Here is a 144,179-nt window from a genome sequence, read left to right on the forward strand (position 1 = left end):
TTGGTCTGATTTTATTTTGTTTTGTTTGATTTTATTATGTGAGATGGTATGAATGCTATTTTTTTTTTATTTATTTAAGAGGAAAAAGAGAAAAACACAAAACAAACCAAAGCGGCGTAAGGGTACATGCAATACAGAACTACAAAACAAAACAAAACAAAACAACACAAAACAAAAAACCATAACAGTAAGAAATTACCTGCTAGTAGATTACACACTATTTTCTTGAAAATAGTTCCTCAAATCACAGTATCAAAGAACACAAGGTGGACATTCAAACAGGGAAACTGCAAACAGCTGTGTTCAATGTTCCAAAAACATTGATAAAGTCAGCTATTTAACACCCCCAAACACACTTGCTGTTATATCCGTTAGAACTCTTTTTCTTTTTTTTTTTCCCTCTCTTTTTTACAACAAAATTTACACATCTTGGATTTTATTACTCCTTAGTGCTTATTACTTTCTTTGGGGGGGGGGAAGAATACAGTCAAATATGGCAAAACAAAGCTGTCAGTCAATACCAAGGATAGACATAGCACATGGTGTAGAACAGAGTACAAGTTTATCAACAATGGTTATCAACGTTGTCCCTTGTTTCCTTAAAAAGAATTGTCTATCTTGTTAGATATTATAAAGTTGGACAAAACAGTAGAGAACAAGACCAATAAAACTTAGGCATTGTAAACATTACAGGACTTCCAAAGAAGACAATAGTCAAACCAGAATGGGTATCTTAGTGAATCTTATTGTCTTCAAAGTAGTTGCCTATGTCTTCAAACTTGATACTATCATATAGAATGGAACAGAGTCTAATCAGTCAAAACAAGATCGTGGGAGTACTACAGGACTTCAAAACAAGTTAATAGGAAATGGAAAAGAGTTACTATTTATATATCCTAATTTTTTTGAATTTTTTCTTTAATTAAGACAAACATAAGAAATGACTAAATAATTTTTTTTGAAACAATAAGGGGGAGATTGAGATAAAACAGGACATAACAATATAACAATAGAGGTCACAGCATGACTGTTTCAACAACCTAGTACTTCACCACCTTATAACCTGACTTAATAGTAGTTACCATAGTGTCTTTTTCCTTGAAATATTTGGATAAAACTTCATATACTCTAGCTTCAAATATTTTCATATCAAGAAGCCCAGAATAAAGCCTTTCTAATTAATGAGTGAAAACTTTATAAGGCTTCAAGGCCACCTAATGGGGAATCATGATTACCACATATTTTTATATATTTGAATCATTATTTACATTAGGGAAACTATTCGGTATTCACACATGCGAGATTGATTTATTTCACTAATGAGTATGGTCTCAAGCTGCGCCCATTTATTGATAAATATCTCAATGTGATCCTTCTTTATAGCTGAATAATACTCCATTGTATAGAAATACCACAACTTTTTTATCCATTCCTCAGTTGATGGGCACTTGGGTTGTTTCCAAGATCTGGCGATTACAAATTGTGCTGCTATAAACATAGGTGCACATATATCACTGTGGTATGATGCTTTCAGTTCTTCTGGGAATATGCCTAGAAGTGGAATAGCTGGAATAAATGGCATTTCCAGTCCCAACTTTTTGAGAAATCTCCAGACAGATCTCCACAAAGGCTGTACCAGTCTACACTCCCACCAGCAGTGCAGGAGAGTTCCTTTTTCCCCACAGCCTCTCCAGCATTTGTTGTCGTTTTTCTTGATCATGGCCATTCTTTCAGGAGTGAGATGGTATCTCAGTGTGGTTTTAATTTGCATTTCTCTAATGACCAATGATGATGAGCATTTTTTCATGTATTTATTTGCCATTTGCATTTCTTCATCTGAGAATTGCATATTCATCTCAGATGCCCATTTTTGGATTGGATCTTTGAATTTCGGAGGTCTGAGTTTCTTTAATTCTTTATATGTTTTAGACAAGAGGCCCTTGTCTGAGAGAGAGTTCACTAAAATCTTTTCCCAGTTTGTGGGTTTTCTTTTCACTATGCTGGAGATTTCTTTTGACATGCAGAAACTTTTTAATAAGAAGTGGTCCCAGTTATTGATTCTGGGAAGTATTTCCCGTGCGGTTTGAGTCCTGTTCATGAATTCTTTACCTACTCCTATGTCTCCAAGGTTTCTACCTATTTTGTCTTCCAATAGATTTAGTGTTTCTGTTTTAATATTCAGATCTTTGACCCATTTAGATTTTAATTTAGTACACGGTGATGGACATGGGTCTAGCTTTAGTTTTCGGCAAATGGAGAGCCAGTTTTTCCAGCACCATTTATTAAAGAGACTGTCGTTCTTCCAGTGAACCTGCTTGGCTCCTTTATCAAAGATAAGGTGGTTGAGTGTGTTCGTAGTTGTGGTTGTATCTTCTAATCTATTCCACTGATCTTCAGCTCTGTTTTGATTCCAATACCATGTTGATTTTACTACTGTTGCTTTGTAGTATAACTTCAAGTCAGGGATTGTGATGCCTCCTGCTTTGTCTTTGCTGCTTAGAATTGCCTTTGCGATTCTAGGTCTCTTCTGGTTCCAGATGAAATTTAGGAGTGATTTCTCTAGATCTATAAGGTATGTTGATGGTATTTCTATTGGGATTGCATTGAATCTGTATAACAGTTTTGGGAGAATGGCCATTTTCACAATGTTTGTTCTTCCTATCCATGAGCAAGGGATGTCTTTCCATTTTCTGAGATCATCTTCAATTTCCTTTTTCAGTGTATTATAATTTTCACTGTATAAGTCTTTCACTTCTTTCGTAAGAGTAATTCCTAAATATTTCATTTTTTTGCTTGCTAATGTGAATAGTCCAGTTTCTCTTATTTCCCTCTCTGTAATTTTGTTGTTCGTGTATAGGAATGCTATTGATTTCTGAGTATTGATTTTGTATCCAGCCACATTACTGAATTTATTTATTGTATCTAAGAGTATTTCAATGGAGTTTAGGGGGTCTTCTATGTAGAGTATCATGTCATCTGCAAACAATGATAATTTAACTTCTTCTTTTCCTATCTTTACTCCTTTTATTTCTCTTTCTTGCCTAATTGCTCTGGCTAGTACTTCCAGTACTATATTAAATAGGAGTGGTGATAAAGGACATCCTTGTCTTGTGCCCGATTTTAAAGTAAAGGCTTTCAATTTTTGGCCATTTAGTATGATGCTGGCTGTTGGTTTGTCATAAATGGCCTTTATTATATTGAGGTAAAGACCATTTATTCCAATTTTCTGTAAAGTTCTTATCATGAATAAGTGTTGGACCTTATCGAAGGCTTTTTCTGCATCTATAGAGATGATCATGTGATTCTTATTTTTGGCTTTATTGATATGGTGGATTACATTTATTGATTTGCGTATGTTGAACCATCCTTGCATTCCTGGGATGAATCCCACTTGGTCATGGTGTATAATCTTCTTGATGATTTGCTGGATCCTATTTGCCAATATTTTATTGAGGATTTTTGCATCTGTGTTCATTAGGGAGATCGGTCTATAGTTCTCTTTTATAGTTGGGTCTTTCTCAGGTTTTGGTACTAGAGTAATATTTGCTTCCAGGAATGACTTAGGAAGGATTGCTTCCCTTTCAATTTCATTGAATAGTTTGAGGAGTGTCGGCATTAGGTCTTCTTTATATTTCTTGTAGAATTCTGCAGTGAATCCATCTGGGCCTGGGCTCTTCTTGGTGGGCAAGGACCCAATTACATTCTCAATTTCATTAGCAGAGATTGGGTTATTCAACAGTTTTATAACCTCTTGATCTAGCTTTGGTACTTCATATGCTTCTAAGAATCTGTCTATTTCTTCTGTGTTATCAAACTTTTGAGAGTAGAGGTTTTCGAAATAGGTGTTGATGATCCTCTGTATTTCTATTGGGTCTGTAGTGATATCTCCTTTTTCATTTCTTATTGCATGAATTTGAGCTTTTTCTTCCCTTTTTTTAATAAGGTTGGCTAGGGGCTTATCGATTTTATTTATTCTTTCAAAGAACCAACTCTTTGATTCGTTGATTCTTTGGATTGTTTTCTTAGTCTCTATTGCATTGATTTCTGCTCTGATTTTTATAATTTCCTCTCTTCTTTTGGCTTTGGGCTTGACTTGCTCTTCTTTTTCTAGCTGTTTGAGGTGTAGCATCAAGTTATTTATTTGTATTCGTTCTGTTTTCCTGATGTGGGAACTCAGTGCAATAAATTTTCCTCTCAGAACGGCTTTCATTGCATCCCACAGATTCCGGTAAGTTGTATCTGCATTTTCATTTTCTTTTAGGTATTGTTTAATTTCTTCTTTAATTTCTTCTGTGACCCACTGATTACTCAAGAGTGTGTTATTTAGTTTCCATGTGTTTGCGGAATTTTTGCAGTATCCTTTGTCATTAATTTCTAATTTCAGAGCACTATTGGGCCTACAGAACCAGTGGCCCTCCTCTGCCTGCTCAGAACTCCGCAGTTCCAGACAAGCTGGGCCTCAGATACACTGTGCGCCCACCTCCCCCTTGGAAGATCCACAGCTCTTCAATCGCAGCCAGGTTAGGGTGCTCACCACAGGCTGCAGTGCCTCAGGAGCCTGTGATCCCTCCCTGCTTGCAGAGATATGCACAGTCCTCTAGGCAAAGGAAGGGACTTCTGCAGGCACTCCAGATCTGCCCAGCTCCTCCTCTGCAGGCAGATGGCTAGGCGCGGCTGGGCTCAGGGGTTAGTGTAGGCCCGCCCATCCGTCAGGAGCTCAGCAGACTTCCAAGTGTAGCCGGGAGGGATGGGGAGGCGGCTGTAGTGGCCTCTAACCCACTGCTCCACTTCACTGCACCCAGAAGCCTGGGGGGTCTGGAACAGTCTGAGATTTGGGCAGACTGTGCTGAGCACTCACCACAGGCTGAGGTGCCTCAGGAACCTGCGATCCCTCCCTGCTTGCAGAAGTATTCAGTCCTTCAGACAAAGGAACGGGCTTCTGCAGGCACTCCGGATCCGCCCCGCTCCTCTCCTCTGTGTTTTTCACTCTATGTGAGTAGAGATTCTAAGTAGGTATTCTGATCTTTTCAATTTCCATGGGATTTGTAGTAATTGCTTTCTTTTCAGTCCTTATTGCCTGAATTTGGGTTTTTTCTTTCTTTTTCTTGATAAGGTTAGTTAGAGGTTTGTCAATTTTGTTTATTCTCTCAAAAAACCAACTTTTTGATTCATTAATTCTTAGTATTGTTTTTTTAGTTTCAATTGCATTGATTTCTGCTCTAATCTTTTCAATTTCCTCTCTTCTATGAGCTTTGGGTTTAACTTGCTCTTCTTTTTCTAGCAGCTTGAGATGAACCATTAGGTTGTTTATTTGTGCTTGTTCTGTTTTTTTGATATGCAATTTTTTGCTGTATATTTCCCTCTTAAGACTACTTTCATTGCATCCCACAAAATACAGTATGTTGTTCCCACAGTTTCATTGAATTGTAGGTATGGCTTTATTTCTTCTTTAATTTCATATGTAGCTCACTGGTTGTTCAGGAGGTTGTTATTTAAGTTCCATAGATTTATGAAGGTTTTGCAATTTCTTTTGCCATTAATTTCCAGTTTCAGTGTGCTATGGTCAGATATTATGCATGAAATAATTTCTTTTTTGTTTTTTAATACTGGGGATTGAACTCATGACCTCATGCTTGCCAGGCAGGCACTTATGCCACTGAGCTAAATCCTCAGCCCACATGAAATAGTTTCAATACCTTTGCATTTACTTAAGAATGTTTTATGGGACAATATATGGTCCATTTTGGAGAATGTCTCATGTGCAGCTAAGAAAAATGTATTCTGATGTGGTTGGTTGGTACACTCTGTAAACATCTACTAAGTCCAATTGCTCACAGGTATAATTCAGTTCTATTATTTCTTTGCTGACTTTTTGTCTAGTTGATCTATGTCTTTGTGACAATGGGGTATTAAAGTCCCCTGTTATAATTGTGCTCTTGTGTATTTGGTTTTTCATGTCCATTAGTATTTGTCTTATATAGTTGGGTGCTCCTGTATTTGGTGCATATATATTTATAACTTTTAGTTCTTCCTTTTGAGTTTTTCCACTAACAAGTATGTAATGACCTTCTTTATCTCTTTTAATCATTTTAAGTTTGAAGTTCACATTTTCTACAAATAGAACAGTTACCCCTGATTTTTTCTGGGTTCCTGTTGCATGGAATATTATTTTCCATCCTTTAACTTTTAATTTATAAGTTTCCTTTTGGGTCAAATGTGTTTCTTGTATACAGCATATTGTGGGATCATGTTTCTTGATCCATTCTGTCAACCTATTTCTTTTGATAGGTGAATTGAGGCCATTTACATTTAGGGATATAACTGATACATACTGGCTCGATTTTGCCATGTTATGTTCCAGTTGTTTGTTTTCTGCTTTCCCCCCATGTTTAATTGCTTGTCCTATCTGGTGGTTTCTTTCTGTTGTTATTCTGGGGATTGTAGTCATTTTTATCTCTAGCTAGTATGTCTTTCAATACTCTCTAGGGTTGGTTTGGTGGACATGAATTTCTTCATTTGTTCTTTGTCATGGAAGTATCTTGTTTCTCCATTAAATCTGAATGAAAGTTTTTTCTGGGTACATCAGTCTGGGTTGAAAGTTGTTTTCTTTCAGGGCTTGAAATGTCTCACTCCAAGCTCATCTTGACGTGAGAGTTTGTGCTGAAAAGTCTGCTGTGATTCTAATGGGCTTTCCTTGATAGGTGATTTGTGTCTTTTCTCTAACAGCTTTTAGTATTTTGTTTATGCAGCATGTCTGGGACTTTAATTATTATATGTCTAGGTGTAGATTTTTTTGGTTGTGATTGTTTGGTGTTCTATATGCTTTATTTATCTGCATTTCAGATTTTTCCCCCATGTTTGGGAAATTTTCTGTTATTACTTCTGTGAATATTTTAGTTATGTCATTTGCATTGACTCCTGCATCTTCACTGATGCCTGTTAGTCTTATATTGTTTCTCTTGGCATCATCTTGAAGCTGCTGGATTGTCATTTCATGATGCTTTGTTATTTTTAAAATTTCTATCCTTTCATGATTGCTAATTGTGATCCTGCCCTCAAGGTCCAAATTCTATCCTTAGCTTCATTCAAGCAGTTTTGCCAGCTTTCAATATAATTCTTTGTTTCTTGGGTGTCTCTTTGAGTTTATTGCATGAGTTCTGCTTGTTTTCTATATTGTTCATTCAAGGTTTCAAATGCTCCTGCCCTTTTGTATCTATTTCTTCTCTAGCTGCACTGAGCAACTCCTTTACTAAGGTTGTTATTTCTGTTTTTACATGAAAGATTACTTCTAATTTGATTTCCTCTATAGCCTCATAGAGTTTTTTTAAATTTCACTTGCTATCTTTTCAGAGATTTCTGCTGTGTTACTTTTGAAGTCCTCTATTTCTTTTTTTTTTTTTTTTTTTTTTTTTTTTTTTTTTTGGTCTTTTTCATTTTTATCGGTACCAGGGATCGAACTCACGACCACCTGCTTGCAAGGCAGGTGCTTATGCCACTGAGCTAAACCTCCAGCCCCTTGAAGTCCTCTATTTCAATGTCTCTTGTACTTGCTCCTGGTGGACTAGATGTTTGAGATTGCATTTTACTTTTTTTTTTTTTTTTTTGGCCATTTCCCCCTTTTGTTAATATTTGGTCCTTCAATCCCACTAGTGTCAACTGTTGTGTGTATCTTAGGGTCCAACTGTAAGGTTGATGTTTGTTCAGTTACTGGGTCCCACAATGAAGAGGTGGGCCAGTGACCTGAATTTCCTCTGTAGGGCCTGTTGGGTGAGTCCTATGTTCTTCCTAGGCTGACAAGCCTAGGAATACTTATGGAAATCAACCCCTAGTTCCTGCTATTATTATGTCTTCAGGTTGTTCAGAGTCACCAGATCTTCCTGTTTATAGTGTTTGTCTTGGCTGGGACCCTGCTGTGTCTCTGGGTGTCTCACAGGCTCCCCTTAATTTTCTCCTGGTTGGGGAGGCCTTTTTGGCACCCTCCTAAACCAACTTGATATTCTGTGTGGAGGAAGGACTCACCCCTCCACTTGCCAAGCTTGCCTATGGCCTACTTCTAGAGGGGGCTTCACTAATGCTCCTGTTTACCCACTGAAAGTGGCAAACTCTATTCCCATTTTAGTGGCAAACTCACCTCACAGATGGAAGCCTGCTGAGTTCTTTTTGTGCAATCCAAGGTTCTAGGGGGAGATGTGGGAGCCAAAGATCAACAGCAATAATAGGTCCAGGAGGTGGTGGGGGGGTCCCCCACTGGCAGTGGTGGGACTGCAGGGGTGTGCATGATGGGCTGGAGTTCCTAGGCCCTGAGGTGGGTGGCTAGAACTGTAGGGACAAGGGATGGCCTTGCCCACTAGCCCCACTGCTGGAGTTTCTGGGAGGGACTCGGATCTAGCCTGGCCCCATGCATGCTGCTGGCTGGAGTTCTTGGATCCTGAGAGGTGATCTGCTGGGATGACAGAGGTTGTGGAAGGGTCCTGGGTTTAGCCCAGCCACATGTGCACCACTGGCTGGAGTTCCTAGGTCCTGCCAGATGATCTGCTGGGACTGCCCTCTGGAATTTTTAAAAGGTTTGACAGCACATTTAGAAAATAGTGCCTCTTATCCTTGTAGGTATTCAGGTAAATATACTTTTCTGTGAGATATTAACTAGTTTGAGTTGTTAAAACTGTCATGTTCTCCACGGCTAGATAATAAAGCTTTTCCTAGGGTAAAATTGGGACTATCTGAGATAGAATTAAATGGAATATTGTTAATGGAATTGTGTTGTTAAATGGATTTTTTTTTTGTTTTTAAATATTGCTGTATTTAGGGGCAAGGATATTCTCTTACTTAACCATAGAACCATCCCTGAAACAACAAAACTTACATTAATGCTATCTAATTTATAGATCTTAATCACATTCTGTTAATTGTCATAATAATAACCTTTATAGAAAATAATAATTTTAAACACGGATTTATTCGCGGACTAAATGAGCTAGATTATCTTATTTGGTCTTTAGAAACCAGTCCATTTTTGTTTTTTATGACATTTACATTCTCAACAGTGTAGGCCAGGAAATTTGTATAATAACCTTCACTTTGTGTAAATAGTACAGTTAGAAACAAAGGTGCTGAGTGGGTCACCCCCTTCTCTCCATTTAACTTTAAACAGCACCCAATGGTTATGGTGATGTTGTGATTATTCCTGCTTCCATTATCTTAAGAGAGGTAAAAAATAGAAGAACAAAAGCCTAAGAGATCTGATGTGACTGTATTCAGAACACCTCGTTTGGCTGAATGGCACCATACTGAGTCTCTGACCATGGAGTGTTCCAGTGTGTGGTCTCCAGATTGCTGGTGTTCTCTTGGCACATTGGCTGGGTAGAAGAAAGATCCTGCACCATCGGCACAAGCTCCAGTTTCAGCTTATACTGAGGATGAGCTCCCCTTGGTCTTGCTGTGAATAAGGTAAATGCTCAATAAGCCATTGCATAAGAGAGATTGATTCACTCTTGGAATCTCGGAATCTTTGTTTGGCAGGTGCACCAGTTCCCTTTTGGCTTAACTTTGTCAGAGATGACCAACTCGGGAAACTAACACAGAAGAAAGGCCCCAGGCTGGCTTAACTCAAAGGTCTTTTGGTCTTGAGAGTAGCCTCCATGTTTGCTTGTGGTGGAGATAACTGATACTCTAGTTGAGAACACATGTACCAAAGTACTGGCACTACTGGGAAATTCAGTTGGAGCCTTCTAAAGCTGAAGTGTCTGGCCTTTAAAATTTGAAAATATGAATTAACAGATTCTCTTTTTCCCATTGCTAGTGTTCCATTTAAATGGTGTGCAGTGATTTTCTGTTACCATGGCACCTTTATTGATCTGTGTTATAAGTTTGTTGACATGGACTGGCCTTGAGCACAACTTCCTGATATTTTTAATAAATGTGGCTGTGTACTACGTACTACTGGGGAAGTGAGTGACAATTTTTTTTCTTCATCATTCATAAGAACCTGGACTATTATAGTATAGGCCAGGTTCTTCAGTGTTGCATCTACAGAGAAAATGAAAGATTTCTACTAGAAAGCAGATTTGACTGTTGTATGATATTAACAATGTGACGGCCTGGGGCCCAGGACAGATCAGCCACACCTTCCAAAACCATCTCTCAGGACCTGGTTGTTGTGACCCCAGCTGCTGAGGTCCATCTCCAATAGCAGGAGAGGTAGGTGCACTGTTCTACCTGGGCAGCTCTGTAGGGCATCCTAAGAAGGTGTTTGCAGGAGAGGGAGGCTGTGCAGTCCTCTGTGCAGCACAATACAACTTCCCTTGGTACTTGTTATGGTTGACACATTTGTGTCAACTTGAGAAGTTTAGAAGTTTAACTGAGAGACTCAGCAGGGAACCAGCATCCTTACTTAATAAATATCCTCATCCTGTATAAGAGGAGGGAAAACAGACTTGTGGTACACTCAACCTGCAGGGAGGGTTGGCCTCTGTACAATATAAGGGAGGAAAAGAGGCAGGCTCTTTCTCCCTTTTTCTCTGGCTGATTTTGCTAGCTGCTGCCTTGAATTGTTGCCCTGGTGCCACGCCATTCTGTTTTAGAGCTAGCTGATTATGGATTGAAATTTCCACAAACAGTGAGCTAAATAAACCATTGCTTCCTTCATTTTGGGTGTTGGATATTTTGTCCTAGCAATGAGAAAAAAGTAACCAAGACAATCCTACCTTTTGCCTTTCTGCATGATAAATCTCCTTCATGTTTATCTGAGTGTGTGGAGGCCTTTATCCTAGGAAAACTGACCTAGGACTGGATCACTTCACATATATAGTAGGTCTTTTAATAAGCATTTTGAACATTAAAACTTATCTATTTGTAAGCATTTTAGAATCATTAAGGTGGTAAACATATAAATCCTGTGTGTTGATTTTTTTCTCCTTACTAGGACAAAATACCCAACACCCAAAGGGAATGAAGGAAAGGTTTATTTAGCTCGCTGTGGAGGTTTCAGTAATCAGTTGGCTCCAAGGCAGGGTGGTGTGGCATCTGGGCAGCACTTCAAGGCAGCAGCAAGCAAAAACAGCCAGAGCAAAAGAAAGAAAACAAGCCTCTTCTCCTGGCTTATATTGTACACAGACCACCCCACCCCTCCATGGTGGGTGTAGTGCTCACAAAATCTCTTTGCCTTTCTTTTCATAGGATGAGGATGTTTACAAAGTAAGAACCCTGGCTCCCCGGTTGAGCCTCTCAGTTAAACTTCTAAACTTCTCAAGTTAACACAATGTATCAATCTAACAATACACCCCTTGTCAACTTGACAACCAGACATATTTCTTTTAATCAGCCTCAGATACAAAGGCATGCTTATTCTTAACATTTTGGAATTTAACAATCCTTAAACATTAAGTCAACATTATGTTACATTAGAAACTACCATTTTGTCCTTGGACTCTCAAAGACTCAACACATCCCTTTCTGCAGTTAGCATTTAGCCCATCTGCAAGAGTTACCAAAATTCTAAGGGCTTTCAGCCTTGCTGAAAAATTCAAGTTCCAAGTCTCCTCCAAAATGGAAGACAAATCCTTAGTTGCATACTCTTGTGTAAGTGAAAACAAAGTTACACACTTCCAACATGCAAAGGCACAGGATAAACACTCCCATTCCAAAGGTTACAAACCGGAGGGTACAAAGAATTGGGACAAAAGCAAATTCAAAATCCAGCAGGGCAAACATTAAGTCCTGTAGTTCCATGTACACTGTTTGAGGTAATATATGGCAAATTGTGAGTGCCAAAGGGCTGGTATGATGCCACTGCCAGGCACTTCTAGTGTTACCAGTCCCATGGCTTCTCTCTTAGGGCTGGCTTTGTTCTATCATTGCAGATTTCCTTGTATGATTCATGTTCCTGGCTTTTCCAAACTTCTGGGTCTCCACTGCACCTTTGGCTTCACCTTCACAGCTTCACACACTGCCCTCTCAGGGGTGCACTGCCTGGCCTCCCAGGCCTTTCTGAAATCAGTGTGAAGGCCTTTCTAACCTCAGAACCCTTACGTTCTTCATGCACCTAAAACCAGCACCACGTGGATGATGACGAGGTCTGCTGCTAGCTGAAGCAGTAGCCAGACTTTCCTCTCTCTTGGCTGTAGGGGTTCAGTGCCTGGATTGCTGAGCTCTCTCAACCTGATTGTGTGAAACAGCTTCTCTATGCCATTAACATTCTGGAATCTGATGTAGATGCTTCCATTTTGGAACCTCCTGTGGCTTCTGTCACCACTCTGGAATGTGATGCTTTGTGTGCAGTTTTGTCCTCTGAGCAAAGTCTTTCACTTTTGCAATTTTGAGGCTGCAAAAGGTGGAGGACACTGCTTCCCAGGATGTCTTCAGGCCATCTTTTTTATTTTTCTATTCCTTCTTAGCAACCAAGCTCTCAGCTCTATTTTTGCAGTCCACAGCTTTCTGGCCAAAATCACAATATTTGGAATCAACCTCCTGGACTATTTGCTCTTGATTTGCAACATAAATCTGGCTAAAAGCCCCCAACAATAGTCATGTCCTGGCCTCAACATTAGACTGCATTGAAATTTCTTTTGCCATATTAATTAGTCCATCACCCTTAATCTCAGTCTCGGGCAAAGTCTCTGGGCAAGAGCAAATGCACACATACTTTCTGCCAAGCCATAACACATCATGTGGAGTCCAACAACCAATGAAGTCCTTCCCAGTAGAAACCTCTCAAGCCTGGTCTTTACTGGCAGGTTTTCAATCAGCCTTCTGCTCTCCTGAGCTTTAACCAGAATCTCCTCTACAGAACAGCCTAAGCTGTTCCAGCACCACTCTTTCAGATGACATCTCCAAACCTTCCCAAAATCTTCCCACAAGCCATTTCCAAAGGCTCTTGAACCACACGGCCAGGAATAATCATAGCAATGACCTCACTCTCCTGGTATTAAATTCTGTCTTGGTTATTTTTTGTCATTGCTGGGACAAAATACCTGGCACCTAAAATGCAGGAGGGAAAGGTTTTTTACCTCACTGTGCGGTTTCAGTCCCTAATCAGCTGGTTCCAAGGCAGGGTGGTGTGACACTGGAGCAGTAATTGAAGGCAGCAGCAAGCAAAAACAGTCAGAGCAAAAGAAAGGAAGCCTCTTCTCCTGGTTTATATTATATATAGGCTCCTTTGCCCTCCAGAGCAGGTGTAGCACTCATAAAATCTCCTTGCCCTCCTTTGCATGGGATGAGTATATTTACAGTGTAGGAACCCTGGCTCCCTGCTGAATTTCTCAGTTAAACTTCTAAACTTCTCAAGTTGACACAATATATCAACCATAACATCTTGTTATAAGAATTTTGTTACATCATGATTCTACATCAGAGACTTGTATTTAGAGACCAACAATAATAGATGTCAACCAGAGAGAGCCTGGACTAGTTAGGGTGAGTAGCACTACACATGCAGCTTTTGCAACCAGAAGCTTAACTCTGTCAGAGATTACCAAATTCAGGGAACCAACACAGAGCAAAGGTAATCTAGCTGAGGGATAAACATGTGACATGTATATTGAGTGGTAACAGAATGAGAAATAGAATTGTCAAAAACCCCAAAATTTCTGTGGGCCAATTGGTAAACTCCTGCTCCATTAGGAATTCTATATGGAAAGTGAAACCAGAAATTCACTTGATAAGTGAAAGGATTTATCTCATCTTAATTCATCTAATTGCTCATGATCTAATAAACTTTGCCCCACTCAGCCTTGATGAAATATACCTACACATAGACCAGGTACTCGTTCCTGCTTTCCAATGCATTCTTCTTCTAGAGCTGTTGTAATATACAATTTAATACTTTCAAATACAAAGTCAGCCTCTTAACAGTCCATTAACATCCATTATGACTCTACTTAGAGGAGTTTCCCAAACTAGGGGTAGAGTACTACTTTTAAGCAAAAAGTTGACTATTATCAGTTCTTTCACTAAAACTTTGCAATATCTGCCTACTGGTTATTATCTGAAGATAAATCTTAACCTTATCCATAAAGGTCTAATTGGAGTAGTATAAGTCTTTGAAGGTCAAATTTGGGTTGCTTCCTCCAGGAGACCAAATCAGCATAAAAGTACAGGACAACCTCTGGGAATGACAAGACATTGGCAGAATAAGAGGCAGGCCCACGGATTTCTTTTGCACCATCCCGGCTCGTTTTATAAAGCGATTCAGCAAGAAGAAAATTATCAGCACAGCAACAGACTACCCTAGGATACCCCAGACCCTTCTAGAATTCTTTATATTTACACAAGCCACTTAGTTCCCTTCATAACTTGTCCTCAACCTTAGCCCCAAAGCTGAAAAGAAATAGGAATTTAGGTTTTGTGCCTATGAGGTGGCTGTCATTTAACACACCTTATCCCATTATTCAAGGATGGAGATCAGATGGAAAGAGGTGGGGGAAGTGTAAGAGACCACCAGGTTTGTGTGAAGGCAACATAGTATGAAATTTATTGGGCCTAGGTATAGGCAGATAGAGGGTGGAAGTCCTAGTATAGGGAACAAGGAAAAACAATGCATTTTATAAGACTTTGGACAAGAAGGGTAAAGGAGAAGATTAGGCAAGGGACCTCAGGTAAGGAGGTCTGAGCAAAAATCAGTGGTCATAGCTCTGAGAGTGTCCAGTAGGAACTGATGGCCCGGAGCTGAGAATATTCTATGTTCTGTCTTGTCTCTTTATGACACCGTATCTTAGGTTTGTTGAGGGCAGCACTCATGCTGAGGTTGTAGTTTTTCTGTGAATAGTTGTGGCTGCTGAGGAACAGATTTGGTGTTGGGAAAGTCATGTCCAAGTTGAGTCTGACAGGGGCTTCTTATTTACTATTGCGTCCCAGTTGTTCTAAGATTGTAGAAGGAAGTAAAAGTCATCAAAATATGAAAATAATCACTAAACAATTAACCTATAGATGGGTCTCCACATCAGCTTCCTGTTGCTTGACACTAAGGTCCATTACTAACTAATGCCAAAAATTAGTCTCTCTGTCTTTCCAGTACTGGGGATTGAACTCAGGATCTTCACAATGAGCTACAGTCTCCATCTCTATTTTTTTTATTTTGAGAAGGATTTCATTAAATTGCTGAATTGCCTAGGTCATGCTTGAGGTGTGATCTTCCTGCCTCAGGCTCCCAGAGTGCTGGAATTATAGCTCAGGTGACTGCTTTAGTCTCTTCTTTGGCAACATTAAAAATATGGACCAAACCTACTGTAAGCAAGCACATGGGCAGATGAGAGTTTTCTTGCATCATTTTGCTGGGAACATGGACATGTGAGTTCAAGGTGTAAGCATTACAATAACTTTGAAAGCATATGATGCACATTGCCTTGCCATAGACTTATGGAACTCACCCTGAATGTCTCATTTTCTGGTGGGAATGGGGAACAAGGGAGAAGGAAGTTCAATGGTTTTGGCTGTTGCAAGTAGTAGTTTAGAATAGAATAATGTGATTATTGGAAGATCTCAGAGAATCAGGTCTCTCTCCTCACATAATTGGGATGTCACATCAAATGTGACCTTAGGGCCATCAGTCCACATCATATGCTATGTCAGCCTACTACGCTTTAGGATATCTTTAATGTAATTCAGCCTTTTCTCTTTCAGTTGAAAAAACTATGGTTTATGTGGCTATAAAACTAAAACTATAACCTATGTGATCATAATTATATGTTTTAAACATTCATAATTTTGGCTTATTTTTTAAGCTGAACTCTCCCCTAAGCCATAATTCTTTCCATATTTACCATAAAACATGGGCATTTTCAATATTTTAAATTGTTTTCTTTTTCCTAGTAACACTATCCTCTGGAAACAAGGATTTCCTGATGTATTCCCATTATAGATGAGCTAATTGAGGAATAAAGTTAACTAGTCCAGATGTGAATGCTAGATGTGTTGCTTCTCCCATTGTATAATGTGACTTATTAGGGATCCCCTGCTCTGTTTGTCCTGAGTCTGCCCTGTTTTTAGTAGAGGCCACAGAAAACAGATATGCTGGCTGATCTGCCTTTTCCTGCAGATTCAGACCCTGGTGGGAACTATTACTACTACGATTACTACTATTAGTGTTTTTTCTTCTTCCTCTTCCTTTTCTTCTCCTTTTTTTTCACTCCTGGGTATAAGTTACAGGTATTGTCTTTCTGGCCCACTTTTTCAGCCCCAAGAGTTTCAACATCTAAAAAATAAAAACAGGTAAAGCAGACTGCTGAAAGAATAGGGCTTATGCTTGGGTCACTGAATGGTGTAGCTATTTGAAAAGGAAGACACTCACTATCCTAAAAGATGGTAGATGTAAAAAGGAAACTGTCTTCTAAACTCTCTTAGTATATAGATTTTTATCAACCTCATACCATCTCTAAAGAGCTAATTTTTTTCTTTTTTCCCTTTTTTTGTGTTACTGGGAATTGACCTCAGAGTGTGGTAACCCAAATCCCTAGCCATATATTGTGTTAGTTTTTCCCATATACAATGTGTGGTGGTCATCTGTACATTATCAAATACTTCTAGCTTTCTTCTTTACTGGCACATCAGAATGTTGTACCACTTGGTCCTCTTGTTTAAGTACTAGACTGTCTTCAAGCATGCTCTTATGGGGTTCTATGACCAATTTTGGCCAATGGTTGTGAGTGCAGTGTTAACTTGAGATCCCCCCTCCCCCAACCTTGTTTTATTTTGGCATAGAGATTGGAACATCCATAGTGAGGGCCACTCTCTGTGCCTGGATCCCTGAGGGGCCAAAGCAGAACATTATAGCTGGCCTGTGAAGAACATAGAACACAAGCAAGGGAGAAATCCTCATAAGCTTTTGCCACAAGTTTTCTGCTTGTCTGTCACTGGAGTATATCTTAACCTCACCTCCTTATGTATTATATTCCTATTATATAGATGAAGAATCAGTTGTGTCTGAGTCTCTGTTAGTATCAGGAATTTGTAAAATTAACAGATAGCAGATAAGAGTCAAAGTAAGAAAGGTCCTGAAAGGGAGCTTTTTCATAGATTTACATTTACTTAAAAATTTTACTAAATATAAAGGGTCAATTTAATTAAGAAAAATGGGTTCCATTCTGACATGCATCTTTGTTATATCACTAATTATTAATGGTAAGAAAAACAGCTACCTTGAATTGAATGTGAACATGTGCTGGGTCCTTCACTAGATGTTTAACTTATATTACCTTATTTAATTTCACTTACCATTGTAAGTGAAAGATAGTGAAAGATAGCTCTTCTTCAAAGGGAAGTCTGTACCTTCTAATCAATGTTCTTTTCATTAGGGCAATAGTGTTTTATGGTTAGCCCAGCACTTTCAGCCTACAAAACCATATTCCCCCTTCCTAATTTACACTGTTCATGTCTTCCAAATTTACATGTTGGGGTCTAGTGTACAAGGCTGGAGTCAGATGTCAGTGAGCTGCAGCCACCTGAAGCTCCCTCAGGGGAACCTGCTTCCATATTCACAGACATGGAACTTCTAGAAAGATGAAAGAGTGGCAAACAGTTGAGAAAGAACCTCCCTGAGATTTGGTGTCCAGATGCTGGAATAAAGCAATGTGAGGAAGAAAAGGAGGGAAGTGGATCTCTGGGATCTAGGAAGGATCTGACACAATAATTAAACCCAGTATGACACCAAAGGGAGACTTCACCAAAAGAAGTGGCAGGCAGCACTTTCTCCCTGAGCCCTAATTCGCTGTGTGGGAGAGGAGGCTCAAAACTGTAGATACATAGTGACTGCTGGTGCCTTCATAGAGAGATGTACCAGTGAAATGGAGCAGTGGATTCAGTGGACTGTAGTGGCTGGTGAGTTATTTGGGTTCTGACATATCCCATGAGAGGGCAACTGGCCAGTAGCCATCTTTAAGAAAGGCCAGCTGAGCTCAGAACTCAGAGCGGCTGTGGGTCGGCTTTATCTAGCGGCTCCTAGTGTCAGGGTGAGGCTGTGGAGTCCAAGAGAACAGGAAGTCAGAGACCTGAGTTCAAGAGGATAGGAAGCACATGTTACAGGTTGAACAAATCAGATTCTAGCCTTACAGCCAAAAACCAGCCTGAACCTCAGTGGAACTAAGGGTGCAGGCTTGCTGGGATTACCCACTACCCCACTGTAAAGCTATAGCTGGATTGCTGGGATTAATCAACTTGGATGTGGACTCTGTCTGTTCATATTATCTATCAGTGACAGTAGAGATGTGACTTGTAGTGGACTTTTTTTCTTGTTTTTATAGGAATGTGAACATAGTTTCTAGTTATCGGTGCTGATGTTTTTATTTCTTCCTCTTTTCTTCCTGTCTTCTACATGTTTCCCAAAGTTTCTGTGATCTGTCTTTGTCCTTTAGCCTTGCTTCTTATTTCTTTCTTTTCTTATATTTCTCTATTCCTCCCTTCACTTCTTTTAAATCTTCTTCCTTGAGGGTAAAATCATCATACTGAGGGTTTAACTTACTATATACAATTTTCTGGATTGTTTTAGATTGTGTTATAAACCTCAAATATAATTCACATGGTTAAAGATGGCAAATTAAGTTACCTCAATTTATCATTTTCTAGGCTGTTTGATGCTATTGTTATAGCCATGGTGACATAATTGTTTTAATCAATTGTTCTTCCTAGTATACAAAGACTAATATTACCTAAAGGGCATAAACAATATTAGAGGTCAGTACCAAGGAATCATGGGCTGGGTCAAGTAAGAAGCAACTTCTTATTCTCAAGTAGAAGAGGTAGGATCATACCATACATGTGGCTGTCAGCAAGATCCAGTCCCTCATGAATTTCTGGACTGAGGGCTTCAATTCCTTGGTGGCTCTTGATTAGAGGGTTATTTTGGGTCTGTGCACAACATAGCAGATAGTTTCTATGCCAGTGAGCCAAAGAATAAATGAGATGAAGGCAAAGCCTTTGTAATCTAACCATAGAGATGCCATCTCATCATTTTTGCTGTGTTCTCTTTTCTATAACCAAGTTCCTAGGTCCAGCTCACAAAGGAATGAAATTATACAAAGGAGTATCAGAAGGTAAAGATAATTGGGTGCCATCTTAAGAGTGACCATCAAATTAACTACCACAAATTCACATTTTGTATGGTGTTATTATTATTATTATTATTATTGAGACAAGATGTTGCTATGTAGCTCAGGCTGGTCTTGAATTCACTATGTAATCCATGTTGACTCCAAATTTATGGTAATCCTCCTTCCATGGGAAGTCCAAGTGCTGGAGTTATAGGTGTGTATCACCATGCTTGGCTTGTTTTGATAACTGCATATTTAATTTTCATTGTAACCTTAGTTTATATTATGAATTTAAAAACATTATTTTGAAAAGACTTCAGCAAACTTCCAAAAGGGTACATTGTAGGGAGCGGTTTTGAATAGCTGCTGCTGCCCTGCCCCTCCTGCCTGAGGGTATTTTGTGTGTCAGCCTATATTTTCCATGATCTTTATGTCTGTCTACATTATTTATAATCCTCTCCTGTTTACGTCATATATCTGGATATGATGATGACCTATCAGATAACACTCTGCGCCCTCTTTCTGCCCTTGGCCCGTCCCCCACCCTATATAAGTTGTAGCCATTTTGAAAATAAATGAGACTTGATTGGAATCGCATCCTGTCTCCATCTCTCTTTTCTCTTGCCCTGCCCCCATCCCCTGTCCCCTCTCCAGGTGAGACCCACGGATTGGTCCGCAGGCTGGATCAAGTGGCAACCACGAAGGGACCTCACCTGGCACGAGGGATAACGATGCGGGACCGTTCACAGGAGTAAAGCGCTGGCCAGCGTGACTGATTCAAGGACATTGTTCCTGTGATCTGTGCAGACGGCCACCTTACATCTCGCCTGAATCACGGTAGGTGAACGGCATTAACATGGGACAAGCACTCAGTGAGCACGAATTGTTTGTGACTGGCCTCAGGGAGGCTCTCAAGATTAGAGGGATTAAGGTTAAGACAAAGAAACTAATAAAGTACTTTCAGTTTATACATTCAGTGTGCCCATGGTTCCCCCTAGAGGGTACCATTAATTTAAACAGGTGGAATGGAGTAGGAGATGCTCTTAAGGACTATTATAAAGTTTTTGGTCCAAAAAAGGTTCCTATAACTGCTTTTTCATATTGGACTTTAATCTCTGAGCTGCTGGCACAACGTCATGCAGATCCCCAGCTCACAGAGACGCTTGCCCAGGGTGAGGCTGCGTTAGCTGCCTCCCACAATTGTACTCCGCCACCATCGGTCTTATCTAAGGCACCCAGCCCTCCCAGCTCTGTTGTCCTTGAGATCCCGGAGCCTGTTCAAGATGGCGATGTGCCGACACTCCCTTTGTCTGGAGACCACGAGGGTCCTCAAAATGGCGCCGCCATGGTCCCTCCTCCATACCGCCCTATTTACCCTGACCTTTCCAGTGGCCAGGAAGTTGATTGGTCACAATTAGCAGAAGAGGCTGCCCAATACCATCCCCCCCGGGTTATGGCTCCTGCTGCTGCAGAACTACCCACCAGTTTTCAGCGACCACCCGGTCTGTCTTCTGCCCTTCTCTCATTAGAGGAACAATTTCATGATTTACAACAGCAGATTCAGCTGACTAAGGATATACAAAGGCTTTCCTTAGAGCTCCAAACATTACATACAAACCCCCCTAGAATGACGGCCGTCACGGGCCTGCCACTCCCTAAGATAGCGCCTATCTCAGGGTCGCCAGGTGGTCTGCCCACAATGATGTTCCCGGTTACAGAGACTGCCTGCCCTCCCAAAACAGAGGCCTTGAGAGTAACACATCCCTTATTGTTTCCTATAACAGAAGTTGCCCAAGCTGGCGCGAGTGGCGATAACTTACACAATGGTGGGGAGACAACTCGACCCACCCAAGGTAGTGCCAGTCCACAAGAGGGCGACATTAAATCAATTAGGGAAAGGGGGAGACAAAGGAGGCGAACTAGACGCGGGACTCAATCCCCAAGTCAGGAACATGAAAGAGATAAAATACAAGCCACTACCACAACTAGGGGAAATAAAAAAAGACAGCCACCACATCTACAAAGACGAGATATAGAAACTGATAATAGTGAGGAAGAAAATGACTCTGACTCGCATAACAGTGATACAGACACAGACTAATCGGCCCTAGCACTGAGAGCCAATAGGGCCCATGCACCATTCCCAGTATCTGCCCTAAAAGAATTTAAAAAAGCAGTATCTCAATATGGTCCCATGGCGGCCTTCACCCTTGCGGTCTTAGATTCCTTAACCCAAGGCTGGATTACGCCTAATGATTGGAGAGATTTAGCCAGAGCTACACTTTCAGAGGGCAACTATCTGCTCTGGAAGGTAGAATTCCAAGACCAATGTGAACTTTTAGCTAAAGACAATACTAACAGGAAAAATCATTTCTGTTAGGTCTGAGAGAAGGGGGAGGAGGAGAGAGGTAGAAGTCCGTGGGAGGTATGGAGCAGACGGCCATGAAAGTAGTGGTCAGCGGTGGCTTTATTCCGGGAATGCGGGGAGGGGGCCCCCCCGCCGCCGACCCCGGGGCACAGCATCTCTGCACCCGGGGCCGGTGGTCTCTCCGGGAACACGGGGAGTGGAGACTGGCGCGCTGGCCGCTGGAATCTGGAGGTCTCTCTCGGACACGTGGCGTGGGGGAATCTAAATAGCCTAAGCTTAGGGCAGTGCCCCAAGGCCATTAGAGATGCACAGGTATCTCATTGGCGCACAGGTCCTTAAGGATGGGGATATAGGATTACAATCAAGTCCATAGGGGGCAGGGGGGAGGAGTTTAGCTGCAGCCTTTTCTGGTTACAGTGTTCAGTTTGAGCCAGCAACTCTTTCATATCCCGTCTTATGGTTATTAGGAAAAGGGGCGAAGATCTCTCTCTATAACTACTTCCTGCTGGCTGAGGGCGTTGTATTGGGGGCCTAGGGGAGTTTGATGGGATGAAGGTTGATGCCCAGGTAGACACTGATGCCAGGTGTTTTAGCCAGGACAACTTTACTGGTGAATGTACGTATCCCCTCCCCGCATTCCCGGAATAAAGCCACTGCTGACCACTACTTTCACGGCCGTCTGCTCCATACCTCCCACGGACTTCTACCTCTCTCCCTCTCTCTCCTCCTCCCCCTTCTCTCAGACCTAACAGATGGTGCCCTGTGACTCAGCGGCAGGTGAGAGGCTATTTTTTTTTCCTTTTTTTCTTACAGTTTTTCTACCATTTGTTCACTATTGCTGGCCACCTGATAATTTTACCAACCTGCCTGCCTTATAATCTTAAATGCTGATATTAAATTCCTACATACTTACTTAATTCTACTATAGTCCAAATCCCAAACAAAAAGGCAAAACTTGACCTTCAAACCTTATAGAGATCTTAATATGGTTTTTCATATTTTTAACACTTGTGACACTTGGAGTTCTGAGACAGGTAAACTTACACAAGGTGGAGCTGCCTGCCCCCTCCATGGACCACGCTCAAATGCAGCAGAAGACACCCCATCCTGGCATTCTTTGAGACCTTACTCCAGGGCTACTGGATTGTCCTAGCCACCAGAGAGTGGGTAAGTCATCCTAAGTAATAGCCCTTACAAAAAATGTTGACATTGCCAGATTCGTCACCAACAAAAAATCAAATACCATCTCAAAACCAAAGTCACCTTCCTATCTACCTCACCTGGGTCCTTAAATATAATAGTGCCATGTCTCCTAATAACATTATGTCTCTTTGTTTTTCCAGTCTGACACACATACATTCACCAGTGAAGTTGTCCTAGCTAAAACACCTGGCATCAGTGTCTACCTGGGCATCAACCTTCATCCCGTCAAACTCCCCTAAACCCCCAATACAGTGCCCTCAGCCAGCAGGAAATAGTTACAGAGAGAGATCTTCGCCCCTTTTCCTAGTAACCATAAGACGGGATATGAAAGAGTTGCTGGCCCAGATGGAACACTGTAACCAGAAAAGGCTGCAGCTAAACTCCTCCCCCCCCTGCCCCCTATGGACTTGATTGTAACCCTATATCCCCATCCTTAAGAATCTGTGCGCCAATGAGATACCTGTGCATCTCTAATGGCCTTAGGGTGCTGCCCTAAGCTTAGGCTATTTTAGATTCCCCCACGCCACGTGTCCGAGAGAGTTTGCCAGAGAGAGAGTTCGCCAGAGACAGAGTTCGCCAGAGAGAGAGAGAGCTCGCCAGATTCCAGCGGCCAGCGCCGGCCAGCGTGCCAGTCTCCACTCCCCGTGTTCCCGGAGAGACCACCGGCCCCGGGTGCAGAGATGCTGCGCCCCGGGGTCGGCGGCGGGGGGGCCCCCTCCCCGCATTCCCGGAATAAAGCCACTGCTGACCACTACTTTCACGGCCGTCTGCTCCATACCTCCCACGGACTTCTACCTCTCTCCCTCTCTCTCCTCCTCCCCCTTCTCTCAGACCTAACAATTACACCCTTCCCATGTTGATGGGAACAGGCCGATATGCCACACAACAAGCCCAAATGCGATATGAGGCAGGTCTTTTTGCTCAGATCACCCTGGCAGCAAGCAGAGCATGACAAAGGCTCCCCTCTGATGGAGCTGCTTCTTCCCTGATAAAAATAAAACAAAAACCTGAGGAACACTTCTCTGATTTTGTTGATCGCCTCTTACAGGCAACTGAGTGTCTCTTCGGCACCACTGAAGATAACACTGGCCTTGTTAGGCAACTGGCTTATGAAAATGCTCTTCCTGCCTGCCAGGCTGCTATCAAACCCTATAGAAAAAAAGAAGACCTTTTGGGTTATATTCGCTTGTGTGCTGACATAGGCCCCGCCTATCATCAAGGTTTAGCTATGGCTGCAGCTGTAAAAGAAATCTTCCTCACACACAAGCAAGGAGGGAAAACAAATAATGGCAAATGCTTTAAATGTGATCAGAAAGGCCATTTTGTCAGGGACTGCCCTGTGGCCCAAAGGTCTCAGTACAATACTGCAAGGCCAAAACCCACAAGTCTATGCCCAAAATGCAGAAGGGGATATCAGTGGGCTAATGAATGCAGGTCAAAGACAGATGCAGATGGCAATCCCCTCCCCCAGCAGGGAAACGGGATTCGGGGTCAGCCCCAGACCCCCACCCTCAGACAGACCTCCGGGGCTATAAGGTTTGTCCCACAACAAAACAACCAGACACAACAAGACCAGGCACAAAACAATCCATTTCAAACCTCCTCCGCGCCACACCAGGAAGTGCAGGACTGGACCTCTGTTCCGCCTCCAATGCAGTATTAGCTCCCGACATGGGAGTACAAGCCATCCCCACCGGGATTTATGGCCCTCTTCCCAAGGGCACTTGTGGGTTAGTTCTTGGACGTGGCAGCGCAATATTAAAAGGGTTACAAGTTGTTCCAGGAGTCATAGATAACGACTATACTGGCGAAATTGTTGTCATGGTATCCTCTATCTCTGGCCTAGTTTCCATTAGCCAAGGACAACGTATTGCTCAGTTGGTGCTGCTGCCTTTAGTTCAAACTTCTAATGCAGCTGTGGCTTCCTACAGGGGAAATTCTTCCCTTGGATCCTCAGATATATACTGGGCTCAATTCATTTCCAAAGATAAACCCCTTATGGCTTTATTGCTTAATGGGAAAAGTTTCTCAGGGCTCATAGATACAGGTACTGATGTAACAGTCATTAGAAAGGAGGACTGGCCTCCCACATGGCCCTTAGAAACCACTATGACGCATTTACAAGGGATTGGACAATCTAAAAATCCACAACATAGTGCCAGTCTACTTACCTGGAAAGATAGTGAGAACAATCAGGGGCACATACAGCCCTATATTGTAGAAGGGCTGCCCCTTAACTTGTGGGGCAGAGATTTGCTAACTCAAATGGGAATGATGATGGGCAGTCCCAATGCTGTAGTCACCAAACAAATGCTCACTCAGGGCTTCCTTCCTAATCAAGGTTTAGGCAAACGAGGCTCAGGCATTAAAGTGCCTATTTCCCCAACTCCAAACCCCTCTAAAGCACACCTAGGCCATTTTCAATAGGGGTCATTGACCTTCCTGCAGCCCATGCAAAAGAGATTACTTGGTTATCAGACAAACCTGTTTGGGTCGATCAGTGGCCCCTTACCTCTGAAAAGCTCGCAGCCGCACAGCAGCTGGTGCAAAACCAGTTAGATGCGGGCCACTTTGTCCCCAGTGATTCCCCTTAAAACACACCCATCTTTGTTAATCGAAAAAAGTCAGGGAAATGGAGGCTGCTACAAGACCTTAGGGCAATAAATAAGACCATAGTCTTAATGAGACATCTGCAGCCAGGACTCCCTTCACCCAGTGCCATTCCTCTGGGATTTTTAAAAATTGTCATTGGTCTTAAAGATTGCTTTTTTTCTATTCTTTTACATCCAAATGACCAAAAGTGTTTTGCCTTCAGTCTTCCATCAATTAATTTTAGAGCCCCTATGCAGAGATTTCAATGGCGAGTCTTACCACAAGGTATGGCTAACTCTCCAACGCTATGTCAGTCTTTTGTCGCTGCTGCAATACAGCCAGTTAGAGATCATTGGCCAGATATATATATCTCCCATTATATGGACGATATCCTCTTGGCGGGAGAGAGTCAGAACCAAACTTTACAGTGTTATCAGGCATTACAAGCTGCCTTACAAAAGGCTGGGCTTCAAATAGCCCCTGACAAGGTCCAGCTTACTGACCCATATACATATTTGGGTTTTCAGTTACAAGGCACTCAGGTGTTTTCTCCAAAGCCTCAGCTAAGGCTTGATGGCCTTAAGACACTTCATGATTTTCAAAAGCTTCTGGGTGATATTAATTGGCTTTTGCCCTATTTAAAATTGACCAAACATGACCTGCAACCCCTTTATGAGATCCTCCGAGGAGACATTGACCCAACTTCCCCTCGAGAGCTTACACCTAATGCTAAAAAAACACTCCATGCAGTAGAAGAGGCTATTGCTCAACAAACTGTCTCATTCATAGATTATAATAGGCCACTGCATTATCTCATTTTTAATACAAAACTTTCTCCCACGGCAGTATTTTGGCAACAGGCTCCTCTTATGTGGCTTCATCTGCCAGTTTCCCCAAAGAGAATATTATTGCCTTACTACCAAGCAGTCTCTGACCTGATAATTCAAGGCAGAAGGCTAGGAAAATGTTATTATGGAAAGGAACCAGATATTATCATTCAACCCTTCACCAAAGATCAAGTGGACTGGTTACTTCAGACCACTGAGGCATGGCCTATTGCTATAGCCTCCTTCTCAGGAACCATTGATAACCATTACCCTCCAGATAAGTTAGTTGATTTTGCTAACCATCATCCATTTGTATTCCCCCAAATCACAGCTTCACAGCCCCTTTCTGGTGCCCTAGTGTTTTTTACTGATGGCTCCTCCTCTGGCAAGGCTGCTTATGTAGGCCAAGACAATGTTTTTACCCTTCAGACAAACACCTCTTCCGCACAGCTAGCTGAATTACAGGCCATTCTTGCAGTTTTCACTGCTTATCCTAACCAACCCTTCAATTTGTACACCGATAGTGCCTACCTTGCTCAGTCTGTTCCATTACTAAAAACTGTTGCAACCATAAGCCATGCCTCCCCAGCTGCAGACCTATTCAAACAATTGCAGGACATGATTCGGCTTCGCAGTCATAAGTTTTTCATTGGCCACTTACGAGCTCACTCTAGCCTCCCAGGTCCCCTTGCACAGGGAAATCACTTGGCTGATATCGCCACACGGGCACAGGTATTCATGGCCCACTCTGGGCCTATAGATGACTCCAAGATATCTGAGGCCCAACATGCTCATCAGCTACACCATCTCAATGCCCAGACCCTCCGCCTCCTCCACAAAATTACTCGGGAACAAGCCAGACAAATTGTAAAAAACTGCCCCTCTTGTGCTGTTCACTTGCCTGTTCAGCATCTGGGAGTCAACCCGAGAGGTTTGATCCCCAATGCCTTGTGGCAGATGGATGTCACTCACTTTAATAAATTTGGCAACCTAAAATATATACATGTAAGTGTTTTGTTTCAGGTACCTTCAACAACTTCCTGAGGATATTTGTTTAGGATGATCTCAGTTTAGAAAGCAGAAGTCAAACTGGAAATTATATCTAGTAACCTAGTCTGACACTCTAGTATATAGTGTCTGAAAAAAGCATGGTATATTTGAGCATATAGTTTACTATAAACAAACCTAAACTGAATTGGCAGGTGTTTCTGCACAGTACAGAGAGGAGTGTGTTGGCCTCCATGGAGATGGATCAGTTAAACTTCCTATGCTTGTACATGAGAATTATCATTTGAACTTCAAAATGATCACAAAAGGGTTTGACTGCTTGATGAATATGCTAAAAGTACCAGACAGTGTTTTCCCCAAACTATATGAAAAAGTGCAGTGTAAGAAAAAAAGAGGTGATACCAGGAATCTTTCCCAAGTCTTCTGCACACATAACCAGATTTCTGCAAACCTAAAGATAATGGTTTGTATTTCATTTTCCATAAGCACTGTACCAGCTCTGTATACTGTCTTAGTAATCTAAGAGTTAAAGATAGTTTATAAAACCTTTGATATTCGAACGAGATATATTTATCTATAACAATTGGGAGTGATCTTCTTCTTCAGCTAGCTTTTGCCCCCCATCATAAACTGCACCATGTTGCCAAAGCCACCCGAGTCATCCTACAGGAAGGCAATTTTCCAAATGCAGTAGTTCCCTCCCCCTTCATCTTGTTTCACTCTTTCATGGTTTTAGTTACACAGTCAAGGTAGTCCAAAAATGTTAAATGGAAAATTTTAGAAATAAGTAATTCATACCTTTTAGATTTGTAAATTTTAAATTATAACACATTCTTGAGTAGCCTAATGAAATCTTGTGTTCAAGTAACCCCTACTTTACTTAATAGTCCCAAAATGCTAGAGTAGGGACCCTGGTAATTTGTATATGCCACACAGAAGTTGTAAATGCTTCTTTTTAAGTAAAAAGGTCAAAGTTCTTATTAAGGAAAGAAAAAAACCCACAGGTTGCTAAGATCAATGGTGAGTTGCTAGTCTATTACTGTGCCGAAATTATGTTAAAATTTGTCATAGGTACGTGTGTACAACATAGGGACAACTGCATATGAACTGTTTGGACTGTCCTGTTTCAAGCACATGTGGGAGGACCTGAACCGTGGCCCCGATGTGACGGGGATACTATAATTTTCCGGTTCCGAAAGACACCGCCCAAGGGTCAGAACTTCAGAATTTCCAAAACGACTCAAGTAAGTTATTTGTTTTGGCTGCCAAGTCTTTTGCAGCCAATCTTGCAGAGGAATCTTAATTCCTCTCAAGACCCCAGAATCTCTCTGGTCGTGGAGTCAGAGACACAGAGGGTTCCGTTTCTCCGCGCCACCACTGAGTGCCACCCATCTCCGCGTTAAGTGTCTTTGCCCCTTCCAGCACCAATACGCTCTGCACTGCAGGACTGAGAAGCTGAGAAACACTCTGATGCACCTGTGACCCGTGAGTAACGCTCATTTTCTCTCGAGAGCAGTCTGGACTGTCGTGAGCCAAGAGGACCTGGCGACACACAGGGACATCAGACACCTACGACTCCACTTCTGGACTAATTCTACGTCACTGCGAAGGTGGGTGGGGCAGAGATTGACGGCAGAAGGTCACTTCCGGTTACGGTGCGTGTGACGTTAAGCCTCTTGAGACAGCCTCGTCGCCCCGGAAGCCAAGGAGGGGAGGGCTCGCGAGAGTTCAGGGCGGGCCGAGACTCCGGCCCGGCGCGGCGCGGCGCGGACCCCGCCTCCTAGGGGCGGGGCGAGGAAAGCAGGCTGGCGGCGGGAGTGGACGGTACCGGCGGCCGCGGAGCGAACTAGGCTGAGCCGCCGGGCGCCGCGGATAGGTGAGTGCGGCATCGCCATAGGGCTGCCCGAGACACGCGGGAGCGTCCGCGCTGCGGACGTCAGCGGCGGCTGTGGAGCTGGCCTCAGCCCCCGGGCCCCGGACAAGGCCAGCGGGCAACCTGGAACCGGGTCTGTGTCCCCCGCCGCTTCCTAGGGTCCCCCGTCGGCCCCGTCCCGTCCCAGCGAGGTCGGGCCTGCGTGCGGTGTCTGGGTGGGGAGTGGGGGCGGCGCGTCTCTGAAAAGTTGCCAGGCTGACAGCAGAGACCAAACTTCATTCCCAACACTGGCAGCCCCTGCCCGAGCCCCGATGCGGCTCCGCTTCCCGGGGCTGCCTGCGATCCTGAGCTGGAGAAGTGATACAGAAGGACGGGCGAGGATGCTGATGGCCGCGGAGCTGTGGGGAGTGGACCGAAGCCTCTCCCTCGGGGTGGCCTGGGCGTTAGCTTTAAGGCTGCAGAAATCTGAGGACACCTCTTCAGTGGATTTTAAGTTACCCTTCTTGGTTCTTAGGAGGGGGTTGAGTGAGACCTGTTTCTTTGTCGTGGGGCTTAAAGTTGTTATCTTACTGCTTTAAGTCAGAATCTGTTGTTCATAGCCTCAGTTTGTTTACCTGGTACAAATTTTTGAAAGTTCTTTGTTTCAGTCTTATCTGTATAAGATACTGGAAGTCTCTTCAAATTTTTCTGGCATTCTCATTATGCCTTGGGATATGTAAAACAATTAACTTTATTACCCTCTTTCCCCGTAACTGAGTTATTGTCTGTGAACTAGACACTCTTGTGACTGAGAAGAGATAAAGTAGTCCAAAAAATGAAATGAGATTGGATCTGTTCTTGTATATGTTCATCAAAACACTTTTAACTGAAAAATCCCGATCTCAAAAGAGGTATGTTGGCTAAAAATTTTATTTGGTTTGACTTCATTTAGCTTGTTAAGATGATTGATAATATTTCCCATTTGGTTGGGATATATGTAGAATGAGAAAGTTGAGTGTAGGTTTTGTTCTCTCTTGAAAGGGCTTGCTATTTGGAAATGGCTGGAAAAAAGCCACATAAAATGAGTTCTCTAGCCTTTTGTTTTTGAGTTTTAAGTCAATAGAGAGATTATTTGTGCAGATAAATAGGTGTTCTCAGCAGTTTTTGTGCTGAAAATTTAATTTTGAAGGGTAGAACTCTAGAAACAAAGAAAAAATTATGCTACCTAGAAAATAACATTAGACTCAGTTCAGCGATTTGTTTTCAGAAAAGTTTTGTTCCCTCAAGGGAACCATCATTCTGATTGTGAAGTTGAATGAAATGCCTTAGTGCTTTCCCTGTGACCTGAAAGAAAACTTTTGGGGGGCACTTTTTAAAAAAAGGGGGTAAAAGAGATGAAAAAGCCAGAAGGATTTGCATCTCAATGTGACTTTAAAATGGTTTTATTTTACATCAGTAAGTATAGGGTTAGCCAGGCATGGTAGCATGTGCCTGTAATCCTAGCACGCACACTCCTGTAATCGCAGTACTCTGGAGGCTGAGGCAGGAGGCTCTTAGCAAATTCAAAACCTGCCTGGGCTACAAAGTGAGCTCAAGACCAGCCTGAACTACATAATGAGATGCTGTCGTAAAAAGACCAAAAAAAAAAAAAAAAAAAAAAAAAAAGTAAAGTGAATTATCAAACATATTGTCATTTAGCATCCCAAGGAGTACATTAAAATCAGCAGATGGGCAAGTTATGATTATTTTAGACTCAACATATATATAGTATATATATATAGTACTGTACCTTTATGTTAAAAGCACCATGAATGTTTTGAATGAGATAATAAAAGCAAGTTTTTTTAATTACAAAAAGCTTTGGTCAGTAGTTAAAAGAATATTAAGTGAATTCTCCTTTCTTCCTCCCTTTACCTCATAAACATTTTAATTCGCTTTTTTTGAGACAGTGTTTTATTATGTAACCTAGACTGGTTTTAAACTCATGGTGATCCTCCTGTCTCAGCCTCCTGAGTGCCAAATTTACAGGCATGCACCACCACGCCCAGCTTTAATTCACATTTTAAGGGAATATTTACCAAAGGCTACCCAGTACATGGTGTTCTGGTTACATCATCCTTTTCCAGGTGAAGTTTTACTGATTGGCAGAGTATGATGGTCTGGGATCTTGGAGGGAAGTACATGGCAAAAATGGGCAGTATTTGCTGTCCTGTACTCTGAGGAAGTGTGGGCTGTGTTTTTAAAGAGATGCAACCTAATGGGAAGCAATTGTGCCCATCCAAGTAACTTAATTACAAAATATGCCTTGTGAGGAAGCCAAGGAGGGAGGGATTGAATCCTACTAGACCAATTAAGGGGGATGTAGAATAGGAAAAGACATTTGTGAAGATGATTTGGGGAATCTAGTCATATGATAATGATGGTGAGGGAACACTTTATAATGCTGTGTGCTGCATGAATCTTTCCTTCTACTACTTAGTATCTTAATCCTCACAACTGTATGCATTTGGTGTTGTTGCTGATGGGGTGACTGGGATACTGAGGTCTGATAGCTAGCAAGTGGTCGAATCAGATTCCAGTTCAGCCAGTAATTCTGGCGTATATCTGGGCTCACTGTCCTTATTTTCTCTCCCATTCATGATGATCTTCCTCAGGTCTGTAGATGAAAGAATTGATTTGAGAAAATGCATTCTTTTGGTGTCTACATTGTGGGATTAGATTTCTAGAAAGACCTCTAAAATAATGAAAGTTTAGGTAAATGAATCTTTTGTGTTATGGTCAATATTTTAATCCATTTATGATATTTTTTGATGACAAATGTAGCTATTGTGTGGAACTGATAATTTTCACTTTTTGCTACTCATAAGGAATCTGGAATGAGAAATTATAACTGTATTAACTCTTCCATTTAATGGAATATTTAAATCATTGTGTATTTAGTTTTACAGCTTTAAAAAACCACTTGGCACTGGTACTCTTTGGATTGAATTATGAAGTTGAAATTTAGCTAATGATTGAATGTTAGTCCAAACTCAGTTTTTATTCTACAATAGCTGTGCTTATCATGTGCTTATAATATTGGAAACAGGGTTTTGAATAGTGTTTACATGTATAAAATAAGAGTTGAATCATTAATACTTTATGTGGGACAACTTTGAAAGTTCTTTGGGATTGTGAAGTAAAAGGTACTGTAGAAATGCACTGTGCCTTCTGTGGAACCACTCAATAAATGGTTGTTGAAAAGATGAGCCCACTGATTTTATTTATGAAGTTTCAGGAATAGACCATACTTGTTTTATTGGTTATCTAAAAACTGAAATCACAGTCAGTTCATATGGAATCATGGAGTGAACTGTGGTAGGTTCATTACTGACCTTTCCTGTCTAATGAGATCCAAACTCTACAGCTACTTTGCTATTGCCCTGGTTGGCCATACTTTAGGAGAGCTCTGTCCAGAAGCCAGGCTCTCTCAATGGATTGAGTGTTCCTTCAGCCCGAATGGAATAGGTTCTTGAAAATGTGTACTAGGGGTAAAGTAGCAGAACTAAAGACAAAATTTAAGTCTTCTATCTTCAATAGTATTATGCAAGACAAAGATGGAAAGCCAAATACAAAACAAAAATATTATTTAACATACCTTAAATTAGTAGTGATGGTACATTGTTTCCACTGATCATCCTCTGATTGACAATTCCCAGATTTCCCATCTCCCATATTTTCATGGAGATGCTTATAAGTCCACTTTACTTTGTTATAAAACTGTTACAGATTTAAAGTATTGGTTTGGGTTTGAAAGATCTGTACTTAGTAAAAAGGACCATGAGTTGGTCCATCACAGGGAAATCAGACATATTTACTTTTTTGTGAATAGAAATCTTGGGCCAGGGATTTAGTTCAGTGGCAGAGTGCCTGCCTGGCAGATGCGAGGTCCTGAGTTCAATTCCTAAAACAAAACAACCCAGAAATCTTGGAGGTATATTTCCTCCGCAGTAGAATAGTTCTGTCTACATTGAAAATCCACTGAGACAAGGTGTCCTAGAGGATCTCTGTACAAATCACAGGGAAGACACTAGTAATTACAGGTCATATGGTGTCCTGACCATTCACACTAAAGCCTTGTCAACTGTCTGTGGTTTGTGATAATAGCAGGTGTACGATTGTTGGGACCACAAATTTATAGTGGCTGGTTTTACATATTTCCTTATGGGATAAAAGGAAGAATTTGGATTATTGGTACCACCCATCTGAGATTTTTCCATTGTTTCTTCTTAGCATAACATCTTCTATGCCTTGTGAGTCATCTCAGGATTATACTCAAAATTAAGATACTTCTCCTAAATTAACATACTCTGCTACTTGGAAGAGTGTTTGAACCACTCCCAAGATCCTGCTGAGTTTCCTGCATTTTTTCACTGTCATATCTTTCTTAATTGAAAAAATAAATATGGGCTGCCCAGAGACTTTTCTTGTCTTAGCCCACAAAGTCTTGAACTTTGCAGAGGGTTTTGATCCTCCTGGAGCCCTAAAAATCATACCACTTGTCTCATTTATTTTAAGCCTTCACCATACACTTGTTTGGGAGATTGGGGATCTAGGCCAGGTCCCTGATAACTGGCACCTGATTGAAACAGTATATAGGATATACATCTTTTATATGTACTTTTTACTATACTTAAGTTTTAAATTCTTGAACAAACTCTTTGCCTACGATTTAACATTAGACCTTTGGCCACCCAAATTCATGTTAATCTTCTGGGCTACATGTACAGGATGATGGTGTCCTTTTTCCTTCCCTTTCTTCCTTCTTGAGTTTTACTGATTACACAGGTATACAGTTTTCATATATTAAAATATAATTCTGTGATCCCATATGCACAGGCAGTATTCATTGTAAGAAATTAAAATTATTTGCTGTCTTTACATCTGATTGAATAGGAAAATTTGTTCTCCTTTTTCTAATTTTTGGGATACTTTTACTACTTTTGCATTTCCTTAAGTAGGATGGAGTTGATTTTTAATACCTCAGATCAGCCATAGGTGACAAATGCTTCCAATAAAGAACAAGATGGCAGCAGCTGAAATGACTGTGCATGATTACTGGTACCATCTATTTTTAGCTTGTAGAATTGTTGTGCTTCTGCAGTAGAGCCTAGATTTTAATCTATCTAAAAGTTTAGAAGATGGAAAATTTGGGACAGAGAAGCTTCTACACACATAGGCACTTTGTTTTGTGGTCCATTTCTCCCATTGCTATTTTGCTGTTATGAACGCAGTCATTGCTGTTGTTTTATAACTTTGAGATTTTGATTATGGTTCTGTGGATTCCTCAGCAGTTCTAGAGACATATAATTTTTATACTGTAAATGAAAAATGCTTTCTGTAATCTGTTTCTCCAACCTCCTCCTAGTATTAGTATATAAATTTGGCTCTTATCTTACTTGCTTACACATTCCTGGCTCCTTTTTCTTCCTGAATATCACCACCAGGATACAAGTCTAATGATTTTTATCAACAGCGATAACTGTTACTTACAATGTACCAGACATAATGCCAAGTACATCTATGTGTATGTACACATATCAATTTAAATGTTTGTATATTGAATATACATATGTGGAATCTAATTGAATGTCCATAAGAAGCCTTTTGAATAATTATTTCTATTCACACATAGTGAAACTGGAACTTAGAGAAGTGAAGTAACTTGGCTAGGGTCACAAAGTTGGATGTTAAGAGGTGGAGTTAGAAATTGATCTCTAAGGATCAAGTTTCTTCTTTCTTATGTTGCTTTATTTTATTGTAAAAATTTGCCTCTCCCTTCTAGTTTCACTTGTCTCATTTCTTCTCTCCCTTTTTAAAAAAATTTTTTTATTTTCCATTTTGCAGTTACTTACAGTTTTGCATGTAAAACATTTTTTTTTCCTTTGGGAAAAGTATACAGAAGTAATTAAACTATATTCAGATTTCCCATAAAGGATTCATTCTTAGAGCTTATTTTAAGAATAATACTAGCACCATATTATATTTTTTATATTGTTTTAAAGTTTTATGAATCACTTTTATACATTTTCTTAATTCCTATAACAGTCATGTAGTATTAAAAGTGTTATAGCCATTTACAAGTAAAGAGAAGAGTAACTCACAGTGACTTGTCTGAAATCTCAAAATAAGAGATTGAATTTAAACTTGGATATTTTGACTAATATACTATGACTCACTAGTTTTCCTATTAGACTAAGCCACTAGAGGCACAAAATATAATAAAGATGCTACAAAATGAGTCCATGAGACATGGGTCTTGTCATCAATTTGCATGCTAAAGTAAATAACATAATCAAGCGTTTGACTTCATTTAAACAGTTAGGAATGTCTGTCATTATAGCATAACATTTTTATAAAGGCATTATAGTTTTGAGTGTTAATTTTTTTTTTTTTTTGGTACTGGGGATCGAACTCATAACCTTGTGCTTGCCAGGCAGGTGCTTATGCCACTGAGCTAATTGCCTGGCCCCTTGAGCGTTAATTTTTTGTTTTTCTTTTGTCAGATTGTGAAGCTGGAAGATTTAGTTGTACATTTTAAATTGTGAGATACAGAGTTCTCAATTAAGTTGCTGTGTACTTCATTTTATACTCATTTACTTGCTTCTTGACTGAAACAGTTACAGTGAAGGAATTGGATGGAAGAAGTGTGGGCATAAAAATGGAATTTAAGAATTGATAATCTCTATAAGGGATTGATGAGGTAGCTGATAGTGACCAGAGTATAGATAGGCTGCTCATATTCACTCTGGAAATTTCTATTATTGAGTAATCAGAGTTTAATGGTGTACGTGTGTGTGTGTGTGTGTGTGCGTGTGTGTGTGTGTGTGTGTGTATTGAACCCAGGGAGCACTGAGATACATACACATCCCAATTTACGCTAATCTTCTGCCTGGCAGGTCCTTTACTTTTTTTAGGTGGTCAATTCATTTTTAGTATATGTGCTGCTGAAGTGAGCACTAAGTGGTCAGTTCATGTAGGAAGCTTTTCTCTGTTTTTATTTGAGCCAGTGGCCCACTAAATTCTCCAGGCTAGCCTCAGACTTTGTAATTCTCTTGCCTCAGCCTGCTGAGTAGCTGGGATTACAACTATGTGCTGTCATGTCTGGTCTTAATGATCCATCTTTAAAATTATCTTGTACCTGTACCTTGTTTTATTAAATTTAATTTTGATCAACAGTAGATGTTTTATTTAGTTAAGTGTTTATGTATTGGCTGGCACCCATTATGGAAATACCACCCAGTGTTTACCCTTGATGATTTATAGCACAAGGGAGTTGCCTTTTGTTGTATTTTTACAGTGGAGATCCATTTCAACATGGATGCATCTTCAAATCTGGTTGAGTATATTCTCCATTTACTAATTGTTATCCTGCCAAATAGATTTTTTTTCTGTTTTTGTGACTAATGGAAAAATCTTATTGCTGAATTACATGTATTTACCCCTTGATGTTCTTAGTAATGGCAAGTCCTAGAGGAATCACATACTCATAATGTTTTACTGAGGCTAATTATCATAATTCTACATTTATCACCTATTTATAGGTACTATTTGCTGGGTACTATTTGTTGGGTATTTGTTTAGCAAAACATCTTGCCTTTCTATTTAGAAAGTTTAATCCTGCAAGAGGTGTAATATGTAGTTACAAATAGCTAATTCAAACAAAAAGTGGTACAGGAGTGTAAGGCACACTGTGGGAGCAGAGGAAGAAGAGATTGCTCCTAGCTGGGAAGGTTGGGAAAACTTCCTGTATGAATTGACCTGGTAAGAATGAAGGGCACTTTGTTAATTATTTACTTCTCTCTGTCTCATGAGATTTGAACCCATTGAGTTAGAGAATAGATGTTTTTAGCATTTCATTCTCTGCATCATTAGTTGCTGAATCTGGTAGTTTTAGACTTGTACTTTAGTGGGATTACAGAGGTGGTAGTGTAAATAGAATGGATTCAGAGGAAGAAAGATCAGGAGTGGAAAGACTAATGGAAGGACTCCTTAAAATAACCTAGGAGGTATAGTAAGTTCTCAATTAGATGAGGTTGGAGAGGAGCAACTGGAAATGGGTGAATGCTCTCCATCTGTTGAGACCTGGCCGGCCTTCGTGCGTTGGGAGTCACCTATGAGCATGCCAGGTAGTGTGAGGCTGGAAAGACATGGTACTGCCTCAGAAATCGGGTGACTGTAGAACTCCACTCGTCATGGGCAAATAATTAAGCAGGGTCCAGAGTAGGAGTATCAGAGAGGAGCTGCTAAGGAAGAAGAGAAGCGCCTGTTTGGTAGGGTAAGAGCAGCTTTCTCTTGTGGTGGTAGTGTTTGATCTTAGGCTGGGAGGGTGAGTGAGAGTTTTCCAGACCAATAAGCTGCAGGAAGACATTATCACATGATGACCGAAGACACAGAGACAGATGTAGGGAGCCACAAGAACCTGGACTGGTTCAGTTTGGGACCTGAGGCTGGTTAGGATGCTGGTTAGGATAGATGAACCTTTTATTTGCTGTGCTTTTTGATGTTTCCTTTTATCTAGCTTGAGCACACTGGCCTTGTGAAAGGAAAGGTTCTGTTGCTTCTTAGACTAGTGGAAGCCTCTCTGCTGCTTTTCCTGCCCCCAGCCCGCAGGTGGAATGGCAGCAAGAAATTGTCTTGCTTTCATTTTGTGAAAGTAGAAATGTGTGGAGTGGCATCTTCCCTTAGTGAAGGCCTAGAGCCCCTAGGCTTGTTGTATAAAAAGAATGCTGCAGTTTCAAGAGCACCAGACTTGAGGGAGGGAATTGTGGTAGGGGCATAATTACTTGCCTTTTCCTCGGCTTCCCAGGACTATAAAACTAACACAGTACCTAGAGTCCTTTCATTCTGTTCCGCATCACTCATAAGGAGGATCACTACGAGTTTGAGGCCAGCCAGGGCTACATAGTGAGATCTGTCTTAAAAAAAAAAAAACAAAAAAACAAAAAAACCCCACAACTTTTCTACTCTAACCCTTGTTACATTTTTAAAGAATACAACTTAATAACTTTATATGACTTAAACTTCAGTGTCAATGTCAAACATTGTGTCTAGCCCATCCTCTGCCCCCTTTTTTGTGCAGAGACCTGCCTCTGCAAAATGTGAACTTTTCACTTCTGGAGCTAAAGAGCACTGGGTGGTTCTTTTCACTTAAGTTGACTTTCTAGAGTGATTACCTTTTCTGTCCTTACGGTTGGGTCACTGAAACAGGATATAACTAAGTTGTTTCCTACAGAGAACCAGTTAATGGTCTACTCCAATTTGAATTATATCTATTATATTTTTGGCCATAGGTTGGCAGCTGTGTTAGCTTTAGTGCCATTACTGATAAAGGTAAAAGTTTATGGGTTTGGGCACAGCTTTCATTGGAAAGTGAAAGACAAGAGCAGAAGAAGCAGGCCTCTTGTGAAGTGCTGGGAGAGACTTAAGGGGGGAGCACAGAAGAAAGTGCATACAGTAAAAAGAAGTTAAGTACCTTGAGATCTGTTCCAGGTGCACTTTGGTGGGACTGTAGCCAGGTTTTAGGATTAAACTGAACTGCCAGCACTTCTGTCACAGAGGACATTGATGTGTTGTCATTGCAAAAGTGATAGGTTTTTTTTTTTTTTTTTTTTTTTTGTGGGGGATAGTTTGTTTTAATCGAACCTTCATAGATTTAATAAAAGATTGGTGTATACTGGAGTCTATTTTTAGAAGTGAGCAGAAAGGGAAACAAACCAATATAACTTAAATATTAGTAAAAATTATAGTCATTTTTGAATTATAGTAAATGAATTTTAGTAGATATAGTAAAAGATATAAAAGTTATGTATATCCCAGACATGCAAGTGGCAAAAAGTGAAGGGAAAAATAAATAAGAACATGTTTTTGAGTTTTTGCAAGTGATAAAACTGTATTTTCAAGTTGACTGAGAATATAAGTAGACCCACAGAAGGAAAAATAGGTTAAGAGTTTAAATCTGGAGTTTGCATACTCCTGTGTGAATAAACCACTTATTCTTTTCCTTTCAGAAAAAAAAAAAATTACCAAGCAGCAAAACAATTTTTCTTCAGAGTGTTTTTTCATCATTAGACCAACAAAGCCAAAGAATTAAAATACCTATTTTGTTTTTCTGTGGTGATGATATGTAGGGGGTTCAACCTGTGAACTCGTACCTGACCAAGGGGAGATGAAGGTGAGACACAGAACAGATAAACTGTGGAAGGCCAGGGGGCTCTTGTCTCCCTTTGACAGACACCCCTGAATGACTGGCGCACCTGAGTTCTCTTCATTCCGACACAGACATAAGCAGTTGTTAAGACATGTTCATCTGTCTCCCAGTATCCATGGTACTCTAAACTGTTTCTTGCTTCTCTTGCAGCATGTCAGCATGCACTCATGCTGCCTTTCACAGAGCCTTTAATCTTCCAATCTGATCTCCTGTAGTGGTAAGAAGTTACTTTTCAAAAGTATTATATTGAAGGTTTTGAGTGATTTTCAGAATTGAAAGGTCTTGTAGATGACCTCCTAGAATAGCTAGTTTTCATTCCCTTAGTGGTTGACATTTCCCAGCCTTCTGCCCCCAGGCCTCTTCTTAAGCCTTAGCCTTTGAGGTGTGTGTGATCTCATATACTCTGATACCTTTAATAGCCATTCTGTGATGATGTCCAGACTTGCATGTCTTCCTCAAACCTCTCTTGAATTTGAGACTCCATTGTCTGTCTCCTGGATGCCACCACTTTGGTGTGTTTCACAGATAACTTGGCTTCAACTTTTCCAGAACTTTCTCTTCTTTTCTCTTCCTATAGCCCTTCCCATGTTCCTTACCATGTGATTTTATCCTCTACTAAATCATAACCCTGGAAATGGTCCTTGAGTCTTCCTTCTTATCATCACACCCAGTCATTCAGTAAGTCCTCCTTATTACTTCTTGAACCCTTGCTTTGCTTCCAGGCCTAGTATCTTCATTCAGGCACCAAGTTACAGTAACAGTGGTTTCTCCCTGCTACCAGTTTTGCCTTGTGTCAATCTACTGTTGGCTGCTACAGGGTTCTACTGTGGCAGCCAAAGATAAATCTGAGTAGATAACTCTTGCACTTGAATTTCCAGTGAGCCCCAGCTGCCTGCAGAATCCCTCTCATGACATCTGAGTTCCTTTATGATATGAGGTCTTTTAATTTTCTTTCCTTATCTCTCATCACTCTTATTTCCCTCTCCAACCGCACTGAACCACTGTTCTTTTCTTACCTTGGGTCACACACACTACTTTCTGGGTAATTCCTGTGTTTTCTAAAGACTCTGTTTAGGCATCCCCTCTTTAATGGGGGCCTTTCTGACTCTCCTTCTGGTCACTTAGGTACTTCTGTTTGATTTTCCTACAGTGTCGTGTATATGTCCCACTTACCTCCTAAAATACAATATCAGATAGCATGTTAAACACTTGTTATGGACTAACCCTAACCCACGTATGGTTCATAACAATGGGAAGTTCTTTATGTAACTTAGTGATTTTGAAGATGGCTATTTTATTTCCTCTCTGTTTCAGGTTAAACATCTTCATTGAATTTGTTCAGATATTTGAAATTCCAGTGTTTCCACTTTATGGCCACACCCCAGTGCATACATTTTTATTTCGTTAACAAATGTGTGCTTCAGTTTTAGACAAGATACAATTGTCATAAAAGGCAGGGCTTCTCAGATATTTAATGGGTTGTTGTATTTAAGGTATAAACCTCAGTTTTCCAGGTCTATGCCTGTGAATTTTTTTCTTTGAGTCCAGAAGTCATCATTATTAGGGAATTCATTTATATTTAATGAGTGATCAAAAGACAAGAGTACTAATTAGCGAGCTCATTTATGTCCCTGTGAGTAGAATGAATGGAAGCTTGCATTATTTGGTTAACAAACACTCTCTTGCAGGCATTCTGGTCACAAGGTCAGCTTAACAGAAAATGTCACTAAGCTAGGCTAACTGAATGGAACCGCTTCCAGTGGACTTAACCTGCTCAGCACTGCTCGCCATGATCAGAATGACTTGACTTCAGTGTTGTGGGCATACTGGTCATGTGTTGCTTGGTTAGACTCTTGCTCCCTGACTCTGGACTAATGGTCTTTTTCTGTTAGTTAACACAGTCTTTATCCAAAGGAAAACACAATTGAGAACTATACCCTTTTTACTTTTCATCAGATCTCAGCCATCCATTTTCTTGGAATCACTTACGTTGATAGCTAATTTCTAATACTCTATTGATTCATGCTGGCATTACTACCAAAGACTGACTTAAATTTTAAGTTCTGAGGGTACTTATTTTACACCTTGATATGGCTGTAGGACCTTGCTAAGTATTTAACACTTCCCCAGATCTAAGCTAACTGGTACAGCATAGAATTTGGGCTCATTATCCTTGTTCCTGACCTCAAGGACCTATGAACTCAGCCTAAAATTAGTGCATAAATTTGAGGGGTAACCATTTCACTTTCTTAACTTTTAGTCAAAAATTTTTGCTTTTTTACATTAGTTTATCACTTAATATTTGATTTTTTTAACTCAAGTATTTGTCATATTTTCTGTATTAAATTTTATTTGTTGAAGCTGATAACCTGTTAAAATAATTTTAATTCTAATTGTGCTGTCCCATTTCTTGATGGTTCTGTCCAGGTTCTACTCATCCCTACACTTTGATATGGGTGTTGTCAGAAGCTTTTTTCTTGATCATTGGTAACAATAGGGTAAGCCTTGTGAGTCTTGCAGAACTTATTTATGAGCGAACTGAGTTTTTTTTAAATCTCTTATAAATGTATTTGTCACTCAACTAAGAACTGTTGCGTAAACCCTGTGGAATACTTTTCAGGTAGTCACATAGATTTGTCCTGTAGGGTTGCTGACAGAAAAGTTACCTGGCAGGACTTGTCCTCTCCAAGCTTAGTGATCACCTATCTTTGTCTATTCAAAAACAAATGTAACTCTATTCTAGAATTTTCCGCAAGCTAGATGATAAACAGTTTTTTGTGATGTCTATGTTTTTTCTCATTCTGAAAAATAAACAGTTTGTCTCCTGTGTTTATCCAGCAAAACTCTCTTGTCTTACAATTTGTCAGTGTACTTACAACATAGCAAAATTACATGCAGGCTCATGATACTTACTTGTTCACAATACTCACTCAACTGGCCAGATCAGAATGTTCACAGTGAGCAGCACTGTTACGGCCTTCTCACTGTTTTGGGCTTCAGGTTGTACCATCCCAACACTCCAGTTCTGATGAGGCTAGGAAGAGAAGGAAAGGCAGAGGTAGGGGGATGCACATGAACTGGGAATTCTTTCTTTCTTCCTTTTTTTTTTTAATCGGTACCAGGGATCGAACTCACAATTGCCTGCTTGCAAGATAGGTGGTTATGCTGCTGAGCTAAATCCCCAGCCCCGAGAATTCTTTCTAAAGAAGGACTGAGATGAACTCTCGAGGGCATTGGAAAATAGCAGTTTGTAAAAGGTCATTGTGAATTGTAATGTGGTATTCAAGCATAAAGTTTTTAAAAAGCAAAACAGAAGTGAAGGTTTTTTTTTTTTTCTTTCTAATATGTTAACTGTACCACATATTTTAACCTGTGTGCTTTGGGTTTTGTATTTTCCTCTCCAGACATAAATTCAGAAGCCTCTTGCAGACCTTGATGGATTTAAGTTCAGCTCATGGTGAGCATTTTACTTCCTGATGTCATCTGGTGTTTCCTTCGTAGCCATAGCCACTGTGTTACGTGTCTATTCTGCATTTTTTCTGTATCTTTAAAAATCTAAGTTCATTGAAGAGCCCTGTGTGTTACCAGTTTTTTCAAAAAGTCTTCTCTTTTTCTGTCATAAATATCTTTTTGTCATAAATATCTTTAGCCAGAATTTCATTTCATAGAAATCAAACCATTTTAAGTTTTTATGTGACTGAAATGAGTAGGGAACAATATCGTTCAGCTATGTTTTTTTCTGACTCAATTTCTTTAATTCTTCATCTTTTCCTGTCTCTGTCTCTGTCTCTGTCTCTGTCTCTTTCTCTCCAATCTTTTCCTACATTCTTGTGGTGATGTAATTTTAGGAATTTCTCTAAAACCTAGAGTTTAAATATGGTATTTTTTAAAGCTGTGTATGGATACAGAACGTTTTCCTTGTTTTTTTTTTTTGGACCGGGGATCAAACTCATGCCCTCGTGCTTGCCATTTTTCCTTGTTATTATTTTAAATTCATTTGATTTAGAATTTACTTTTAGAAGAATTTAAAATCTTCACTGTCTTCAGGGGAGTAATCATATTTTCTGCTCCTCTGTATTTTCTCCATAACACCTAATAAAATGTAGAAATTTTACTTGCGCATTTTAGTGTAAAAGAGCCAAATAAGTGTGAGTTCTTAGGGATGTCTAAAACTCAGATTAATCTGAGTCTTCCTGTTTTCTACAAGGCCTTAAGCTTTCTGGCCCCTGTTGTATTCTGGTTACTTATTTTGTCCTTATGTTAAACTCTTGTCGTTTTCTCACAGGCCTAGTCATGCTTGAGGACCTTTGCAGTTACCTTATATGTATGTACCCAGTCCCCCAGGTTTCTAGGTCACTGTCTTTTTGTTTTTTTTTAAAATCTTGCATTGCTCCGGATCAAACTTCAGGCGTCTTCCACTGAGCTGTTCTCATATTTTTCTTAAGTCACTTTTTTTCACCTTATTCACACTATTTCTTTGGGCCTGGGTATATTGCTCAGTGATAGAGCATGTACCTTGCTCCAGTGAGACTGGGTTAGACCCTTGGCACTGCAAAACAAACAGAAAGCACCAGACTTTCTTTTTGATATTGTCCTCATGACCTTCCTTAAAATATTAATGCCTCTCCCAGCCTTTATACTTTCTACCCATCCACCTCCCTCATTCATTAGAATTTAAGCTTCATAAGAGGCAAGGTATTTTGTATCCCCTGGCCAAAAGCAGTATGAGCATGTAGTCATGATCAGTAACTATTTGCTGAATCAGTCAGCTAATTTAGATGGAATTCTGTTCTTAAGCGCTTCCTAAAACATAGGACTTACTTTTTCTTTGAGTTTCAGGCAGATTTACTTTTCTTACTTCTAAGTGTTTTGTCCTTTGTATTCCCTGATGCCCTGCATTCCCATTCCCACCTATCCTATCCTATCCTATCCTATCCTATCCTATCCTATCCTATCCTATCCTATCCTATCCTAATTCTATGGTTAATTGTGTTCAGGTTTTCCACTGCTTTTATTTAATTGGCTAATTTCCTCCCAGTGGTCACATTCATGTCAAGAATATTTTTCTTATTTGAAACATGATAGAAGGATTAGTAAGCTATGTGTTAAAGGTATTGATTTTAGCTGTGAGAGAGTTCTAGCAACTACTCCAACGGTTGAAGTCTTTGTTACTATTTAGCTCTTTTCCATCTCTAGAATATCAACAGTGGTTACGCATCTGTTTCCTGATTTTGCACCATTTCAATTCAGAGGCATCCCATTAGATCTTGATGATGCTTCACAGTATCATGCTAACTTATTTGTACTCTTGAAGTATCCATTCCTTTCTTTGTTTAATATCCATATTCTAGATACTAGTATCCATATTCTGTAGGTTTTCAAGGACCTAAGACTTATTGACAGCATTCAACCATTCTCCACCATTTTCCATATTGTCATTTTCTTTGCAGAGCATGCCCAGCTTCTTTTGTACATACTGAAATACCTGAACTTTTTCTTCCTTCTATTTTGCAGTTTAAAGTTCACTTGATCAGTGAACCCAAATTACAATGCTTAGAAAAAAAATAGGATCCACAATTTTAATTGTGTGAAGTAGAACAAATTAAATTACTTTAAGTTTCAAAACTTGTTTTTGTATTGGTAAAATATGTTATTGCTTTACTCTTCTGGGTATAGATTTGAAGAACCTAAGACCACATTTTTGCTAACACCTATTTTATGTAGCAAATACTTTTCAAAGTAATTAAAGTAGTGCTTTGTGTACTATTAGTCCTCTTTTCAATATTAAGTGATAGGAAGATAATGGAGATAGACTTTTACACGGGGTTTACTGTTTGCCAGACATTACCAGACATTGTTTTAAAAGCCTTACATAGACTTCCGGGAGAACATGGCGGACAGATAGCAGCAGCTACTCAGGCTCTCTGCGAGACCCAGCTTAGAATCCAGGAATGATGCGGAGTGAGGAATCTTAAGCAAGAGGAGATACACTCTGCTGACCCAAGAACGAACTGGGCTGAGAGCAACCAACTGGGAATGTAATCCTGGTTCTATAACAGATAAAGCCTCAGCATGGAAGCTGGAGCCCACGCCATTGAAAGCCGCGATTTGGGTTTCCTGCTGCCGCTGCTGCGTCTCAATCGGCTCGGCAGGGAGAGAGCCGTGTGAAAGCTCTGAGAACGGGAATTGGTGAACTGAGTTGAGAGTTGGATGGGCGGGGAGCTGTGCATCAACCTGCGGTGAGTGAGGGAAATGGACTCTTTCACAGTCTAGGAGGCTCCAACAGAGGGCAGGGCAGACTTTCCGGAACAGGGCGCTGTACTGACTTCAGTCACATATCCCTCTCTCAAGCAGGATTGGTGAGCAGTGCCTAGCCTATGTGATGCTGCTGGCTGAGACCCAGTAGGCTAGCACAACCCAGGTCCCAGTGCCTGGAGGTGCACCCTAGCAGTGAAGCTGTCGGTAGGTTGACCTGGAGGGGCGGGCCCCGCATAGGCTGCCTGGTCCGTAACTCCCTGGTGCACTGTGGTGGGTGGGAACACCTAGTCGGCGCAATTGAATCAGACTGTGGCCAACAGGGAAGGAAGCTGGGCTTCCTATATACATTTGCATATATAAGGAACAAAGAATATGGGAAGAGAGAGCAACAAGAAAGGGCCCTCGGCCCCCAATCCTGAGAAACAGGCAATAGCAGACACGGCACCAACAGACATAAAGCGCTATCTCCAGAGCATCATAGACGAGTTCAGGGATGAAGTTATTAATAACCTGAAGCAAGACATAAGCAGAATAGTTAGAGAAATGCTAAGCACCACCCAAGAAAAAGCAGATGGTGGAATGGAAAAACAGAAAAAGAAGGGAGAATTGTTTGATGGATAAAATAGAGACAACATAGAATATGTGAAGCAGGTTCAAAGAGATTACCAGGAAACTAAAATCTCTATCAAAACTGGCATAACAGCTTGAAAGAAACTAAGGATAGATTATCTGAACTGGAGGCCAGATGTGTAATATGGGAGCGTGAAATGAAAAACTTCTTAAAAATAACAAAGAAACAAACAGCAATAATACAAAGACTAGAAGATGATAAGAGGATCTATAACTTAAGAATTAACATAAAAGAAGAAGTAGGGACACAAACAAATGAACTACAAAAGCTACTCTCAGAAATAATCCAGGAGAATTTTCCTAATTTAGCAAAAGGTAAAAATAATCATATGTATGAAGCATACAGGACCCCAGCCACCTACAACCCAAACAGAGCTACACCCAGGCATATAATAATCAAACTTCCAGAAATCCAATAGAAGAACAGAATATTAAAAGCCATCAGAGACAAGAAACAGATCACTTACAAGGGAACACCCATCAGAATTACAGCAGACTTCTCGGCACAAACCATCAAATCACAAAGAGCGTGGGGGGACATAATTCAAGCTTTGAAAGATAATAATCTCCAGCCAAGATTGATATATCCTGCACAACTATCCCTGGAAATTGATGGAAAAACAAGGTGCTTCCAGGATAAAGAGGAACTAGGGGAATATGCAACCACCAATTCATCTCTACAGAGAATACTGCAGGATATTCTAAAAAAGAAAAATACGAAGAATCCAGAAATAGTAGCAGAGGGGCCACAATGAATGGAGCAGAAAACAAAATGAGGAAGACAAGCTGACAACTAATGACAGAGAAAGAGCTCAACAGAAATGAGGCAGAGAAGATTGGATGATAGGAACAGCTATTTTGGAGAAAACGACATCATAATAGGTAGTGCTGATTTAGTATCATCTTGTTTTGAAGTCTCATTAAGCTTTTGTTCTTCTGTCTCCATAGGTCTTAACATATTGTATCCTATTGGATTTTATTATATGTGATAGTATAAACAAAACCTTTTATAGACAAGGAGATTATACAGAAACCATTGTTCATTTTCTGTTAGTTGATTCTAAATACCCTGTAATACTGTCATTCTCTTGAATGGTTTTACATTGTTTTGATATATTTGATGCTACAGTTTACGAAGTTATACTCAAAGATTTCAAGGAAAGAGACAATATGGTAACTACTTTTATGTCGGGATTATCTTGTGGTGAAACACTATTTTGTTTAAATGGTTATTTTTTTTTTTTTGTCTTTTTCCTTTTTATTGGTACCGGGGATGGAGCTCATGACTGCCTGCTTGCAAAGCAGGCGCTTGTGCCACTGAACTAAATCCCCAGCCCCCTAAATGGTTATGTTTTGATCTGCACTGTTTTGTTGTTATGCCCTCTTGTATCTCAATCTCCATTTTATTATTTACTTCTTTATTTTTATCCTTTTAATTAAGGGAAAAATAAATAAAAAAATAGCAGGATATATTATAGTAACCCACCTTGGTTTTCTATTAACTTGATTTGAAGCCCTGTATTGCTCTCACCATTTTGTTTTGACTGGTGTTCCTCTATTCTATTTTGCTTGATAGTACCAGGTTTGAAAGTTTAGGCAACAGCTGTGAAGATAGTGGCATTCATTGTGCTGCCCATTCTGGTTGACTATTATCTACTTTTGAAGACCTGTAATGTCTCCAATGTTTTGGTTTTGTTGGTTTCGTTCTTTACTGTTTTATTCAATTAAATTATAACTGATAATATAGGCAATTCTGTTTGAGATAGCGGGAGGCATTATGGTAACCATTGTTGGTCACTTTGTATTATGTTTTTACATTATCTTACATTACATTATTTTACATATGTCCACCCTTTGGATTTAATGGACTCTGTTCTGTTATGTCACATTTGGTTTTTCTTTCTTCCAAAAAAAGTAATAAGAACTGTGGGAGCAATAAAACCCAAAATGTGTAATAGTCATTGTACAAAAGAGAGGAAAAGAAAGTGCTCTAAACGATATAACTGCATGTATATTTAAGTGTATAAGATAGACAATGATATTATTGAGTTTTGTTGGATCACTGAACAGAACTTTTTGCAGTCTCACTGTTCGAATGTCCACTTTATATGCTTTAATTTTGTAACTTGAATAAGTATTTCTAACATGACAGTATGTAATCTATTAATTAGTGATTTCTTACTGTTTATTTTTTTTTCTGAAATTCTGTGTAACTTGTACCCTTTTTCTGCTTTTTTCTTTTTTACCTTAAATAAAATTAAAAAAGCCTTACATATAACTATATATTAAATTATACACATTATGTATAGTAAGTAGACTGTGTGCTTACTAGCATGTGTTTGCCACTTAGAAGCGGTAATAAACGTTAGATTCTGTTGTTATCAGCAGCAGAAGCAAATCTCAGGGTAAACACTCCTTTCTTGGTTTTTGCAAGATGTATTTCCTTACCAGGAAAGAGATTATTATAGATATCTGCATGTTATGAACTAGACATTTATACAACTTTTACACCATTCTTTAATGCTATTAACTTCATGGAAGAAGCCTTACAGTAATCCCATCTCTCAAAAAACGTTAGGATTGAGGTCTAGGCAGCAACATTGCCTTGAAAAGTTGGCCATTATACATTGAAATTAAATTTATGTCTTTAAAGTAAATGTTAACTTTTAAAAACAAATGTTGAAAATTAGTTATTTAATTTTGTAAATTCCACACATTTTAATCGATTCAGTACAAAATAGATTGAAATACCTTTTTAGAAAGTGAAAGCACTGTAGAAATTTTGGTACGTAGTTAAACATTTTCAGACATTGTGTTTTCCATGGAAGAAAACTCATTAAGACCGTCACATAACCCAGTTTTCAAGGGGTCCCCAGTTTGTATATTAAAGTATATTTGGAATACAACAAAATACGTATTATGTCTGTGTGTTGTTTTATTAGAACATTTTGTGTCTACTTCATCCTATGTTTCCATAATTTCAGATAACAAAACAGTGCATGTAAAATGCCTTTTGAAGTCTAAATAACTTCATAAATTTAGGTTACTACTGCCACTATTATGAAAATACTTGTTAGTAGACTGTTACCATTTCTTACCTAATAGCAGCATGATGCTTTTTGAGCTCTGTTGAGGCTCAAGTGAGATTTGGTGATTTATATACTATTATCTTACGAATAATAAGCAAAACTGTAGGCAGGTCTTCTGTTTTATTATGTGGCTGTCTTTCATATTCACCCCAGTGAAAACACTTTTGACAAAGGACCAAGTACTTGTTCCCAGAGAGATGGACAGGTATTTCATTACTGTCTCCTTGGCCCCAACTGTCATGGCTAAGCACTCAGTCTTTATTATTCCTGGTATAGGGCTTAGAACCACCTCCCTCCCAGTGCCCATCCTTTAGTATACTTCCAAGGCCTCCATCATCAGGTGCGTATCTCTTAGGATAGTCCATATTGTTATGTGCTTTTTAAAGAGAGGCTAGGATTGGGGTTGGTAATCTTGCTGAATTCATCTTAACAAAATTGAGCACTTTGTGTGTGTTCTGAATCATCTTACACATTGTGGGAGATAGATTCCTGCCCTCAACTAGTCTGGAATTTAATAGATTACAGCCTACGGGACTAAATCCACCTACATGGGAGTTCTGAAAAGTGAAACATAAATGAAATTGGAGAAATCCTGAAAAACTCTGCAGAGGAAAAAAGTAGTTTCTTTAAATACAAGTAGAAGGAAAAGGAAGGACCATTTTGTCTGCCTGTCCACCCACCTGCCTGTCTGTCTGTCTTACCTATCTCCATTTCTATCTGTCTAGTGCTGGGGACTGAATCCAGGGTGTTGCACATGCTAAGACTATCCGAGGCTTGTTGGTGAGATTGATTATGGCATGTCTTCAGGTTTATGTGAATAGTGGAAAGTAAGATTAAGTAATTAGGGTAGAGCCAAATTATGGGGTTTAAAATAATAGGGGGTGATAACAACAGTATAGAAGTTTTGATTGAGGTAAAAAGTTTTTGAGGGCTAGGAATGTCACTCAGTAGTATAGCATTTGCCTAGCCTGTGTGAGGTCCTGGGTTCATCCCTGGCACTTGGAGGGAGAAGTTTTTGAGCTGGAGAATAGTATCATCCTTGTTCTATATAAGTAACAGTGATTTAGAGATGGAGAGAATGACATCAGTCCCCCTACTTAAATGTTGATACAAGCAGTATTAATTGGCTGTGTTACAGGGGTCTGCACTGATACAGAAATGGAGTGAAAATGAAGAAACGAGGTTGGAATTAGAGATAGTTTGACAGGTTTTATTAATAAACTTGAAGTAATAAAGGAGAGAGATGAATTAGGGCTGCTTTTGAAGCTTTCTGATGGATGTACTGAGGAAAATGCCACGGACAGAAGGGTTGCAGAAAGACTGGTTGTGGGGAAAAGTTGTACAATTACTGTGGATATAATTATGAATTCTATGTAAGGTTAAGTTGAAATATTGAGACTAGCTGTGAGGTGAAAGATGGGGCTAGAAAATTCAGGTATTTCTCAGCACTGCTGTTGACTAAAGCCGTGGGGGAGGGTGAACTTGCTTAGAGTCCTGAGACAGGTGTTCAAGAATTGGCTTCATGTGTGACGTGTTATAGATCTATCTGAAGAGTTCTTCATATGCATGTAGACTGATACTTCTTTTTTTTAAATTTTATTTTGAAAGTAGTAAAAATGCAGCAGCACAAGACAGAACAAAGCCAATAGGGACAATGCAGTGAAATTGGTACAGGATTTCACAGTAGGATACTAAGATAGTAGTAATAGGTACTATGGTATATCTCTTTAACTTCACAATAGTTGTCCAGTCAACTATGTATAGCAAAATCAAACCAAATACTAAATAGAGCAAAAGGAACATAACAAAACAAAACAGTGAAAACAACCTTTGCCTTCAAACAGAAGATAGAAGGAAATCCCCGTATTTGCTATACTGCATATAGTCATCCTCCCAAGAGATGCTGAGACACCTATCCCCAGCAGCTATGGGGGAGGGGGTGGATGGGAAAAGGGTCCTTGATTTTCAGCCCTCCTGGCAATAGGCTCACAGGTCATGGTTCTCCTCCTGGCCCTCACCAGGGTGCTTACCAAGAGGGCCGGTGAATAAGCTGCTTGAGTCCCACCATGTCCAGATCTCAGGAGCCCCTGGTTCCTCTCCTGGCCCTCACTGTGGCGCTTACCAACTGGGCGGGTGAATAAGCTGCCTGAGTCCCACCATGGCCGGATCTCGGGAGTTCTCCGACTGATATTTCTTTAAAAGTAATTTTTCTTCTGGTAATAAAAGGCATGTACAACCTCAGGAAATGAGAAAATTTTAAAAGGTATAAAAGGAAAATAATTCATAATTTAGTGACTTTCCTTCCAGGCTTTTTTCTTATGCATGAAAAGTTACAGGAAATATGTTTATATATGTATGTGTACATGTGTTCAGGATCATGTACTACGTATTCTTTTATAGCTTCTTAAAGTATAATATCATGCTAATTTTCTTTGGCATGAAAACTTCATTAAGATACACAACTTGAGTCATCAGTCTAATAGCTTATAGTGCATCGCCTCAGCACTATCCTTCCTGTCATGGTCTTTCCAGTTCTGCTGAATCTACTCAAAACTGCATGGGTAAGAAGCTATAACATGTTTCATTCTTTCTATTTACCCAGTCCTCAAATTTTTAGAAGAGATACATTGTCCTTTATTTATGTATGTCTTAATCTATAGCTAAATGAATAAATAAGGCATATCTGAAAATAACCAATAGCTGAGGCAGTAACAGTAACCTAAAGAAAATTGCCTCATGAACCAATGAGAATGCTTCAAATCCAGAATTAAGATTCAGAAGAGGAGTTGGCCTGAAGATGTAGCTCAATGGCTCAGCACTTGCCAGGCAAGCATAAGGCCCTGAGTTAGATTTGCAGCACAAAAATCAGTCAGTCAGTCAAACTTTGCTATGTGCCTTAAATGTTATGCTTTTTTTCTCTTGTTGTTGCTTCTTCGAAAGAAGGACTGGGAAGGCAGCCCTTTTCTCTTCTTTATATGGTCATAATAAAGGATTAAAATTCATTAGTTATTTTGAGAGCAGCATACCTATTGAATTCCCTATTTGTCCTGGAAGGAAATACAGACTTCTGTGTGGGCTGATCAAATCTGTGCTTTGTGAGACTGGGTGCAACTTCCGTGTATTCAAGGGTGGGACCATCGTGTCAACAACCAAATGCCCCAAGAGATGGAAATCACTTAGGAGAAATTAGGCCCCTAAATGTGCTTTGTTTTTAAAGTTTCACAACCTGCCCTCCTCCTGTGCATACACAATGCATGAGAAAAAGGTTGTACTTGCTTTCTCCTTGGCAGAAGATTCTGTGAGGATTCAATGTGGACATTGTTTTCTATGTGGCTGGGGCAGAAGCTTGCTCTTTAACCTCTTCCCAAGTCTACTGTGTGCTGAAAGCTAAGGCAACTTAGCATGGACTGTAAAAGAAAGATATACAGAAATAGTTGCAAACAAAAATGAATTCAGATTAGAAAACTGAAATGATTTTCTAAACTATCTCCTTTTATGATTTGAGTGAAAATAACCTCAATGTGTGAGAAATAAACTTTATTGGATTTTTAAAAAAAGATCCTCATGACCTTTCTGCAGTGTCAACAAAACTGTGTGTGTGTGTGTGTGTGTGTGTGTGTGTGTGTTTGTGTTTGTGTTCTTTATTTTATATGCTTGGTTTTTTTTTCTTTCAAACAAGGGCGGGGATTTTTTACTCTTCTGGTTGCTGTGGGAGGATTTGGTTTGTTTTGTGGAACAAGTTCAGTCTTGAGAGGGGTCTTGACTAACAGCCTCACGTGGTTTCATTTCTTTTTTTTTAATTTTTTTTTTTGTCTTTTTCGTTTTTTTATCGGTACCAGGGATCGAACTCATGACTGCCTGCTTGCAAGGCAGGCGCTTATGCCGCTGAGCTAAATCCCCAGCCCCTCGTGGTTTCATTTCTGAACGCATTTCCTAGATGTCTCTTGTCAACTTTGTGAGCCTCAGTTTTTATCTTTAAAATAGGAATAAGAATACCTGCCCACCTACCTCAGAAATTTGGGAGTGACAGTCTGCATGGTGGAGAAGAATCCTGGGCTGTTAAATCTAACAGACCTGCTTTATAACTTTGAATAAGATAAATATCTTCTCAGAACCCTAATTTTTTGTACTACAGAATGACAGTTACGTTACATACCACTTCTTAGGGCTAATATGAGGATCAGAATTGAATGAGATAATGTGTATTGGGTATTTAAGCATTATTGCCAGGCACACAATTATAATGTTTCATCAATCATTATAAATTATACATATTCAGTTGGGTTTTTACAGTACTGGGGATTGAACTTAGTGCCTTGTAGACGCTAGGCAAGTGTTCTGCCACAGAGCTATGCCCTTAGTCCATGGGTTACATATTATTATTGTTAGTAACATTTGAAGTGGTATTAAGTTTTAATAAAGTTGGTGTATAGAGTGACCAGATTTTCAAGTTTTGATGTAGGGTGTAAGTACTGTTACAGCTTTATTGCTGAGAAAAGCTGTAAGTATATGAAAGATATAATTAAAAAACAATTTTCTAATCTTAGAATAATACACATTAACAACAAGACATTATCTAGGTTACTGTGTTTTGTATTTAGCTTTTTGTCTTATTTGAATAATGTTTTTTGAAGAAAAATATCATTGCTGTTTTACAAAATTGAAACAAAAGACCTAAGGCTAAGCACTCCTTTCTGATACTTCTCTTAAAAATGGCCCTTTTCAGGGGGTTAGGTAAAAAGACACTGTGTAACTTACTTTTTTTCGCGCTGGGAATTGAATTTAGGACCTCACGTTTGCCAGGCAGACACTTGTGTCACTGAGCTATATCCCTGGCCTAACACTATATAACTTGTAAGGAAAAAAGCATAGTCTACAGATGAGTAATTAAATCTTATCAACAATTTAATTATCATCCCATATTTTAAGATACAGTGTAATGATAGAAAGTCATTACTGAGATTGTAATAGTTATAGAAAGGGATAAAAATGACCCAATAATAATTTCAGCTCTTTCTTTGCCAGTGTTTTTTTGTCAGGTCACTATGGATATAGCAGTGATCAGAGAGAACAGGTCCTGCCTGTTTTGTTTGTCTTACTAATTCATCACATTCAACTCAGAGCCTGAATTCACTATTGCTAGTATTGTGCTCAGATGCTTGTGACCCATGGATGATGAATAGGTCACTGTGATTTCATGCTGCAGTTTTTGTTACCTTGAAAGATGGGTGAAGAAATGTTAGCATGCCTAAAACCTGCATTTCTAAAGTCTTTTGTACTTTAGAGAAGGAATTTACCACCTCTGTTGTACTTTAATGGTGGCTTATGTAACTCACCATATTTTCTGTTCCCTGTTCCCCAGATAGCACATTGTAGGGTCTCAGAAATCTCCACTAATACTCCCTTGAGTCAAACCCTCATCATCTCCTGGGCTATTTTAGTTCTCTTTTAGCTACTAGGTCAGCCTCCCTTCTCTTCTTACCCCGTTCTTCTGTCCTTGGAACATCACTACCAGCAGCTGAATCTATTTTAATGCCCCAGTAATTTATCTGAAAAGTAACCTTGGACCCCATCATTTCCAGGCTTAAAATGTCAGAAATGACTTTCTTGTCACTTTTCAAGATACTGTCCAGATTCTTTGGCACCAGATTCATGGTCTTTCTCAGTTTGATGCCTGGATACTGTCCTGCTCAGTTTTCTCTGCCATTGTTTCTTTTCTGCAAATACAATTGTTTACAGTTCTGGCTCTCTTACATTATGAAGCCTTTTGGCCTCAACTTCATCTTGTGCTTAGTTGTATTGTTGTTACTTGTTTATGTATTTGTCTTCTTTGGAGGCAGATATTCTGCATCATTTCATTTTGTATTCTACCCACACATCACTGCCAGCACATAGTATGCATTCTCTGAATGTTTGTCAAATAAATGAATAAATAAATAATGGATTAAAGATACTACCATGTGTTCACAGTGTGTGATTGGCAATCCTCACATTTAACTGTATTATACACTATCTGTAAGCCAGTTTTATAAACCCAGTAATTTTTTATAGTTAAAGGCAACTTAAATGTCGTCATCAACCCTTTCACTTTTTTCAGTGGATGAAATCAAAATGAAAGACATTGAATTACATGGACGGGGTAAACTCCTGTTCACATCAGGACTAACCCTGGCCTGCCTTCTTGAGCCCCTTGCCATAGTCAAGCCTGACAAATTGAAATGTGACAAGAATTCTAATGTGATGAAAGGGAAATAATTTATTGTAGCTTTATGGTATTGAAAATACTTTGTTATAGGAAAGTTTAAATATATACAAAAACTGAACAGCTGTCAAGCCATACCCCCACCCCTCTGTATTATTTTGCAGCAATTCCCTGATACTATATTATTTCTTTCTTTGTTTTTTTTCTGAGACAAGGTATTGACATGTAGTTCAGGCTGATCTTGCACTCAGGCTGGCACTGAACTTCAGCAATCCCACTACCTCAGCCTCCTGAGTACTGGGATTATAGGCATGCGCCACCACACCTGACCAATATTATATTATTTCATCTGGAAATATTTTAGTACATATAGGATATGTTAAATCTTCTAAATATGGGTTCCTCTGGTATTCTAGGTAGGCATGCTAACTAACAAAATAATGGAGCTCCTTTTAAGATAGTCTCCAGATTTTTGGCAACCCCCTCACCCCCCAGCGCCATGCTGGTGTCACCTGCATCCCTTATTCAGCTCTTCTGGGCACCCCACTCCCACTGGGCTATCTCTGAGCTTCCTTCCTTTGTGCTTTGTTATTTACATTCTATAAGAGATAGGGTATGGGGAAGGGGAGTAAACACTTCTTAGTGAAAAGCAAAATACTGTAAAGTAGCTTTAAAAAATACTTATCCATAAAAGCCTTCAAAGTTTCTTGGATTCTTTGGCATTTTAAAATTTCTCAAATGACATTAACAAAGTTATAATTCACATTGTTATGAATTATAGACATATACAAATTATAGAGAAAAATGCAAGCCATATTCTTGGGGGTCTGCTCACAACTTTAAGTATATACCTCAGCTTTTATTTCAGTAACAGGACATTGCAGATAGAATTAAAATGTCTTGGTAATCCTTCCTTTCCCTCATTTAGAAACAACAGCACTTTGGATATACAATTTTTACTATTCCAATGCATGTGCATTCTTAGGCTGAGTAATGTCCTGCCTTTTTAAAGGCAATGTTGTGTTTTATCACAGTGTCTATTTTTAAAGTATGCAGAAAACTAAAAGGAATATTTTGACTTTTAAAAAATAGTTTACCTATCAAATTGTCTCAGTTTCACTTAGTACATAGCTGTAGGGTATGCAGTATAGTATATATAGGATTTTTATGATTTATAGTTTTTTGTTATAAAAGAGTCAAGTATAAGTGAAGTAATAGGAGGGAACCTCAGGGGATTAAATGGTCTTATTATTACTGATTTTAGCAAAAGTGGCTTAAAAATACCAACTCACAGGTAAATTTTCTATTTGCAAAGAAAATACTTATATTTTGTTTTGTTTTTCTTTCTTTCTTTTTTTTTTTTTTTTAGTACTGGGGATTGAACTCACAACCTTGCACTTACCAGGCAGGCGCTTATGCCACTGAACTAAATCCCCATGCTTGTTTTTTAGAAAATACTTGTAGAAGGAAGAGCCATCAACTTCTGTGAGAAGATTTTCTGGAATGACAAATTGGGAAAGAAGTCATAGAGATGTCTTGCTTTGCATTTTCTTACAATGCGATAAAAATTGACTACCCTCATAATGAGCATTACACAGTGTATGAATATACTGAGACATCACACGTTACTCCATAAATATGCATAATTTTATGTGTCAATTTAAAGAATACATTTGTTAAAAAATTAAACAGTTTGCATGTAATTTAAATTTTTAAAAGCAAGTTTCTGCCTCAAATCATCCTGAACAAATTTCCCTGCTATGTTTAGCATTAGTTTTTACTCCTTGGGAGGAGATTTAGTGCTCATCCTGTTTATTCAACTAAAAAAAACCCAAAACTTTCCCTATTTAAAAAAAATCTAGTTCTGGTAAAAATTTCTGACTCAAGAATTTTGGAAAGAACTACCTCTTTCTACAAATAGATTAGCCCACATATTAGGTCTTCTGAGTGGGCCAGTAAATTTCCATGATGTCAGAGCACTGGGTAGCATTTCTGTGGATGCAAGTCCCGTGAACAGGGGCTTCTTGCAGTATGTATGGAGAGCAGGATCATGGCCTTTGAGCTAGAGTGTAATAGGTGACTTCCCGGTAGGTGACTGGTGGTAGGTAGCCAGTTTACAGGTCTGATCTCAGTAGCTGCTCAAGATTCATGAGAGCTGCTTGCTCACACACCATCCTGCCTCCCAAATTAGCATTAGTGTGGCCCAGCCTCATCACTGTTTTCTTTCCCATGGATTTCAAAGTAGCTGTCAATAAATTTTGATTACTACCAGACATTTAGTTAATCTGCAACTTAGCTACCTGATATATTAGTTTTTATCAGGCAGTATAGCTTTTTGCCTTTTGCTGTGTGGAAATCCTTTTGGTGTCAGAAAGGCTCACCTAATTGTTTTTTGTTATGTGGGTTAGCCATATTTTGTTTCAACTATTTTGTAAGCTCCTAGCATCCTTCTGTCATATCTTACTGTTTGGCTGTCTTCCTGCAAGTATAGTATCTGTATGAGACATGTGCTAATGTATAATTATTTTATTAGCCTTGCCTGAAGGCTGAAACTATTAGTTTAACTAGTTTTTTCCAGATTTTTCCCATTTGTAGTCATCCTGAAAGCAAAAGTTTTGCAAACACTGCTTACTAGTTTCTTCATAAATGTGAGTAACATCTACTTCATAGATTTATAGAGATCAATGAATGACATGCATGTTAAACATTTGACACTACACCTGATATAAAAGTGTTACCTGTGGTTTTAATTTTTATTAAACTTTCACAAGCATCATGAAGGGTTTCTGTTTTAAATTCTCAGACAGGAACTAGTTAAGAAGAGTGAAGATAAGTGATAGTTTTCAAATCAGTTTTATAGTTTTCTTGAGGGAGACAATTCTTCCCTTAGAAACTAGGCTGAAAGTTAAAGAACTTCTGATTATGCAGTGAAAGAAGGAAAATCAGTACTGATTCCAGCGGCCTTTTATTTGCTGGAAGAATTTGACCACGTTACTTGCTGTAGTGAAGTTCACTTTTGTGGAGAGTATGAGAAAAATAAATAGTTTGAATTTCAGAGGAAGTAAATTAGGTTAGATGTAAAAAGAGCTTTCTACCTACAAGAATGCCAAGCAGATAAGAGAGATGCTGCCAGTGGAACTTTCTTTGGAGCCTCCTCCAACTATTTCAGGGCTCCTAGGAACCCATGTAAATACAGCACAGACCTGAACTTCACACCAGCTCCGGTGGAAAAGATCTTTGCCAGAATTTTGGCTGCCTCCAATGTCCGTCAGTCTTCTTGCTCATGCAGCAAAGCATTTTGACACTTTTTTCCTGTGTAGGTGAGGACAGGGCAATATAGACAATATGTGTTTTTAAAATCTGAAATGATTGCAGAAATTCCAGATGGATATTATAAAAGTCCTGTAAAACTTTTTAGAATGTGTGCAAAAATGGAGGAGGATTAACCTAGCTTTGTCTCTGTTAGAAGGATAAATGAATTGATCCTTTGAAGTTTAAGACCATGAATTATACAGTCATTTAAGGTAGACTGGAGTAAATAAGGTGATCATGTAAGGAAAGACCAGTAATTCTCTAGAGTTGCTTTTAGGAAACAACAAGTTTATTTTTGACCTTAGGTTTGTTGAGTAATTTTGCTCATAAAAAGTGGGCCTGGAGGTCAGCACCATACTTTTGGAGTTGGCAGAGGTATGGTTCAAACCTCATCTTTTGTCACTTTCTGTTTAAAAGGCATCTGGCAAATAACTTTTTGGAAAATGGAGAAATAGTTATTGTGAAGATTGAGAAAATGCACACGGTACTGTCTTGCACAGAGAAAGATGCTTATTAGATGTTAGTGATGATAAGAACAATCATAATATTTTTTTGCTTCTCTCCTTTTTCTTCTTCTGTCCCCCACCTCCACACCCAGGCCAGAAGCTGAACCCAGGGCCTTGCAAAAGGTAGCTGTGGCTCTTGTGCTGCATAATCTCCCAGATGTTCACAGCACATGCAAGCTTGCCTTGTCACTCAGTCAGAATACTCTCCCACTGAGCGATATCCCCAGCCTGGAGGATGATAATGACAGCAATAAGGATAATACCTAATGATTCCAGAAAATAATTGTCTAAACTAGACTTTTTACTGTTAAACAGAAAATTGGCATTATTTAAAAAATTTTTCTTGCACATTTGCCCAAACAACAGATGTCACATCTAAAGAACAGAGACTCTTGGTTTAGAGAAGTGTTTCTACTTACATTTTCACCCTTTGAGTTGTGTGGCAGTAGTTTTGTTTTGATTTGATTGACATAATTAATAACTATAGTTTCTTTATGAGCTAAAACAGTGCTTTTTAAAGTTGTATAAATTGTTGTTACTTAAATACTGGGATTATGGTATGTACGGTTTCCAGTACTTAAAGTGGGCTATCATAGTTTCTGTCTCCAAATATGGTTTTGGATCTTAAGAGTGAATGAACTTTTTAGTGGAAAAATAGAAGACTTAAGTCTGGTAGACTAAAAAAGAAGATGTTTAAAAATCATAAGAACATGCTTGACTAATTTTAGTCTAAGAAATGCATAAGCATAAATAAGATTCTTTTTTTTTTATTTTGTGGTGGTGCTGGGTATCAGATTAGGTCCTCATGTGTATTAGGCCAAGATACTCTTTTTAACTCATCAGATTGACAAAATTTAAGACAGTGTGCAGTGTTGTCTTTCTCTGATAGCTGAAACCATCTCTTTGGAGAGCAGTCTTGGCATTGTGAATCTAAATTTTAAATGTGAATGTCCTTTGACTCAGCAATTAGGCATATGGAAGAATATAATAAGGAAATAAGAAAAAGAATGTACAATCTGTGATCCAATATGTTCACTGTGGCATTGCTAAAAGTACCCCCAAAATGGAAACCATGTGGACATCTGTTCATGAACATGGTTAAAAACAGTGGCACTGTAGAATGTGCAGTATGCCACAGTGGCTTAGTTTTAGAGGAACCTGTGTACAGGTCTTGGAGCTACTACATCTGGTTATATCATCTTGGACAAGTAACTTAATTCATATAAGCTGCATTTTGCTTTTTCCTGAATGATAATACTAATAGTGTATGCTTTGTGTGACTACTAAGTGAGATGATACACATAAAGCACAGTGTCTGGCACAAAACTACTCATAAAAGGTTAGAAAATATTGCTATGTGCTCTTTAAAAAGGGTAAAATGGATTTATTTGTGTTACTATCTGGGTACCTGCAAATTGGAATGGAAGAAGCAAATTACAAAACAGTTTGTATAATTTACAATATTAAAATGTGTGTATGCATTCAAGTTTTGGAAGGACGCGGAGACAGCATTTAATGAGCACTTGACTGAATCTGAATCTTGTTCTGAATGCTTTAACACGTATCGATTGTTTTTGAAAACTTAGTTAATATATTTTAAGTGCTTGGAACAATGACTATACTTTGTGAAGGACTCAAACAATGGTTGCTAATTTTCACATGCTGTCATTATTTCTGTTTTGTGTGGATAAGGACACGCCCACCTGGAGAAGTCTCTCAATTTGTAAGTGGCAGTGGCAGAGCTGGAATTTATGTCCAGGCAGGCAGTCTAGCTCAGTCGCTGTTATACAGCAGGTAAAACTGGATATTATGGCAGTTAGGATTATGAGGTCATTTTTACTCTGTAGTATATTACTTCTGAATAGTTTCACATTTTTACCTGAAGTATTTTACAGTAATACATAGAAAAAGGATATTTCCAATTTGGAAGGAACAAAAGTGTATTTTTTGATTTTAGAAAACCTTTTTTTCCCTCTGTTACCAGTATCTTTGGCAGTTCCAGAGTTCTGAATATATGTGCACTTAAGTTTGTCCTTATGCTCAGGTAACCTGGTGCAAGGATTTTTCAGAACTTCATTTTGGGGCACATTTTTACGAGGAAATAATTGAGGTAGAGTCCCAAGCTAAATATAAATCTACATCACTTAGTGGTGACCAGCATTTGTAATTGAAATCTTCATAGCCTTCAAGAAGCCTATAGTCATAATGTTTTAATTTTTCAGAAAGCTTCAGATTAAAATATTTTTGGTCATCTAAGCAGAGCAAGCAGAAACCAGTTACTCAATCCATAGGTCCATAAATATAAGATAGAAATAGTGACTTAGTGTTCAATGTGAATATCTGTATCGGAGCTAATAGATAGCAGAGAGCCCAGGCCTTGACCCTGGTGTCCTTGCCTGCCAGGTTTTGTTTGGGGTTGCCCCAGCACTGTGCTCTCCATATAGAGTGGGAGCTCTCCCTGAAGTTGAGTGGCTTATCCCAGTCCAGCTTTTTCTCCAGATACCCAAATATCTGGGGGCTTCACTTGTATAAAACGAAGAAGATGGACTATGTAATATGTTCTGGGTTCCTTAATGACAAGTAAGACATTTTCTACTACTCAATGGTGACCAACTTCTGTAATCAAAATTGCATTCAAGTTCTGTGATTATAATAGTCTTGCCCTGTCATGAACTCAATTTGTCATCTTAGACTGTAGTACAATCTAGATATATCCCAAACAGAATTGCAATCATAAACTGATTTATAGAAGGTTGAATGTGTAGTTGAATTACAGGATGACAAGTAGCTGTGCAATTTACTTTTTATTCCATTTTAGGTATTTTTTTCTTCCTGTATTTGTTTTCCAAATAATCCAGAATTGTGTTCTAAAGATCACAAGTCAACAAAATGATAAGGTCTTATTCAGTGCTTAGGTCATAAGTTGTTCTTCAGCATTTAATTTTTTTAATGTTAAATTTTATTTGTTTTGTATTATGATGCTTTATAATTCAGTGGACTGGATTTTCTCAGGGTCTTGGCAGACAAATGGTCTGTATGCTTGATAGAGGTCTTACTCTGAGGAGTTACGTGGTATGCCTGCTTTCAGTTGGGAATAGTTTTCTTTGGTCACTTGTGATGGTCAAAAGTAAGTTTAAATGATTCCAAATAACTAAAAGTAACTCCTAGTTATTTAGGTCTTAAAACTGTAAGCTTGATAATAATCATGTGCTAACTTTAGTCTTACCTTTTTTTCCCCTCCCCTATAAAGACTGCTACTTTTGGCCTTTAAATTCTTAAATTGGTTTGGAGTCTTTACTTGAAAAAGAACAAAAAGCAAAATAAGTCATTTTAACACAAAAGTTAAGGGATATTAAGGAATTGGTATAATTGAGAAATAGACATAAGTCCTTGTGAAAATACTCAGTGATGTAGAAACTCTGAATATTTTGTATCAATGGAAAATTAAAATATGACTCTGTACTGTGTTTGAAACTGGTGCTGTATGTTTACTTGAGAAATGTCTTACATCCTCTTGTGCACTATATTTTCAAGTTTCTATTAGAAATTTACTTTTAAGAAAATGGAAAACAAAGTGTTCAAAGTCTCCCAAGCCCTTTAATGTATGATTCATCCCTCTAGGCTGCTTCCCAGCAGAGCAGGCTGCTTCATTCCTCCTCCCTTCCTTTTACCAGGATGTCACCCTTCCTCTCACCACTTGTGGTTTTCCTGCCTTCCCTGTTCATTGGTTGGTTTCTGATCACACCAAATGCTCACACTAAAACCTGCAATTTCGGCTGTATTGGTGTGTTAAATCAAGCATTGTCTTCCTTAAAACAAGCAGAGACAGTAAAGGGAACTATAAATCTATTGAATTTCTTTTCTTTCTCTTCTTGCCCTGGTTTGGAGGAGGATCTCCCATGTTCCAAACAAAACTTGAAGGTGATTGAACTTAGATTTATGCTGTCCTACTTCTTGATTTAATATAGGCCATAAATAGCTACTTGAAGTGAGTACAGTATGAGCTCTGATAAATATACATTCAGGCCTTTACAAAATTGTTTCCCTGAAAGGAAGTCTATGATATGATTGTAGAACTTTCTTTAAAAATTCCCTCAGAGAAATTTACTTGTTTGTCTATAGTTTTGTTCCATGGCATCCAGTTTTTTTTTTTTTTAATTTTTTTTTTCGGTTCTCATAATCATCACTAATTTAGAGCTAAGAATTTGGTTCAGAGGGAAAATTCAAGTACAGTGATAATCAGAAAACCATTCTGTGTGCAGAAAAATACAAGTTAATTCCTTTTTACATCCCTGTCTGACACCTTCACACATGACTCTTGAAATACTTTGTTCTGGTTCTAAAAATGGTTGTTTTCTCCTTATGAAAATGGAAAATTCAAAAATGATTCAGGACAATATCTAAATCATCCATAATTTCATAATATTTCCACTCAGTTTTTCACCTCTCTTTTTAAAATATAATTGAGCTCATATAGTACTGAAGGTGAATTTTGTATCCTATTTATTTACCTAATATTTTTAAAGCAATATTTGTTAAATATTTTGGGGAAGATTTTTCTGCAGCAGTCTTTCTATGGTGTCTTACGCTATCATCATTCTGTGAATCACTTTACCTAATTTTAAACATTTGGTTTGTTTTAATGGTTTTATATTTTTAAAAATGCTTTAAATTAAAAAAGATTCAAATCTTTGCTATAATTTTGATTATTTCCTTGGTACAGATGCTTAAAGGTTGAATTATTTCTTCAAAACGTAAAACATTTTACAGTTCTTGATACAGATTGCCATAGTTTCAACTGGCAGGGTTAACTGGTTCCTCCTGGTTAATACACAGATCTGTACCAAAAGCATTTGTGGCAGCGGATTTCACGAAAAGCACTTTCCTCCTAAGCTGTGGCTGCATTGATATAGGGAACATAGTACAGTTTTTAAAGTTTCTGTGTCTTTGATTTACTAGTAAATTTGAACATTTTTCATATTTTTAAAACTATATTGTCAAGTTATTCATTTATTAGTCTTTCAAAATATTACAGCTTTAATATTTCAGAAATTATATGTGAGTTTTATACATATAGAAACATTTTGCTTTTTGAGTATGGGTTCTTTATGTATGTAATGGACACTTTTTGGTGTGTTTCCCAAAATTACTATCTTTGACTCTTGCTTGATTTATATAGTATATTCCAAATTTTTGTGTGATACTTTACTGTGTATAGTGATGATTTAAAGAAAGTCTAATTTTTTGATGTTTAATTTCTGTCCTTTACTCCTCTGTCTTTATGTTCACCCTTTTTAATTATTTGGAATTAATTTTGCTTTTTGGAGTGAAATGAACATTTGATCTCCTTCTCCCCACCATGCCCCCCTACCCCGCATGGATACTCCCTTGTTTCAGCACAATTAATTGAATAACTCTTCCCTTCCTTCCCTAATCTGTGGTTAAGTTTTCTCATAAAAGGCCACCATTTTAAAAATCAGGGTTATTCTTAGTTAGTTTTGGAATGTTATTTTCTATCTCTTCCTTGCTACTTTTGTAAACAAGATTACTCTTCCATTTCTGTATGCCTGATTTTAAAATTATTATTTTGAACCATAAATTTTAAATTTTACTCTACTTAATAATATTTCTTCATTTCTACTGAATGTATTCTTTATGACAGGAATGAAAAATAAGGGATATAGGGCATGCAGAAAGCATGGCAAGCCAAGAGGAAGGATAGTTCTTTTCTGTGCATTAGGTGTCCTTGTTTGTCGCTCTCATCCAAACTCCAGTTGAAGGCCATAGGTTAAATTTGGTAGTTCTGCATCGGTGTAGTATACCTTTCCCCATGCTTTTTTACTCCAGAAGTTTCCCTAGGCTATTATATGTATGTTTGTAAGTCTCTAATGTATAATCTTATAAATAAAAGGAGTGGTACACTAATTTATATTTATAATCTCTTAGTTCGTGCCCCGTTGTGTTTTACATGTGAATAATTCCTCTTTACAGGTAGCATTAAAATAAATACTCTCTCTGGGTCTTGCTCTGCATACCATTGCCTCATCCCCATCCATCCCCTCCCCGCACATTCTTTCCAATTGTAATTTTTTCTTCTTTTGGCTTGCTCAAGGCATGTTTCTATGCATAGTCACATGAATACCAATGAGCAGTGATTTGAAGTTCTTTTTAGGGATGTCTGCTGTCTGTAAGTACATACTGATTTCTTTTCTAATTGCAGCACCAGTTACAAACATTTGAAGTTACTTGCCATTTCACCTGAAGTAGTTTTTTTTGTTTTGTTTTGTTTTTCATTGAACTGTGATTTTATAAATTTAGCTAAGGATCAGACAGACAGATAGGCACACAACAAGGGAAGAATTCAATTTTATTATTATAAGAATAGGCAGTGACTTTCTGAATTTTTTCAAGAAACAGAGGGGTAATATCATACCTAAACTAAAGATCTGTTTGAGCTGAGAATATATCCTAGTGGTGGGGCACCTGCCTAACTTGCTCATGTGCTTGGTTCAGTCTTTAGTGCCAAAAACAATATACAGTAACAAAACAACAATAATAGCAAAAAAACCACTACAACAAAAACTATACAAAACCCAGATTTTAAATAGAATTCTTACTTTTTGGTGACTATCTCCTAGTTTAATTGTAGCTACTTAGTTTGTAAGTACTTTCCCCATTGCAAATTTAAAAAAAACTAAAGTTTAAAATCAACATAACCAGATAATCTTCCACCTAATAGTTGTTACTAAGGCCAAATAAAACTAGGAAGTGAACCTCATTTATATCACAAAAAGATCTATTTCTAGCTAGTTGTGGTGACATATTCAGGAGGCTGGGGGAGGAGGATCTCTGTAAGTTCAAGGCCAACCTGAACCACATAGTGAGGCACTGTCTTTTTTTAAAAATTTTATTTAAAAGGAAAAAGAAAAACACAAAACAAAACAAAGCGGTGTAAGGGTACAAGTAATACAGAACTACAAAAAAAAAAAAAAAAAAAAAACAGTAAGAAATCACCAGTTAATAGATTACATATTATCATCTTAGAGATAGTTGCTCAAATCACAGTATCAAAGCATACAGACTGGACATTCAAACAGTGAGACTGCAAACAGTTGTGTTCAATGATCCAACCAAAAACATTAATATGGTCAGCTATTTAACACCCCTAAACACACTTGCTGTTGTATCCTTTAGAGCTCTTTTTTTCCCTCTTTTTTTTACAACAAAATTTACACATTTTGGGTTTTATTACTCTTTAGTTCTTATTACTTTTTTGGGGGGGAGAGAATAAAGTCAAATACGGCAAAACAAAGCTGTCAGTCAAAACCAAGGATAGACATAGCACATGATGTACAACAGAGTACAAGGTTATCAACAATGGTTATCAACAATGTCTCTGGTTTCCTTAAAAAGAATTGTCTATCTCATTAGATATTATAAAGTTGAACAAAACAGTAGAGAACAAGACCAATAAAACTTAAGAATTGTAAACATTACAGGACTTCCAAAGGAGACAATAGTCAAATCAGAATGGGCATCTTAGTGAATCTTATTGCCTTCAAAGTAGTTGCCTATACCCTCAAACTTGATACTATCATACAGAATGGAACAGAGTCTAATCAGTCAAAACAAGATCGTGGGAGTATTACAGGTTCAAAACAAGTTAATAGGAAGTCAAAAAAAGTTACTATTATATATCCTGCTAATTTTTTATATTTTTCCCCTTAATTAAAACAAACAAAAGAAATAACTAAATAATTTTTTTAAAGAATAAGGGAGAGATTGAGATAAAAGAGGACATAACAATATAACAATACAGGTCAAAGCATGACTGTTTCAGCAACCTAGTGCTTCACCACCAAATAACCCGACTTAATAGTAGTTACCATAGTGTCTGTCTTTTTCCTTGAAATATTTGGATAAAACTTCATATACTATAGCTTCAAATATTTCCATATCAAGAGGCCCAGAATAAAGCCTTTCCAATTAATAAGTGAAAACTTTATAAGGCTTCAAGGCCACATAATGGGGAATCATGATTACCCTATACTTTTACATATTTGAATCATTACTTACATTAGGGAAACTATTCAGTATTCACACATGCGAGATTAATTTATTTCACTTATGAGTATGGTCTCAAGCTGTGCCCATTTATTGATAAATATCTCAATGTAATCCTTCTTTATAGCTGAATAATACTCCATTATATAGAAATGCCACAACTTTTTTATCCATTCCTCAGTTGATGGACACTTGGGTTGTTTCCAAGATCTGGCGATTACAAATTGTGCTGCTATAAACATAGGTGCACATATATCACTGTGGTATGATGCTTTGAGCTCTTCTGGGAATATGACTAGAAGTGGAATAGCTGGAATAAATGGGACTTCCAACCTCAGCTTTTTGAGAAATCTCCAGACTGACCTCCACAAAGGCTGCACCAGTCTACACTCCCACCAACAGTGTAGGAGAGTTCCTTTTTCCCCACAGCCTCTCCAGCATTTGTTGTTGTTGGTTTTCTTGATCCTGGTCATTCTTTCAGGAGTGAGATGGTATCTCAGTGTGGCTTTAATTTGCTTTTCTCTAATGACCAATGATGATGAACATTTTTTCATGTATTTATTTTCCATTTGCATTTTTTCATCTGAGAAGTGCGTATTCATCTCACATGCCCGTTTTTGGATTGGATCTTTGAATTTTGGGGGTCTGAGTTTTTTTAATGCTTTATATGTTTTAGACAAGAGTCCCTTGTCTGAGAGAGAGTTCACTAAAATCTTTTCCCTGTTTGTGGGTTTTCTTTTCACTATGCTGGAGATTTCTTTTGACATGCAGAAACTTTTTAATAAGAAGTGGTGCCAGTTATTGATTCTGGGAAGTATTTCCTGTGTGGTTTGAGTCCTGTTCATGAATTCTCTACCTACTCCTATGTCTTCAAGGTTTCTACCCAATTTGTCTTCCAATAGATTTAGTGTTTCTGTTTTAATATTCAGATCTTTGACCCATTTAGATTTTAATTTAGTACATGGTGATAGACATGGGTCTAGCTTTAGGTTTGGGCAAAAGGAGAGCCAGTTTTCCAGCACCATTTATTAAAGAGACTGTCGTTCTTCCAGTGAACCTGCTTGGCTCCTTTATCAAAGATAAGGTGGTTGAGTGTGTTCGTAGTTGTGGTTGTATCTTCTAATCTATTCCACTGATCTTCGGCTCTGTTTTGATTCCAATACCATGTTGATTTTACTACTGTTGCTTTGTAGTATAACTTCAAGTCAGGGATTGTGATGCCTCCTGCTTTGTTTTTGCTGCTTAGAATTGCCTTTGCGATTCTAGGTCTCTTCTGGTTCCAGATGAAATTTAGGAGTGATTTCTCTAGATCTATAAGGTATGTTGATGGAATTTCTATTGGGATTGCATTGAATCTGTATAACAGTTTTGGGAGAATGGCCATTTTCACAATGTTTGTTCTTCCTATCCATGAGCAAGGGATGTCTTTCCATTTTCTGAGATCATCTTCAATTTCCTTTTTCAGTGTATTATAATTTTCACTGTATAAGTCTTTCACTTCTTTCGTAAGAGTAATTCCTAAATAGTTCATTTTTTTGCTTGCTAATGTGAAGAGTGTAGTTTCTCTTATTTTCCCTCTCTGTGGTTTTGTTGTTCGTGTATAGGAATGCTATTGATTTCTGAGTATTGATTTTGTATCCAGCCACATTACTGAATTTATTTATTGTATCTAAGAGTCTTTCAATGGAGTTTAGGGGGTCTTCTAGAGTATCATGTCATCTGCAAACAATGATAATTTAACTTCTTCTTTTCCTATCTTTACCCCTTTTATTTGTCTCTCTTGCCTAATTGCTCTGGCTAATACTTCCAGTACTATATTAAATAGGAGTGGTGATAAAGGACATCCTTGTCTTGTGCCTGATTTTAAAGTAAAGGCCTTCAAGTTTTGGCCATTTAGTATGATGCTGGCTGTTGATTTGTCATAAATGGCCTTTATTATATTGAGGTAAAGACCATCTATTCTAATTTTCTGTAAAGTTCTTATCATGAATAAATGTTGGACCTTATCGAAGGCTTTTTCTGCATCTATAGAAATGACCATGTGATTCTTATTTTTGGCTTTATTGATATGGTGGATTACATTTATTGACTTACGTATGTTGAACCATGCTTGCATTCCTGGGATGAATCCCACTTAGTCATGGTGTATAATCTTCTTGATGATTTGCTGCATCTTGTTTGCCAATATTTTATTGAGGATTTTTGCATCTGTGTTCATTAGGGAGATGGGTCTATAGTTCTCTTTTTTAGTTGGGTCTTTCTCAGGTTTTGGTACTAGAGTAATATTTGCTTCCAGGACTGACTTAGGAAGGATTGCTTCCCTTTCATTTCAATTTCAATTTCCCTTTCAATTTCATTGAGTAGTTTGAGGAGTGTCGGCATTAGGTCTTGTTTGTATTTCTTGTAGAATTCTGCAGTGAATCCATCTGGGCCTGGGCTCTTCTTTGTAGGTAAGGACTTAATTACATTTTCAATTTCATTAACAGAGATTGGGTTATTCAACAGTTTTACATCTTCTTGTTCTAGCTTTGGTACTTCATATGTCTCTAAAAATCTGTCCATTTCTTCTGTGTTATCAAACTTTTGAGAGTAGAGGTTTTCGAACTAGGTGTTGATGATCTTCTGTATTTCTATTGGGTCTGTGGTGATTTCACCTTTTACATTTCTTATTGCATGAATTTGAGCTCTTTCTTCCATTTTTTTTAATAAGGTTGGCTAGGGACTTATCGATTTTATTTATTCTTTCAAAGAACCAACTCTTTGGATTCTTTGGATTGTTTTCTTAGTCTCTATTGCATTGATTTCTGCTCTGATTTTTATAATTTCCTCTCTTCTTTTGGCTTTGGGCTTGACTTGCTCTTCTTTTTCTAGCTGTTTGAGGTGTAGCATCAAGTTATTTATTTGTATTCGTTCTGTTTTCCTGATGTGTGAACTCAGTGCAATAAATTTTCCTCTCAGGACGTCTTTCATTGCATCCCACAAATTCCGGTAAGTTGTATCTACATTTTTATTTTCTTTTAGGTATTGTTTAATTTCTTCTTTAATTTCTTCTGTGACCCACTGACTACTCAAGAGCGTGTTATTCAGTTTCCGTGTATTTGCGGGATTTTTGCAGTATCTTTTATCATTAATTTCTAATTTCAGAGTGCTATGATAGGATAACATACAAGGGATGATTTCAACTCTTTTGCATTTGTTTAAATATGTTCTGTGAGCTAATATATGGTCTATTTTAGAGAATGATCCATTTACTTCTGAGAAGAATGTTTATTCTGATGTTGTTGGGTGGAACATTCTGTATATGTCTATCAAATCCATTTGTTCGCAGGTGTGATTCAGTTCTGTTATTTCTTTGCTCATTTTCTGTCTGGTTGATCTGTCCCTTGGTGTCAATGGCGTATTAAGGTCTCCTGTTACAATTGTGTTACTGATAATTTGAGTTTTCATTTCTGTTAATAGTTGTTTTATATAACTGGGTGCTCTGGAGTTTGGTGCATATATATTTAAGATAGTTATTTCTTCCTATTGGAGTTTTCACCTTAAGAGTATGTAGTGACCTTCTTTGTCTTTTATGGTCATTGTTGGTTCAAAGTTCACGTTGTGTGCAAACAGAATGGCTACTCCTGCCTTTTTTTGGATTCCTGCCACATGAAGTATTGTTTTCCATCCTTTGACTTTCAGTCTGTGAGTATCCTTCTGGGTTAGATGGGTTTCCTGTAAACATCATATGGTTGGATTTTGTTTCTTGATCCATTCTGCTAGTCTATTTCTTTTGATTGGTGCATTGAGACCATTTACATTAATGGTTATTACAGTTAAATGCTGGTTTATTGTTGACATGTTATCTCTCTGCTGTTGCATCTTTATCTTTCTGTTCTGTTTAATTATCTGCTTTGATTAGTGGTTTTTTCCTTTGTGTATCTAAACTGTCTTTCAATATTTTTTGCAGGGTTGGTTTGGTGTTCATGAAGTTCTTCAGCTCTTCTTTGTCATGGAAGTATCGTATTTCACTATCAATTTTGAATGATAGTTTTGCAGGATACATCAGTCTAGGTTGGAAATCATTTTGCTTTAGGATCTGGAATACTTCACTCCATGCTCTTCTTGACTTAATTGTTTGTGTTGAGAAGTGTGCTGTGATTCTGATAGGTTTTCCTTTATAAGTGATCTGTCTTTTCTCTCTGACAGGTTTTAATAATCTATTCTTGTGTTGGATTTCTGGGATGGTGATTATTATATGTCTGGGTGTAGTTTTATTTTGGTTATGACTATTTGGAGTTCTGTATGCTTCACTGATCCTGATATCGGTTTCTGATCTCATGCTTGGGAAATTTTCAGCTATTACTTCTCTAAATATCCTCTTGACATCCTTTATGTTGTCTCCTTTTTCATTAATCCCTATCATTCTTATGTTATTTTTCTTTGCATCGGCTTGCAGTTGTTGAATTGTTGTTTCCTGATTCCTTGTTATTTTTAAAAGATCTTTCCTTTCCTGTTCACTAGCTGCAATCCTGTCTTCAAGGTCTGAAACTCTATCTTTACTTTCATTAAGGCGGTTTTTTCAACTTTCAGTGCAGTTTTTTATTTCCTGTATATCTCTGTGCATCTGCATTATGTATTCTGTTTGTTTCTTATATTGCTGGTCTAGGGATTCTATCTTTTTGTTTAGTTCCTCCAATTTTTTATCTGTGTTTTCTTTAGATATATTCAGAATCTCTTTCATTTTTTTTATCATTTCTTCTTTTACCTGGGAGATTATTTCCAGTTTGAATTTCTTTAAAGCTTCCTGGGGTTTCTTGTTAATTTCAGTAGCTATTGTGTCCGATATTTGAGGTCAATGGGATATATTTTCTTCTATATACATTGCTCCTAGGGTTTTTTTGAGATGGGCTGGAGGTTTGAGGTTGTAATTTGGTCTTTCGTTTTGTCATTTTCCTATATTTCTGTTTCAAGTGTTATTTGAAAGCTTCCTCAGGATCTGTTGGAAATCCCCTTCTATATTTGCAGCTACTGAGACTCTGGCACCACGCTATCCTACGCCACTGGGCCTGCGGAACCAGTGGCCCTCCTGTGCCTGCTCAGAACTCCGCAATTCCAGACAAGCTGCGCCTCAGGGATACTGTGTGCCCACCTGCCCCTTGGAAGCTCCACAGCTCTCCAATCGCAGCTGGGATGTGGAGGCAGATGTAGACCCCTCAAACCCACCTCTCCACTTACTGCACCCAGAAGCCTGGAGGGACCCAAACAGTCGGGGCTCTGGGCAGAGTGCGCTGAGCACTCACCACAGGCTGCAGGGTCTCCGGAACCCGTGATGCTCCACCGCCTGCCGAGACATCCACAGTCCTCCAGACACACGGGGAGGCCGATGCAGGAGCTCCGGATCCACCCAGCCCCTCCTCTGCACACCAATGGCCAGGTGCGGGAGGCCCAAACAGGCTGGGCTCCGGGGATAGCGTGCGCCCTCCCACCCGTTGGAAGCTCATCAGTTCTCCAAGTGCAGCCGGGATGGGGACTCGGATGTAGAGGCCTCAAACCCACTTCTCCACTTTACTGCACCCGGCAGCCTGGAGGGTCCCGAACAGTCTGGGATTTGGGCAGAGTGTGCCGAGCACCCACCACAGGCCGCGGTTCCCTCCGGAACCCGCGATCCCTCCCTGCCCGCCGAGACATCCACAGTCCTCCAGACACACGGGGAGGCCGGGGAGGCCGACGCAGGTGCCCCAGATCCGCCCAGCCCCTCCTCTGCACACCGATGGCCAGGCACAGCAGTCCCAAACAGGCTGGGCTCGGGGATCTAGTGAGACACTGTCTTTAAAAACAAAAATCCTATTTCTAAAACAGTTTTGAAAATAAAAATGACAACTGCAACCATGTGGGCTGGGAGGAGAACCAAGAAGCCAAACCTTTCCCATGGGTCAGCCAGCTCATGTGCTGGGATACAAGAAGAGTTGAATCTCCCCCTATCCTAAGCAGCTGGCTGATTTAGAGAAACAGAGGCTAAGATGATAGCTACTGAAGTAAAAGCAACTTAATGCTTGTACTGTTAGATTGACTTTGCAGGCCTAAAACCGCTAGTCTGAGCATCTGTTTAGAGGATAACAATAAAGCAACTATGGGGGGATTTCGTTCTGTCTTGTTTTTGAAATCCAGTATTGTCCTCTCTGTTTGATTTGGTTCTATTTTATTGTTTTATTTTAGTCCTTTTAAAACAAAACAAAACAAAACAAAACAAATCAAATCAAAAGAAAAATGATAGTAACTTTGGCACCACTGTGCTATGCTAACCAAATTTAGTGGGCAAAGCAAGTTGTCTGCAAGATGTTCCTCTGGGCTGATGAAAGTATTTGACCCAACAGGGTTATGTTAGCTGAGAACAAAAGCAGAATCTCTGTAATATCACAGTAGATTATAAATAAGTTGGATATGTGTTACCTTGTGATGGTCATTTTGCTTTAAGTGTAGGAGAGGTAGGAAATATCTATTAGAGACTTAAATTTATAACTGATTTATATAAGAAAGGAGTCTTAAGAATGAATAAGAAGATTCAGCACAGGATGGATTCCTGAGCATTTAAAATGAGCCAGGAGATATTTTCAAAATATTTTTCCTTTGTTCAGTGATCTATTAAACATGATACAGCTATGAGGCAACCACCTTTAAGTCCTTTTCCAAATACTAGTTTTCATTCTCATAAATCTTATGTGAATGTAATAAGCATATACACAACTTGGAACTTTTATCTTTATTCAACAGGAAGCTGAAGCATAATAAGCTTAAGCATGGATCGGCAGGGGTCAAAATTCAAACCCAGGCCACTTAATCTTGTCTCACTGACTGTGCTGCCGTCAGACCATCACTGCAGCCCCACAGGGCTGGCAGTGATTGTCTCCATGGTAGAAATGTGGAACCTTAGTTTCTTTCCCCTGCACATTAGCTCTTTATACTTCCTAACCCTCTTGATGGTATTGTCCCTGAATTAGGATAGGAGGAGGTCCTCTGAAGAGTGACAGGGACCTCAGCTCATTAGGCCCACTTGGTAGGTTATAGGTTGGCTGACTTCCATTACAGCAAAAGAACTTTAGGAATATTACTATAATTATCAGAAGCCTTATTAAAGAAAGTAAGAGAGAATGGAAAGAGACTACAGCCAGAGTCACTGGGGACATTTAGACTGATGAAGTTTCAAAATGGCCTGCTCACAAGAAGGGACCAGTTTTATAGGTGCTGAGGTGGACTGAGATATAATTGATCATTATTTGGGTCCTGGTTTCATAGTTCTAAGAATCTGTGACTTGCAGGACAGTTTGGTTCCTTTAAGATGTTTGTGCTTGCTTGGGACTGGGCTGCATTGATTCCGTTGCTTCTGCATGGGAGGAGGTGAACCTGTCCATGAATGGTCTGTAAGGCTCGCTCAGCCTTTCCTGGAAACCTAGGTGATTGATACTGCTTTGAAGACTTGTAGGCATTGTTCTAAGGTGGGGGGGGGGATTTCTGGACATTGTGAAAGCTGGAGTTAAATATTCCTGGAAGCCCTGAAAATTACCTTATTCTTGTGTTACTGTCCTCTGTCTGAGTAAATTTGGAACCAACAGCCTTGCAGTGCAGACACACTCTTAAGTGATTATCATGCCTAAGTGCAGAGCTAAGCAGCTGTCGACACACAGTTTTTAAGGTATTATGAGAGACATACGAAATGAAGGCAGAGATGCCAGGCTTCATCCTGCTTTTAGTTACTCATTTGGCACCTGCAGGTCCAGTTTCTATGTCCTTGCTACAAATCTTTTCTTGTCTTAGTTTGTCCCTCAATGTTGACGGAATGAGGGTGTTGGCCAATACACTTTGTATGTTTTTTCTCCAGGTTAGTGTATGAGAAAGGAATAAGCTAAATTTTTATTTTCTGAAATGCCTAGCATAAGTCTGGAGTAAAGAGTAGAGTACAGATATAAATAACTTGGATTGAAGTTGCAGTTTTCTGAAAAATAATAATTTTTAAATTACAATTTTTCTTGTCTGCTTTCTACCTATCTTTATTTCTACCTCTGGATCATCGTTTATCCCATCATCCAGATCTGAAACCCAGAGATGATTCTAGACTTCATTCTTTCCAGCCAAGTATTTGAACTCTTCTTTATACTTCTCCTGTTGTTTGAGTATAGATCTTTATTATTCCATACTGAAACAGACTTATACTCCAATATGTTTAAAAGAAGCCAGCAGGTAATTAAATGAGTGAAGGACACTGGACATGAGAAAGGGGAACGTTTGTGGATTAGCTGGGATGTGGTATTGCAAGGAATGCCACTACTTCATTGTTCCTGCCTTCATTTTCCAGGCAGAAAGGGGAATTCACTGTTATTAGACCCAATCTTTGAAGAGCACCTGGAAATCTGGACTTGTGTATGAACTCTTCCAATTTGTAAATCACAGTGCAAGACATACAGTATATGGATGTAAGCGACTAGTTTATAAGCTTCATTTCTACATTATTTATTATTATTGCTAATATTGTTGTAGTACTGAGGGTAATTATTTTCCTTTTCTTTTTTTTTTTTTTTTTTTTTTTGAGACAGGGTCTCACTATGTAGTGCAGGCTGGCCTTGAACCCACAGAATGACTTGCAGTGGTCCTTCTGTCTCAGTCTCCAGAGTGCTAGGATTGTAGGCATATACCACCACATCCAGATTCCTTTTTTTGTGTGTGTGTTTTTGAGATACAATCTTACTATATAGTTCAGGCTGGCCTTGAGCTTACTTTGTAGCCCAGGCTGGTGTCCAATTTAAAATGATACTCCTGCCTCAGCCTTCTGAGTGCTGAGATTACAGGTGTGAGCCACCACACTTGGCTTTACATATTCATTCTTGAGACCTCCTGACCTGATTTATAGTCCTCTATTCTAATCTGTACTCCTAGGTTTTTAGTTTTTGCCATCATAATCTAATGAAAGTACAAATCTACAAGGTACAAAGTAACATTAAAAAAATCAATGTCTTTTACAAGAATAATGAACTAGCTGGAGGAAATCAGGAAAACAATTCCACTCATAATAGTTTCAAAACAAACAAGTAAATAAAATACCAGGAATCAACCTAACCAAGGAAGTCAAAGACTTGTAATGAAAATTAAAGAACAGTGAATACAGAATTGAAGAAGGCACTAGAATTTGGAAAAATCTCCCATGTTCATAGGTGGGCTAAATTAATATTATTAAAATGGCCATATACCAAAACCAATCTATAGAGTCATTATAATATCTATCAAAATTTCACTGATATTTACAGAAGGATGACCCTAGAATTCCTATGGAAACACAAAAGATTGAGAATAGCGAAGCAATCCTAAGCAAAAGTAGTAGTTCTGGAAGCATCACAATACCCAATTTCAAATTATATTAAAAAGCCATAGTAACAAAATAGCATGGTACTGCCACAAATGTAGACATAGATACTAGTGTAATGGAAGACACAGAAACATAACCCTGCAACTACAACCACTTGATTCTTGATAAAGGAGCCAGAAATATGTAATGGAGAAAAGACCACTGATAATAAATGGTATTGGGAAAACTGGGTGTCCACATGTAAAAGATTGAAACTAGATCCCTCTCATGTTGTGCAGAAATCAGAATGGATGAGAAACTCATATGTGACCAGAAAATTTGAAACTGCTAGGAAAAAAACACAGAGGGAAGACACTTGAATCCACAGGCCCAGGTAAGCACTTCCTGACAAGGACTTCCATTGCATCTAAAATTATAGCACAGATCAACAAATGGGACTGTATCAAATTTAAAAAGTTTCCTGTGCAGCAAAGGAAATAACAGTAAAGATACAGCTTACAAAGTGGAGAAAAATCTTGCCTAGCTATTGTTTTGACAGAGAATTAATATATAGAATATATAAAGAACTGAAGATCTTAACATCAATCAAATAGCTGTCAGTTAATAAGCAAATGAATTGAATAAATTCTTAAAACAAGTGCAAATGGCCACTATATATATGAAAAAATGTTCAACATTGTTAGCTGTTAGAGAAATCAAAACTACATGGAGATTCCTTCTTAGCTCAGTCAGAGTAACTATCAAGAATATAAGAATACGAAAAATAATACATGCTAGTGAGAATGGTAGGGGCACTTCTACACTCCTGGTAAGAATATAAATTAGTAGAGCCACTCTGGTGGTGTTCTGGTGGTTCCTCAAAAAACTAAAAGTATGCTGTATATAGCCTAACAAATTAAAAGGCTGCATGCATATGCATGTTTATTATAGCACAATTTATAATAGCCAAAGTATGGATCCAGGCTAGGCACCCATCGACAGATGAATGGGTAAAAAAAAATTGGTTTTATCTCTACACAATGGAAGATCAACTGTTAGTGGTATCTGTATCAGGGAATGGAGGAGTCTGGATGGAACATGTGAACAAAGGTGTCTAGTATTTTTATCAATCTGGGAATTCTAGACTTGCAAAGCATATCCTGTTCTTTTTCTAGCTAATGAAATGGCGTTAATAAAAGACAAAGTTTTAAACTCATGAAAAGGATGAATTTCCAGCATAACAAGCGCTACTCATCAGATCAGTCTTCGTAATAATTTGAAACTTCTTAGCTTTATGCAATTTAAATTTTAAAGACTGTGTCTGATTAGAAGACCATAGTTTTTTCTTGTTTTTTAAGTCATTTGTTAAAAAGATAACTATTTTATCTAGACTAAGGATGGGCCTTTGGCTTTTGCTTCAAACTCATCTCTTAAGATTTTTACCAAGTGTTATGGTATTTTCAAAATACAAACCTGTAGTTTTGTTAAGACAAAATAGTATAGTATGGAGTTTATAGAAACATTTTACAGAAATCTAACGTATTCCTAAAAAGATTTTATGGTAGGACTGGAGATTTACCTTAGCAGCATAAGTGCCAGCCTGGCAAGTGCAAGGTCTTGAGTTCAATATTCATTAAAAAAAACAAAACAAAACAAAACTTTATGGTTTAGTTCTAGATGGTGTCAAGGACTGATGGATCTCAAGTCCCAAGGTGGAACATTTTGGATATTAGTTAATTCTTAAGGTTTTTTTTCTCTCAAAATTTATTTTGTGATATAAAGTGAACCATTGTGATACAAAGTGATCCCCCAAAATGAAACTTAATCATCTCTCGAGACCATGGCTCTGGAATCATTCAATCCTAGAACTGACTCAGTGAAACTTGTGCTGTCAGTAGCTGATCTTCAAGGCTTACAGTACTAAGGCTGCAGCAATTCCACCTGGAGGTGGCCCTGGCCCTTTTCTTATGTCTCTATCACCTGTGCCTCCCTTGGCTGTTCCTCCAGTACTTTAGCCAGTGGTTTTCATAGACTAGCTGATATTCACAATGGCAAAAGAAGAGGGCTTTTGTTTAATTTCAGTAATTAGCACCTCAAAGACAAAATGATCTACCTGTGTATGCTCACCAGTGTAAGGCTTTCCCTCCTCAGTCAGATTTTACCCCCCCCCCCCCCCATGGTATCTGTAGTAACTTAGGAACTGGCTTAATGTTTTGTGGTGATCAACTTAAATTCAGGCAAGGAATTCCTCAACCTACAGGTTTCAGGTGTTCACAGCTTTTAAACAGTCTCCTACAGTCTTCATTTGTGGTGCTAGTGACATTTTTAAAAAAAATTTTATTTAAAGAAAGACTAAACAAAATAGAAAAATGGGTAGAAATAATATATACGTTCAGAGAAAAAAATAAATCACTAGTTAATGTTTACATACTGTCCTTTTACAAATAGAAATAGTTGTTCATGATACAAAAGTGGAACACGTAAAGTGGGAATTCAAACAGCAAGACTGCAAACAGTTCTGTTCAACTATCCAACAAAATCTTAGTAATATGGTTGTCAATCCTTTACACTTCAACATACATGCAGTTATCCATATCTTCATTTATGTTGAGATTAAACAAACCAAAGCAAGCTAAAATGATTCTGAACAAAGAATAATAGTATTACTGGATTTCACATCATGACACTCCAGGATCAGCACTGGGTACTGTAGTGTCTTTTTAAACTTTTATTTAAAGAAGGTAAACAAAACAGAAAACAGGTAGAAATAATACATACTTTCAAAGAAAAACAGAAATCACTAGTTGATGATTACAGATTGTCCTCTTACAGATAGTTTTTCAAGATCCTAAAGTAGAGCATCTAAAGTGGGGATTCAAACAGTGAGACCGCAACCAGTTCTGTTCAACTATCCAACGGAAACGTAGAAATATGGTTATCAATCCTATACACTTAAACGTACATGCAGTTATCTATATCTTCAATTATGTTGAGATTGAACAAACCCAAGCAGGCCAATATCACTCTGAACAAAGAATAATACTATTGCTGGGTTTCACATTATGACACTCCAGGATCAGCACTGGGTACTTTAGTGTATCTTTTTCTTGAAAGTATCTGTTCATTTCTGTTTTTTAAAGAGAAAGAAACAACAACAACAAAAAAAAAAAAGCATGGAGAAAAAAAGGGTAGCAATAATACAAAATTACAGAAAAACAGTAAGAATTCACCAGTTGATAAGTTACATATTGTCATCTTAGAAATAGTTGTTCAGGCTACAAAATTAAAGTATGTAAAGTGACATTCAAATAGTGACACTGCCAACAGTTCTGCTCAGTGATCCAACAAAAACTTAGTAATATGGTTATCAGTCCTACACACTTGTTTTTTATCTTAAAGAGGGTAAGATTAAACATATCAAAACAGAACAAAATAGTTCAAAAAGAAACAATTTAAAGAAATACAGATTTCTAAGCAAGTCCACTAGAGATCTTCACTGTCTATCGTATTGTCTCTAGTTTTCTTCCAAATAGTTGTCCCCATCTTCATACACATTGAATACATACTGCATATTATAGAACTAATCAAATCATTACAGGATGATGAAGGCTTTTTAGGTCTTTAAGATCTGACATTGGGGAGGACAATAATGACTGCCATAGAGTCTCATTCTTTCGTAGTAGCTGTCCTTATCTTTATGTGTGCTGAAATTGAACTTAAGAGACTAGACTAATATCACTCTGAACAGTGAATAATAGTATTGCTAGATTTTATATCATAATGCTATAGAATTAGCATTGGGTTTCTTAAGTATCTGTTCCCATAAATAGTTTAAAAATTCTTCCCATGTGTGAATTTCTACATGTATATCTATCTTCTCTGTATTATAGGGAAAAGCAAATCACAACAAGACAGCAAAACAAATTCCTAGAAAAACATGCAATGAAAAAGACACATAAGACCACAATATTAGGTAATCTACTGTTGTTACTATGCTTTCTCTTATTTTCAATAGACTTGTCTACATCATCAGGCTTAATATAGTTAAGCCTAGTATTATATAGATATTTTTATAAAAACACAACTTTGCAAACCTTGTAGGACTTGAGAGCTGTTAATAATCAGAACCGGTACGGATATCTTTTACATCTTGTCATCTTCAGAGTAGTTGCCTCTACTTTTAGACTTGATACTATCAAGCATACCAAATTTGAATAAAATCAGCCAAGGCAAAACCGCGGTCTAACAAATCAGATTCAAATAAGATCAGTCATAATAAGACAATGTAATTAACACAGGGTTTCAGTTTAAGTTAATAGGAAATTAAGGGTAGTTACTATGGTATAACCTGCTATTTTTGGGTTAGATGTCTGTGACCTCAAATCTGATATGAGTGGACAGACTGGAGCAAAATAAATTCAAACTAAACAGAGTGATAAGACTACTATGACTTTTAAATCCTGATACACTATTAACAGTGACCTCTGCCTTTTTTTATTATAGTGTATCAAAGCTATCTATATATATATATATTTTTAATTTAAGAGGAAAAAGAGAAAAACACAAAACAAAACAAAGCAGTGTAAGGTTACACATAATGCAGAACTACAAAAAAAAAACATAACAGTAAGAAATCACCTGTTAATAGATTACATATTATCATCTTGGAAATAGTTGCTCAAATCAGAGTATCAGAGAGACTTCAAACAGCTGTGTTCAATGATCCAAAAACATTAATATAGTCAGCTATTTAACACCCCTAAACACACTTGCTGTTATATCAGTTAGATCTCTCTTTTTTTTCCTTCCTCTCTTTTTTACAACAAAATTTACACATTTTGGATATTATTACTCCTTAGTTCTTATTACTTTTTTTGGGGGGGAGAGAATAAAGTCAAATATGGCAAAACAAAGCTGTCAGTCAAAACAAAGGATAGACATAGCACATGATGTAGAACAGTACAAGGTTATTAACAATGGTTATCAACGTTGTCTCTTGTTTCCTTAAAAAGATTTGTCTATCTCATTAGATATTATAAAGTTGGACAAAACAATAGAGAACAAGACCAATAAAACTTAGGCATTGTAAACATTACAGGACTTCCAAAGTAGACAATAGTCAAACCAGAATGGGCATCTTAGTGAATCTTATTGCCTTCAAAGTAGTTGCCTATACCCTCAGACTTGATACTATTGCACAGAATGGAACAGAGTCTAATCAGTCAAAACAAGATCGTGGGAGTATTACAGGACTTCAAAACAAGTTAATAGGAAATCGAAAAGAGTTACTATTATATATCCTAATTTTTAAAATTTTTCCCTTAATTAAAATAAACATAAGAAATAACTAAATAATTTTTTTAAAGAATAGTAGTTACCATAGTGTCTGTCTTTTTCCTTGAAATATTTGGATAAAACTTCATATACTATAGCATCAAATATTTCTGTATCAAGAAGCCCAGAATAAAGCCTTTCTAATTAATAAGTGAAAATTTTATAAGGCTTCAAGGCCACATAATGGGGAATCATGATTACCACATAGTAGTAAAATCAACATGGTATTGGAATCAAAACAGAGCCGAAGATCAATGGAATAGATTAGAAGATACAACCACAACTACAAACACACTCAACCACCTTATCTTTGATAAAGGAGCCAAGCAGGTTCACTGGAAGAACGACAGTCTCTTTAATAAATGGTGCTGGAAAAACTGGCTCTCCATTTGCCGAAAACTAAAGCTAGACCCATGTCTATCACCATGTACTAAATTAATATCTAAATGGGTCAAAGATCTGAATATTAAAACAGAAACACTAAATCTGTTGGAAGACAAATTGGGTAGAAACCTTGGAGACATAGGAGTAAGGTAGAGAATTCATGAACAGGACTCAAAGCTATCTATATTAAAGATTATAGCTTACCATCTCTGCCTTATGTCTGCTACTCCACTTTACTGCTATAATTTGTCCACCTTACTCCCTCATTCCACTGTCTGCCCCATTCATTGAGGACTCTCTGCCACTGTTGCTGGAATCCTGGTATCCTTTCCTCTCTCTCTCTCTCTGGAATGTCCTTTAGCACTCTCTGTAGGGTTGGTTGGTGGCCGTGAACTCCCACAGTTCCTCCTTGTCTTGGAAACATCTTATTTCTCCATTAATTTTGAGAGAGAGTTTTTCTGGGTATATCAGTCTTGGTTGCAAATTATTTTCTTTCAGGGCTTGGACTATTTCCCCCCAGGCCCTTCTTGATTTGAGAGTTTGTGTTGATAAGTCTGTTGTTATTTTGATTATTTTCCTGTTGTAGGTTATCCGCTTCTTTTCCCTGGCTGCTTTTAGTATTCTTTTTTTTAAAATTTTATTTAAGGAGAAAAAAGAAAAAAAAAACAGAAAAAGGGTACAAGTTACACAGAATTTCAGAAAAAATAAAACAGTAGGAAATCACTAGTTAATTACATATTGTCATCTTAGAAATAGTTTTTGAAGTTACAAAATTAAAGCATATAGAGGGGACTTTCAAACAGTGAGACTGCAAACAGTTTTGTTCAATGATCCAACAAAATTCAGTAATATGGTTATCTGTCTTATACACTTAAATATATATGCAGTTATATCTTTTAGAGAACTTTCTTTTCCTTTCTTTTGTACAATGACAATTACACATTTTGGGTTTTATTACTCCCACAGTTCTTACTACTTTTTTTTTTTTTTTTGAAGGAAGTAAAACCAAATGTGACATACCAGGACAGTCAGTCAAATCATAATACATAATACATAATGTAAAAACAAAATACATAATACATAATGTACATAATACATAATACATAATGTAAACACAAAATACAAGGTGATCAACAATGGTTACCATAATGCCTTTTGTTATCTTAAAAGTAATTTCCTATATCATCAATTATAATAAAATTGAATAAAACAGTAAAGAATAAGACCAATAAAACCAAAACATTGGAGACATTAGAGGACTTCAAAAGAAGATAATAGTCAACCAGAATGGGCGTCACAATGAATCTTATTGTCTTCATAGTTGTTGCCTATACTTTGAAACTTGGTACTATCAAGCATAACAGAATAGAGGAAAATCAGTCAAAACAAGACGGTGAGAGCAATACAGAGTTTCAAATCAAGTTAATAGGAAATCAAAGTGGGTTACTGTAATATATCCTATTTTTTATTTATTTTTCCCTTAATTAAAACGATAAAAATGAAAAAGTAGATAATAAAAAGGAGATTGAGATAAAAAAGAGGGCATAACAACAAAACAGCGCAGGTCCAAATAGCCATTTAAGCAAAATAGTGTTTCACCACAAGATAATCTCAACATAATAGTAGTTACCATAGTGTCTCTTCCCTTAAAATCTTTGGGTATAACTTCGTATACTGTAGCATCAAACATATCAAGACAATGTAAAACCGTTCAAGAGAATGACAGTATTACAGGGTATTTAGAATCAACTAACAGAAAATGAACAATGGTTTCTGTATAATCTCCTTGTCTATAAAAGTTTTTGTTTATATTATCACATATAATGAAATCCAATAAGATACAACACGTTAAAACCGATGGAGACAGAAGAACAAAAGCTTGAAGGGACTTCAAAACAAGAGGATATTAAATCAGCACTATCTATTTTGATGTCTTGTTTTCTCCAAAATTGCTGTTCCTACCATCCAACCTTCTCTGCCTCATTTTTGTTGAGCTCTTTATCTGTCATTAGTTGTCAGTTTGTCCTCTTCATTTCACTTTCTGTTCCATTCATTGTGGCCGCTCTGCCACTGTTTCTGGAATCTTGGTATTTTTCATTTTTAGAATATCCTGCAGTAATCTTTGTAGAGTTGAATTGGTGGTTGCAAATTCCCTAGTTCCTCTTTATCCTGGAAGCACCTTCTTTTTCCATCAATTTCTAGAGACAGTTGTGCAGGATATATCAGTCTTGGCTGGAGGTTATTATCTTTCAAAGCTTGAATTATTTCCCCCCATGCTCTTCGTGATTTGATGGTTTGTGCCGAGAAGTCTGCTATAATTCTGATGGGTGTTCTCCCTTGTAAGTGTTCTGTTTCTTGTCTCTGATGGCTTTTAATATTCTGTTCTTATATTGGATTGCTGGAATTTTGATTATTATATGCCTGGGTGTAGCTCTGTTTGGGTTGTAGGTGGCTGGGGTCCTGTATGCCTCATACATCTGAGTATCTTTACCTTTTGCTAAATTAGGGAAACTCTCCTGGATTATTTCTGTGAGTAGCTTTTGTAGTTCATTTGTTTGAGTTCCTAATTCTTCTTTTATGTTCTTAATTCTTAAGTTATAGATCCTTTTATCATCTTCTAGTCTTTGTATTATTGCTGTTTGTTTTTTTGTTATTTTTAAGAAGTTTTTCATTTCATGCTCCCACCTTATAAATCTGTCCTCCAGTTCTGATAATCTATCCTTAGTTTTTTTCAAGCTGTTATGCCAGTTTTGATAGAGTTTTTAGTTTCCTGGTAATGTCTTTGAACCTGCTTCACGTATTCTATGTTTTCTCTATTTTGTCCATCAAACAATTCTTCCCTTTTTTTGTGTTCTTTCATTCTACTGTCTGTTTTTTCTTAGGCGGTGCTTAGCATTTTTCTAACTATTCTACTTATTTCTTGCTTTATTTCATTAAATACTTCATTTTTGAACTCGTCCATGAGGCTCCGGAGATACAGCTTTATGTCTATAGGTGCCGTGTCGGATATTGCATGTTTTCTGTCTTCATTCTCTTTTGCATTTACCTTTCCTGGATCAGTGTTCTCAGGATTGGGGACTGAGGACCCTTTCTTGTTGCTCCCTTTTCCCATACTTTTTGTTCCTTCCATACAAGTATTTGTCGGAGCCCCAGTTTTTTTTTTTTTTTTTTCTCTTTGTCTGTTATGATTTGTTTGAATCCGCCGGCTAGGTGTTCCCACCCCCTGCAGTGTACTAGGGAGACACAGACCTGGGCAGCCTCTGCTGTTCCCGCCCCTCCAGGTCAACCTACTGAATGCTTCACTGCTACAGTGCATCACCAGGCGCAGGGACCTGATTTGGGCTAGCCTACTGGATCTTAGTCCATGGCGTCACCAAGCCAAGCGTTCCCCACCACTCCCGCTTGAGAGGGGACTATGTGACTAAAGTCACTGTTGGAGCCTCCTAATCTATGAAAGCGTCCCCATTTCTCTCACTCACCGCAGGTTGATGCAGGGCTCCCTGCCAGTCCCGCTCTCAACACCATTTGGTTCGCTGATTCCAGCTCTCAGAGTTTTCGCGCGTCTCTCTCCCTGCCGTGCGGATTGGGATGCAGTAGCGGCAGCACGAAATTCAAATTGCAGCTTCCAGTGGCGTGGGATCCAGCTTCCGCACTGAGATTTTATCTGTTCTGTTATAGCATCAGGATTGCATTTTCAGTTGGTTTCTTTCAGTTTAGTTCATTCCTGGGTCGGCAGGGTACATCTCCCCTCGTGTAGGACTCCTCACACGGCACCGCTCCTGGATTCTAAACTGGTAATCTCAGAGAGCCTCTGTGGCTGCTGTTATTTGTCTGCCATGTTCTCCCGGAAGTCCTGCTTTTAGTATTCTGTTCTTTTGGTGGATTTCTGGAATCTTGATTATTATATGTCTGGGTATAGATCTGTTTTGGTTGTAGGTGGCTGGAGTTCTGTATGCCTTATTTATCTGGATATCATTTCTTTTTCCTATGCTTGGGAAGTTTTCCTTTAATATATCTGTGAATATTCTTTGTAGTTCATTTTTGGTTGCTCCTGCTTCTTTGCTCACATGCTTTATTCTTAAGTTATTTATCCTTTTGTCATATTCTAGCCTTTGAATTGTTTCTTTCTGGTTCCTCGTTATTTGTAAGAGGTCTTTTGTTTCACGATCATAAATCTCTCTTCAAGTTTCAAAAGGCTAACTTTAGTTTCTGTCAAGGCATCTTGCCAATTTTCAATGGAGTTTTTAGTTTTCTGGTAATCTCTTTGTATCTGTTTCATGTATTCTAGGTTATGTTTAAATTCTTCATCAGAGGTTTCTCTTTCTTTTCTGATTTCCTCTGTTCTTCCATCTGTGTTCTCTTGGGAGGGGCTTATCATTTCGTTAATTAATCTCTTTATATGGTGCCTCACTTGGATCAGAAGTACAGTTTTAAATTAGTCTATGAGGTCATGAAGGTATTTCTTTATATCAGCTGATGCTGTATCTAGTAATGGATGGTTACTGTGCTGGTTCTCTTCTGTATTTACTTCTCCTCGGCTTATTTTCCCAGGTTTGGCTGCTGGAGGGTTTTTTTTTTTTTTTTTCTATCTCTTGTCATGTTTCTGGTTTCTTCCATACTGGTGTGTCTTGGCCTCTCTCCATATTGCTTAGGGTCTTTCCAAAGCGTGCTGACCAGAGTTTTTGTTGTCCTCCAAATTTGCTTTTATCTGAGGTGTAGATGTCCAGGTATAGCTCTGTTTTGGTTGTAGTGGCTGGAGTTCTGTATGCCTCATACATCTGAATGTCATTTCCTTGTCATATGTTTGGGAAGTTTTCCTTAATTATTTCTGTGAATAGTCTTTGTATTTCCTTTGTTTGTACTCCTGCTTCTTCTTTCACATTCTTTATTCTCAAGTTATAGATCCTCTTGTCAAATACTCAACTTTGTATTGTTACTTCTTGTTTCCTTGTTACTTTTAAAAAGTTTTTCTTTTCCTAATCCCACATTGCCAACCTGTCCTCCAGTTTGGATAATCTATCCTTAGTTTCTTTCAAGCAGTTTTGCCAGCTTTCAATGGAGTTTTTAATTTCCTGGTGATCTCTTTGAATCTGCTTTATGTATTCTATATTTTTATATTCTTCATCAAATGGTTCTTTCCTTTGTTTGAGTTCCCCCCTTCAGTCTGTGTCTGCTTGAGGGGTGCTTAACATCTCTTTTATTAATCTTTTTATATCTTGCTTTACTTGGCTAAATATTTCACTTTTGAATTCGTCTACGATGTCCTGAAGATATCTCTGTATTTCCACTGGTGCCATGTCTGATATTGCATGTTTGCTGTTCTCGTTCTCCTTTGCATTTACCTGTCCTGGGTCAATGTTCTCAGGGTTGGGACTTGGGGACTTTTGTTGTTGTTTCTTCTTCCCATCTTGTTTGTTTCTTCCAGGAGGTCTCAGTTTCTTTCTTTGTTGGTTACAATTCTTCTGAAGCATGCTGGCTAGATGACCCTTCCCACTAACCAGTGACATTTTTTGAAACAGTAAAATATTTGGACATAGAACAAAATTACTTGTTCTTTCTATTGTTTCACCGTTTCCTCACTCAGGTCCTGAATTTTAACCAAGTGACCTTACCTATCATCCTGCCTGCCCATCCCTCTCACCACAGAAAGTATACCTGTAATGGCCAAAAACTGCACATGTGCTACGCTGTATAAAGACAGTTAACACTGTTGGGAAGAAGCCCGTGGGTTGTGAAGGTGCTCTATGGAGAGAGAAAGTTTTTGCTCTTCCCTAAGTAAGAATTCCTACAAAAGTAGAATGCATTTGCCATAAGATGTGTCTGTTCCTTTTGCTGATTTATTTTGTTTGTTAGTTTTTGGTGAACTGAATTAGGATAAAGTAGCTTCCAGAATTTGATAAAGTGGCCTCCAGTTGCTGAGATACTGGCAACTGAAGACTGATCTTTGCCCCTTGATAGGCTGGGTAAGGCAGCTGTCCTACAGGGGTCCTGCAGCTAAACAGCTCCCTCCGTTCTTCTTTCTTACTGCTATAAGCATTACCTATGATCACATAGCTCTATTGGTTTTATTTCTTTGCACTGTTTTCAAAAGCCACATACCACAGCTACTCCCACCCCATCTTTTATTTTTGAAAAGGGAGGTCTTGCTATATTGCCTCATAGCCCCAGCTAGGCTTGAACTTGCAGTTCTCCTGTCGGCTTTCCCAGAGTGTTGGGATTATAGGTGTGTGCCACCACACCCAACTACATTAATTTTTAATAAAGAATATGTAGATGCTAAACAGTTAATGTTGAATCTTGATCATTTTTTCCTACTAGGCACTGGCAAGCCATTTTGAAATGGCTTTTATGAGCCATAAACTTATGGTTATTTCCTTGTTCAAGAGTACCTACCTGCTAGAAAAAAAGGAAGGGAAAATCACAAGTCATTTTAAGATCTTTAGATATTGCTCTTGATTGAAACTTTCAATCAAGAACCTCCAGCCGTGAATGTTTGTTGGGGAAATTAATAGGCACTTGTTTACTAAAGTGTCCGAAGAGAAATATCTATGAACCTAAATTTTAATATACCCAAAGGAAGTTCTTAAGTTTACTGCAAATTATATGCTTATCCCCCTTTGGAGGATTTACAATGTGTGTTAGCATATAAAAGATTCTAGGGGGCTGGGATGTAGCTCAGTGATACTGGTAATTTCTTTTCCACAGTTGCTTATTGGTCAGCCTTTATAGAGTACTTTATGTTTTGCTAATTCTTTCAACTTTCTCCAGAATTCCCCATGTGATAGATGGTCTTATTTTCTCATTAGTGTCTGCTGTTGGTGCTGTTGTGAATGTTAAACATACCAGGAAATAAATGTTTTTATCCAGAGCTGCTCCTAGCTTGAGGAATGGGCACCCGAAGTGATCAGGACCAGTGCCTAAATTGGGCCCTGAAGGATCTGCAGGCTCTCTGCAAATGAGAATGCTGTTCAGGGTAGGTAGATCAAGAGAGGACTTGGAGGCATTGACAGGCCTCGGAGATGTTGGGAGAAAAGAGTGATGAGGCGATGTAGCACATAAGCTCGGAAGGCACGTTAGAGCCCTGACTCCATGGCCCATACAGTGATGGTGAACCTGTAGCGTGTGTGCTGCAGTGGGCTGTTTGTGTCTTTGAAAGCTCTAAAAGGTTTGCCATCCCTGGTCTACTAACTGTGTGGATTTTCCCGAGTTTCAGTTCCCTTTGTTAGGGCTATTGTAATGCAACATGCTGCTGTCTTAAATTCATGCGAGAAGAAAGGGAAATCATGTATAAAGTATCAGAAAGGTCCTGAGATACACTAAGTATATGTGAGAAGTACTTTAAAAAAAAAAATCATGCTAAGTTAATTTGTCTTGCTTTGGCAAGGAAGATCTGTGAAAAGAATTTAAACAAATGACATGATCAACTTCTTGCTATGAAAAGATTTAAAATAATGTGCAAATGAGGAGTTTCTAATATCAAAACAATAGATTCCAGTTTCACATATGACAGGTTAGTGTTCAAGCAGTACACCGAGTATAAACCCTTAAGGGAGTATGAACTGGGAGCTCACCATAGTTACTTAATTTCAATCTGTACTTAGCTTGCTTGACAGTGAGAATATGAAAGATCATCTGGTTCATTCCACCATCCCTTGAATCTAAATAAGTTCAGGTCCACATCCAGGGCTTTATGTCTTTGTATAATAAGATAGAGAGGAGGTACTGGGGGGTGGGTTTGTGCAGGTATGAGGAGTGCCTTTTGGCTCAGTGCAGCTTTGGATGATCACTCTGGCAAGTGGAGTGTTACCTGGAGGGATCTGTTCACACCCTTATCCACATTTGGAGAAGCCTCTCTTTGAGCCCCTCCAGTTGTTATTACACTGATTCCAAGGAATCCATGTCTTTAGATTTTTAAAACAATTTTTTGTAGTACTATTTGAAATAACAGCATTATAAAATTCATTCAAAATGAAGAAGGAAGTTATGATCCTTTGAAAAAGGCCTGATTTCTAACACTCATGTCTCCTACAGCACCTGCTAATGCTGGTTGCTTTAGATTGGTGCTTGATTACATTTTTAATACACAGTTTGTATTTCATAGAATGTATATGAAAGAAGCTACTTCTTTACTATGTATATTGCTTTAACTCTGAGGATACGTTTATCATGGACATAACTATAAGTATTAGCAACAGTTTACAATTTTCATTTAGTAACCAATAAATCAATAAATGAATTAAATCTTTTTTGTTCTGAATGCTATTGAATATGCATTTTTCTGTTTAAGTGTGTATTACATGTAGACTATCCCTGATAATTCTTTACTGTAACTCACACCTGATTTTGCTTTGGGAATAGTGTATCTTTTCTATTTATTAGCTTTGTAATATAATGTGCAAGACTTGGACGTGTTAACTGTTAGATAGAATTTTTCTTAATAGAAAATAAATACTTCCATATTTTTTGTAAGGATCCAGTTTTTTTCTGTTGAGTAATTTGTTTTTAATATGTCATTTCAGTTTCTGTTACTATGGCCATGACGGCAGGGACCACAACAACCTTTCCTATGAGCAACCACACCCGAGAAAGAGTGACTGTAGCCAAGCTCACATTGGAGAATTTTTACAGCAACCTAATTTTACAACATGAAGAGAGAGAAACCAGGTATAGGAAAGGCTGATCAACGTTTTATTAAAGTAGTATGTAGTGAGTGGACTATAAATGTGCTTTCCATTGATAATGTGTATATAAGTGATTCCTGCATGCTTTTTTAAGTTTCCTGCACTTACCATGCTCCTAGTTATTTATTGTATGTTATAGAATAATTTTTTGTGGAATCTGAAGTCTTGTGCACACACATATTTTTATCACATTAGTGGTGTTTTAAATAAACTTTTCCAGCTATGTAATAATCATGGTATATCTTTATACATTTTTTAGAGGGATGCATTACTGATAACTGCCTTTACTCCAAAGATGCACAAGTTAGTATGTATATCAGTGGGAATGGATTAAAACTATAAAATGAGCATGGCATGCTATTTTGCCTTGATGACACTTACAATATGATAAAGGAGGTAATGCACCTAAATATTACATGAAAGAGTGAAGAGTATCACTACAACAGGGATGAAGAAGGAGAGGGTTGCTTTTGACTAAGGTAACTGGGACTACTTCTTAAATAATAGTGGCATTTAAACAGGCTCTAAAGGAAGAATACTGTTTACATGGCATAAAGGGAAGAAGAAAAGGTAAAAAAAAATATATGGGATATTAGCAGAAATCACCTCAGGGCAGGCAGGGTCTGGTTTACTTATTGCACAGGATGTGCTAAATTTCAATATCGTAGGAGCCCTGGGTGCTGTGTTAATGTAGCTATTCTCATGATATTGGAAGACCTTGGAGACTTTTAAAGCAAAAGAATTAGATGATCAGATAATTAGATAAGTGAAAGAGCACTATCCTTGTGATGCATAGAAGAGATTTGAAGATATGGGGGAATTAGAAACAGGAAAGGCTGGGGATATCCAGGCAAATGGAAAGGGCTTAAGTTAGGATTGATGACAGAAATACAGAAGAACTGAAAGTAAGATTGGCAAATGTGGCAACTAGCTCAATACAAAGTATAAGAGAAATAAATTTATACTACACCCAGAGTGTCATGCCTTACCAAACTGAGAATGATGAGTATGATGCAGTTTAGTGAAACAGGACTATGAAAGAAAAAGTTTTAGACAAACTTAACTCTAGCAGAGGAGAGAATTAGTGAAAACCAGTTTAGAGAGACATTGGGAATGATGAAAGTTAAGAAACATAGAGGACAGTGAGAAGAGCAGACATGTTACTATAATTAAAGTTCCTGAGTCAAAGAGCACTCACCTACTATGCAAATATACTTCGTAAAGGAAGAGAGGGATGAGAATAGGGCATAGACACTCAAGCACTCAGAGTTTAGCCCCAGTAGAAGTTTCAAAAAGTTCAGTTTAGACAGAAGGAAAGTGATCACAAATTGGAAATCTAAATGGTAAACACATAGAAGTATCTCAAAAATTATACAGGTGACTTCAATTGTTCAGCTTTTAATTTTTCAATTTTATAATCATGCAAAAGTGATAGGTACCTACTAGAAAGTGGAGCATGGGAGTTCGAACCTTTCCCACCCTGGTAATACTCTGGTGGTCCTGAGCAGTGGCAGTGACTGCAGCTGCCAGTCAACCGGGCCATCCTGAGGGAAGGGAAGATGGCAGATCATTCTGTCTTGTACTGTGTTGCTAAGCTATGAGTATGCATCTTAAAAAATAAAATTAAAATACTTTCCAGCAGTAGACTTTACACCAAGAGAGAAGTAATTGGAATTAAAATGTTGTTAAGCATCCTTGTGGAAGGGGAGTAAACAGGACAGGGTATATAGCTTAGGGCTAGACTGCTTGTGTAACCTGTACAGAGTCTTGGGTTCAATCTCTGTACCATCTTCACAAAAGAAAACAAGAAACAAGGAAAAGAAATGAAATAAAGATGAACTTCAAGCTTTGACAAGTAAAGATTTAGTTTCTAGGGTACTACTAAAAGAATAAAAATGCATAATTTATAATTTCCAAATAAGGTGAAGTGGAAAAAATGTCATGAGGGGGAAAAAATGAGTTCAGAAGAACAGAAAACAAAGGCTGAATTAACTGAAAAATTGAGGTACGAAATAAGTTAGAAATAAAACCATGTATATGCATAAATGTAATTAAAGTCTTTGGAAGCAATTGGATCATCATAGGAGCCTCAAGTGGGAGAGGACCAAGGAAAGAAAGTACTGTGTTTTGTCAAAGCAGGCATATAAGTTATTCCTCAAACTTCTGTAGTCTTTTTTTTCCTGAGACTTTAAAATGACTCAGTGTTGCCTTTTATTCCCAAAGGAAAGTAAAAATAAAAATATCTGCTCTTATTTAAAAACAAGTCAGTCTCAGTCTGGTGCCATGGAAGTCAGATTAACCAACCAGCTCAAGATTTCTAACAGTGCATACTTTTAAGAAGGCATGTGACATATTTTTAAGTCTTAACTAATTGGATAAATGTATGAGCCTAATAAAGTACTAATCTGAGCAAATTATAAGATCAGTTAGAGAGAAAACTGTTCTTAAAAACTGTATACGAAAATCCGTGAATCTTGTTCAAATATGGTAGAAATGGATAAAACTTACTGTTCTTCCCAGAATGCAGCGTGATGTCATGAAGTGTACTTTGGGAGGCATGAAGGGTGGTAGACAGTGGAGGGTTGACAGAGAATAAAGGTGCTTATAGATTGAGAGTCCTCTCAGAATAACGATTCTCTTATTCTTGGGATGTCATGCAGAGGACACAGAAAATCACTCTGATGAGGGTATTGGGGGGCTGTTCCGTTCTTAGGGTTGGGGGCTGGGAAAGTAATGCTAAAAATAAGGTTGAACGTCAGTGTGTTAAATGTGGGTACCTGTGACCTGCACTGTCAAAGAGTGGGCTGTGCATTGGGCTGCTGTTTCACAGTGGGCTTTAGATATTTTTGTTATGAAATTTTTACAAGAAAGAAAAATAACTGAGTTTAAAAATGATTTAGGGAAGATCTTAACTTTTTAGTATGTTGTCACAAGTAGCAAATACCAAAATATATGTATCATAGTTTTGGTCTTCAATCTTACATGCATGTAGGCAGATTGGGTAGTGTAACTCTTATCCTAGTGTGCTCTAAGATAAAATAGGAAGGCTTCTCCTGGACTTACATTCAGGAAAAAATAGTACAATAGAAATGCAATACTGTTTACATGGAAATAAGTTGCAGAAAGTATTTCACAGCTGTCTCTCCAGCCATGAGTTATTTTACACACACACACACACACACACACACACACACACACTCCATGGATACTACTTTAAAAAATAAACACATGGTTGTATGTAGAAAAGCAAATGTTTTGATAGTGATTTTTTTATATGTATATAGGACTTCCCAATTCCCACTGAATTTTGACAGAATAAAATATACACAATTGCATTGAACATTGTTCCTTGATCAGGAAAACTGAGCTCAAGGTGACAGACTTAACAAAAGCTCTCTTGGCTAGTGAGCATTCTGACCAGGTTTCAAACAGGGATAGCTACTTTACAAACTTACACTTTTAGCATCATTACTTTTCATACTTCTGTTAAAGACATTGAAAACTATAATAACAATAAATTGTTTAGGCAGGCAGTATGTAATCTAGAAGTAGAGCTTTGGGCTAGAGGTGTAGCTCAGTGGTAGCACACTTGCATAGCATTAATGAGGCCCTTGAAAGGTTAACTTGAATTAAAAAACGTGTATTTCTGAAATGGGAATATTTAGGAACATACGTATTTAAAATTCTAATTATTTTTTCCATTGAATAGGCAGAAGAAATTAGAAGTGGCTATGGAAGAAGAAGGATTAGCAGATGAAGAGGTAATGTAATTACCTGTAATTACTATGTAGAAGTAAGTGGGATGGTGATGTAGCTCTATGGTAGAGTACTTCATGTGTATGGCTCTGAGTTCCACTCCCAGTACCTTTAAAAAGAAGAAAAATTAAAGGACTTTTAGGTGGGTATAAGGGAGTGTGCCTATAATCCCAGCAGTCGGGAGGCTGGGGCAGGAGGATCACAAGTTTGAGCCTAACCTGGCCAAACCAACAGTTCAACAAGACCCTATCTAAAAATCAGTGCAAAGGTCCCAGAATCAACCCTAGTATTACAAAAACAAAACAGGTGTATTGAAGAGCCAGGCCTGGTGATGCATGTCTGTAACCCCAGCTACCTAGAAAGCTTGTGTAGGAAGATCATAAGTTCAAGGCCAGCCAAGGCAACTCAGTGATATTCTATGCCAAAGTAAAATTTTAAAAAGACTGAGGTTATAGCTCAGTTATAGAGTGCTTGTCTAGCATGCGTGAGGCCCAGTGTTCCATGCCCAGTTATAAGAAAAAAAAGGGTATATGTGAAGTAATGAATATATATGCTCAATAATGACTAATTACCTTTGAGGGGCTGGGGATATGGCTCAGTGGTGAAGTTCTTGCCTTGCATCCACAAGGCCCTGAGTTCGATCCCCACTACCACCTAACCCCCACCCCCTGCAAAAAAGGGTTACATTTGCAGTATAAAGGAGACAGTAAAGAAAATTCAGGGTAATTTTACAGTACCAGTGAAAACCTAGGTTTAGAGCAGTTTACTAAGAAAAGTGTTTATTTTCTAGGTATTGGGAATGACACTGTAGATTAATTTTCCAGTGATCAGCAAGGGGTTTCATTAAAGAGACGACCACCGAATGATTTGAAATCAAGATTGTTTTCTAATCTTCTCTTTATTTTTTCTAGGTCTGTACTGTCTTTAGAGTTGCAGTGTTTAAAGCAGATATAAAAATATTTTATGGTTTAACCAGAGTAGTTATTTTGTTAATCACCTGATTTAATCTAGAAAACTCAAACTTTTAACATAGAGATTTTTACAAGTAACATTAACAATTAACATTTTTACAGTTAACATGAAATGAGTTATAATATTTTATAAGCTCATTTCATTTACACCCTTTAAATTTTATTGAAAAAGGTAATGGTTATGACGAGTAACTGCTTATTACAGGGGTTGTATTGATACAGAAACTGTAAACATAAAACTTTAATTTGACTTTGGAGAGGTATCCAAGCAAGGCCAATGCGGCTTTGTATTGGGAGAATCATGACCAGGCTGGTTTTATGACGGCATTTTAGGTTCTGTCCTTTTGAATAAGATGTATGTTATTCATGCAGCCTGCTTGTAATTTTTGTTTTTTACTTCCACAACAAAATAAATTCTTCTTTTACCTTCTTTTTCTAAAATATTTGAGCCTCACAGTTTTTCTCTTAATGAAGACCTACCATTTTTCACTTTACTGTAAAAAACAGGAGCCTGGCCCAGTTAGACATCTCACCTGGTGACTGGCATCCTTGGTGGAAGCTGAAGGTGATGGCCACTATGGCCCAGTGTGCTAAGGGCCTGTTTTTCAAGAAAAGCTGCCTGGGCAGCTTGATACAGATCTGTAATCCCAGGATTGTGGGAGGCTGAAGCAGGAGAATCACAAGTTCCATGCAGCCTGGGCAATGTAGTGACTTAGCGAGACCCTGTTTAAAAAGGGGAGAGGGTATGTAGCTCTTCGTGAAGGCCCTGGGTTCAATTTCTGGTACACTAAGAAAAGAAAAAAAAAAAAAAATAGAAGAGCTGGAAATTGGGCTCTTCTGTGAATCACATGTTTTTAAAAAAATATTAGCAATTGGAATGTCCTAAAAAATGTTGCAGTCCAAAGCAAGTATATCTGTAGGTTTAATACAGTTTGTAGCTTCCTGTGTTCACGCGCTGTTCTGCATTAGCAAGCTGTATGTGCAAGCAGAGCTATTTTCTTTAATTCTTCTGAATAATTTGTAGAAAATATTGAAAAGATTTTGCCCCTAAAAAGTCTCTGGCTTATAATACTGATTTATAAAACTTGCAAGTTGTTCTATAAAAGTTATTTTTAATTCTACAAGTGCTTATTATTAAGGTCCGTGGTGGGTCCTGGATTGTGTTATTCTATACAGTAGACAAATACTCTAACCTTAATATAAAGTATGTTGGAACAACCAAAAAATAAAAATCTATTTAATGAAACTAGCACTAATTCTACAATAGAAAATGATTTGGAAATAATTTATGAAAATAAATTGTGTAAACTTTAAACCATATACTGTGTTCATGTAAAGCTACATCCCAAGTTAAAGTTACTAGCTGAACCCTTTCATACTGCAACTTTAATATGCACTATTGTACCTAAAACTGGTCACTCTGCATACTGAAGAATTTGAGGAATGCCCACTTAAGATAGAATGGAAAGAGAAAGATGGACTATTACTTCCTTAATGGAAAACTGAAATAGACAAATTTAAGCTACAAAAGAGCCATGAAGGAATGGAGATGGGGCTTAGGGGTAGCATACTTTCCTAACACACACAAAACCCTGGATTGTCTCCCAGCACAGGCGAAACAAATAGGTAAGTATGTCCACAGATTTTGGTGCTTCTTTGGAGAGGAAAAGATGTTAATTACCTTTCAAGGCTACTTAAACTGAAAATTGTGAGCAGACATATCAATATGCTTTACATAGATTTTCTCTTAAGTTGCTTCAACTACCTCTGGATTACAGCACTGTCCGAAGTCATGGCATAGATTCTTTTGAAGTAATATAATAGTATTACAGTAATTCCAACTATAAATTTGTGTGTTCCATTCTCTGTGATCCCCCATTATTAAGTGACAGTGTCCAGAACTATGTGGGCATTTCTTCCTGGGGCATTATAAAGCCTATCAGATATTCAGTGAGCTCGTTTTTTGCTGGAGGTAACTTTTTTTTTGCTGGAGGTAACTCTCTTCTGAAGATTTTAAGCTTTTTAAAATAATTCTATGTAATGAGGTCATCTTTTTTTTTTAAATTAAATTTTAATACCACATACGATAAAATCCAGCAAGTTACAACATGATAAAATCAATGGAGACAGAAGAACCATAGTTTGGTGTGGCTTTAAGACAAGATGTTATTAAATCGGCACTAGCTGTTATTATGTCTTATTTTCTTCAAAGTGGCTGTTCATTGCATCACAGGCCATGATATCAAACAGCCCAGTATAAAGCCATTCCAATTAATAAGTGAAAATTTTATAAGACTTCAAGGCCATATAATGGGGAATCATGGTTATCACGTACTTTTATATATTTGATTCATTTCCTACACTAGGGAAACTTTGTTATTCAGAGTAGAAAGTTTCTGCAGAAACACGCAGCTGTACTATTTTAGAACCCATGAAAGGATTTAGAACAGTTTTTCAGAATTCTCACATTTATTCATTTGTGAAATTTAAAAAAACTTACCACTTTACTACTTTGAAGGACATGATACTATAGTGCCACCCAGTGGCTTTTAAAATAAGTCTTAAAATTTAAAATGAACTTTTGGTGTGTTTTACTATCATTTTAGACTTTTTAAATTGCTTAGAAGATGTTCTTGAACACTTATGTGCAAAAAGGATGCTGCCTTTCCATTGATGTTAAAAGCCAAAATTAGTCCACAGTTAGGATCCATCTTTATTTTTGTAATTGTATGAATATAATTTTAGCTGTGTTAAACAGATATTAAAAGATTGAAACCACCCTAATCCCATCATTAGGGCAATCTGTTTTTAAACTAGTACACAGCTACAAGATTACTTACTATAGCTTTTCAGTGTAAACAGAGCAATAATTATTATATCTTTATTTTAGCTAATTTCCCTTATTGCCTGACTTACTAAAAAAAAATACGTTGAATAGAATTTTCATAATATCACTGTATTTTTAATCACTATCAAGTTTGAAAAAGAACATTGGGCAAAGTTTTTTAATTTACACACCTCACCCTTATTTTTACACTGTTGTAATTTCTACTATTGATATACTGAGTATGTAACTTCATTATGTTTCAAGACATAGTTTCTTGATTTTATCCTCTTAGATTAACTTGGCTAGAGGTATCAAAATTCTGTTGTATTGATGATACACATGCACATATTTCTAATTAATAATCTAACTTTTAAAAATAGACACAGAAATAGGAAGGACAGTTCAGTGGTTTTTACCTAGAGGTGCGTTTAGCAGCAGTATTTCTGAGCTGTTAGGATCCTTTGGACTTGTCTTGCCTTCTGAACTGAACCACTAGAAGCTTTATAAGGTTCAGCTGAAGATGAGTAAGAGTTTAATTAGTATATTTCTCTGTTTCCTTTAGTAATCTCTGTTATCTCTAGGAATTAATTATATAAAAAACTAGAAGCCACATATGATAGTACATGCCTGTGATTCCAGCTACTTAGGAAGCCAAGGCAGGAGGATCATACGTTCAAGACCACCCAGGGCAACTTAGTTTGACCCTATCTAAAAAGAAAAAAGTAAAAAGGTCTAGGGCTGTAGCTCGGTGGTAGAGAGCCTGCCCTGAAGGAGCAGGGTCCTAGGTTTGATTTCTAGCACAGGGAAGAAAAAAAAATAAAGACAGTAACATTAATAGTTGATGAAAGGGAAAAATAAGGTTTAGAACAATGAAATAAATGTGTATGCTAAATGAAACCTTCACATATTTCAGAATGTGGCTCATTAGTAGTAGTCATTTTTTGTGATGTAAGTCAGTTGTGCAATTACTAACTTAGGTATGTTATATTTTTTCTGTGCTTTTCAAGAAGTTGTGTGCCAAGTGTCTAGCAGTTTATTAAAATTTATCTAAGACTAAAACCTGTCTTAAGATTTACTTATAAATGCTACCATAACTAAATCTATGGAAATACTACCATTGTATGATTTTTGGTGTCACAGGTCTCAGATTGTAACAGAGCAACCTTGGAAATTAGGGTTGAAGCAAAGTAGATTTCCTGATGAGAGTAAAGATCAATATCAGGATACTACTAGCATTTTCTAGAGTTTGATTTTTTGTATATGAATTAAATCAGTATAGAGATGCAGGAGTTAATTTTATATATATGATGAGTTAATTAATTCACTTACTGTAAATTAAGCTAGCCTACAAGTGAAAGAATGAGTTTTATATGTATCTCTATATGATGAATTAGTTAGGTTGTCCACTTCAGGAGTAAAGATGTGTTAACTGTTAAAAATACTCTCTTAGGATTGTTGTCTTTCTGCTTAATACTTTAATAAATAAATTATAGCACAAGTATAATAGATAACTTTTTCTGTGTATCATTTTCAGTACTCTTAAATGCCTTTAAACAAACTGACTTCAAGATCATCCTTTTACATTGTCTTTAAATAGAAAAAGTTACGCCGATCACAACATGCTCGCAAAGAAACAGAGTTCTTGCGGCTCAAGAGGACTCGACTTGGCTTGGACGACTTTGAATCTCTGAAAGTTATAGGAAGAGGAGCTTTTGGAGAGGTGAGCTTCTTTTCAGTTTACCATGGTTGAACATACGTATTTTACGGTAGTTTAAAGCATGTATTAAGGGCCATGTTGGAACTTAGGCAGCTGAGCAAGAAAGCGATTCTTCTCCCTTCCTGGTAAGTGCCCCTGGCACGAGCCAGGAGGAGAACCAGTCAGCGTCTGCTGTTAGCCTACTGGCACATGGGCTGAGACTCAAACCTTCCCCCACCCACTTAGCAACTAGGGCTAGAGGTCTGAGCGTCTCTTGGAAGGATGACCCTGTGCAATACTGCAGATATGGGGATTTCCTTCAGTCTTCTGTTTGAAGGCAAATGATGTTTTCACTGTTTTGCTTTGGTCTGATTGTTTTGCTCTATTCAGTATTCTCTTTCAATTGGTTTTATAGTGTTCTGTTTTTGATTTGATTTTACTATACCTAATTGAATGGACAACTATTGTGAAGATAACACGATATACAATGGTACCTGTTGCTGTTATCTCAGTATCCTCTGTGAAGTTCTCTTCCAGTTTCACTGCATTGTCTCAGTTGGCTTTGTTTGTGCTGTTATATTTTACTACCTTCAAAATAAAATAAAAAACATGTATTAGAATATACTTCCTAAGATAATCCAAGTGGTAAATTGTGACTGTCTTTAAATCAACCTACTTTTCACTCTTGACTGTATAAAGTAGTAGCTTAGACTGCTTAACATTTACAACATACATTTTTCTCCTAGGTGAGGCTGGTCCAGAAAAAAGATACAGGGCATATTTATGCAATGAAGATACTGAGAAAGGCTGATATGCTTGAAAAAGAGCAGGTATGGGTCTTCCACACATACAGTACACAGGAACATCTATAACTAGGTTTTAGAATAAGTGCTTATATTGAAATTTTTAAAAAAGGAATCTGTCTTACTATATAGTATGTTAATTTTAGTAGACCATCGACCCAGTGGTTTTTCATTTTTTACATTTGAAATTTCTCAAAATTCATAATCCATATATTAGTTTGCTAGAGAAAATCCATAATTGGGTGGCTCAAATGACAGAAACTTGTCTTTTCATGGTTCCGAAGGCTGGAAGTCGCAGAGCATCACTGTGGTGGGGCTTGGCTTCTGGTGAGGCCCCTCCCTGCCCTGCAAATGGCCTTTCCTTGGCAAGAATTGGGTGAGAGACCACCAGGTTCACATGAGAACTGTGCGTTAGAGGACTAATCTCATCTTTAGGACCTTTTAATTGGAATTATTTTCACAGAAGTTCTATTGCCACATATAGTCATACTGGCACTGTACCATGTACATTTTGGGGAGACCTACAGTTTGTAACAAAATACCTCTGGAAGTACCTTCATTTTTGACTTAAGTGAAAATAGCAGTTCTGAGCATCCTTGATCTTAGCATATATCAAATAAGCCATATTAGTTTACTGAGTCTGTTCACTACTTTTTTCATACTCCTAGGCTCTTAGTTTCCTATGACTTGGTTTAGCTCTTTGGGGTGGCCTTAGTGTCTGAAATGTCGGTAGTAATATGTCATGCCTTTACCTGTATTCTAGTCTCAGGGAGGAGGGCACTCTGTAGGATGCTAAATGGAAACTTCTAGTGCAGGACTCAGTAATGAGGGCATCGAGAAAGATGGCAGCTGTTCCTTATGCTGTGCAGTGTACAATACTGGTTTTTATTTACTATGACTCATTGCATTGTTTTACTTTCAGTTTGTTTTATTTGACATTAATATTTTTAGTGTTTATGGTATACCAAGTATTGTTGGCCATCCAGAGAACACATTAGTTAAGGCAAATCTGATCCTTGTTCTTTTGTAATGATGGGGAAATGGACAGACAGCTATTGAAATTGTTGTGATCGATAAGTACTTTGCAGAAAATTGTTTAAAATGGTGAAGTGATGCATATGATCTGGGTTTTGGATTAGTTAGTTCAGTTTGGATTAGTTAGATCAGGGAAAGTTCCTCTAAGGAGAAAATGTTTGATGAGACACTAAATGATGAGAAAGAATGAGAGATCTTGTGGAACGAGGGTCTGAAGAGCCAATACGGAGGCCTTGACACAGGAGTCATCTTAGTCTACTCCAAGAGAAGCGAGCCAGTGTGGCTGGAGTTAGTGAGTAAAGTGCTGTGAGAGATGCTAAGGACTGGTGAGCAGTGGCTGGGCCCTGCTGGCTTCAAAGGCCATGATCTAGTGCCATGGGATGCCATTGGAGGGATTTTGTTCAGTTTAAACAAGGAAGTGGAGCTGGGGATTTAGCTCAGTGGCATAAGCGCCTGTCTTGCAAGCACGTGGTTGTGAATTTGATTTCTGGTACAAAAAAAAAACAAAACCAGGGAAGTAGTGTATCTGGTCATGTTTTACCAAGAGGAATCAATCGTCTGCAACCCACAGATAAAGCAAGAGTTGAAGCAGGGAGACCAGCGAGAGAGTGTGCCATTTATAGCTATGATGTCATTGTGGCTCATGCTTTGGTTACAAAAGTAAAGTTGAAAAGTTAAAGAAAAAGATTACAATTTGAAGGCACGATTAGCAGGCTTTGCTCAGAAAAGCTATTGGAGGATGAGAGGAGGGGCAAGAGTACAAGAAGGGGAGAATCAGGAGAGAGAATGGAACAAGATCAAATTACCTAGGGAACAAGAGGTGAGCCTGGGTCTAAGCCCTGGGAACACCAGGCAGAGGTGACCCAGAAACAGCATCTTATCAGATGGGGAAATGATAAAAACATGGGGTCATGGAAGACCAAACATTTATAAAGAGGGAGGCAAGTAGTCATCTGTAGTGCTGCAGAGACTGAGTAGGAGAACAGACCATTGAACTTCACAAGACAGACACTGCAAACATCTTGGCAAGACAGTTATAATAGATTGGAAGGGAAGAGGCTAATTGGAACAGTGGAAAAAAGAACCAAGAGCGAAAAAAAAAAAAAATAGGGAAAGTAGCTATAGATAAATTGTTTATCTGAAGCACAAGAAAGAATAGATTGGTACAGTGAAAATTATGGTCAAAAAGGAGATTCTTTAAAAACAAGAACTGTTCACTGGTGACAGGAAGAATCTGCCAGAAACCAGGAGAAGATAAGGAAAGAGGAGGTAAGTACAGCAACGTACTAGAAGACAGGAGCAGGAGCCCACTTACTAAAACAAAGGAAGTGCAGAGAGAATAAGAACAGGTGTAAGGGACTGACCTGGCATCCACGTTCCTTCTTGGAGTAGGGAGGGATGGCAGTTGGAGGCTGAAGGGGAGAGGGTTGTGAAGTGGAGAAAGCGGACTTGTTAGGGAAGTGCCAGTTGAGATGTGTAGCCATGAATTTAGAGTGAAATTCTGAATGTAGTGTGTGGTTAGTTTTCACTCTGGCTTCAGTTTAGGAAGAAGAGGACAGGAACCATTCTGAGATGATATTATAGGGGACTTTGTTGAGGACAGTCCGATTCCAAAACAAAGAGGTTCTGAAGGTGTGGAATGATGACCTGTTGAGTTGAATTAGGTAATTATAGATAATTATGATACGGGCCTGGGTGAAGATAGTAGCCTCAGAGGAAAGGCAAGTAGAGCCTTACTTAGCCAGCAAGGGTTAGTCAAACCTATATAAAGTTTTACAAAATGGACAAAAGGCAGCAGTTAGTACAGGATAGAGTCTGGCTACTAGCACATATGGTCACTGGGCTCTTGAAATGTAGCCAGTCTGAATTGGGGTATAAATGTAAAGTAAACAGCAAATGAGAACTTAGACCCAGAAATGTACAGAGTATCTCAAATTTTTTTATATTGATTATACATTGAAATAATATTTGGCTACATAAATGGTATCATTAAAGTTAATCTCATGGTTTTTTTTTTGCATTTTATGTGGCTACTTGAGAATAAACTTGCATACAGGACTTGCATTATGTTTGTATTGGACATCCCTGGTCCTGAGTAGAATACATTGCTAGAGACTGAGCAGCCTCTAGACCCCTGCTCTTTCCCACGTAAGCATGATCTCCCTGAGCACACAGCCTCTAATCAGTTTCGCATTTTAGAATTCTCCCCCAACATAAACTAATCTGCATTGTCACCACTGAATTTCAAAAACCTTTCCCACTCAATTTTAATACACCTGTATTTTATCTCATGTGTTCTAAGGCTAAACACAGAATTAACTAGTACCTGTTGTGGTACCATATTATGCACGTCATCCTTCTCAGCCTTTGGATCCCATTTTGGAAACACAACTTCCAGTCTGTTATTAAGATATTTAGAAGCAATCAGGACAAGTTTGTGATATTAACCTAAAAAGTTCAGAGTTTGTTGTTTACACTGCAAAAACTGTTGCAAAAACAATAGGAAAGAATTTTTGTTAGCATTTTTCACTTAACAAAACATCCAGAGAGATTATAAAAATTTTTTTTAATACTGGGGATCGAACTCATGACCTTATGCTTGCCAGGCAGGCACTTATGCTACTGAGCTAAATCTCTATCCCTAATTGTAAAGTTTTTTGATGCTGGAAAGCAAGTTCTTACTCCTTCATCTTATACTGTCATCTCTGAACATTTACTGCAGCAGGCAATAGTAGAGTAATCCCCAAAGTGGTACCTTGAGATCAGATTTTATTATCCACAAATGATGTCCAAGTATGTGTGCTCACATGCTTTGGGCCAGAGTTTGTAATGTATGATGAAAATAATGAAGCATAAAAACAAATTTTGTTGACATCTTTGAAGAAAGAACATATAACTATATTCATACAAAAGCATCTGAAAACTAACCAGTTATGCCCCATAAGTTACTCAGTTTATAAAATTGTAAAGTGTTCTCATAATAGTATCCCTAGCAGTTATGTGTTTGATAAAGTAGAACCAAAACCTCAAAACTTACATTAATTTGCTATAGCTAATGTTTGTATATATTATAGAGGTGTACTCAAAAACTTATTTTGCTGTAGCTAACATTTGTTTATTTATATTACAGAGGTTTACGTTGTAACAGTAACTTCAAATACTGTAGTTACTATAAATGGTCCTACTTTTTAAAAACTATGTAAACTGGATGCTTTTGTTTAGTTATCTAAAAGTAGTTTGCTCTGTTTCACAAAGTTGGCATTGTTATGCTAAACTATAGAGCATTGTGTGTTACTTTTAAATCAGACTGGGGTCCTAAATTTATATCACAAATCTTTACTAGAAGGAGATCCGGGTTAGAGAGCTGACTTGTAATTATCCTGCCTCAAAGGCCATGTCTTCCTGCAGTATACCTACTGATCTCAACTTTTCAAGCTTAAATATAAAAGCTAAAGTAAACAGTTTCCTGAGCTTTCCCAATTTAATGAGAATATGAACATGCCTGTGTTTCACATCTTTTATGAAAAACTTTCCTGTTACGGATGGATAATTGTTAGAGATAAGCTTGAAAAATGTGTAATTACACTATTTTTTCTTTAAATATATTCATCTAGGTGGCACATATTCGAGCAGAAAGAGATATTTTGGTAGAAGCAGATGGTGCCTGGGTGGTGAAGATGTTTTACAGTTTTCAGGATAAGAGGAACCTTTATCTAATCATGGAATTTCTCCCTGGAGGTAAAAGAAAACATTATAGCAATGACAGACTGACCTCACATAACTGTTGATTTGGTTTACTTTTATATGCCTAACTCTGAGGTTTTACATACTGACAGGTTTTTGGTGTTTATTTCCATAATAATGTCCATATTATCTTGAAAGAGTGATTAGTATGGCCAATTTTAGATAATACCATTTGGGTTTACTTTAACCAGTTAGACTACATATAAGTGTGGAGTTAAAAAAAAATCAGTAAACAAAAAGGCAAAAACTTAATGGGTAGCCAAGCATGGTGGGACATACCTATAATTCCAACTACTCAAGAGGATGAGGCTAGCAGTATAGCTCAATGGTAGAGCACCCCTACATTCAATCTTCCTATTTTCAGGACTACCAAAAAAAAAAAAAAAAAAAAACCCAGCTAAAAAACAAAGCACAAATGATGGACAGTGTTCAGTTTCATTGATATTCAGAGAAGTGCAAATCAAAAGAAGATTGAGATATTTCACACTTCGCAGATTCTCAGATCCCTTGAAGGCTGATGATGTTGAGTGGTGGAGGAACACTGGCCTCTTGTAGACAGATCTTAGCTTTCATGGAGTCCAACAGAGAGGTCTTATGAGGCTAAAAAACTTGTGTCCTATGGTGTAGCACCTGCCTGTCCAGCTGTGTTGCCTGGAGACTCCTCACAGTGCTAAGAGGATGCTCATTGCAGCACTGACAGTGAAAAACTGGTATAGACCAGTACCTATCAGTATGAAATACTTTACAGCTATTAAGTCATTTTGTGTCTGTGGATCTATATCTATGTGTATATCTATGTCTGTGTGACTCAAAGTGAAGTGAAATGAAGCACACTGTAGAATCACACAGTTTGATACATTTACATGATTTGTAAAAATATACCAAAATCTCTAATCTATATTTTACCTTTTAGCTGAGCAATGATTGATAGATTTGGTTTGCTGTGTGTCTTTCCAGCTTATTTTTACCCTAAAGCTGTCAACGTCATGAAACTTTTGCTTGTGCAGTGATGTTTATATTTATCTGGACCTAGAGATGGTTAGTGTTATATTGGGTGGATCACAATAACATGCCAAATCAAACGTTTGTTGCACAAACACAGAGAAGGTTTGCACAGCATATTCTGCCTTGGGAACACTTTAGTAACATGATGTTTCTTTTACATAGGTGACATGATGACCTTGTTAATGAAGAAGGATACCTTGACGGAAGAGGAAACACAGTTCTACATTTCAGAGACGGTTCTGGCCATAGATGCAATCCACCAGTTGGGTTTCATCCATCGAGATATTAAGCCAGACAACCTTTTATTGGATGCCAAGGCATGTAAATAAACTAAGGAATTGTTATGTTTTTTTATTTATAGAGACTAATAGAGAGCTGATTCTATGATTGGAAATGGATAACTACAGTTCATATTGTTTTTTGCTAAACTACAGTATTTCATAGACTGGTACAGTGGGAGAGGATCCTGGAACAGCATGATAGGGGGATGTGGCTGCCTTTATCCCCTTGCATTTTCTGCTTTCAGAGTCATCACCCTAAAATGCTTATAATTCTTAGGAATTCCAAGCTAAGAATTCCTAGTTGTATTTGAAAGAGGAGTTTGTAATAAAAGATTTTGGTTATCAAAATTAAAATAATCTGATTTTAAAAATTAATTTTATTGGTCCCATTTAGATACACATAATGATCACATTCATCCTAGTGAGTTTATACCTGTGCATGATAAATGCTAATTTCTCTTTTCCCATTCCCCTCCCCTCCCTCAACCCATGTTTCCTTCCTTATTTTACAAAAGCTTTGTTTCCATTTTATACTTCTTTTCTCATTTTGTTCTTTTCCCTTCTTTTATCCCTCCCCCTCCCTAGATCCCCTTCCCATTTGAACCATGTACTCATATTTCACAGTATTTATCATACATAAATAATCTGATTTTACTGTCATTTTTTTTTCTAGGGACATGTAAAATTGTCTGATTTTGGTTTATGCACAGGATTAAAGAAAGCTCATAGAACTGAATTCTACAGAAACCTTACTCACAACCCACCAAGTGACTTCTGTAAGTTTGCAGTTTTTTTCCTTATTAAAATATTATAGTTTGTTTAGTTCAGTTCTGGTAAGAACTAAAGATTCTCGCCTGCTCTTTCCTGATTCTCTAAATTTACTGATGTGCTTCAGATGGAAATGTGTGATTTTTATCTTCAGGCAAATTCTTCCCTCAAGGTTACCATTCTTTCTGTTGATACTAGCATTTCAGAACATGAACTCAAAGAGGAAAGCAGAAACCTGGAAGAAGAACCGGAGGCAGCTGGTGAGTCCTCCACTTTGTAAAAGATTTTGTGTTTTATACATAACAGTGTGTAACCTTCTCTGGTAACAAAACAAAACAACCCCCCCCCAAAAAAAAATAGTACATAACTTTATACACATGTAGGGTCTTATCTTTGCTGATACATGTGTTACAGTACATTTCTGAGATGATACCATAGTCTTACTCTCTCTTTATAGTTACCTTGCCTATACAGCAAATGGTCAGTTTTTACTTACGATTTAACTTTAGGGTACTTTATTGATCATACCTTGAAGAAGTAAGATACAATGTAAGTAATGTGCTCTGAATAAGAAATCTATCTGTTCAGTAGAAATTAGCTCTTTAAATGCAGTTCATTGAGATGAATCTAGCTATAGTGAATGGCTTGTGACTTCTAATTTTTATTTTCTGTGCCTGGGATGTATAAATCCTGCTATAACAAATGCCAAACAATAAGTAAAGCAGTGAGTTTCTAACAGCTTCTTTGCAGACCATGTAAAGAGGAAGTTGAGATGTCAGCAATGTTACGATAAAATAGATACAAAATTTTAGACAGGTAAACTTGATTACTCCTTTAGTGTAGAATTACATGACTGTTTTTAACCCCATGCTATTTCCCTTTTATTAGCAAGTATAAAAATTGTTTTCCCTCTTTCTTCTTTCCCTTTAACTTGTTAACTAGGACCATGAGCATTTTTAAGATTAAGAGTGTACCTTTAAACTTCATTTTCCTAGTCATGTATACAGTGCTTGTTATAGATACACAATTTATAAATATTTCGATACTTGGCCAAGTGATGAAAAGGGACACTAATTCACCATTCCTCCAGGGGGTAAATTGTATGAAAAATAATAGTCTTAACACCCTCTAAAACCAAATAAGCAACCTGTGCATTACTGAAGTCATTCTCTGCCTATGCCAAGGAACAGCAGAATTTGTAAACATTTTAATGTTTGTAAAATTTATTAACTATACATAATATCTATTTATTAAGCACTAAGGAGAAAAACTTCATTCTGCTTTTAAATGTGTCACTTTAGATCCGATTTTACAATTGAGAGAACAATTGCTATATTCTCTACTTGTAAAAGGAAAAATAGTGAATATTGCTTAAAAGTATAGCAAGGGAATTATGTACCCCTCTGTACAGGGTATTTCCAGTGTAGACTCACGCCTGGGTTCTTGGCCCCCTGGCCATCAGCTACCCTATCTAACTTATTCAGCATTTCCCAAGAGAGCAGAGAGGATTTCATATACAAATGACTTAGAAGAGTTTCTAGTGGGCAGAAATCATGTATTCTTTTAACATATTATCAGACTCAGTATCTATCACATGATAAACATGCAAAATAAGGATTCCATTAAAAATTAAACTCTTTTATATATTGCCTTTTCCAGTAGTAAATGATGTTCACATTTTTAAAAAATGTTAAAGATAATGGCTTGACATGTGTTCTCTTGTAGGCATATTCCACAGTTGGAACACCAGATTACATTGCTCCGGAAGTCTTCATGCAGACTGGTTACAATAAACTGTGTGACTGGTGGTCCCTGGGAGTGATTATGTATGAAATGTTAATAGGTATGTCCTGTCATTAACTTATGCACATAATAAATATATCTTCTCAAGAGTGCCATTGTCTAACATATTACAGACCTCATGGGCTAAAATAGCTGAACTGTTTTAAACTTATTGCTAAGGTTCCTGAGTGCTAAAGTTCTCTAGGGGTCCTATTGCAGAAATCTGAGCCACCATGCACCCAGGTTGCACCAATGGGTCTCCTCAGAGGAAACAGGGAGCAGGGAAGTCCTTTGTTTTATTGATTTTAGTAGCAGTTTTGTTGTAAATTAATAAATGGTAGGATTATTATACTGTTTATAAATAGAGCATGCAGCAGGTTGCTTTGTTTCCATGGCACATATTTAGTAGGTATAATTTGATCAGTAATGTACAATAACGAAGTTTTTATTTTCTCTGATATATAGGCTATCCACCTTTCTGCTCTGAAACTCCTCAGGAAACGTACAGAAAAGTGATGAACTGGAAAGAAACTCTGGTATTTCCTCCAGAAGTACCTATCTCTGAGAAAGCCAAGGACTTAATTCTCAGGTTAGTGGTTAAATTCCAGAGGAAGGCAGGCATCCGAAAACTTCCAGACTACTTCTTTCTCTCTTGTTTTCTCTTTCTGTCTCTCTCTCTTTTTTTCCCTCTCTCTCCCTCTCTTTCCCTTTCCCTCCTTCCTCCCTTTTGTTTTGGTTTTTGTACCAGGGATTGAACTTACAACCTCACACTTGCCAGGTAGGTACTTGTACCGCTGAGCTGTATCTCTGGCCTACTGATCCATTTTATTTTTGTGAGGCGTGAAAAAAAATCACTTATCCAGCTGGCCAAAGAGAGATCAATAAAGAAAGGTGTTTTAAAACATGTAAATTCCTAAAAAGGACATTTGCAGGAAAAAATAATTAAAAAGCAGGAAAAGGCCTGGTGTTATTTTGGGTACTGATGTAAATTAAAGGCAAAATGTCATGTTTGTTAGAATGTGGTAACCCAGCCCCATTAAAGGGAGAAGGGAAAAGAGCTTGTGTCCTAAAAGTCTGTGTCCAAAATCTCCCGAGCAGGTGGCTGCACTGTGCTCCCCAGCAGAGTGCAGTGTTTTGGTGTTGTTCTGAGTGGCTGAAAGAAATATAAGTTGGGACAATTGGTTGGAAGCATGTTAAAGAAAATATTTAAAGTGGATGTGACTTGTGACCCAGCAATTCTGCTTGTAGGAATTTTGCTTGTGCAGATAATCAGATATATAAAATGATTTAGTATGTTTATCATAGTATTATTTTAGTTGTGAAAAACTGGAAAGCATCTAAACATTAAAAAATAGTGGACCTGCTAAATAAATGATAGTATCTCTGTAGACAAATTTTAGAAAACTATTTAACTGAGAAATTTTCTGTGTGTTAGGAAAAGTATCCCTGAAAGAGTAAAGAAATTAGGAGATAGGTTCAGAATATTTACAGTACTACCCCTAAATAATGTAGAGATGACTTCAATTTTCACCTGCATTTTCCACTGTGAACACAGTTAAGTTCAGTCAACAGAAAAATGTAATGTTTTAAAGAACTAAAACATTTGAAATGACGTGACTAGCAGTACTTGGGGTGATTGCGACTTGTGGATGGTAATTTGTTTCCTTTCCTTGTTTAGATTTTGTATTGATTCTGAAAATAGAATTGGGAATAGTGGAGTGGAAGAAATAAAAGACCATCCCTTTTTTGAAGGTGTGGACTGGGGACACATAAGGTATGTTCCTAGGATTGGAATGGGAAGGCTGAGGAAAAGGAGTGTACAGCGTAAGCAATTACTTTATCTGAGTCTGATGGCTCACGCATGGGAGCTAGCACTGTTGCACTATGCAGACAGTGTTTTGAAGCCACTGGCTACAGCAAAATAACTCATCTTGGGTTAATAATAAAGCAACACTTAAGATTTGCTTATCATTTTCAGTTTGTGGCCACACTGCCTCTGTAGTCCAGTATTTTCACAGAGCACTTGGGAAACACGAGTCTGATGGTGCCTTGTTCCCTCCTTCCTTTTGCACTAAGAGCCCTTGATGGGCTTGCAGGGAATATTGCCACACCTGGACGTGTGGCATGTCAGAGTTCTTTGGTCTGTCACTCACTGCGGCTGGAGTGCGTCTCTCTCGCCTGGCTGGTTCTTTCCTCTGCCTCACTGCCCCTTCTCAGTACCTCGTGTCACTTCCTCAGTGTGGAACTTTCTGAGATCTCATCCTGTGATCCCACCTGTTACAAGAGCTTTGATGTTTTGATCATTGATTGTGTGTGTGTCCAGCCCTTTTATACTTACCTCTCATTTCTCCTCTTATCCTCATGATAAATCCTTTGAGCTAGAAACCTTTATAGATGAGGAAATTTAAGGCATAGAGAAGTACGTTGGTGCCTCAGTTCATGAGCTCAATTATCTTCACAGTTCTGATCATAAATTGAATTGGACAAGAACTGAATCAAATTTCCCCATAAGGTCAACATTGAACCTAATCATTGAATTTGATCCAGTTCCTGTCTATCTCAGTTTGTGACCAGAATTGTGGGAAGAATCAAGTTTATGATCTGAGATACCATTGTGATTTGCCTATAGGCAACTAAGTAAATGAAAGAGTTGGTATTAGACTCAGGCAGCATGACTCTGGAACCCTAAACCTTCTTAGTGTGTATTTTGTGGTAGAAATTGAACCCAGGCCCTTGTGCATGCCCTAACACTGAGATACATCCCTGGGCCTTGGAGCTGTGACTCTGAACTGCTGCTGTTCATGCTTCATCTCATTAAAGAGAAGTATGATCCCCTCCTCACTTTTTTCCTTTTTGTGGTGCTAGTGATTGAAGTCAGAGCCTTTGTACTAAACTACATTCCTTTCCCTGTTTAGTTTTTGAGACAAGGTCTCAATAATTTGCCAGGTTGGGTTCCAACTTGAGATTCTCCAGCTTCAGCCTAACAGAGTGCTAGGATTATAGGCATGGGCCGCTATACCTGACTGCTAACCCTTCCTTGTATAGTTGGAAGGATGCATGGAGACTACTAGTCCAGTCTTTTGGTTTCATAATGAGGTGACAGATACAGCAGAGATTTTGCCTGCCTCAGTTTGTAGTGCTAGTTAATGATGAGAAAGGTTAGATCTCAGAGACCCAAAGTCTTTGGTGCTTTCTACTTCATTTATTAAGTTAACATATAAAGTGTAAATAAGTTGGAATAATTTTAGTAAAAAAATTATATGACTGAGAAGATTCTGTATTTAGATTTCGTCTTTTATGTCCTCATTTTCCCAAATGACTCTGGATTGATAAATCTTCTATTAGAATAGTTCTAGTCCTAAATTTCTTAGTCTTAAGGCATAGGACCCAATCCTTATGCTTTACAAAGTATTTCAAATAAAATCTCTTCTGTTTCACTCTTCATCAGTTTGTATTTTTCCACATACAAAACAGCGTGAGACAGTCTTGGCACAAAAATATGAAAAATTCAAGTAAATGAAAACATTTTAGTAAAAAATTATACCTATTTTAAAATCCACTTAACTGTTCTAAAATACACAATGTCATTGGCCTTTCTGAAATCTATAAAATAAAATGAAAAATTTGCAAGAAGATTCGTTGAAAAATTGAATTTTACTGGTTTCTCAATGCTTGTTTCACAGGGAAAGGCCAGCAGCAATCCCAATAGAAATCAAAAGCATTGATGATACTTCGAATTTTGATGACTTCCCTGAGTCTGATATCTTACAGCCAGGTAAGACAGTTCTGTAATGTGACTCACACTATTAAAAGTCTATGAAAATGATGTCATTACACTAATGAGATTATTTTGCTTTTGGTTAATTTCTCTGTTTTTCTAGTGCCAAATACCACAGAACCAGACTACAAATCCAAAGACTGGGTTTTTCTCAATTATACCTATAAGAGGTTTGAAGGGTTGACGCAGCGTGGCTCTATCCCTACCTACATGAAAGCCGGGAAATTGTGAGTGAGATCTACTGCGCCCACAACTGTGAGCACTCAGGTAGCTGCACCCCAGGCCTGCTCAGCACAGATCCCCAGATCCTGAAGTCTCCTGAGGACGGTGGTGCTCACTGATGACAGAAGAAATTCTGCAGGACTAGGGTCTCCTAAGACTACTGTAGGAACGGTTGGCAGTGCCAGCTGGCATTTAAAAAATATTTTTATTATTTTTGTTAACTTTATTATATGAAGGTACTGGAATAAAAGAAACGTACATCCTTGTCTGACTGCACTGCCTGCTGGCATAGTGAAGTCCATCCTGCCTCTGTGTGCTCTGGCTTTGGACTGGGACTCCTCTGATCGACTCAGGAGAGACACAAACTGCTCCCACAGTGTAGGACAGCTGTAGGCAGCTTTACAGTTTCCCTGTAAATCTTATGGGTCTAGATACATCAGTAAAAGCCATCTTCCACAGCTGGCATTAGAACTTTTGCCCTTTTGGTTTGGACACCTGTAGAAAACCTGGGGATAATTTCTATAATGCTTTTAAAGAATTCAAAAAGAAATACACTGGTTCTTTAAAAATAGAATTTATCATCAAGTTACTACGCAAATTGCACAGTAAGGAGTGAAATGTTTCCATTAAGGCTTTTTATTTTGCATTCGGGAATACTGATGATATACAGTCTGTGTAGTCATAGGGAGATGTACTGTATTGCATAAAATGTTAAAATTGCTTTGTGATAGGACTTTTTTTTTTTAACAAGACATGGCATTATTTTAATTTGATTATGGTGAATTGAAATTCAGAAGTGACCATGAAGGCTGCTTTTAGAACCCAGTGTATTTTTATTAAGCTATATTTTTAAATGTTGAACTTGATCATGTAAATGAACTTGTAAGAACAAAGAACTGTTTACTTTGGTTTTCTAGAAAGTTGCTACATATCATGCCTGGATAGTTTTTATTTCTTTGGTGAAAATTTTTCCTTTGATAGTACTTATATTATTGTGCCATTATTTTCTTCTGCCTCAAATGTACCAAAGATCCTGGACAGAATAAATGTTCACAGCTGGGTGGAATTGTCCTCTCCTATGGGAATGCTGTGTCCAGATGGGACTGGTCTTTGATGGAAGTCCACCTGTCTAGGCAGTGCTGTCCTGTGGCTGCATCACTGTAGTTGGTACCAATGGAATTAAGAAAGTTCATGCAGCCCAGACGGTGTGATTAGGAGATAGGGCGGAGGAGGGGGAATGATATCAGCATCGAAGTCTTTGGCTATTTCCCAAGAAATAATCTTTTCTTGCTCAATGACATTAAATTCTAAAACAGTTTTCTAAGATTTGGAGTTCATAAGTTACAGTCAAGGAATTATACTTTATTGAAGATTGGCCTAATTTCTGTCTTAATGTTAATTAATAGAATTATAGTTGGTCTATGATCCAAACCTACAATGATGCTTCATTTGTAGCAATATCTTCCTAGGGTGCGGGTTACCTAGGAGTATGGTACAGAGCTACAGGAGCTTGTATAAATGTTACACTGGGTAATGCCATAGTGTATCACTGAGGCTACAGGGTGTCCCTTCCTTATGATTGCTTCAAGTATCTGTTGTGTCCTTACTTTGTGTTCGTCTCCATTTTTCAGTCTGGATCATGTGGCTGTGTATTTAGGAACTAAGAAAACTAGGTTATCTCAATTTGATTCTCCTAACCCTAACTGCCTTTAATTAAAAAAAATCTTTAACTTCTCCTGGGGTTTATGAAATTTTCTTGCTCCATCTCCTCCCATGTTTAAGAGAAATTTTAATTAATGGAGCTCCCTGACTATTGGACACATTCAAAATGACTGTTTGTTATGTAAATTTACTTTGTCTTTTAAACCAACTGCTTTGCTATTGCCATAATAGGTAAGATATGAAGAAATTGCAACATTCTCTAGTTCAACTATGATAGCTGTTCTAGTACAGAAAATATCATTGATGCAGAAGGACTGGGAGAGCTTAAGATTAGTATAAAGGGGCTGAATTATTCGAGTTTACTTTTCAATTACATAAGGAATGGAGCATTTTAGTTCTACTTTCCTCAGTGTTATTAGAAAGTACTTGGAAATGGGTATGATTTTTTTTTTTGGGCAGTGGGAGGGAAACTGTGGAAGGTTCGTTTAGAGTCTTAATTCTTCCTGGGAGTTAATAGAGTGATCTGCATCTTTAGGAATTTCTCCCATCAAAAGCATTTCTTAAGTGCCTATGTAAAAGCAGTGACAGACTGTATCTGCCCTTGGAAGCTAATATTTGATTCAAGATGCACATTAACCAGGTGATTTGCAAGTTACCTTTAAGGTTTACTTTTATCTATTATAAATTTCCCATATTTCAGGTGAATTATTTAATTGAAATGACAAAAGCCTATGTAATCAACTGGGCATATTGACATTTTCTTTAAATTAGACTATTTTGAATTAAAAAAATTTTAATATAAGCTGTGTTTTTGTTTTTCTAAGTATGTAGAAAGCTTGTTTAATTCAGATTTATTGGTTTCCTGATTCAATGTAGACTGACTTTTTTATTAAAAAATTTTGTATTAAAGCAAATTATCTTTTTCTTTTATGCATTTGTTATTGCCATAGCTTTAAATCTTCAAATGTGTTAAAGCATTGTGTTCTCTGGAAATGCAGAATTGCTTTTAAACCAGCTACTTTAAATATGTAGCTAATCTAATAAGCTAATTAGTTTAATGGAAAAATACCAAATGTGAAATCCTCACTGAAGCTTATAATAGAGTTTCATTTATTTCCATAATGGTATCCTATTGCATTTCCTTGTATAAATCTGCAAATTTTAAAATACTTTTATGTACATTTATTTTTGGTGTTTTAGTGTAGAAAACCTCTAAGTAATTAGTCTCTACTGGTAAAAGAAATAGCTTCTATCTTTCAATGGTCTACGAGTAGATGAAAAGTTGAGATTTTAATCCATAGAGATACCTTGCTACTAGAATATTTTCTCTGAATTGTTAAAAATTCAGAACATTCAAAATGACTGTTTTGCTATTATTTAAATTTTATTTTCTCTTAGAAGTGCACTTATTCCTGAAAAATATCAATGAAACAAACATTTAGAACAAATATAAATACAAGACACTTGAGACTATTAAGTGATACTTTAGATTTTTTGTGACAATGTGAGGGGATGTTTCTGCTTTAAAGAGGAATAAAGTAATAAAAATGTCTTATTTTTTAAAAAGCAGTATAATCCAGCAGTTGTCTAGAGAAGTAATCATTAGGCTGTTGAGTTCAACGTTTCCAAAATTGTTTTGGTGGTGTGAGCATTTTTTCATTGAAGGTAAGACAAGAATAAAAACTTTATTTACAAAATTTCTGTTGGCAAGGTTTTTTTGATTTTGAGTTTTGAGATAGGTATTACCCAAAACTTGAGATGGACTATTTTGTGAATGCAAATTATTAAATAACCATCTTACTTTGAAGATCATATCAAGAGCAAAATAAAAGTTTGAAGTATCAGTTGTGTTGCATTTAAACAAGCAAGACAGTGGAACAAATTTATAAAATGTTCAAAACTGCACCTAAGAACATAGGGCTACATGAACTGGAAGTCACAATTTCAAGTACTTGCCGAGCACAGAGCTTATATAGAACTAGACCACAAAGTCAAAAAGTTAACAAGCAGTAAGTTGAAAATGCCTTATAGAGATAGGCCAGGTACATATGCCTGTAATCCCAGTATTTGATTGAGGCAGGAGGATTGCTCTGACTTCATGGGCAGCCTAGGCTACAAAGTGACTTCAAGGCTAGCATGAACTGCATAGTGAAACTCTGTCTCAAAAAGACCAAAACAAAAATGTATAGTACAAAGATACAAGTGACTCAGCTAGCACTACCATGGCAAACGCTGAAAACTGATGTCTTTTCCCCCGAGCTCAGAGGAGGCAGTCAGTAGACCCCGTCGACCCAGCTGTTGCTCAGCAATTCCCTCACTTGGGTCATTTCAGCAGTGGTATTGTAACACAGAACAGTAAAAGCCATCATGTGAGGATGTGGACATTCAAGCAAACTTGGAGACTGAATTCAACTTTAAAAAGCATCTAGTGATATAAAGAACTTGCATATAAAGTGCTTTCCCTGACATGATTCATTTTGTCTCTTTCAACTATTCTATTGTAAGACATTATTTTATAGCTAATGGACATAAAGCTGATTGTGTCTTAGCCAAAAACAAGAGTAGTAAGTTACTTAGAAACCCTCTGTCCAGGGTTTCTTCTTCCCCAGACCATAGAGCATGTTTCTCAGAATACAGAAGAGCAAGTAGGTGATGTGACAGCTTTATTAATGACTTCATGCCACAGAAGGCACAGGCAAGATGGTCTCAATAATGAAAATTAGTTACTCTTGTAACATGAAGACATAAGCTACCTTCCTCAGGGAAGTTATTTAGAATCTCAGAAACATCAAGGACTCTGTTCTCTTACTTTGTGCCTGGTCCTGTTTTCTCAGAGATGCTAGGTGACTGCAGGTAACCTAAGCATCAAGTCTTCACAGCACAAAGGCCAGGAAGCGAGAAATCACAGGGTAGGGTTTGCAGCGCAGCTCAACACATCACTTGCCTAACACATATGAGGCCTTGGGTGTGATTTACTGTATGGCAAAACAAAACAAAACTCCCATCTTGTTCACCTTTCTCTTACAGAGCCAGGGAGGCCTCACAGAAGCATCCTAAATTAAATAAGCAAGGTACCTTCACATGTCATTGGCCATGGCTTTCATCTGTCTATTACTAAGCTGTTACCTGGCAACTGACTTAAATCACTGGGCTGGCATCACCTGAAGCACGTGGCCATCTAATACTAAATGAGAGTTCTTGGATCAAATTTCAGACTCAGCTAGGGATGCACTGGTTTAATGATCAACCCAATTGCTTTGTTTGGGAATGATGGAAAGATGGATTTTGACTAGGCTTTTTACCAAAACATTAACAAACTCATAAACCCAGGATGGCTTTTAACATGTTCACAACAGGGTTGTAATTTGTATGTTTCATTGCCAGGCAGCTTGAACCACCAGTGGTACATGCATCACTGTCCCATTGCAAGACTTTTTAAAACTAATTTTATTAGTAAAAAAACCAAAAAGTGGATTAGATTCATTTGTACTATAAATGACACAAGCCACCTGAGTGGACAGTCATGCATGTACTACAGTGGTTCAGGCCACGGGAACATGCTGTCTTCCAAAGGAGAAACTGCCAGGAAAGGGAGACTATCTGTGGTGGGCCTAAAGTCTTTACTTTTTCTTATCCTATGGGTAAAATAATCTTGATCAGAACTTGAGTCCTATACTGTCCACCTCAGGAAGACCCATGCCTTCTGTAAGTGTCCAAAAGCATGAAAGTTAGGGTTTAGATACAATGTACACAAAACTTGCCCTAAAGGAAAAACAAGCAATAATACACATGTAAAGACATTTTTTTTCCCACTACCTGGAGCAAACCCAGGGGTGCTCTATGATTGAGCTACTGTTTCAGCCCTTTTCACTTTTTGAGACAGGGTCTTGCTAAATTATGCAGCCTGGCATCAAACTTGCTTGCCTCTTGTCTCAGCTGTCCAAGTCGCTAGGTTACAAGTGTGCTCCCACACCCCACTCCCTCATTCTTGTCCTGAGTTTTGTGCATTCCTCTGGCATTGCCCTCCTGCACACACATGTTACCCTCCACAACAACCTAGGCTTAAGATCATTTTTAACAAGTTGAGGTAATATTTCCTAAAGTAGATTTCTCAGAGCCCAGAGTTGTTTCAAAATTCACCAGAGTGCCTATTTGAAATAAAGATTTAGTGTTTCACCCCATACCTAAAGTCACAATCTCTGGGAGTGGGCTTGAAATTTTGCATATTTGTATGCAGATTGGCCTTTGGGAACCACTAAGTTAATAGGAAAAGGCTTTTGGACTTCACCAACAAGAAATAGTACCTGCCACATTAGCCATTGTGGGAACATCTGTATGGAATGAGGATTCAAAAATTAATGTTTACAGTAATGCCTGGCATGAGATATGTGCTCAGATGTTTTTGGACAAATGAATGAAATAGCTGTTTTGTGGGTGGCCCTACTTTCCACCTAAGGCCAATCTCAAAATATTTTTACTTTTAATAAAAACCAAATAACTCCAAATGGAGTCACTTTTGCTGAAGATATTTTCCAAGAAAATAAGAGGGTTTGCATTACACAATGAAGCTCCATAAAAACCCTTCTAAAAGCTATGTTTCACGTACCCATTCCCCATGGCAATTGCCATCACTTCCTTCGCCTTCCTACACTTTCCTTTTTTCTGAGTACACTCTCTATGTGTATTCTGTGCTTCATTTCCCTGTTTCAGGCTGAAATGAAGCTGATTTTTCCCATACTGAAAGCGCTCAAAGCCCACTGTAGACCTGTCTGTCCCTCTGAATGCCCAGAGCTCACAACAGGAGTCTGTAATGAACCCTGACACTTAGATCTTGCTTCCACTGGGTAATTCTGGCTCAAATATGGAAGATTTCAGAAGCTTTGCCACCTCCAAGGTTATGAAGGTCACTGAGATGGTCAGGGAAGATTTCTTTGTAGCAGGGTGACACAGAATAGTGCTGATGGTCCAGCCAGGCCCTTGGCCATCTGCCTCTCTGCAAAGGTGGCTGTGAAGCTTGGGTCTGTATGCACCCCACCTACACACCTGTTGTGTACACCTCGGAAGCTCACCGCTGTCTGGAGTGCCAAGGTCTAAGTTGTCCTAGGAGATCAGGCAGGACTGGGGATCCTTTTCTGAGCTATCCTTGGTGGCATGGGCAGCCCTGTGGTAGGCTGGATCAAGGACAGAGAACTTTCAGGAACAGTTTTGCTCGGGTATGTTTGTGTGTGATGGAAATGCTTAGAAAGTGGGCCTTCAGAGCAAAAAGAAAAAGCTTTCTTTTGCCTCTCCAAGGAGCTTTGGCTTGGGAACTGTGCCCATACCAGTCCACAGCTGGTTGCAACACGTAGAGTCCCCACAGGAAACCCGGTGGACCTGGAAGTGGATCCTCAAATTCCTGTTTTCTCCACTGGCCTTGGCTTCTGGGACAATTGTGACAAGGAATCCATCTAAGGACAGTGGGACCAGGGCCAGCCCATGCATCCCAGCAGCTTCTGGGACAGAGCCTTCTGAGACTTGTTCCCCTGAGTCTTGAAGGAGCCCAGCAGCTCACTCAGCAGACTACACCCGCATCTATGGCTCAGCCTCCATGAAGGAGCAGTGGCCTAGGAGTCCCTGCCTAGGTCGCATGACAATCTTTGTTTCACCTCTGGATCAGTGATAGGGTTAGGGTTAAGGTTAGGGTTTTAGGGTTTAGGGTCACATTTCAGGGCTCCTGAGTGAGGGTCGGGCAGGCCGAGACAATGGTTGGCCTAGCGCCACTCTCCCACCCATGGCTGGTCCCACCAGGAGGGCCCCATGGAAGGAAGCAGAGCTGCAGTTCTTGTGCTTTTGGTTGCTGGCCTCCCTCACTTCACCTCCAAAGCCACAGGAAAGTGACAGAGGCTCCTTTCTTACGCCTCCGCTCTTTTCTGCCTGGCCCTCATGCTTTTTCCTCCTTCCATTTCCTAGGCTCCGGTCCTTGATTTTGTGGCTTGGCATCTCCAACACAATCTCTCTTGAGCCCTGTGCTGAGCAATCCAACATCCCATTTCTGGACCCCACCTGGGAGGAGGGAATAATGGAACATCACTCAGGGTCTTCGTGAGTCCTGTGAGAAAAACAGAATTAGCTGGATGAGCCGCCAACCCCTGGGAGAGAAAAATATCAAACAGCTCCCTCCCTCCACTTGACCAAACAAGCAGCAGGGAGAGGGATGTGGTGTCTGTGGACCCAAAATCAATGTCAGAGTCTAGCAAAATCTCATTTCCAATGGGATGTCTTTTCTGTGATTCTCTGTTCAAAAGCTAGCTCTCTGAGTTTGCAGTTTGGGGCCACTCACTCATTCACTTGGCCAGACTCTGAAATGAGTCTGTCTGTCTGTCTGTCTGTCTTAGCTCATCACCAATGGAAACCATGTCTAGCTAGCCTCACATTTATGTAACTACTGTCTGTCTCGTATCAGACTCGGGAGAACAGAAAACTACTCAACAGGGTACAAGGCAGTCTCCACTGTGAGCTAACCCTAAGGAGCCGTACCCAAACACATGGGACCAAAAGCTACCTGCTGGCTCGCTCAACCAAAGAAGTGGGAGACAGACAATGTATCTGCATGCAGACCAAAAATCAATGAATGTCAGATTCTAGTTAGCTGCATCTTTCCAAATGGGAGTTCTGTCTGTCTCCTTTTTTGTTGTTTCTTTGTTCCAAAGATTGGTGAAACATGGAAAATCGCTCAAAGAGAGAGGGTTAGGGTTAGAGTTAGGGTTAGAGGTTAGGGTTAGGGGGTTAGAGGGTTAGAGGGTTAGGGTTAGGGCCAAGGATTAGAGTTTTAGGGTTCAGGGTCGCGATTCAGCCCCCTAAGCGAGGTTGGGTGGACTGATAACACAGATGGGTGACAGACCACACTCCAAATGGGGTCTAGTCAGTTTTGGTGGGCCTCAGTGAGGCAGCACACCAGGCCTAGGGCCTGAGTTCACTGGTATCCCACTCCTCACCTCACCTCACTTACCTCTCCTCACCTATGTTCCCATAGATGAGCAGCAGACTCCTTCTTTTGATTTCCCCGCTCTTCTACCCACCGAGACAGGGCCTTCTGCCACTTTGATCTTCCCTCTGATCCCATCCGCAATGCTGTGGCTCAGCCTTACCTGACGCCATCTCTCTTGAGCCCCTCAGTGAACAAACAAACCTCTGAAGCCGGGTGAGACAGCTGCGCTGTCTGCCTGTCTCTTTGTCGACCTAAATCCAATGCCAGACTAACTAAATCTCATTTCTGATGGGATGTCTTTCTTTTCTGTGGTTCTCTCAGACCAGAAACTCCATGACTGCTGTTTGGGGGCACTGTCTCACTCATTCCCTCATCCAGGCTCTGAAACATGTCTGTATGTCTGTCTGTCTTAGGTCTGCGTCACTGATTGGATGCCATCTTGAGTGAGCCCCACATATATGCAACTAGTGTCTGACCGATATCTGACTCTGGAGAGTGAGTCCCACATGTCTGTAATAGTGGATGTCCCATATCTGATTCTGGAGAGCAGAAAACTACTAAGGGTATGAGAAGGATATGAGCAGGGTGTGAGCAAAGCAGAGAGAGCCGTACCCAGCCACAAACACAGATGCAGGCACAAAAAGCCACCCAGTTCGCTTGATCAAAGAAGTGGGAGCCTGACAACTGAATGTGTCTGTTGACCAAAAAGCAATGTTAGATTGTAGTTAGCCACATGTTTCCCGATGGGGAATGTCTGTTTGTCTGTCTGTTTGTTTTTGGTGGTCCTGTGTTCTAAAACTTTGTGAAACATTGAAAATCACTTAAGGAGAGAGGGTATGAGTTCCCATGATCCTCATGGTCACCCTAACAACACACATACACGCCCTGTTACACCCTCATCCTAAAAACACAAACATGCCTTGTTCCCCAGCTTTACCCTAAAAACACACACAAGCCACGTTCCCCACACTCACCCTAAAAACACACACATGCCCTGTTCCCAAGCCTTACCCTAAAAACACACACAAGCACTGTTCCCTATCCTCAGCCTAAACATACACACAAGCCTGCTGTAATTCTGATAGGCTTTCCTTTATAGGTGATCTGTTTTTTCTCTCTGACAGCTTTTAGTATTCTATTCTTATGTTGAATTTCTGGGATGCTGATTATTATATGCCTGGGTGTAGTTTTATTTTGGTTATGGCTATTTGGAGTTCTATGTGCTTCACTAATTCTAATATCAGTTTCCATTCTCATGTTTGGTAAATTTTCAGCTATGACTTCTGTGAATAGCCTTTTGATATCATTTGTGTTGTTTCCCTCTTAATCTTTTATCCCTATTAATCTTATGTTGTTTTTCTTTGCATAATCTTGCAGCTGTTGAATTGTCTTTCCTGATTCCTTGTTTTTTTAAATATCTTTCCTTTCCTGTTCACTAGCTGAAATCTTGTTTTCGAGTTCTGAACTTTTATCCTCACTTTCGTTGAGTTGGTTTTGACAACTTTCGATAAAATTTTTGATTTCATATATATCTCTTTGAATCTGCTTCATGTATTCTGTTTGTTTCTTAAATTATTCATCCAGGGATTCTATCTTTTTGCTTTGTTCCTCTATTTTTCTAACTGTGTCTTCTTTAGATGTGTTCAGCATCTCTTTCATTACTTTTATCATTTCTTCTTTTGCCTCAGAGTTTGTTTCTATTTTGAATTCCTTTAAAGCTTCCTGGAGTTGCTTCTGTATTTCAGTTGCTATTATTACATGTATTTCAGGTGTATGGCATTTATTTTCTTCTATGAACATGGCTCCTAGGCTTTCTTGGGATGGGCTGGATGTTTAAAATTGCATTTTGGTCTTTTGTCATTTTCTTATATTTCTGTGTTTCAAGTGTCTTTCTAAGGCTTCCCCTGAATATGTTGGAAATCGTCTCCTATGCTGTAGGCTCCTAGGACTGAATGGAGGTTGCTGAGCATGGTCCAGTCAGGCCCTCCAGCCCTCCCTTGCCACTTTCAGTGTTCCATGTACCTGGACAGACACTGTGGATTATGGGCTATAATTCTCTCCAGGCAAAAACCAATGCCCTGGAATTCATTTCACTTGCTCTCAACTCCCATGATTGAAGAAGGTTGCTGGGGATAATATATTCAGGCTGCAAAACTTCCCAAGTCTAGTCTAGTGTAGCTGGGCTCTGGGTGTGTCCTTGAGCTCGGGGGAGCAATGATCTTAATACAGTATCCCAGTGCTCAGGATGGTGAGTGGACTCACCCCAGCTTCCAGCTGAGTTTCCTGGTTCCTGGTTCCATTCAGGAGAAGGTTGCTGGGCATGTCCTGGGCAGGCCTGAAACCTGCTGGCCGAGTGCAGCCTATGTGAGAGTATTTTTTAAAACAATCAGAAAACCACAAATCAAAAATCAATACCCCCTAATCACTAGGATCCTGCTGTGTAAATAGGCCATGCCATCTCAGAGAAACTGTTATGATGTAGCACCCCTACTGTCTGGCAGGACTGTTGTGGCTCCCACAGCTCCAAGCCCCTTTTAAAAGTGTGATGAAGGTTGCATGTCAGTACATGAGAGACAGACCCAATAATGTTTAGTACCTCCACGCCCACATCTGAAAGAAGCAAATGTATTTTCTCTCTTTCCCCTAGGCGTGGAAACCTGACTGATAGCTGCAGCCAATACTCCCTGTTCATATGATGGGCCAAATTCTGCACTAATTTTAACCATCTCAGTCAGTGTAGCCCATATTTTGTAGGCTCTTAAAGCCTTTTCACACCATTTATTTATATTTTCAAAGGCCAGGTATTGAGCAATTAACTTAAAGGATGACTCTCTTTTTTGAAGGGTAGAAATCACAACCTGTAATATCACAAAACTTCCCTGAACTTGGGAGGTGGGAATTGCCACTTGTGGTTTAGTTAAGGTTACTGGGGGGGGGAGGTGTTGTTCTTCCGTCATCTTTTTCCCATTTGATTTTTAAAAAGATGCTCTGAGCCAAATTCTTTGTGATTGTCCCAACTTACAGACATTGAAGCACTGCTTAATGCAAGTCCACAGAAATAAAGTAAATACAGAAATGAAGAACATAAAAAATAGTTCCATATAAATTTAGGGTTCTTATGAACTTGTTTGCCCCATGTTTAACAACTGTTAAAATCAGAAGTGTTTTCCCTCTTCTTTCTTTTAGGCCTATTTCTTCTTTTGACTTTTCCTAAGCTTATTTCTCTATGTGGCTTCTCTCAAACCTACTTCTCTTTTTGGCTTCGTTTAAGTCTATATCTCGCTTTGACCATAGTGAACCCATTTTAACACCTGATGATATTATTACCAATTCATTCCAGTGATGAATATTAACCACTACCAATGCACTTATCCTCACTTTTCCATGCACAATGACAACTGTCCCCACACTCTTCTTACCTAGGTCCATGCTTCAGGGATCAATTGTTTACCGATGCAGCTCTTCATATTCCCAGGGGGAATGAGTGCAAGAGGAAAATAAAGAAAAAAAGATGAAGGTTGTTGTCTGGTGGAACCCTCTCTCCTGATTAGAAGAGAAATGCACAATTATTTGTACATTCACAAGGATAATATCAATTTCAATTACTCTGCCTAGCAACTTGTTCTTCAGGCTGTACTGGGCCCCTTGGCTTCTCAGAGGTGAAAAACCTTTTTATTTGGTTTGCTCTGGGCTCTCCCTGTCCTCAGGGCTGGCCTTGCTTTAAACCTACATGTGTGATCAATGTCCAGATTCTGCCACTCCCTCTACAACCTTCTTGTGTTATTTTTTTGTTTTGTTTACTTTGTATTTTACTAATAGTCTGTGTATGCTGTAATGGTTTTTACCTGAAGATTTTAGCATGATGAGTCTGGGTCTCTCTTAATTTTTCAAACTTTTAATGGTTCTACTATTACAAAACCACAGTTTTCAGTCTCATCTTGAAATATCCAACCATTAAATGAAAATGTCAATATGCTTCCCCATCTTTCCCTTATCTCCAAATGCAGATAATCTAGAAAAAATTGACATTGTTTGATAATAATTTTATATTTTTACTTTTCTTTCTTGCAGCTAGTTTTTATTTAGCAGGTTTTAATGGGAACATTAATAGTGTTTGAGACAACTATTTTCTTTTTCAAATATTTTTTCATAGAACACCTCATTAAACTTTGAAGTTTACTATGAGTAGGAACCTGGTGGGGGTCTTAGTTAATCGCTGAGATCTGCACTGACTTCTCTCAGTCTATAAATGGGAGGTGAGGAATTCTCCGGGGAATGATTACCTGCAATTTCTAATTGAAGGCTCACCACTAAATTTGAGAATAGAACTTACTCAAGCATAGGAATAGAGTCAAATAAGAAAGAACAAATCAATGTTTAAAGCTAGATGTAGCTTTATATTATTTGATATTATTTGAAAATTGAGTAAAATGTACATAATAAAAACAAAAAGTCATATTCATTATAAATTGTTAATACTATAAATTCCTTAAGAATCTGTGGTCAATTTTGACAAGAAAGTCACAAATTTGCTTATTTATTGCTTACAGGAGATCTCTAAAAATGTAAATAAATATGAAAAATTCAAAGAGGTAAATAGGCATTTCTATGCATATTCAGTCAATACTTCAATGATATACTTTAATTTCTGAACGTTTCAATAAAAACCATGATTCAAAACAAAACAAGAAATATGCCTGACCCATTCAGACTGGTGTGGAGGTTTAAATTTTAACAAAGAAATACCAATTGTGATTCCAACTATCACACTAATTTAAGGTCACATAGCCTCAAATAGCAAAGGAAAAATAGACGACATGTCTGCTGATGATAGTAAGGAGTAGGAAATTAATTTCATAGCTATAATAAAAAGAAGTACAAATAGAAAATAGGTGTACATGAATCAAGACTTCCAAAAATACTGTCTGAAGGTAATAATAATTTCTGTGTATTAGTAGAATATTTCAAAATTAAATAAACATGTCTGATTTATGAGATCCATACAGAAGATGTAATCCAACACTAAAGTATATACTCAAAGTACATGATCTTTTTATAATTTTTATGAATATTCTTTTTTTTAAACTCCATATATGTAGCACATAATGTCCACAATTCTTATGTGGAGTTGGAACCTGTATATAACATATTGAAATTCTTTTCTTTCAAGTACTGCCCTTTTCCCCCTTCCCACATTTCTCCATTGTTTGATCTCCCTTTAGTTTTACAAAGATCTATCACAGTATCTTCTATTTTCTGTCATTTTGCTCTTTATTTTTTATCTGTGTGTCTCATAAAAGGAGGTATGTAGGAACGTAAATCAGTGCAACATTCTGAAAATATGTATGCAGAGTACCCATATCTGAAAAGAGAATGTGTACTTTGAGATTGACATATAGTTCATCAACAGAGTACTTTTCAGGTGTATGGGGATCCTAGCACTGATTCTAAATCAGTGTATAAAACAGTAAGAATATATGTTTTGTCACTCACATAGCAAGTATCTAAAATATGTGAATATCTTCAAATTTATTAAGAATCAACATGTAAAAGAATTAAAAATTGTAAAAGAAGGTAGAGAATTTTATTTTTCATGATATTTCAGCTGTCAGGATAGTCAAGGTAAGAATATGTCATTGGCTGACATTATTTTTACATAAAACTATAAGTAAGGTGGAGAGGATAGGGCTTTTTGGTATAAGCACATCTACAAATTTTAGTTTTGCTTTTATTTTATTTTTATACTTTAAAATGTAGATGTTTAAATTTTACAGTGTTGAGGTTTGTGCATTCCTGTTTTCCATGTTGCTTCTTTTTAATGTTACACTTCATCCTCATGATTTCTTCTCATTTAGTGATCTGCAGTTAGTGGGAGTCTTCTAGAATTTCAGGGTTGAAGATGCATAAATTTGATGGAGCAGAGGTTTAGGTAACTTAATTCCAAGTCTCAGAGACAGCAGATTTATCTGGTTACACCAAAACTTTGGTTGAGAATTATTTTTCCTGTTCTTACACATTTCCAACTTATGAGAACACAGTGTTGTAGACATCAGAGTAGTAATTTAAAGCATTAATGATGTGTGAATACATGCAGTTGTCCTCCATATTGATGTAAACACCACTTACAAAGTCCAACATGAATGTCAACTTTCTCTTTGGTTTTTGTAAATTTCTTCCATATGCATTCAGATGTAAAAGGCCTATGTGAAGCCAAAGTTAATTCACTTGTACCAATTATAAATTCTAAGATTTAATGGAATCCTATTCTCACAAAGTCAGATCAAATTACTGATTGTTTTCTTTTAGTTGTGATTTTGTATTTCTCTGCCAATTGCATAAAAATGGATCAATAACTGGGTTCCTAAATCAGCAATCATTTACTTTTAATAGTTTCACAAGCTAAGAAAAATCAAGAGCAAATCTGCTTCCTAGTTTATCAGTGACAGTTTGGTCAATGGTCCTTAAATAGTAGAAATGTGAAGCAACTCTTCCTTCAATCTTCTTTTTTTTTTTTTTTAAACCTTTTAATTTTATTTAAGGAGAAAAAATTTAAAAACATAAAAAGGGTACAAGTAATACAGAATTTCGAAAAAATAAACAGTAGGAAATCACTACTTATTAGATTACATATTGTCATCTTAGAACTAGTTGTTCAAGTTACAAAATTAAAGCATACAAAGTGAACATTCAAACAGTGAGACTGCAAACAGTTCTGTTCAGTGATCCAACAAAAACTCAGTAATATGTTTATCTATCTTATACACTTAAATATACATACAGTTATATCCTTTAGAGCCCTTTTCCTCTCTTTTTTACAATGACAATTACACATTTTGGGTTTTATTACTCCCACAGTTCTTATTACTTTTTAAAAAAATTTTATTTAAGGAGAAAAAGAAAAAAAAAGCAGAAAAAGGGTACAAGTTATACACAATTTCAGAAAAGAAAATAAAGAGTAGGAAATCACTAGTTAATGGATTACATATTGTCATCTTAGAAATGTTTGTTCAAGTTACAAAATTGAAGCTTATATAGTGGACATTCAAACAGTGAGACCAAACAGTTCTGTTCAATGATCCAACAAAACTCAGTAATATCATTGTCTATCTTATGCACTTAAATATACATGCAGTTATATCGTTTAGAGCACTTTCTTTTCCTCTCTTTTGTACAATGACTATTACACATTTTGGGTTTTATTGCTCCCACAGTTCTTATTACTTTTTTTGGAAGAGAGTAAAACCAAATGTGACATAACAGAACAGAGTCAATCAAATCAAAAGGGTGGACATAATAGATAATGTAAAAGCATAATACAAGGTGATCAACAATGGTTACCATAATGCCTCCCACTATCTCTAATAGAGTTGCCTATATCATTGGTTATAATAAAATTGAACAAAACAGTAAAGAACGAAACCAACAAAACCAAAACATTGGAGACATTACAGGTCTTCAAAAGTAGATAATAGTCAACCAGAATGGGCGTCATAATGAATCCCACCATCTTCACAGCTGTTGCCTAAACTTTCGAACCTCGTACTATCAAGCAAAACAGAATAGAAGAATATCAGTCAAAACAAGATGGTGAGAGCAATATAGGGCTTCAAATCAAGTTAATAGTAAATGAAAGTGGGTTACTATAATATATCCTACTATTTTTTATTTATTTTTCCCTTAATTAAAAGGATAAAAATTAAAAAGTAAATAATAAAATGGAGATTGAGATAAAAGAGGGCATAACAACAAAACAGCGCAGATCAAAACATAACCATTTAAGCAAAATAGTGTTTCACTGCAAGATAATCCCGACATAAAAGTAGTTACCATATTGTCTCTTTCCTTGAAATCTTTGAGTATAACTTCATATTCTGTAGCATCAAATATATCAAAACAATGTAAAACCATTCAAGAGAATGACAGTATTACAGGGTATTTAGAATCAACTAACAGAAAATGAACAATGGTTTCTGTATAATCTCCTTGTCTATAAAAGTTTTTGTTTATACTATCACATATAATAAAATCCAATAGGATACAACATGTTAAGACCAATGGAGACAGAAGAACAAAAGCTTGATGAGACTTTAAAACAAGATGATACTAAATCAACACTACCTATTATGACGTCGTTTTCTCCAAAATAGCTGTTCCTGTCATCCAATCTTCTCTGCCTCATTTTGTTGAGCTCTTTCTCTGTCATTAGTTGTCAGCTTGTCTTCCTCATTTTGTTTTCTGCTCCATTCATTGTGGCCGCTCTGCCACTATTTCTGGATTCTTTGTATTTTTCTTTTTTAGAATATCCTGCAGTATTCTCTGTAGAGTTGAATTGGTGGTTGCATATTCCCCTAGTTCCTCTTTATCCTGGAAGCACCTTGTTTTTCCATCAATTTCCAGGGATAGTTGTGCAGGATATATCAATCTTGGCTGGAGATTATTATCTTTCAAAGCTTGAATTATTTCCCCCCACGCTCTTCGTGATTTGATGGTTTGTGCCGAGAAGTCTGCTGTAATTCTGATGGGTGTTCCCTTGTAAGTGATCTGTTTCTTGTCTCTGATGGCTTTTAATATTCTGTTCTTCTATTGGATTTCTGGAAGTTTGATTATTATATGCCTGGGTGTAGCTCTGTTTGGGTTGTAGGTGGCTGGGGTCCTGAATGCCTCATACATCTGAGTATCTTTACCTTTTGCTAAATTAGGAAAATTCTCCTGGATTATTTCTGTGAGTAGCTTTTGTAGTTCATTTGTTTGTGTCCCTAGCTCTTTTATGTTCTTAATTCTTAAGTTATAGATCCTCTTATCATCTTCTAGTCTTTGTATTATTGCTGTTTGTTTCTTTGTTATTTTTAAGAAGTTTTTTATTTCATATTCCCATATTACAAATCTGGCCTCCAGGTCAGATAATCTATCCTTAGTTTCTTTCAAGCTGTTATGCCAGCTTTCAATAGAGTTTTTAGTTTCCTGGTAATCTCTTTGAACCTGCTTCATGTATTCTATGCTTTCTCTATTTTCTCCATCAAACAATTCTTCCCTCTTTTTCTGTTCTTCCATTCAACCATGTGTTTTTTCTTGGGTGGTGCTTAGCATTTCTCTAACTACTCTGCTTATGCCTAGCTTCAGGTCATTAATAACTTCATTCCTGAACTCATCTATGAGGCTCTGGAGATAGCGCTTTATGTCTATTGGTGCTGTGTCTGCTATTGCCTGTTTCTCAGGATTGGGGGTCGAGGGGCCTTTCTTGTTGCTCCCTCTTCCCATATTCTTTGTTCCTTATATATGCAAGCATATATAGGAGGCCCAGCTTCCTTCCCTGTTGGTCACAGTCTGATTGAATTGTGCCGGCTAGGTGTTCCCGCCCACCACAGTGCACCAGAGAGTTAGGGACTAGGCAGCCTATGCAGGGCCTGCCCCTTCAGGCGCTGGGACCTGGGTTGTGCTAGCCTACTGAGTCTCAGCCAGCAGCATCACATAGGCTAGGCACTGCTCACCAATCCCGCTTGAGAGGGGGATATGTGACTGAAGTCACTACAGCGCCCTGTTCCAGCAAGTCTGCCCAGTCCCAGAATGTCCTCTGTTGGAGCCTCCTCAACCGTGGAAGAGTCCCAGTTTCTCTCACTCACTGCAGGTCGATGCACAGCTCCCCACGCGTCCTGCTCTCAACTCCGTTCACCAATTCCCATTCTCAGAGCTTTTGTGAGTCTCTCTCCCTGCCAAGCCAATTCAGACGCAGCCATGGTGGCAGGAAACCCAAATCGCAGCTTCCAATGGCACGGGCTCCAGTTTCCACGCTGAGGCTTTATCTGTTCCTGTTATAGCACCAGGATTGCATTCTCAGTTGGTTTCTCTCAGCCCAGTTCGTTCTTGGGTCAGCAGGGCATATCTCATCTTGCTTAGGATTCCTCACTCTGCACCATTCCTGGATTCTAAGCTGGGTCTTGCAGAGAGCCTGCATAGCTGCTGCTATCTGTCCGTCATGTTCTCCCGGAAGTCCCAGTTCTTATTACTTTTGACAAAATGAAACTTTTGCCATAGAGAAGCAGAGATTATTACAGTTTTGGAGGTTCCACTCTCAGTTGGCTCCAAGGCAGGTGGGCATGGCTGGGCCGCAGTTCATGGTGGCTGCAAACAGCAAGCAGGAACCAGCCTTCCTTCAATCTTATAAGGTCACTAAACATCTTCATCAGAAATTTATCGAAGAGGGCAGAGCTAAAGATGACAGATCAGTAAGCAGTGAAATAGGGAGCCTCCCTAAGAGAAACAGCTCAAATCCAGAATAAAACATCCTGGAGAAGACCAGATGGAGGTAGATAGATCCTCTTGACTCATGAAGAAACTAAAGGGAAAGGAGCTATTCAAACTTGTGGTCATGGAACTCTTGGCAGGGTGGCTCAGACTCGTGGTCATTACACTCTTGACATGAGAGCCACATTCACCCTGAAGTCAGGAGTTGGCAAACCCAGCAGTGAACAGAGCCAGTAATGAGACCTGCAACAATCCACTTGCAGTGAATGCTCAGAATCTGACCCTCCCACAGGAAAGGGGTGACTAACTGGATGATATATTGGTTTTGGGTAGGAAGGGCTTGAACAAGGAACAGCAGTGACTTCAGCTGGTTGTTCCCTGCACAGAGCATATTGGTGGGATCTGCTTGGGTTGGGTCACCCCCATGGCAAGGATCCAATATCCTGGGATAAAATAGTCCTTGAAGTTGTCCTGAGCTGGTTATGTTCATGAGGCATACACTAATGTGGTGAATGTCCCTGCTTCTTGACTGGTTTGGGAGGCGGGGAGGTAGCCTACATTACCCCTGCTTGTACCTCAATAATCAACAGAAACCTGGAAAGGGCAGTAATCCCTAGCACTTCAGAAGAACCATAACCAACAAGGAAAGGGGCTGGGAACTCCACCATACACCTGTACAGAAGAAACCAGAAACACAACAAGAGAAAGAAATTTTAAAAATGCCCCCAGCCCCCATCCCAAGGAGCTATGAATACAGAAAAAATTGAGGGCAGCAAACATGCAATATTGGACACAGCATCAGCTGAATAAACAAATAGATTTGTAACATCATAGATTATCTTAAATATTAATACAAGTAATGCAAGATATAAGAAGATTAATAAAAGAAATGCTAACCACCTCTCAAGAAGACACAGATGGGAGAATGGAAGAACACAAAAAGGAGAGAAACATTCGATGAAGAACATAAAAATACCTGGAATGCATGAAACAGATTCAAAGAGATTAGAAGAAAATTAAAAACTCCATTGAAAGTTGGCAAAGTTGCCTGAAAGAAAGTAGAGGTAAATAAACAAAACTTGAAGATAGGTTTACAATATGTGATTATGAAAGGAGAGTTCTCTTAAAAATAAGGAAATAAGCAGTAACAATACAAAGGCTAAAAGATGACACAAAGATCTATAACTTAAGAATACAAAATATGAGTGAAGAATCAGGGGTAAACACAAAGGAAATACAAAGGCTATTCACAAAAATAATTAAGGAAAACTTCACAATCATAGGAAAAGAAAATGATATTCAGATATATGAGGCACACAGAAGTTGAGCCACCAACAACCAAAACAGAGCTACACCCACACCCAGACATATAATAATCAAGATTCCAGGAATTCATCAGAAGGTCAGAATATTAAAAGCCAGAGAAAAGAAACATATCACCTATAAAAGTAAACCCATCAAAAGCATGGCAAACTTCTTCACACAAACCATCAAATCAAGAAGTTGGAGAAAATTATTCCAAGTCTTAAAAGAAAAAACCTTCCAATCCAGACTGATGTATATTACAAAACTGTCTCTCAAAATTAATGGAGAAACAAGATGCTTCCATGTCAAAGAGGAACTGGGAGAGTTCATGACCACCAATCCAATCCTACAGAAATACTGAAGGATATTATAGATAGAGAGAAAAAAGCACCAGAATTACAGGAAGAATGGTAGAGGCCTCAATGAACAGGGAAGACAGTGTAATGAAGGAGAAATGTAGACAACCAATGGCAGAAAAATAGCATAGCAGAAATGAGGCAGAGAATGTTGGCTATAATCTCTAACTTAGATGGCCTTGATACACTGACAAAAGAAACACAGGCAGAGTAGATCAGCAGATAGGGTCCAACAAGATATTCTGTATAGAAAATACAATTAAAAAGATTTTATGGACTGAAAGTCAAATATGAGAAAGAAATGCTCTATGTGACAGGTAACCAGAGAGAAATAGGAGCAATTCATCCAGCATGTGCAGATACGTTGGAAAGCCATGGTAATTTTGTGCACTAGAGTAATACTCAGCTATAATGAAGGAAAACCTTGAGGCTTTTGTAGGTAATGAATGCAACTTCAGATTAAGCCCAGGGATAAAAAGGTTCAGAACCACTTAAGCAAATAGCAGGTTGTCCCCCTTCAATCTAAAAACTAAAGAAGTTAATAGGACCCAAAATGTACAATGCTCCCTGTGAAAGTGAAAGGGGGAGGAATTGTCTAAAGATAGGCAGAGGATATTGTCAATAGTGTATCAAGATTTAAAATCCACATTATTTTCACTGCTCTGTTTAGTCTGATTATATTCTGTTCCAGTTTGTCTACTTGTACTAGATTTCAGGGCACAGACAACTGTCCCCAAAATAGCAGAATGTATTACTGTAACCATCCTTAGTTTCCTGTTAACTTAATCTGAATCCCTGTAAAATTTATACTGTCTTATTGAGTGTTAGTGTGTGGAAAGAACAGAAGGATGCAGGTCATAAATGATGTTGGACTGAATTTTAAGGTAGTGATTGATTGAATCATTTCCTTAAAGACCTATGTGACCTCTATGAAGGCATATGTCCAATCTGGTATGCATATGTCTAGCATACCAGAACTACCTGATCTTCATTTGTGCCATAGAAGAGGTCAACAGGAATGCACAGCTTTTACCCAGTATCTGTCTGGGCTATGCGTTCCATATCCTCTACAGTCATTGGAGTATGCTAGACAATTCCTTCATGTTGATCACTAGATAAAGTGACATCCCTAATTACACATGTAGGAGAGAAAGCAAGTGTGAAGCAGTACTGACAAATGCCATAGATACATCAGCTCAGATTGGACCAGTGATGGAATTCAGATTTTCACAGGTGAGGGGTGGTGGGACAGAAAATGATGCAAGTGTATCCATTCCTGGTATTTCAACTAATAGGAATATAATGGTAAAAAATGAGACTGAGATTAACATCATTCAGTGTACCATGCACAAGATCTTCGACACAGGTAATTACAGGGTTACCCAAAATTTATTTTTCTTTGTTGAATGAAGAAAGAAATGATATGCTCTGATGTCTCAGTTCATTATTTTAAAATTTATAAAAGTTTTTAAGGAATGAGATAAAGTAGGAAGAAAATCAGCATATATTTCTCCTTGTACAATTGCCAATTGTTACTATTTATTCTTCAGTTCACCTACTGTGCTTTCCCACAAAATTTGTCCAAATTTCATTTCATTCATTTCATTTTAGGTTACTTTTGGCAATTTTGATCTTACACTGACTGATAGGGCCAGTATCCTTCTCTCTATCAGGTGGCTCTAAAGGACACGTATTTGGTCCTTCACATGATTTCCTTGATGCTTCCTTTATGCTGGACCTGAGTAAGTCTGCTCATCACAGAAGCCCATAAAAACTTCAGTTTCTCTTGGATGTGAGAGCTGAGATGGACAGGCACAGAATCTGTGCAGCCTTTGTGAAAATGGTCTCCCCTGTGGATATGTCATATCTCTCAGTGCACAGAAGCATGATATCCTGACCACAGATACATCTTCAGTCAATGTGATGGTTATTTGCCATGATAGTGATAGTCAAAATGAAGTAAAGTACAAACTAGTACAAGACTTAGTGACTTGGAAAGTCTGGGTGACAAACTCACAATGGCATGCAGACCTAAGTGGGAGAAAATTCATATTTGACCCATTCCATGGTATTCTTGTTTTTTCACATCACCATGAAGAGATTTCAGGTTTCAAAAATTTTGTCCAAGGAGCTACCCTTTTCAAATACCCAGAAGACACTTATCTCATTATATATTGGTATGAGCGTTTCCATTGTTACTCCCATGAGTCTGACTATGCATCGGAGAATTGTATACCTAATGCCTCTCTGGCTTGGTTACCTCCGAATCATTTTGACATAGCCATGAGTGAGCATCAATACATACAGTGGTGTGTACGCTATGGTCCATGCCCTCCATGTGATGTTTTTTGAAGAATTACAAAGATTGCCAAAGAGAGAAAGACAAGTGAAGATGTTTGTCCCCTGGTAGGTAATGTGTCTTCCTTTGGATGGAATGAAGTGTCATCAAAGTTTCTCTCATGTTACTCTGTTTCAGCCAAGAATATTAAAACTTTCTACAAAATAAAAGGCATTATATATTACACTTTAGTGTTGAGATAAATCTTGAATAAGTTGAAATGACCCTCAATCAATGAGACACTGGCATAGAGGAGGAAACATTTAGCCAAACTTATTGCTTCTGTGTTATAGGATGTGAATGCATTGCCTACCTAAAAAGGCCCTGTGACATGGTTAAACTACAATAAGATAACATGTCATAATTTCTGAAATTAAATGGTATAGAAACACACAGGGCACATATTGTAGGTATTTGTATTTAATTCTGCCAACTCCTCAGATATGGATTAAGTCATTTTTTGTTACATGTAATGGGACTACAAACAAAATAAAAGTTGTGGGTGATACAAGTTTTAGTTCCTCATTTGATGTTTTTGCTGAACACTATCGCACACTTTATTTAAATGGGTTTGCATAGAATATCTTTTCTGAAACTAACTGACATTTATGGATCACGATGACATTTTAGTCCTTAAACTTTTATGTGCTCTAATTCAATGGGTTCAAGTATTCAATTTGCCTCATGTTATAGAAATTTAAGGTACTTTAAGGAGTTCTCTAATCCATATTTTCTGTCTTTATCATGGATCCCTATTCACACTGAATGATGTGTCTCTTTTAGCTGCATCCCTTTCTGAAGAACATCTAATTTACTATTTCTATTAGAGACCAAGTAATCTTGAATGGTAGAAAAAAACTGGATTCAGGGCATGATATTCTCAATTTTTAGAATTTCCCAGAAGGCCTTAGACTTGAGGTTGAACTATGCTTTCTTCACTTGTCCACATGGCCAAAGAATGGCTTTAACTGAAGGTATCATAGAATGGGCCACAACAGTTACACAGGTTTTTTGGACCTAATCATGGAACAATTCTTTAGCTGCACATAAACTACATATTGTCATTACAGTTGTGCTTAAATTTTCTTCATGAAATGGTCAAATTTTGCTCACGTGGAAATTGAAAACTCTATTTTTAATTTGAAAAAATATTGTTTATGAGATTTTTGATGAGTGACAAAGAGATGCATTTGCTTAACTATAATTTTTAGATATATGTTTCATGTTATGAAAATAAATTTGGTGCTTTCAATCTGGGGAACTGTGAGGTGCATGAGGTGAGTTCCAGCACACCTGCAGGGCCCAGGAAAAGATTAAGATCATCACTCCCAGTGATGGAACTGAACAGCTTCCAGACACACTAGGCTGGGCTCTTCAGGTTTTGCAGCCTGGCTGGACCATGCCCAGGGACCCTTTTTCAATCCAGGGAACTGAGGTTACCTGAGGTGAGTTCCAGCACACCAGTGCCTGCCTGGCAAGAGTTTAAGATCATCACTCTCAGCAGTTAAGTGCCCTCCCAGCTTCCAGGCACACTAGACTAGGCTTGGGAGGTTTCATGGGCTAGACTAAAACATGACCAGTGACCTTCTTCAATCAGGGGAGCTAAGGGCATGTGAGGTGAGCTTCAGCGCATTGGTGCTAGCCCAGGGGAACTTTGAACCATCACCCACAGTGGTTAGAAGCCCGGCCAGCTGCTTGGAACACTGGAGGTGGCACAGGAGGTCCTTTGGGGCTGGCTGGACCACACTCAGCAATCTCAGTTCAGTCCCAGGAGCCGAGGTTATAGGAGGCAATTTCCAGCATGCCCAGTGGAAGCTTTGAAACATCACTTGAAACATGGAAATACAGGTAAATAACAAGATGAAAGACCAAAATGCAAGCTCAAACCTCCAGTCCATCCCAAGAAAGCCTAGGAGCCATGTACATAAAATATGTGTCATATACCTGAAATACCTGAAATAATAGCAACTGAAATAAAGAAGCAAATCTGGGAAGCTTTAAAGGAATTCAAGTTAGAAATAATATCCCAGGTAAAAGAAGAAGTGACAAAAGGAATGAAAGAAATGCTGAACACATCTAAAGAAGACACAGTTAAAAAATTAGAGAAACAAAGCAAAAAGATAGAATCCCTGGATGAAACATATAAGAAACAGAATACATAAAGCATATGCAAAGAGATACACAGGAAATCAAAAATTCCATTAAAAGCTGTTAGAGAGAAAGGACAGACCACATATAAAGGAAAAACTATCAGAATCACAGCAGACTTCTCAACACAATAAAGTCAAGAAGAGCATGGAGTGAAGTATTTCAAATCCTCAAGGAAAATGAATTCCAACCTAGACCGATGTACCCTGCAAAGCTGTCCTTCAAAATGGATGGAGAAATAAGATACTTCCATGACAATGAACAGCTGAATAACTTCATGATCACCAAATCATCCCTGCAAAAAATACTGAAAGACATTTTAGAAACAGGCAGACAAACAGAATGGAAAAGTGAAGATACAACAGTAGAAAGATAACATGTCAACAGTAAACCATATATAACAGTTATAACCATTAATATAAATGGTCTCAATTCACCAATTGAAAGAAACAGACTGGCAGAATGGATCAAGAAACAACATCCAACTATACACTATCTACAGGAAACCCATTTAACCAAAAAGGAAACTCATAGACTAAAAGTCAAAGGATGGAGAACAATGCTTCATGCAACAGGAACCCTTCCCCCTGCAAAAAGTGGAAGTAGCTACTCTGTTTGCAATGAATGTGAACTTCAAACCAAGAATGATCCTAAGAGATAAAGAAGATCACTACATAATAGCTAGCAGGAATGATAAAGAGGAAGAGATAACAATCTTAAATATACATGCACTAAATTCCAGAGCACCCAGCTATACAAAGAAAGTATTAATAGAAATGAAAAATCAAATAAGCAATAACAAAATTATAACAGAAGAGCTTAACACGCCATTGACACCAAGCGACATATCAACCACACAGAAAATCAGGAAAGAAATAACAACTGAATCACACACGTGAACAAATGGACTTGATAGATGTACACAGAGTGTTCCATTAAATAACATCAGAATATACATTTTTCTCAGTAGCAAATGAGACATACTATAAAATAGACCATATACTAGGCCACAGAACATGTTTAATTAAATGTGAAAGATTTGAAATTATCTTATGTCTGTTATCAAATCATAGGACCTTGAAACTAGAAATGATAAAAGAAACTGCAAAAACACCACATACATATGGAAATTGAATAATATCCTCTTGAGCAATCAATGAGTTGCAGGGAAAATTAAAGAAGAAATGAAACAATACCTACAAGCAAATGAAAATACAAATACAACTTACCAGAATCTGTGGGGTGCAATGAAAGTGGTCCTCAGAGGAAAATTTATTGCACTGAGTTTCCACATCAGAAAAACAGAACAAACACAAATAAACAACTTGATGTTACACCTCAAACATCTAGAAGAAGAAAAGCAAGTCAAGTGCAAAGCCAAATGAAGGGAGAAATTTATAAAAATCAGAGCAGAAATTAATGCAATAGAGACTAAGAAAACAATCCAAAGAATCAATGAATCAAAGACTTGGCTCTTTGAAAGAATAAATAAAATTGACAAGCCCCTAGCCAACCTTATTTAAAGAAGTGGAAAAAAGCTCAAATTCATGCAATAAGAAATGAAAAAGTTGAAATCACTACAGACTCTGTGGAAATACAGAAGATCATCAACACCTATTTGAAAAAAACTCTATTCTCAGAGGTTTCTCACAGAAGAAATGGACAGATTACTAGAAATATATGAAGTACCAAAGCTAGGTCAAGGAGATGTAAAACTTCTGAATAACCCACTTTCTATTAATGAAATTGAAAATGTAATTAAGTCCTTAGCTGCAAAGAAGAGCCCAGGCCCAGATGGGTTCACTATGGAATTCTTCAAGAAATACAAATAAGATTTCATGCCGACACGCCTCAAACTCTTCAATGAAAATGAAATGGAAGCAGTTCTTTGTAAGTCATTCCTGGAAGCAAATATTACTCTAGTACCAAAACCTGAGAAAGACCCAAGTAAAAGGAGAGTACTACAGGCCAATCTCCCTAAAGAACATAGATGCAAAAATCCTGAATAAAATATTGGCAAACAGGATGCAGCAAATCATCAAGAAGATTATACACCATGACCAAGTGGAATTCATCCCATGCATGCAGGGATGGCTCAACATATATAAGTCAATAAATTTAGTCTACCATATCAATAGAGCTAAATATAAGAATCACATGGTCATTTTTACAGATGCAGAAAAATCTTTTGATGAGGCCACTCATTCATGATAAGAAGCTTATAGAAAATTTTAATAAATGGTTTTACCTCAATATAATAAAGGCCATCTATGACAAACCAACAACCAGCATCATATTAAATGGCCAAACACTGAAGGCCTTTACCTTAAAATCAGGCACAAGACAAGAATGTCCTTTATCACCACTCCTATTCAACATAGTACTGGAAATACTAGTCAGAGAAATTAGACAAGAGTGATAAATAAAAGGAATAAAGATAGGAAAATAAGGAGTTATCTTTATTTGCAGATGGCATGATACACTACATAGAAGTCCCTCAAAACTCCATTGAAAGACTCCTAGATATAATAAGTAAATTCAGCAATGTAGCTGCATGCAAAATCAATACTCAAAAATCAATACCATTCCTATACACTACCAACAAAATCACCGAGATACAAATAAGAGAAACCACACTGTTCACACTAGCATCCAAAAAATGAAACACTTCGGAAATAATATCATGAAAGATCTCAGAAAATGGAGACATCCCTTGTTCGTGGATAGGAAAAATACATATTGTAAAAATACTACTAACATACCTCATAGATCTAGAGAAATCATTCCTGAAATTCATCTGGAAGCAGAAGAGACCTAGAATAGCAAAGGCAATTCTAAGCAGCAAAGATAAGGCAGGAGGATCCACAATCCCTGACTTGAGATTAAAGTACAAAGCTACTGTAATAATATCAACAATATAGTGGAAAAAACCAGATCTGATGATCAATGCTATAGATTAAAAGATACAATGATAACTACCAGCACACTCAACCACCTTTTATTTGATAAAGGGCCAAAAATGTTCACTGGAAGAATGATAGTCTCTTTAATAAATGGTGCTGGAAAAACTGACTCTCCACATGCTGAAAACTAAAATTAGACTCATGCCTATCACCATGTACTAAACTAACATCTAAATGGATCAAAGATCTAAAAATTAAAACAGAAACACTAGATCTGTTGGAAGCCAAAATAGATAAAAGTGTTGAAGACTTAGAAGTAGGTAGAGAATTCATGAAAAATGATTAAACTGCATAGGAAATACATCTCAGAAATAATAACTGGGATCATGCCTATTAAAAAGATTTTAAATGTCAAAAAAAGTCTCAGCATAGTGAAAAAAACCCCCACAAACTGGGAAAAAATTCTTAGTGAACTGTCCCTCAGACAAAGGTCTTCTCTGTAAAACATACAAAAAATTCCAAAAAAATCAGACTCAAGTTCAGAGACTCAATCCAAAAATGTGCATCTGAGATGAATAGACAGTTCTCACATGAAGAATTACAAATGTCAAATAGATACATGAAAAAACGTTTATTATCATTAGTCACTAGAGAAATGCAAATTAAAACAACACTGAGATTCCATCTCACTCCTGAAAGAATGGCCAAGATCAAGAAAACTACCAAGAACATATGTTGGAGAGGCTTGGGGAAGAAAGAAATACTCCTGCACTGTTGGTGGGACTGTAGAGTGGTGCAACCACTGTGGAGATCACTGTGGAGATGCCTCAAAAATCTGGGATTGGAAGTCCCATTTGATCCAGCTATTCCACTTCTAGGCATATTCCCAGAACTGAAAACATCATACCACAGTGATATATGTGCCCCCATGTTTATAGCAGCACAATTTGTATTAGCCAGATCTTGGAAACAACCTAAGTATCCATCAACTGAGGAACAGATAAAAAAGTTGTATTTTTATACAATGGCATACTACTCAGCTGTAAAGAATGATCACAATGAGATATTTATAAATAAGTGGATTCAACGTGAGACCATACTCATAAGCAAAATAAATCAAACTCACATAAGTACAATATAGTCTCCCTAGTGTAAAAAATAGAAAGAGTATCTAAGATTTTATGGTAATCATGTTTCCCCATTGTATTGCTTTGAGAACTAATGATTTCATTCATTAGTTGGAATGGTTTTATTGTTTGGTTTGAGTTTATTATCTGTGATAGTATGAACAGCTATTTTGAAGAAAACAAGACTTGATGACAGCCACAGCTGATTTAATATCATCTTCCTTTGAAGTCCTACCATGCTTTTGTTCTTCTGTTTCCTTGGTTCTATCACATTGTATCATATTGGATTTTAATATTTTTGATAGTATAAACAAATTTTATGGAAAATGAGGTAATATAGTAGACATTGTACGTTTTCTGTTATTTCGTTCTGAATACTCTGTAATACTTTCATTCTGTTGAATGATTTTATACTATTTTGTTATGTTTGATACTATTGTATGTGAAGGTATGCTCAACTGTTTCAAAGAAAGAGGCATTATGGGGCAGCATGGTTGATGGCCAGGCCCAGAGGTGCATCTTGGTTCATAGCCTGGGAAGAGAGTTTTCTAAAATTCAGTATTGCAGTTATCTGTCTAAGGATATTGTAGGTGTCATCTTCCTCTCAGATAAAATCAATTTTTTAAGTTAAGGGTTAAATGAGAGAGAGGCTGTTTGTCTTCATATAAAGGAGATATGCACTTACAATATGAAGAAGAGGTCTCTTTGCAGAAGCAGTATGGAGCTGGCTTGTCTAGGACTTCATGTTTTGTGAGATATCCTCCGAGACTGCAAGTTCATGCTTGGCAGAAAGGATGAGAGGCAAAAGTCTCCATCACTTCAATGATGGTAATGTTTTAGAGAAAGAAAGTCCCTTTGAAGGCAGGCAGTTCTGTTCCTTGGTCAACCAGCAAAGTCACAAACCAGCCCTCAACTTTTACACTGTTCTCGTACTCTTTGGGGCCCAGTCTGATAGAGCTCATTCTATCCTGTCCATTCAGGCCTGACTGGGTGAGGACTGCTTCAGCTTTAAGTGGGCCTGGATATTCAGTCTCTTTGTGTCTAGCAGATGGAGTGGACATTTTTTGTATATATCCCTTATAATTATAGCTAATGTGTATGGTCATCTATCAGAGTGGATTTTGTTATAAAAATGCTTTTATTTTATTTTATTTTACTATGCTTTAGTTTATTATGTTTCTTAGTAACAGTAGTTGAGAGACATTTTGCTCCCCTTTTTGACATGATTGAGGTGAGCTCAATAAAGTTTCTAGGGAAGTGATCTTTTAAAGACCATGGCGACTTGTCAGAGTTTATAATCCAATTGTTCCTCAGTCAAAATGTGGAACTAAGGAAAAAATTGCTGACAGTCATCTTGGGTGGGCATTATATAATGTCTTCTGAGGTGGGTAGGAAGAATGCTCCTGATGTAGGCCTGTGTAGCTGAATGAAGGCAGTGGCAAGTTGACACCAGTTCAATTGACAGTAAAATTGAGGCTTACAAGTCAGGAGCAGGGAGTGACACTATACTTGAGGGCAGCGACTGTAGAATTCCACAGAGTGCCCAGGTGGAATTATCAGGAAGAATGGGCC

The 144,179-nt window shown here is 38.1% G+C and overlaps 1 protein-coding gene across 7 annotated transcripts; it reads left to right on the forward strand.

Moving 5' to 3' along the window:
* Positions 1 to 28,731: 28,731 nt before the first annotated feature.
* On the forward strand, positions 28,732 to 116,918 carry Stk38l (serine/threonine kinase 38 like). Of its 7 annotated transcripts, XM_063244532.1 has the most exons (16): positions 28,793 to 28,890; positions 42,520 to 42,572; positions 76,792 to 76,886; positions 90,730 to 90,874; positions 94,601 to 94,652; positions 100,043 to 100,165; positions 100,888 to 100,971; positions 105,594 to 105,717; positions 106,891 to 107,045; positions 107,683 to 107,785; positions 107,976 to 108,037; positions 109,503 to 109,620; positions 110,025 to 110,148; positions 111,238 to 111,333; positions 113,243 to 113,334; positions 113,441 to 116,918. In XM_063244532.1, exons 4-16 carry the CDS (start codon positions 90,741 to 90,743, stop codon positions 113,566 to 113,568), a joined length of 1,395 nt encoding a protein of 464 aa, XP_063100602.1. In that variant the 5' UTR covers positions 28,793 to 28,890; positions 42,520 to 42,572; positions 76,792 to 76,886; positions 90,730 to 90,740; the 3' UTR covers positions 113,569 to 116,918. The 7 variants fall into 7 exon arrangements, with proteins under 7 accessions (XP_063100600.1, XP_063100599.1, XP_063100601.1 ...); XM_063244529.1 differs by lacking the exon at positions 76,792 to 76,886 and having other exon boundaries at positions 28,762 to 28,890; XM_063244531.1 differs by lacking the exon at positions 42,520 to 42,572 and having other exon boundaries at positions 28,771 to 28,890.
* The last annotated feature ends 27,261 nt before the right edge of the window (positions 116,919 to 144,179 follow it).

The sequence above is a fragment of the Cavia porcellus genome, unplaced genomic scaffold, assembly GCF_034190915.1.
Source record: "Cavia porcellus strain 051 isolate PalLab524CR breed Dunkin Hartley unplaced genomic scaffold, mCavPor4.1 scaffold_177, whole genome shotgun sequence".
NCBI classification, from domain to species: domain Eukaryota; kingdom Metazoa; phylum Chordata; class Mammalia; order Rodentia; family Caviidae; genus Cavia; species Cavia porcellus.

Excerpts from the sequence above, each read along its gene's own strand:
- Stk38l (XM_063244529.1), top strand. The coding sequence starts at position 42,551 with ATGGATTTAAGTTCAGCTCATG. Across the intron at positions 100,972-105,593 it reads ATATGCTTGAAAAAGAGCAG|GTGGCACATATTCGAGCAGA; the intron begins GTATGGGTCTTC and ends ATATTCATCTAG. Across the intron at positions 107,786-107,975 it reads CAACCCACCAAGTGACTTCT|CATTTCAGAACATGAACTCA; the intron begins GTAAGTTTGCAG and ends TGTTGATACTAG.